The 144,179-nt window shown below is 35.9% G+C and overlaps 12 protein-coding genes, 1 long non-coding RNA gene and 2 other non-coding genes across 19 annotated transcripts; 7 read left to right on the forward strand and 8 right to left on the reverse strand.

The window, feature by feature from the left end:
* Positions 1-516: 516 nt before the first annotated feature.
* Positions 517-3,018, reverse strand: LOC109153074 (zinc finger BED domain-containing protein RICESLEEPER 2-like). Its single transcript, XM_019300835.1, has 5 exons — positions 2,628-3,018; positions 1,161-2,319; positions 934-1,082; positions 761-817; positions 517-659 (listed from the first exon to the last, which is right to left on the reverse strand). The coding sequence occupies exons 1-5, from the start codon at positions 3,016-3,018 to the stop codon at positions 517-519; spliced, it is 1,899 nt and encodes a 632-aa protein (XP_019156380.1).
* Positions 3,019-5,812: 2,794 nt separating this feature from the next.
* On the reverse strand, positions 5,813-5,884 carry TRNAA-AGC. Its single transcript has one exon. It is a non-coding gene; the product is annotated as a tRNA-Ala (tRNA).
* A 71-nt stretch (positions 5,885-5,955) lies between these two features.
* On the reverse strand, positions 5,956-6,028 carry TRNAA-AGC. The gene has a single exon. It is a non-coding gene; the product is annotated as a tRNA-Ala (tRNA).
* Positions 6,029-10,009: 3,981 nt separating this feature from the next.
* LOC109149408 (splicing factor U2af small subunit B-like) lies at positions 10,010-12,827 on the forward strand. Of its 3 annotated transcripts, XM_019297177.1 has the most exons (7): positions 10,010-10,388; positions 10,478-10,564; positions 10,656-10,737; positions 11,114-11,240; positions 11,335-11,835; positions 11,980-11,990; positions 12,469-12,827. In XM_019297177.1, the coding sequence occupies exons 1-5, from the start codon at positions 10,152-10,154 to the stop codon at positions 11,807-11,809; spliced, it is 1,008 nt and encodes a 335-aa protein (XP_019152722.1). In that variant the 5' UTR covers positions 10,010-10,151; the 3' UTR covers positions 11,810-11,835; positions 11,980-11,990; positions 12,469-12,827. The 3 variants fall into 3 exon arrangements, with proteins under 3 accessions (XP_019152722.1, XP_019152712.1, XP_019152704.1); XM_019297167.1 differs by lacking the exon at positions 11,980-11,990 and having other exon boundaries at positions 10,011-10,388; XM_019297159.1 differs by having other exon boundaries at positions 10,011-10,388; positions 11,980-12,824.
* A 1,450-nt stretch (positions 12,828-14,277) lies between these two features.
* On the reverse strand, positions 14,278-17,740 carry LOC109151286 (histone deacetylase HDT1-like). Of its 3 annotated transcripts, none has more exons than XM_019299236.1 (10): positions 17,632-17,740; positions 16,965-17,035; positions 16,660-16,877; positions 16,517-16,539; positions 16,401-16,433; positions 16,106-16,308; positions 15,475-15,507; positions 15,282-15,378; positions 14,630-14,756; positions 14,278-14,535 (listed from the first exon to the last, which is right to left on the reverse strand). In XM_019299236.1, exons 1-10 carry the CDS (start codon positions 17,642-17,644, stop codon positions 14,472-14,474), a joined length of 882 nt encoding a protein of 293 aa, XP_019154781.1. In that variant the 5' UTR covers positions 17,645-17,740; the 3' UTR covers positions 14,278-14,471. The 3 variants fall into 3 exon arrangements, with proteins under 3 accessions (XP_019154781.1, XP_019154774.1, XP_019154765.1); XM_019299229.1 differs by having other exon boundaries at positions 16,106-16,311; XM_019299220.1 differs by having other exon boundaries at positions 16,106-16,314.
* A 2,245-nt stretch (positions 17,741-19,985) lies between these two features.
* LOC109149432 (delta(14)-sterol reductase) lies at positions 19,986-25,559 on the forward strand. The gene is made up of 13 exons (XM_019297201.1): positions 19,986-20,141; positions 20,225-20,342; positions 20,428-20,498; positions 21,279-21,335; positions 21,629-21,720; positions 22,140-22,187; positions 22,319-22,439; positions 22,567-22,613; positions 22,823-22,904; positions 24,411-24,487; positions 24,621-24,740; positions 25,030-25,104; positions 25,199-25,559. Exons 1-13 carry the CDS (start codon positions 20,094-20,096, stop codon positions 25,350-25,352), a joined length of 1,110 nt encoding a protein of 369 aa, XP_019152746.1. The 5' UTR covers positions 19,986-20,093; the 3' UTR covers positions 25,353-25,559.
* A 16,447-nt stretch (positions 25,560-42,006) lies between these two features.
* Positions 42,007-52,107, forward strand: LOC109149422 (protein ROS1-like). Its single transcript, XM_019297190.1, has 20 exons — positions 42,007-42,090; positions 42,583-43,214; positions 43,327-45,573; positions 45,655-45,990; positions 46,719-46,809; positions 46,915-47,470; positions 47,574-47,653; positions 47,857-47,941; positions 48,014-48,105; positions 48,177-48,245; positions 48,383-48,419; positions 48,502-48,584; positions 49,415-49,879; positions 50,006-50,042; positions 50,127-50,184; positions 50,828-50,967; positions 51,087-51,152; positions 51,234-51,348; positions 51,438-51,476; positions 51,701-52,107. Exons 2-20 carry the CDS (start codon positions 42,722-42,724, stop codon positions 51,835-51,837), a joined length of 5,226 nt encoding a protein of 1,741 aa, XP_019152735.1. The 5' UTR covers positions 42,007-42,090; positions 42,583-42,721; the 3' UTR covers positions 51,838-52,107.
* On the reverse strand, positions 48,141-49,834 carry LOC109149439. The gene is made up of 3 exons (XR_002048959.1): positions 49,775-49,834; positions 48,689-48,825; positions 48,141-48,221 (listed from the first exon to the last, which is right to left on the reverse strand). It is a non-coding gene; the product is annotated as an uncharacterized LOC109149439 (long non-coding RNA).
* Positions 52,108-54,973: 2,866 nt separating the features above from the next.
* On the reverse strand, positions 54,974-57,703 carry LOC109149446 (ribosome production factor 2 homolog). Its single transcript, XM_019297222.1, has 6 exons — positions 57,512-57,703; positions 57,152-57,355; positions 56,332-56,577; positions 56,000-56,242; positions 55,847-55,912; positions 54,974-55,420 (listed from the first exon to the last, which is right to left on the reverse strand). The coding sequence occupies exons 1-6, from the start codon at positions 57,578-57,580 to the stop codon at positions 55,298-55,300; spliced, it is 951 nt and encodes a 316-aa protein (XP_019152767.1). The 5' UTR covers positions 57,581-57,703; the 3' UTR covers positions 54,974-55,297.
* Positions 57,704-58,866: 1,163 nt separating this feature from the next.
* Positions 58,867-60,486, forward strand: LOC109153082. Its single transcript, XM_019300848.1, has one exon. It carries the CDS (start codon positions 58,867-58,869, stop codon positions 60,484-60,486), a length of 1,620 nt encoding a protein of 539 aa, XP_019156393.1.
* Positions 60,487-64,680: 4,194 nt separating this feature from the next.
* On the reverse strand, positions 64,681-65,951 carry LOC109153099 (phytosulfokines 5-like). The gene is made up of 3 exons (XM_019300871.1): positions 65,813-65,951; positions 65,114-65,196; positions 64,681-64,797 (listed from the first exon to the last, which is right to left on the reverse strand). Exons 1-3 carry the CDS (start codon positions 65,904-65,906, stop codon positions 64,681-64,683), a joined length of 294 nt encoding a protein of 97 aa, XP_019156416.1. The 5' UTR covers positions 65,907-65,951.
* Positions 65,952-69,187: 3,236 nt separating this feature from the next.
* Positions 69,188-70,519, forward strand: LOC109151779. Its single transcript, XM_019299455.1, has 2 exons — positions 69,188-69,373; positions 69,416-70,519. The coding sequence occupies exon 2, from the start codon at positions 69,460-69,462 to the stop codon at positions 70,378-70,380; it is 921 nt and encodes a 306-aa protein (XP_019155000.1). The 5' UTR covers positions 69,188-69,373; positions 69,416-69,459; the 3' UTR covers positions 70,381-70,519.
* Positions 70,520-75,395: 4,876 nt separating this feature from the next.
* Positions 75,396-77,030, forward strand: LOC109149454 (protein ELC-like). Its single transcript, XM_019297233.1, has one exon. It carries the CDS (start codon positions 75,599-75,601, stop codon positions 76,835-76,837), a length of 1,239 nt encoding a protein of 412 aa, XP_019152778.1. The 5' UTR covers positions 75,396-75,598; the 3' UTR covers positions 76,838-77,030.
* A 3,462-nt stretch (positions 77,031-80,492) lies between these two features.
* On the forward strand, positions 80,493-82,767 carry LOC109149463 (fructose-bisphosphate aldolase 6, cytosolic). Its single transcript, XM_019297245.1, has 3 exons — positions 80,493-80,615; positions 81,374-81,601; positions 81,722-82,767. The coding sequence occupies exons 1-3, from the start codon at positions 80,588-80,590 to the stop codon at positions 82,540-82,542; spliced, it is 1,077 nt and encodes a 358-aa protein (XP_019152790.1). The 5' UTR covers positions 80,493-80,587; the 3' UTR covers positions 82,543-82,767.
* A 28,061-nt stretch (positions 82,768-110,828) lies between these two features.
* On the reverse strand, positions 110,829-113,142 carry LOC109151843 (trihelix transcription factor PTL-like). Its single transcript, XM_019299459.1, has 3 exons — positions 112,493-113,142; positions 110,992-112,162; positions 110,829-110,947 (listed from the first exon to the last, which is right to left on the reverse strand). The coding sequence occupies exons 1-2, from the start codon at positions 112,855-112,857 to the stop codon at positions 111,055-111,057; spliced, it is 1,473 nt and encodes a 490-aa protein (XP_019155004.1). The 5' UTR covers positions 112,858-113,142; the 3' UTR covers positions 110,829-110,947; positions 110,992-111,054.
* Positions 113,143-144,179: the final 31,037 nt, after the last annotated feature.

Below are 144,179 nucleotides of genomic sequence, written 5' to 3' on the forward strand. Positions count from 1 at the left end.
ATTTAGCAATCAGCATCATTCTCCGATCTCCAAGCAACAACAATCAGCATTCAGCAATTCAGCCATCAACCATGAGCCATGGATCAAAAGAAAACCAGAAATCCAAATACAAAAACTCCAAAATTCCAAATACCCAATATACAACTAACATATGAATATATGATTATATAATATTGAGCAGTCTATTCTTCTTCCTCATAAGTGATAACATAAAAACATAATAAGTTCAAAACATTTCATAATTTAATGCATTGTGCCATTGAATATTGGAACAATTGATTGAGTTAAAGGATTATAGACTAAACTACTAAAAAGTGCTCAGATAGCTTTTTTTCCATATCAAGTTAGGATTGTGGGCACATTACTCAATGAGTATGGCATAAACATCACACTTCATAGGCAACATACCAAACCCAATTCTATATATTCAGAGAACCTGGTGGAAGCATCATCATTGCACAATAATACTTATACAGTTATATAGATACCTACTCAGAAGTCAGAACAAAGAACAAATCACAGTGAATACTTATACTGATACCTGAGCTTAATAGCAGCAACATTTAAAATGTTACCTAGCCATGAGCACTTTCCAGTTTTCCAGTTCCCAACCTCATGAGGGACATTGATTTGAATCATTGATGCACATACATGATACACTGATACAGAGTTATAAATTTATCATGAAATTAAATAAGTAAATAAGTAATCGCAAATTCAGAATTAGAAATCATAAAAGCAAAAAAAAAAAAATGTAAACATACAAGAATTGTAGGCAGTGAAGATCCAACTCCAGTGCTGGATGTGCTGCACAACTCTGCAAAACAAATACAAAATGGAAGTTAAAACTTAAAATCAAATAAGTAATACTCAATAGTTATTATAAACAATTAAACAGACAAGGTAAAAATTATAATATGTTAAAGTATATACCTTTCTCAATCCTTTCAACATCATCAATGTTTTCTTCAACATAGATAGGTTGATTGGCTAACCTTAGCCAATCATGTGCACACACCAGTGCCTCAATAATTCTAGGAGTTAGGGAACTCCTAAAGGCATCTAGTACCCTTCTACTGGTACTAAATGTTGATTATGAAGCAACAGTAGATATTAGAACAACTAGAATATCCCTTGCCATTTTAGATAAGACATGGAACCTTTCAGATTGTTGCTTCCACCATCTTAGAAGGTCAAAAGAATCCTCATCATCCACAATAACCTCAGAGAGATACACTTCCAACTCAGTTTTTTTCCTAGACAAATCTCCACTCTCCAATTTTTGCTTCTTAATTTGAGATTTCAGTAATGATTGAGGTCTCCCACCAGAAACAGAATCAGATATTGTTATTGAGGGAGAAGATTTGTCATATTGTTCAACAGACTGGAAAGGGAAACATGCAACATAATCTTGAAACAACTCCTTAAGGCCAACAATAACCTTATCAAACATTGCTTTACCCTTGTCCTCACCATATAACTGGTTAAACTGAATGGGCATATACTCAATTTTGTCCCTGGGATCTAAGATATTTGCATAGAATATCAAAAAATTCATTTTTTCTAGCTCACCCCAATACTTATCAAATTTTGCCCTCATATTTTTACCCATCACTTTAACACTATCTTCTGTAGCTTCCTCCATATTTTTCAACAAGCAAGACAGATCAGAAACCTCATAGAAGAAGGTATTAGAAGTCACATACAATGAACCAGAAATCCTAACAATCATTTCATAAAAAGATTTCAGAATCTTAACCAAAGATTGAATGGATTCCCAATCCATGAAATCAGGTACACTTCCACCCAAATCAGATTTAAATGAACTGTCATGATCTTCATAGGCTTCAAATACCTTCTGAAACAATAATGCAGTATTAAGCGTCATATAGGTGGAATTCCACCTTGTAGGAACATTTAGACACAAAGAATTCTTAGCTTCCACCCAAATTAGATCAGCTAGATCTCTAAACTTTTGTAACCTAGCAGGTGAGCTCCTCACATACCTAATAGCATCTCTAACTTTCTTAACAGAACTGTCACATTCTTTCAACCCATCCTGTGCCACCAAGTTAAGGATGTGAACAATGCACCTCATGTGCAAATACTTACACCTAACAGTAGTACAACCCCAAGAGACCAACTTCTTCTTCAAGAATCCTAGGGCAGTGTCATTGCTGGAAGCATTATCTAATGTCACACTAAACACTGATTTTAGACCCCAGTATAAGAGGCAACTTTCTAAAGCCTTTGCAATATTTTCCCCCTTGTGGGAATAAATAGGAACAAATGAAATGATTTTCTTTTGTAGCTTCCACTCTATCAATGAAATGTGCAGTTATGCACATGTAGTTTATCCTCTGGATTGAGGTCCAAGTATCAGTTGTGATATTTACCCTCTGACTGCTAGTCTTAAAAAACTTCTTCAAGTTCACCCTCACATCAGAAAATATCTTGAAAATGTCCCTACTGATAGTCCATCTTGAAGGGATTTTAAACATAGGACAGCAAACTAAAACAAACTTTCTAAAACCCTATCCCTCAACAATCCTAAAAAGGAAGTTCATCTAAAATAATCATCTCAGCTAATGCTCTCCTTATCAAGTCTTGATCAAACACCCAAGTACCCAACACCCCTTCAATTCCTTCACTACTTTGAGTTCCAGCAGAAGAAGGTGCAGGTTGGAATGTAAGCATGGACTGCCTTGTCTCCTTAGAGTGAGGATTTTTAAGGCAGCTTACAATGTGATTCCTTAGAGAAGAAGTCACATGTTTCTTGGTCTCACATGCATACACTTTTGCACAATATATACATTTTCCTTTGATGGTAATGCCCTCAGAGTCTTTGATCTTTTCAAAGTGATCCCAAACTAGAGATCTAGTGGTTTCAACCCCTTTCCTTTTCTTTAGAACAAGTGGAGGCAAAGACTGCTGAGACTGAGGAGTAACAGTCTCTACAGCTGGTGCTTCCAACTCAGGTTGGGTTCCAGTTCCAGATAGACCACTAACATTTTCCATCTAAAAAGGGGGAAAGTATCAGTGACAGTGAATGGGAAATCACTCATGGAAAATCATCAACAGTGAATGGGCTTTGTCACATGTATCAATTACTTAAAGTCTTAAACATGCAAAATTCAGTTAATTGAACATTTCATCATGTATGCAGAATTGCACATAAATGATTTAAGGGTCACATATCCATAAACTTACAATTTCACATTTTCACAATTACAAATTACAAATTACAATGAAATCCATAATCAGGCATTCAAGCTAAGTAGATGTATGCTACTTTATATGCTCATCATTTATATGGATTTCAGTCACACACTCACACATTTATACGGATTCCACAAGAATACTAGCATGCTTAACATTGCCACAGTGGCTAGGGGCTAGGACAATAGGGCTTCCACCACAAATTAGGTTACAAATTAGAAACCCTAATCAAAGTATCAGAAATTCACACTCAAAGGACTAGTGACATGCAATCTGGAACTTCTCAACATATTGACAAGTATCACAGTCCACATAATCATAACAAATTAGAAACCATAATCAAAGTATCAGAAATTCACACTCAAAGGACTAGTGACATGCAATCCGAAACTTCTCAACAGATTGACAAGTATCACAGTACACATAATCATAACAAATTAGAAACCCTAATCAATTAGACAAATAGACAATAATCTATAACAAAAATGTAAATAGGGTTTTGCAATTACTTCGTTTCTCAAAATTAATCCCTCGAGAACAAAGGGCTTCGATTAGCAGTTCTACCGGTGATCGGACTACGGCTTCCACCACTCCACCAGACTACTCCAACTAGGGCTTCCACCGGTGAGTGTCTAGAACTAAGAAGTGAGAACTCAGATACTCAGACTCTCAAAGTCTCAGAGAGTAAGACTCAAAGACCAAAGCGAAAGAGAGAACGAGAGTCGAGAGATGAGAGAACTCAAAGTCTTTGAGTCAAAGACCAGAGAAGTAGAGAGAAGTCAGAGACTCAGAGAACTCAAATGAAATGAGGGCTCGGCTGCGTCGGACAAACATTCGATATATATATAACAACCACACGACGTCGTATTACATAGGGTAAAAAAATCCCTAGGGTTCTTTCGGATATTCGGACGAGTTCGGGTGGCATTTATTGCCTCCAACCCGATCCCTCTTTATCCACCATTGAACGCAGCTTCGGGTCGGATCTGGGAGTTCGGATACGGTCAACTCCACGGGTTCATCCGTCGGGTTTCGGGTGGGTCGGATGTTTCGAATATTGCACAGGCCTAGCCAAAGGCCTTGACTGGGCTTGGAACAAGGGTATTCGGGACATCGAAATCCAATCTGATGCAAGCAATGTTATCAAGTGGACTCAACAGTCACAGGAGAAAAGAGGGTTGATCCAAAGCTATTTGGGAGAGATTAAAAATTGGTTGAGCAAGGACTGGAAAGTTTCCATTTGGGACATTTACTGGGAGCAAAATAGGGTTGCCGATGGTCTTGCAACCCTTGGTGCGGTTCAGAGAGAGCATTGGAAGGAGCCAACCGTCCCCCCACCCGGAATTGAAGAGCTTATTCAAGAGGTTATAGCTCGAGCTCCTAGAGTTCGTTTCGTGAGAGAAAGGGGTTAGAACCTTCTCTTTGGGGTATCCCCCTCCCTTATGATAACAAAAAAATATGTATATTGTCAAATTATTGTGTGGCTCATGGTCCACATAGTGGTATGTGGATAATAACAAAAAGTACATTTTTAATATATTAAAAGTACATTATTTGTGTATTGAATATACATTATATAAAATAATGTATTTTTCATGAATACAATGTACATTTTTAATATACTAAATGTACATTATTTGTATACTAAATGTACATTATTTGATAATATTGTCCACATAAATGTGTGGAAGATAATGATTGCCCCAAGTCCCTTCTCCCCTCCCACCTGTGCATCCTACAAGTTTTGTGTCACTTTTGTCTAAACGGTAAAAGAGCAATCGTTATGATGTGGAACCGTGTCCACCTTGCAAGGTGGACACGATTCTATGTTCATAATTACTAAACTATAGGTTCATAATTACTCCGTATAAAGCTATATATTTATAATTTTTGAACTTTATATTCATAATTATTGAACTCTATGCTCATAATTACTGAACTATGTGTTCATAATTATAAAGCTATATATTTATAATTTTTAACTTCATATTCATAATTATTGAATCTATATATTCATAATTACAGAATTATATGTTCAAAATTATGTTCACAACTCTATATTCATAATTATAGAACTATATGTTCATAATATTTGAACTATATATTCATAATTATAAACAGCATAATTTGCCAAGCCTTTGTAACCCAATCTTGTCCTTCCACCTTAGCCCACCAATGCTCTTTCTTGGGCTTGGCTCCCATACTACTAGTAGTTTTCATTTCATTAGCCAATTTGCTTCCAGTGCTGCTATAATTAATTTCCAGTGGCCACGTGAGGAAGAAGAAGGATTATATTATATGAGTTGAGTTGCAATTTCTGCTTCTTCCTTGAATTTTCTTTTCCTTTTCCAGCATGCTAACAATTTCAATACTTGTTTCCTTGGAAATCAGAATGCATTTCCTGTCATACGCTATCATTGTTATGCTAAATCTAGCAATGCTTAACAACAATGAACAATAACAGAAGGTCTTCTCATTTGCAATCTTAATGATGCCCCTTCAAGCTGGCTGCAATAACGTAATCAGTTGCATGCTTCTGCCTTCTGGTTTGCATTGGGAAAATGTTCTGTCTCAAGTTATCAGAAAAAACCAATGGAGATGCGGGTATCGATCCCCGTACCTCTCGCATGCTAAGCGAGCGCTCTACCATCTGAGCTACATCCCCAATTTGTTTCGAGTTTAAGGTTTAGACTATATGAAGGATATTCTATTTCAAGTTTAAAACAAACAAAAGGTTGGAGATGCGGGGTATCGATCCCCGTACCTTTCGCATGCTAAGCGAGCGCTCTACCATCTGAGCTACATCCCCAGTTTGATTTCCTTTGTTCGTAAATATATTTTATCCACATTTCATCTTCTACATTTATTAAGTTTGCAAAATAGTGAGATTTGTGTTGACTTTTTTTTTTTTTTTTTTTTTTTTTTTGCGCCTCAACGTAACCAAACTACCAACACATCAGTTCTAATCATATATGTTTATTCCTAAAAATCATCCCTCTTTCAAAAATATTTTACAATTCTTTATTAGACTCTATGACTCGAATATGTAAGATAATTTTCTTGACATTAATGGTTTTGGACTTCAAATTTTATTAAGTTTTTAAAATTTTATCCAAAAACGTTTATAAATGTTAGCGGTTTAATTATATTAGTTCCTATTTAAATTGGACTTATGCATAAACTTTAGTTGCGGTAGTGCATGAATTTAAGCACGTTTAAGCCGTTAATTTAGTTCACCAATTTAAATTTTAATTGTAGGTGAACAATCCAGTTTTGGATTATACCCTACAAGTTTTTTTTTTTTTTTTTTTTTCAGTTTATACCCCAGACAGTTAATTATACGTTAAGTGTATATGAATCGGGGAGGCATACTAGTTTTATGGTCATGACTTAAGAACATCTTGTGTCACTAGTCTCCTTAAGTTGATATATATTTTATCTAAGGAGTTGGTTTTCAATGAGACTCTGTCTTTAGCCAACTTTCCTGGGAGTATATTTGAAATTTTCCATCATAATCTAGTATAATTTGCCAAAATTTTAAGTATTCATTGCTAATGTTATTTGATTTTGGTTAATTAAAGAATAGTCATAGCATCTTTGATTTACTAAAGTCTCTCAAGTTTTTCAATCTTGATTAATTAAGGAATAGCTACAGCATATTCAACTACCTAAGATTATTAAGTTATGATCTTATAATTTTTAATTTGATTAGGGAGTAGCCACAGCATCCTTAATCTGTTAAAATTATAAAGTTTAGGCAAGAAATTGATAATTGTCTAGTGATCTTATAATTTTAATTTGGCTGGGGAGTAGCCACAGCATCCTTAATATGTTAAAATTATATATTAAGTGGTTTATTTTGATCACATAAAGTTTTAGACATATTATTTGTGATTAGTTGTGTGTAATATGATGGAATTTAGCCCACCTGCAATTTCGTTATATTTGTATGGTTAATCAGTATGAAGTGTTGGACTACGGTCATAATTTAGCCCACATGCAATTATTTATCGGAGTGTAGTTTAGTAATTTTATTAGTGATGATAGAAATAAATCAATTTATTTACTTTATGGTTATTTGTAAATAATTTCCAATTCTATCATGAAGTTTAATTTTATGATGTAAATTTTAGATCATATTTCTTAATTTGTCCACATGAATTAGGAAAAGGAACATGATTTCTTAAGTTTTATCATAATGGTCGTAATGAATCTTATTGAATAAAACTTTAACCTACAGGCAAGTTTTATGTCACTTGATTCTCCAACTCATTTGATAACTGTTTCAAATTATGCTGTGCATCCGTATGCACCATGCATGGTGCATACAGATACAAAAACGACGTCGTTTTAATAAAACGCGCGTCTCCCCTTAAAAAAAATCAGGTTCGATTCACAACAACAACATATGAACTAAAATTCCATAATCGATGAACTATAATTCCATAATCTAATCTATGAACTAAAAATTCCAGAATGAATGAACTAAAATTCCATAATCTATAAACTAAAATTTCAGAATCGATGAACTACAATTCCATAATCGATGAACTATAATTCCATAATCAATGAACTATAATTCCATAATCTATGAACTAAAATTCCAGAATGAATGAACAATATAATGTTGTTGCTGGGAATCGAACCTGAATTTTTTTTAAAGGGGAGACACGCGTTTTTTAATAAAACGACGTCGTTTTGGCATCCGTATGCACCATGCATGGTGCATACGGATGCACAGCATAACGATTGGTTTCATCATAAATAAAAATTTTCAGTTGGATCTAATTGAGTAAAACTTTAGCCCACATCAAGTTTTATGTCACTAGATTCTTCTAGCTATTTTGTAATTGAGATAAAATATTGTCAAAGAGAGTTAGGCCTATAATGAGTAGAAAAAAATGACGGGTAAAATTTTTTAATCAAATGAATGGCTCAGATTGATCAGATTTTAATTTTTCCTTGAGATTTCCTAATTTATCCTTAATTATATGATTATCCCGTTAACTTTTTCGTTAAATATTCTTCTTCATTAATTTCTGTTAGTTCATTGTTAACTTACTCATTGATTTTAATAAGAAAGGTCTTTGGTTCGAACCTCATCCCAATCAAAGTTGACATAATTAGTACTCTATTTTACTCTTATCAAATAAAATAATAATAATTTAGTAGGTAGAACAAAAAATAGTACATATGCATTTCTTTAATTTAGAATTATGTGTTTACAATGCGTTTATTCAAAAAAAAAAAATTATTCATTATCAATAAATTGAATAAGAGAAATAATTTCATTAGTTATATTGTTTTTATTTTTCTCCAATATAAAAATTCTTTACATTCAAATTCATCAATTGATTATATTCGGTACATTGTCCTTACAATGTCTTTATTTAAAAAAAAATTATTCATTATCAATAAATTAATTAACAGAAATAATTTCATTAGTTATATTGTATTTATTTTTCTCCAATGTAAAAAATATTCTTTACTTTCAAATTCATCAATTGATTATATTCACTACATTGTCTATTCTTTTTTTTTGTGCACTATTTTTTAATTAAATATCAAAGTTATAATACAAATAATGTTATATATTTATTTACCAGGTATTTTATTAATACCATGAAAAAATTAAAAAATATATAATTAACTCAATCATATTAACTACTTGAGGAATTTGTTGACAAAGAGAGTATTCAAATCACACAACAAATTGAAGTGGGAAACTACCTCGCAATGTCCTTATTTGACAATCAGCAGTTAGTGGTTAGCGTTAGAAGATTTGACCAGCGAATTATATCAACGGTTAGTAAAAAGATATTTGAAAAAATTAACTGTTTAGATTAACATGTAAAATGACTTAAGGGTATACATATAATAATAACCACCTAAAGGGCGGGTACCGTTAATTCATTCATTGATTTTGTATATATGTGTATTCATTAAATATATTAGAACCCTTTGCAACAAGAATACTTGGCTACTATTTAAATTTTTTTGGAATAAATGTCAAATAGGCCATCGAAGTGCACACGATAATGCAATTAGGCCACTAAACCCAAAAAATCAACAATTAGATCCTTGAACTAACTAATTTCAAACAATTCTTTCAATTTGAAAGTTTCCAACAGGTCATCCTCTCAAATTAATTATTTTTTAAAAAAATAAAATTTAAAAATTAATTATTAAATTAAAAAAAAAAAACAGAATCCGACCGGAGACGAAGAAACCGGCCGGAGACGTCTCTTGCAGGATTCTGTTTTTTTTTTTTTTTTTTTTAAATTTAAATAACTAATTTATAAACTTTATTTTTTTAAAAATAATTAATTTGGTAGGATGATCTGTTGACCTGTTGGAAACCTACAAATTGAAAGAATTGTTCAAAATTTGTTAGTTTAGGGACCCAATTGTTAGTTTTTTAAGTTCAGTGGTCTAATTGCATTATCGTGTGCAGTTCGATGACCTATTTGACCTTATTCTAATTTTTTTTAATAACAATTATAATGAATCTCCTATATTACATTATATTCATATACTCTGAGTTACATATTTAAATAAATAAATCCGACATTAAATTGTTTATGTATTACTTCTCATATATAATCTTATATTTTCAAATATTTATTTTAATTATAAACATTAGACATTAACTGTATAAAACTAGTTTTAATATAAAGTACTAATATTGGTGCTGCATAAAAAAAATATTATTTATTATTAAATTAATAAAACTGTTGGCTACGTGCCTAGCTACATAACCAGGCCAGTCCGAGATTCTGTTTGGTCGTGGTGACTAGATTAGCCCTAATTTACCTGGAAAGGAAATCCTACAAATAGCTATAAAAATAGAGAAACCCTAATTTTGTTCTTAAGCTAGGTGAATTATTATCGAAGAGATCGAATAGAAATAGAGAGAAAGCAGGCGGTATAGAATGGCGGAGCACTTGGCGTCGATATTCGGAACGGAGAAGGACAGGGTGAACTGCCCCTTCTACTTCAAGATAGGTGCTTGCCGGCACGGCGATCGCTGCTCTCGCCTTCACACCAAGCCTAGCATCAGCCCCACCCTTCTCCTCTCCAACATGTACCAACGCCCCGACATGATCACACCCGGCGTTGACCCCCAAGGCCAACCTCTCGATCCCCGCAAGATCCAACGCCACTTCGAGGTATTATTAATTATATCTCTAATTTGAATAGATATATAATTGAATTCGTATTCAGATTTCTAATTCATGCGATCCTTACGATCGTACAGGACTTCTACGAGGATTTGTTTGAGGAGCTTAGCAAGCATGGAGAGATTGAGAATCTTAACATCTGTGATAATTTAGCTGACCACATGGTATATATGTCTACAGCTCTGGTTTGAAAAAGGTTTTGTTAAAATAAAAAATTATTCTTTTAATGTGTTTTTTGTTTTTTCTTCCTTTTAGGTGGGTAATGTATATGTTCAGTTTAGGGAAGAAGAGCATGCTGCAACTGCTCTTCAAAGTCTCTCAGGAAGGTATTATGCAGGTTAGTACTACTCATAACTTGTATTCTTTTCTTATTCACTTGTGTTCCACATTGGACTATCTAATTGAGTAATTTCACTAGAAAATATGTGACAACTGTTTGTTTGCAAGATCTGAAATCATGATACATCTCAGGAAACATTATTTTTTTTAAACTTAACCAGAATAGGGCAGTTCAGATGGTTTCTGTCGGAGGGTAACGTGTGGGAAAACAAAAGATTATTCAGGGGGTTTAGCATCAAAAGACATTTATTATTGTTTGCTTTAACACACAATTACTGTTACTTATACCAAGGTTCTTTGTATCATAACCATTTCTACTAACCAAAATGATGCTTTTATTTTTTCACTGATCATTGTGATAATTGCACATATAGGACGTCCCATTATTGTTGACTTCTCTCCAGTGACTGATTTTCGTGAAGCCACTTGTAGACAGTATGAGGAAAATGTATGCAATCGAGGTGGCTACTGCAACTTCATGCATCTGAAAAAGATAAGCCGGTATGTCTTTCTCTTTCTCTTTACTAAAGATATCATCTGTGGCTCTTTCCCTTTTAAGTATTTGATGATTGATCGGTTGTCTTTTCATTTGAAGAGAGCTGAGGCGGCAGCTATTTGGGAATAGCAGGCAAAGGCACAGCCATAGTAGAAGCCGTAGCCCTCGTGGACATCGTGGTCATGAGGAACATTCACATAGTGGTCATAGGAGAGGTGATCATCGTCACCCTGAGAGGGGGTGGAGACCTAGAAGCAGAAGTCCCAGAAGAAGAGGTGGACAAAGTACAAGTCCTGTAGGTAGGAGAAATAGGGAAGGCAGTGCTGAGAGAAGGGCAAAGATTGAACAATGGAATAGGGAAAAGGAACAGAAAGATTATGGAAAGAATGATAATACTGCCGTGACTAGGGAAGGTAGTGAGGAGAGAAGGGCAAAGATTGAGCAGTGGAATAGGGAAAGAGAACAAAAGAATTCTTCTAAAAACAATGATTTTGACACATTTGAAACTGGTGGCAGCGATGGTGCTGAGCACTACCAAGAACAGAGTTATGATGATTATCCCCAACAGAAATAGTTTGAGAATGGAAGTTATGACTACTGGTAATTTTCTCTAGTTTGGTCTTATAATGTGTTCTCTTCATTTGATCTTGACCTTTTTATGCTCCAAAGATTTTTTTTTTTTTTTTGGCCACAAAATAGGCTATTTTGAAAAATATAGCTCACTGCCCATTTTCCACTGTGCAGGTGGAGTACAGGTCCACTGACTTGTGATATTGAATAAAGCAAAACCCCTTTATACTTTTCCTTCTATTACATGCTAAAGAGCATTAACTTGATTTTAATAGGGGGTCAAAGAAACTTATGGAAGCTTAACTCATTAAATCTCCTCCAATTATAACTTGAGTCCATAAATGCTCAATTGATTGTAGTGTATGTCTGTACCCACTTCAATTGATTTGGATGAAACCAGATTTCTAGTTTATATTTCAAGGGAGTGACAGGGCACACACATTTTCCTCGTTTTTGGAGTCAAAATCCTACCCCCTAACCAAGGGTTATTTCATTTTGCCGCTTTTGGGGGGATACATTTATAATAATAACAATTATTAAATCAAATTACTCTTATTAGAAAGCTTTAATCTAATGGATTTGCCAAGTTGTGCAGGTTCAAGGTTCCTGCTTTCCAGTGATGGTGCCTCATCTTTAGCAGCTCACTATTGTATTTCTATACAGGTTGGATGTCTTCCCTGCAGAAAAAAAGGTTGAGGATTCAACGATCAACATGTGTGATGTCTGGTTGAGAAGTGAAGGCCGGGGGGCCTGTCAATGTTTTATTTCTTAAAGCACTGCCATTTGATTCTGGGAGACACATCACTTGTTATGCTTATAGGTGCTTGTTTGGTCCAAGCCTATAAGAAGCAAGAAAGTCTTCTCTAGAAAGAACTTACTAGTAACTTTTCTTAGAAGTTTTCATTATGTGTTGGGTGAATAGATGAACAGTTATTTAAGATTGTCTGGTCTGAGTACAAGTAAAAACTATGTTCTTTGTGTCATGGTTAAAGTTACTATGAAGGACATTTATTAAATTATCATTGCCATTCTTTAAGTTTTATGGTGTTCAGCATTACCTGGGCTGTTGGAGTTGATTGCAAGGTGGAAGCCGACTACCAAAGATAAAAGTAGGTAAAATAAGGAGAAATTTAACATTTTTTTTAACTAACAAAAAATTTGCCATACTAATGTTCATTAAAAAAAAAAAAAAAGATTATGGTTGCTGTTTTCTTTGTTCCGCCTCTGCGACACGTAAGGCAAATTCACATGCAGCCAAGAGATGGCTGAAAGCATCCAGATTATTCAGCAACTTGAGTATGGGTGCAAAGAGCCAAGCTGAGTTCAAGTTAGCAGAAACTTAAATTCGAGATAGAAGTAGTTATAATGACATGAGTAAAAATTTTGGTCTGAATTTTGCTCATAAATTTTTATAAGGTTTAGCTCAATTCAAACTATATATATATATATATATATATATATATATATAGTTTGAATTACTTAATAAGTGACTTGAGTTTAAATTTAACCAAATAGTTTACACGTAATTCAACTTGAGTACACCATTAGATATGTCAATTAAACCAACTCATTTAATTTCAACCCAATACATTCAAGTCATCAACTTATTTAAACTAGACTTGAGTACACTATTAAGTATGTCAATTAAACCAACTCATTCAATTTCAACGCAATACATTCAAGTCATTAGGCACTCAACAATCTTCGGGCTACTCATATGGAAAGAGAAGGCTACAAGTGTGCGGACTGGCTTGCAAATTTCGGTCACCCTCACTTTAGATGCTCATCCTGATTTGAACGGCTTTCTTAAGGCGGATGCTATGAATACTCCTTTCCTTAGAATTAGTTAACACCTTCTTTGAGGGCCGCAAATGTACCCAAAAAAAAAAAAATCAAGCTTATTAGGCTTGAATTAATTGACTTAATTTTACTACGGATTTAAAAATTTTACATTAACCTTAAAACTTTAGATCATCAAGTAAGCGATTTAACATTTATAGTTGATTTCCTAAATTTTTACTTTTAACAAATTAGCACATTTACATTAATAATTATAGATTTAAAACATCATTTAATCTAATTCAGATCTCCAATTTCAAATTTCGACTAAAGAACATAATGTAACAATTCAAACCCTATTAGTGTTCACTAATTACACCAGCTACATCTTAAATGGGGTCACTTACATCTTAATTACACCATTAGTGAACACTAATCCAGAATGACTGACTTGAATTACTTATTTTTTATTTATTTATTTAAGATGTAGCTGGTCTAATTCAAATCTCCAACTTGATATCCCTATACATCATTCATTCCATCAGTCATATATTAGTGTTCATGAATGTAGGACTATATTCTCAAACCCACACTAGAGATATCATAAGTAAAACACCAGCAGACTTTGAAACTAGGGACACTGCACACAAAAATAAAATAAAACAAAATAAAATAAAAATCAGATCAAAGTCAAAATAAAGCAGAGATGAGTATAATTTTAGATCCTGTTTAACCCAAGCACAGCCCACCTGACAACTCTCCAGTACCAATATGCTACAGCTAAAAGACTAACAAGAGTGGCCTTTACATTAGGTGAACCACAAAAAGCTAATGAGTAAGCCAGGACTATAAGCAATGCAGAGACATTCAAGCTCTCTGTATACTCATCACTTCCCAGAACTATGTTTAGCCTTTGTATGGGAATCCAGAGCACCTTCAGAACCAAAAGTCCTGCAATTGATGGAAGGTAAAAATGTATAACCACACAACACTGATCAAACTTAAGAATTAAAAGGACACTTTATAGCTACAAGTGAGCATGTACCTGTTGCAAGACTTGCAGGCATGAGAGCCAGCTGATTTTGGAGTTGACTGATTTGGCTTGTTAGCAGCAGTCTTAGCCTGTTTTGAAGGGTAAGGAGTAGCCACATGCACGCTGCTTTTCTTGCCACCTGTACCAAATTGCAAATTAATTCAGAACCTTCTTAAAGAGAAGGTTAATTGTGTGGTGTGAATCATTGTTGTTAAGGCAACGCCTAGGCGTCCGGTAGGCGGAGACCAGACGCGTAACAAGCTCTCCTCCCCTGAAATGGGTGAGGCAAGAGGGTTGATGGACGAATTAGAAGATGAAGATCCTTTTCCAAACGATGATGAAGATATTGATGGTGATGATGTTGAAGATGATGAGCAAATGGGGAGTGAGGGTCATAATGTTGGTGGTGAAGGGCAAGGGATTTAAATGATGGATGATTGAGTATTGACATTTAGTATTGTTTGATGTTGGTTTATGATTTATGAACTTGATTTGATTTTAAACTATTGCATAATTTAGTACTTGTTGTCGCCTAGGCAGTCGGCTGGTGCCTTGCCTTGAAAGTTCGCCTTAACGACATTGGTGTGCATCATTCAAGAAAGGGAAAACCATCATACAAGAAATTTTCAGTGCATTGAGGATAAAGCAGGGAGAAGAGACTAACCAGTTTTTTGAGGAGTTTCCATTTTTGCTTTCTTGTTCTTATCAGAAGCAGGTGTCTTCTTAGCAGATTCAGCAAGCCTTTTCTTGCCAGATTCAACCTAACAGAAACAAATCACAGATTTAAAGGTAAACTCACTTATTTTTCACCCTGCCCATGGAAATCCTAAAAAAACATGATATGAGTTCTACCATACCTTTTTGGGTGTCTCATCACTCTCATCTTCATCCTGAGTGCATTCAAATGTTTTAGTGAGAAATAGTTGAACATAACAAGTCACTGACAATCCTAAGAAATGTCAATGGCACCCAAACTTGCATCTGGCTTAGAAGCTTCACAAACAAATACAAAATCTACTGTTTCACACTGCTAACGCACTTTTAAGTTTTAATCAAGCAAACTATTCAATCACTCAACATTACTACATGCAACCACATAGTGAATACTTTGGTTACAAAGTCAACAACAAGAGACTCCAGGAAACAGTTAAAAAGTTTGGAGAACAGATATAAAATCACTATGGAAATTTGTTTTTACATGCTAACACAAAAAAAGAACTAACATCAATTTAGAAATAAGAAAATAACTTCAGTCGAAAACAGGAAATACTAAGAGATGGCACAAATAGTTTAGCAATTAAGGCCACTTAAATCTAAATGTGTCCAAAGGGTTGACCAATGAAGTGGTAGTACAAGTCACAATATAGCATCTGGGAGATAAAAACTTGTCCATATATAGTAGTAAACTGAGAAAGAAAAAGATGAAAAAAGATTTAAAGTCAAGCTAATTAGTCTGAAACACATACTTAATGGGTAAACACGCCATACCTCACCATCAGAGGAATCCATATCTTCATCAGACAAATCATCATCATCAGAACCCATATCCTCATCACTGCTTTCATCTTCCTTAGCCTTCGCATCTTTATGTGGCTCCTTAATTTTCACTTTCTTATCCGGCGCAGAACTCTTTGCAACATCAGACTTCTCTGAACCAGCTTGTTTTTCTGGCTTAACAACAGTCTCAGGTTCTGCTGCTGAGAAGTAATTCAAAAGAAAACAGTTTCTGATAAATGAACATCACAGTCATAACTCATAAATGCACGAACAGCAGCTTTCATACCTTTGAAGGTGAGGGGACTATCCTCATCAGAATCTAAACAAAAGAAAACGCTTGACGTCAGTCCGTAAATCCATAATATGAAATATATAGCTTGTCTTGTAAGATCACAAACTTACCAGATTCTTGATCATCATCATCAGTAACCATCAAAAAATAAAGTCAAGGATGAACAGCAAGCTAAGCAGTTTTTGAACTAAAAAGAGGGCATTCAAAATTTAAAAACAAAACAAAACCAAATGCAAATGAAGACAAAGGATATTCAGCAACTGGATTTTGAGCCTTGAATCCATAAAAGTAGACATTTCCATTCTTCCAGTTGTGTGATAATTCAAAGTCTTTATCAAAAATTAAGTCAAATTGTTGCTGGGGAAGCTTATCTGAGATAAGAGTTCCAAGAACTAATTTCTTCCCATCAACATTCACAAACAAGCAAACAGATTCAGAACCATGCAGTTTCTTCACCTCACCAACATTAGCCTGCAGTGCAATTTGTATATTATGCAACAAGAAAAATTAATAAAAATAAAAAGGACAATAACAAAACTTTTGTAAAGTTGAGTGCACCTGTGAAAGGTGCAAGATCATGCCATCTCCAGGCTTTACAGAAAGAGGCTCTCCACTTTTTACCTCAACACCTGCACATCAAAGATGTTAATCAAGTTCCAATAATGTACAGTTGCTCAGTGGTACAATTGAAAGCATTGGTTATGGACTTATAGTAGGATATCAGAATCAAAGGCATATTGAATCACAGAACACTAAAACAACTAACTATTACCTATGAGCAGATAAAATGACAACAAAATGAACAGATGAAGTTCATTTCACTTTAAATATGCAGTATGCAGTAATCCTAAGCCCCACTCTCCAACAGAATTTTTCGGTAACAGATATAAAACAGAAATGAAATGTAACGTATCCAACTCTGTTTGTAATCATAGCATTATTGCAGCAGTACTATCCACGTACTTAAACAATCAATCAGCAATCGAAATACTCATTCTTAAAGAAAACACATATTTGCCTCAACAATGTAGAAACAGAGGGAAAAAATAGTAAGCTAAACAATCAAAATTTACAGATGACAACCCAATGCACAGTCACACTCAGCATAGAACCATAGACTATTTCGCGCACCACAACACATTCATGTATAATACAAATATAGACAACACCATGTAATAATAGCGAAAGGAAAAAAAGAAATTTCAATAAACAGATAGAGTGTTACCCCAAAACTCCATTTTCAGCGACTGAGAAAGCAAGGAAGTTCAGTTTAGAGAGAATTGGAGCTGGCTAGGGTTTTAGGACGTAAGTGGGCAGGGAAACAAGGGTTTTAACCTTTTTTTTTTTTTTTTTTTTTTTTGAAACGAGGTTTTAACTTTTTTTTTTTTTTTTTTTTTTTTTTGAAACCAGGGTTTTACTGTAACTTTTAAGAAACCAATATTACAAAGAAGGCTACGATATCGTATTTCGCAGACTATGGCACGTCAAAATGCTAAATCTATAGTTGTAGTGTAGCAAGTGGCTTTTTTTATAAGGTATATTTTTATTTTCCACCATCCATATTCAAATCTTGCAACCACCCATTTTAAATGATAACATATAAATATATAATAGATGACAAAATTCAATTATATATACACACACACATAATAACAAAAAAAAAAAAAAAGCATTGAGATAACCTAGTGAAGATGACTAATGATATTGTAACACCCCGAGACATCATTAAAAAAAAAAAAAAAAACAATAAGCTGAGCCAACAGGTAAAACAGTAATATCCAATGACGTTTCATCCTTGGGGCTATTAATTTGTTGGTGATTTGTTACTAGATATTTCCCTTCTTTATGGTATAAATAAATAGGAAATAGATTGTACTAGAGTATTATATTTGAAATACGAATTGAAGTCTGAATTTATCTCTTTTTCCCTCTCTACACTTCTTCTTATTCTCCCTGCAATTCTACACTTCTTCTTTCCCTTGCAAATATGTTATTTCTTCTTCTTTTTCTTGCTTTTGTTTTGTGGTTCATTACAAGTGGTATCAGAGCCCTAATCTATGGAAGCTCGAGTGAGTAAATTAGAAGCTTAGATGACTAAATTTGAACATCTAAATTAATATGCAAATTCCAGGCCACTGAAGATTTGGTAGAGAGATTCATGGCTCATATGGAGTTTACGATGTCTAATTGGAAAGATGAGATGTTTGGAGGTGATCGGACTCAACAAACTTGCTTCTCGAGTGATGGATCCAACATATAGATGTTCCATAGTTTGAATACCTTCAATAGCTTCCCATGATTAGTTTTCTCCACAACTGGTGAAATTTGAAGTCGGCAAAAACAAGAACAAGGTGAGTAATCCTAAGATCCATAAAGTGCTTGATGACGATGTTATAATAGAGAAATCACCCATGTGAGTTATAGATGTACACAAGGATGGTGACTTAAATAGTTGTGATGTACAAATAGATGGGTTAGTAGTTATGGATGGTGAAATAATGGAAAACTTACATATCTTTTATTGTCCCTGGTGAATTGTTTTTAAAACAAGAAAAAGGGGTTACATTGATTGAGTGTTATCCACTTGGATGTGGGACTTTAAATCCTCCAGGAAGGAATCAAGGAATGGTGAAATTAAAGGAGTTGTCAGGAATGTTAATCTGGTTTGGAAAGAGAGTTGAAAAGGCATTTGGTGCTTACATATTCTTGTTCTAACTGGGCTGAGAAGTCTTGTTCATAAGTTATGGAGTTCTTACAATAATATGATATACCTTAATAGTGCAACAAAGGAGGCATAGATTTTGAACAAATTGACAAAGAATTAGCACTCGATGATGGACAATTTAATCTTTAATTACCCTTGTATGGTAGTACATTCAATTTGCCGTATTTGATCATTATAAACAAGGATCTGTTAGAGGAAAATGTACTATATAACACCCTGAGAAATATAAGGAAAGAACAAGAAGTAGAGCCAATCGGTATAACCGACATAAAAAATAATATCCAAGAACGACACCGTTTCATTCATTGGATCGAATTGTTAATTTGTCACTAGATATTTCCTTTCTTTCTAGTATAAATATGGAATAAATTATGCTGAAGTATTATGCTTAAAGTACGAATTAAACTCTCAAATTTCTCTTCTTCCCTCACTGCACTTATTCTTCTCTCCATATAATTATGCACTTCTTCTTTCCCCTGCAATTATGTTCTACATTCTTTCTTTTTATTGCTTTTGTTTTATGATTCATTACATATACAAATTTATAATCATAAAATTATGAGTTCAAATATCAACTTTTATGTATGAGCTGATAAGTTATAGACAATCTAAGTTGGTTTATCTCTTTCCTTAAATATAATAATTGTAGTTGGTGATTAATTTTGTCCATCCATCCAAATAAATCAATAATTAAAAATAGTTAAAAATTAATAAATTAATTATATAAATACTATAAATTAAAAAATTTACAGTAATTGTAAAATTAACTCTAAATATTTTTTACTAAAATCATCTACCTAAAAAAAAAAAAAAAAAAAAAAAAGAAAAAAAGTAACAACATAGCTTATTGTTCATTTTAATATCTTGAATGTCTAGTGGAGTTACAGAATGCAGACTATAAGGTCTCTGAGACGCTGAGTGAGTTGATAGTTGATAGTGAGACAGAAAATTTGAATCTGGCGATGGATCTCAATCACCTGCTCGACGCTCTACTCCCTTCGTGGACTTCGGTCTCTGCCATTTCCTTTACTTTCCCTCTCTATTGTATGTATGTATTAATGTGTATATATATCTAATGGTGTTGCTAAATTAGGCTGCCATGCTACTCGCCTTCTTCGTTTATCTGGCAATTGTTGGATCTCTTCTTCCCGGAAAGCTCGTTCCCGGCGTCACCTTGTCCGATGGCACTCGCCTCCACTATCGTTGCAATGGTACATACTTGTGTAATATATTATACTTTGGCTTGAGTGGAATTTTTTATTATTATTGAAATTTGTGAATTTTCTTGAATTTTAGGTTTGTTATCGCTTCTTCTGTTCGTTTTGCTACTTGGGTTTGGAGCATGGATGGGTCTTGTATCGCCTACTGTAAGTAATTCACTGATTTTGTTTTAAGCAGATGATAAATCCTCGATCTTGCAAGCATATAGTAATTGAGTTTCTCTGTTTATAACATCTGCTCATCCTAGCTTCTTACCAATTGTGCTGATTTGTTCTGAGAAAATGATACAATTTGGAGCTTAAATCAGATGAAGTAATTAATACCTATTTTTGTAACATGGTATTGAAACATGAAGTCATTGACGAAATGCTGTTGAAATAGAATGCCCAAATTATTCTTCCTTCTTAATATAGTTACTAGTTACTACTATTCCATTTACTTTTGTAATTAGACTGATTGTATATTAAGACCCATAGGGATTGGAACATGAAGTCATTGGTGAAGTGTTGTTGAAATAGAATGCCCAAATTATTCTTCCTAGTATAGTTACTAGTTACTACTATTCCTTTAATCCATTTACTTTTGTAATTAGATTGATTGTAGATATTGCCTTCTTAGAACATATTCTGGAAGTTTTTACAGTTTGAAAGCAACATACTTTGTTTGTCTACCAGAGCCAATGTCAAGTGCAATGAAACTTGAAAGTTAGTATTGCTTAAAAGTGGCATCTACTCCTTGTACACTGAACTTTGATGGTCTCCTATAGTCCTATAAGCATGCCATTTAAATCATGCGAGCTTTTATCTTAGCTCTCAGATATGCTACAATCACTTAAACTTTGAATCAAATGGAACATTTTGTTTCAGATTTTCATATTTGATTGTTTCAAATAAGTTTGCAACTTTATGTCCTCCTAATTCTTGCAGGCAATAGCAGACAGAGGGCTTGAGCTTTTGTCTACAACATTTATATTCAGTTTTTTGGTAAGTTTCAGTCTCCACTTCTTGGTTTCATTATTTGCCCCAATGCAGTGAAATTTAGATCTGTAACAGTTTCTTTAGAGAAATTCATATTTCTATTGCCACCTAGCACCATCTTTAAGTCATTCATGGCCAACTAGCCTAAGTTGATTTTAAACCATTCAACATGTGTGAACTTCATTTACTAAAAAGTCTGTTTTTTTTTTATTTTTTTTATTTTTTTATTTTTAAATCTCTTTCCCTTGTAAATGTACAATATATTTTCTCCTAAAATTTCTCTATGCCATAAATGCAAGGCAACTTTGGCACTCTATGTTTTTGGATGCAAGTCCAGAGATCGCAGCTCATCTCTGAAGCCTCATGTAACCAGGAACTTAATCCATGACTGGTAATTCAATTGATTGTTGCTTAATTGAAGTTAGCTTTACCTTTTGACTTGAATTTGAATATTAATGAGATATGTCTTTTCTCCATCTCTGCTTATTCATTTTATATCCAACATCACTTGCCTTGCTGATCAAGATTTGAATTGATGCTGCTGAGTGATCATGAGTTGGTTTTTGTTGGTAGCTTTTAGAGTAAACTGTGGACAATTCTTATTCATCTTTTTAGTAAGTATTTGTCTAGAGTACATATGCTTCTAATTCTTGATAAGTATTTGTGCTTCTCAAATGTGTGTGATCTTATCAGACTCTTGTTCTTCTAGTGATATATGTTTTTACACTGTTATTGCATTCCATGTGTGTTTGCTACTCATTACTTTTCATGAACCACCATTTGATGCATTGCACTATTCTTTCTCAATAGGTGGTTTGGGATACAGCTTAATCCTCAATTCATGGGCATTGATCTCAAGTATGTATCTTATCTCAGCGTTCTGCTCATTTTCTTAATCTGATGCTTGTTTTGGTGCTATTATATAATGTCATGAAACCTTTTGAATGTATTGTCATGTGCTTGTTAAGTAATGAAACCTTCTTCTGTAGATTTTTCTTTGTTAGAGCTGGAATGATGGGATGGTTACTTATCAATCTTTCAGTTCTTGCAAAATGTATTCAAGAAGGCAACTTAAACCGATCCATGGTTCTCTACCAGCTATTTTGTGCCGTAAGTTCCTTTTTTTTTTTTTTTGGATAAGTATCTTGTACAGTAAGTTAATAGCACTATGTTTTTGTGTATTTGTAAATTCCATTATTATACAGTTATATCTTCTTATTTTCTCAATTTATTGCAGCTGTATATTATCGACTACTTCTTCTATGAAGAATTTATTACCTCCACGTAAGTATATTTACTTTCCCCTCTTTCCTTATGCTCAATTTCTTGCATTGGTAATGCTAGAATTATATGCTTCATTTATCTTGAGCTTTATATCTTAGTGTCATTGTTTCTCCTTTAGTCACTTCTCCTTCTATCTGGAATTATTTAACCATTCTCTTATTTTTCCCATTTGCAAGTGTAATTATTTTATTCTTGACCATCCTTTCTAGATGGGATATAATTGCGGAGAGACTGGGGTTCATGCTGGTTTTTGGCGATCTAGTGTGGATCCCTTTCACCTTCAGCATTCAGGTATATAAAATTAAGTGGTGCTTTAGTTATTTGAAATCCTCACTTTCTGTCTTCATAATTTCATATAATAAAATTATCTCCTTTATCATCTTTTCTTTTCAAGTGGATGGATTTTGGCATTCAAAATCTGGACAGTGCATTCCATATGAGACCATTTTTACATTGTTTGATATGCCACAGCAGATTCACCAACCATTTTCCAACTTATGGATGACAAATATACGTAGACAATTAGTTGGTCTTCTCCTTCATGGCTTTGCACAATTGAATCTCATTTGTTGAAAAAGATTTATATAGGATAGTAGAACTGGCATAGAAAGCTCACACACAAAGCCTAAGGCTTAAATGCTAATTCAAAGTTTTAGGAGCTAATTGGTTGGCTGGTGTAATCCTGCAAATGGTCCTGTTTATAGTGATTCAATGGCTAGTAGTGAAGTTTGATTGTTACTGAAGAAATGGAAGGATAAATCAGGTTTGAATTTGAATTGTTTGGTGATGAAACTTGCAGGAATTAAGTATAATAAAGAAAGATAATTTTTTCATCGCATATGAAAGAAGTTGCATCTCATATCTTAACATGATACACTAATGCCATATGCAGATATGCTTTTAATAGATATATGGTAAATTACGAAGTAAAATTGCCGTGATGCCCAACACATTACTCTTCTTACTAAACTCTAAATAGATTCTCTTTCTTGGCAAAATACAAGAAAATATGAAAAATTTCAATCTATTCTTCTAGATTTCCTTGACATTTTTAGTTAATATGAAATGTCCTATGAACTTAAAGTTAGCCAGATAGCAACCTGATTTGTGAGGTATGACCGTATGAGTGCCTCAAGTTTTTCTGTACTACAACATTTTATCTTTGATACCCAACACATTACTCTTCTTACTAAACTCTAAATAGATTCTCTTTCTTGGCAAAATACAAGAAAATATGAAAAATTTCAATCTATTCTTCTAGATTTCCTTGACATTTTTAGTTAATATGAAATGTCCTATGAACTTAAAGTTAGCCAGATAACAACCTGATTTGTGAGGTATGACCGTATGAGTGCCTCAAGTTTTTCTGTACTACAACATTTTATCTTTGATACCATATGCTCCTCAGTTTGGTAGCATGTAAAAAACATAGTATATCCATAAAGATAATATAAGATGGTACCAAATTGAAGAAAATATTGTATCAAAGCTAAATTTTTATGGTACCATCTCAAACTATTTCTTTGGGTTTATGCTATGGGCTAAGATTATAATTTATAACTAACTGAAGAAAATATAGTACCATAATTAGAAATGTTGTAGTGCCAAAAAAAAATGAGGCATGATACTCTTAATGTATTGTAGACTCTCCCATTTATTACAGTTACCATTAAGCTTTACTCTGCCCCACCTGGCCACCTGTTTATCGTCAATTCCAATTTCTGCTTCTTTGTATCTTGAAAAAGAGAAGGGGTCTTATGTAACAGTGGTGATGACTGGTTTTCTCATTTGCTTCAGGGTTGGTGGCTTTTAAGCAACAAAGTGGAGCTAACAACAGCTGCTGTAATTGCCAATTGTCTTTCTTTCGTGATTGGGTAAATATTTTTGTACTGAAGTCTCCTCTCTTAGTTTGTGTCACACTCATTTTATTGCAATCATATGGAATATGGAGTTCTTTTTGCCATGTTTAACTTCCTCTTAATCTGGAACCTTATTTTGGATGGAAAGGTATCGTGTATTTAGAGGAGCAAACAAGCAGAAGCATGTCTTCAAAAAGAACCCGAAAGCTCCAATATGGGGGATGCCTCCAAAAGTTGTTGGGGGGAAATTGCTGGCTTCTGGCTATTGGTGAGCTTTTGAATTTACTTCCATTATTTCTTGCGGTCTTGACATCTGTCAGATACTGATAACTATATAGAGATTAGCATTGTAATCGAACAAAATGATTATGAGTCTGGTCCATGTTTTTGGTTTCCACCTTGCAGCTGGATATTTATGTAAACGGATTTTGCCAAATTTCAATGCTAGAAAGCTTGGGTTTCCAGAAAATTACACAAAGTTCCCAACTTCTCTTCACAGATTGAAATTTCATTTCAAATTATGGTTCTAACTTTGTCAACATGTTTTATTTCTGAAGGGGAATTGCACGGCACTGTAATTACCTAGGGGATTTGTTACTTGCCCTCTCCTTCAGTTTACCGTGTGGAATAAGGTAACTAGCATCTGTATTTTATTTCAGTTTCTATTACACTAATAGACTTATATACAAGACAAATTTCAAATGTACACTATGAATATCTATGCAGCTCTGCAGTTCCATACTTCTATCCCATATATCTTCTTATTTTGCTAATATGGAGGGAGAGAAGGGATGATGCCCGGTGTGCTGAGAAGTATAAAGAAGTTTGGGAAGAATACTGTAAGCTTGTCCCGTGGAGGATATTGCCATATGTTTATTAACGGGTGAGGGTTTGATTCACCGTTGTGAATTTTGGGATATCATCAAACTAATGCAAATGCATGTGCAGATAGAGATGTAGATCCGATTAATGTCTGTTGTGTGGCTGCAGGAAATATGAACTTTAGTTGTCCAGATTCTACTTTCTGATTGAGGTGTTTTTAAGCTTAAATTCTGTGCATTTCATACGAATCCGGCTTGTGAATTGTTATCTTGCAATTGTTATACTATGGACCAGGTCCACCCTGCATTGTGCATCCTGGTTCAAAAATTATGTGTTTGCAATTAACATATATTATATGCTTTCAATTAATAAATTATGTGTCTGTAAATAAATTGAATCCGCATAATACAAATAATATGTTAACTATATGTACTTAATATGTTATTGCAGATACATAACATATTATGTCTTACAATTAACATATTATGTGCTAATATAGTTAATATATTATATGTATGTAGTAGTTAACATATCAGATCCCAAAGGCTTACTACTTGGAGGAAGATTAACCGGTTTTCAAGTAGGATTCTATAGGATTGAATCTACTTTAATGGTCTCTTTTCATATTGGTCATTTCGTAGAAGTTACCGTTCTACTTACGTTCGAGGTTTATTTTCTAACAAACATGTTAGAGTACTAGAATTATACTTTAACAAGTTAGAAAATCTAGACCAAATGATTTTTCAACTCTAGCCCTGATAGTATTAATTCCCGCGTAGTATGATGTATATACATGTATGTAAGTGTATATATTGTTCTTGTGTGTTTGTAGTGAGAAGAGAGAGCCTTAGCTAGAGAGAGAGAGAGTGGAGGGTCCAACCCCCTTGCAATGAGGGCTTAAAGGCCCTTTTATAGGCATAAGGTTTGGTAACGGGTTTGACCCGTTACCTTTGTCTTCGACCCGTAGACCGGGACCGAAACCGCTTGAGCCTGACCCAACTAAAAAAGGGAACTCGGACCCGGGGTATATATCCTATCAAGCCTGTTTAATATGTCTAGGCTCGAGCTCAAGTTCATTTTCAGATTCCCCACTATCATTATCCATAGCTATGTTGAAGGTTCGTTTTGACATACTAGGTCTCTCGTTGGACCTACACGGAAATACATCTTCGAAAAACGGTGCGTTCGCTCGATTTTGTTATCGTGTTCTTATGCACGTTCAGATTATGAGACTCATGTACTAAGAACCGATAAACACTACTATGTGCATAGTTAATAAAGATATAATCCACCGTCTTAGGACCTATCTTTATTTTCTTAGATGTTAGCACACCGCTTTGGCAAGACACCCCCACACTTTCAAGTATTGGTAGGATGACATCCTACCTTTCCACAGCTCGTAAGGGATCTTATCGAGCTTCTTGCGGGGTACCTTATTCAAAAGGTAATTGCTTGTCAAAATCGCCTCACCCCACATATTTTGAAGTAGGTTGATAAGTGCATAATTGTTCATATTTATACCCCATATTTAACCTTGTTTTGCTTATGAAGTGTCACAATGTTGTTCAAAATGATCTTTATTTTGCTCATTTGATCCATTATGCACAATTCATTATCTTTGAGTAGAAATGAAGGATTTTAGATCATGTTGGATGCATTTGGAGTCAAGGGGAGCCAATGTGAAGCTAAGAAGACGGATGCAACACTTCCAAAGGAGCCAAAGAGTGATGTTTTCAATGGTGTTGATCATATGGACAAATTAAACCAAGGCAAAAGTGGAACAAGTGTCAACAAGCTGAAATTCTCGCATGGATTGGCCACTGTTCTGTTTTTGGGCCATATCTCGGTCTAGAAGTATCCAAATTAAGTGATTCTTGTTCCATTGGAAAGAAGACTCAAAGGACTACAATTCCTATAAATACATCAAAGCCTAAAAAGGAAGCCACAGGGGTCAAAATCATCATTGAAGTTGAAGTTCCAAACTTACAATTCAAAACTGACCACTGTTTGGTTTCGGCACCATATCTCGGCCTAGGAATGTCCAAATGACCACTGTTTCTTGCGATTGCATATTGCGTGTCATAACCCCCAATCCCCTGAGGACGACATTTCACACCCGAGCTCACATCTTATTTTTGCTATACCATAGGCTCGAACTTATTAACATCACATTCATTATATCTTTCAATGTGCGATTCTTACGTTTAATAACATCGTTTGATTGAAGTGCATAAGGTGTTATACGCTCGTGTATGACACTAGCACAAAAATTAGGGATGTCAATTCAACCCAACCCAAATAGAAAAACCCATTTCCCGCCTCGACGGGGGTGGGGACAGAAAATATTTTTGGGCAACGAGGGGGGGGGGGGGGGGGGGGGAGGGGATGGAGAGAGTTTCCCCATCCCCGGGAGGGGATGGGGATTGTACCCCTCGACCTCGACCCATCCCCGGGAGTTTCCCCATTTTGTTTGTCTAGTTCGGTTAATGAAGCTTGACTGAAGTTATTTTTAATTCAATTTTTCATAATATTAAGTTTAGTATTAATATATAAATTTTATATATTTAGAAACTTCACTAAAAGTAGAATCGTCGTAAAAACAGGCCGGCGGGGACGAGCTAAAAATACCTTTTTTTAATATAAATAAATAAATAAATAAATAAATAAATAAATAAATAAATAAATATAATATATATATATATATATATATATATATATATATATATATATATATATATATATATATATATATATATATATATATATATATATATATATATATATATATATATATATATATATATATATATATATATATATATATATATATATATATGGTAGGGAATATCCCGACCGACATAATTTTACCCCGGCTGGTGTGCCTTTGTCTTTTCTTCTTGTCTTTGCAGGTAATAGGTCGGGCTTCTTGTGAAGAACCCGGTCGGGGTCCGACCGGGAGTTGCCCGAGCGGCAGTGTCGACCACCGAGCGGTAGCCCTTTGGCGAAAGAGCTGACAAAGGACACGTGGCGGCTCCTTGCGACGACAGACAGGGCACCCGGGAGGATGACACGTGGTGGCTACGTGGAGAGCATGCCGAACGACCGGATTTGTGTCTCTGGCGCAGCAGCTATAAATACCCACAGTAGCTACAGTGTGAGGGACTTTTTGGGACGATCGATAGGATGTTGTTAGAGAATCCCGACCGCAGTCAGTCGGCACTCAGAGCAACCAAGTAGATTGTACTTAGGGCCTTCACCGTGATCAATAAAGATATTTACTTGCTTTAATTGGTCTCATGTTTACTTAATTACTGCGTTCATGGCAATTAGCAGTATCATTTTGGCGTCGTCTGTGGGGACCCGTGCAAGAAAGCAAACGTCTTGACGAGCACCCGGTCCTTCATCAACAATGTATCCGTGGACACAAAACCTTTTTGCCGACGACCAGGCGGATGCAAGCGAGCTCATCCGACCACCAGGAAACACAGCAACAAGGTCAGACGATGGACCTCAACCTCAATCTCTCACCACCACATCCATCCAACACATACCCGGCCGGCCAACAGCCGGTGAACTACATTCAACCGGGGTACCCAACACCCGGTCAGCCATATCTACAACAGCCGATGATGTATCCCGGCCAGTATCCATACCCGGTCCCACCTCACCCGTACGGGTATTGGCCAGGCCAACCGATGTATTACACGCTCCCGGTTGGTTATCCACCTTATACGCCTGCGTACACGGCTCCAGCCGCCGCCCCTCCAGTCTACCCGGCCGCACAAGTAGAGCCGCAGCATCAGCCCGCTTCCCGGGCTCAACGCTCGGTTCGTTCGCTGTTGGGGTCGGGGGGTGCTGATGCGATGGAGGCACCACGGCAGGCCCAGCAAGCAGCCGAGGTTCCCACCCAAGTGGAGGACCCCGAAGAAGTTACCCGAGCGGTAGCTTTTGATCGTCTTCGACCGGAGATGCGGCAACGTTTGGGCCCCCAAGACCCGAACCGCCAGCCGGAAGACGTACAAATGCAGGAAGCCAGCCAGGAGGCTTCATCCGGGCATAGCGGGTCGAGATCTCATCGACGACGACACGCTCGGGATGCAGCCCAAGCTGCCCAAGCCGCCGAGCTCAACGAGACCCGAGGATTGCTCTACAACCTCCAGGCGGAGTTTGCGCAATTCAGAAACGCGCACCCTGCAACACCCCCGGTCGACCAATCGACCTTACTCCGGACGCCTTTTACAGCGGCAGTGATGGCTCAGCCTTACCCGCTTGACTTAAAGGTCTCTGGGGAGAAAAGTTACGATGGCCGTACGGACCCTGAGGTCCATGTCAATGATTTCTACGGCAATATGATGCTGAAGGGCGTATCAGACGCCGTAATGTGTAGGGCTTTTTACTCCACGCTTACCGGTCGAGCGGCGGAATGGTTCCGAACTTTGCAGCCGGGCTCAATCGATAATTTTGATGCCTTGGCGATCAAGTTCGTGAGGAAATTCATCACCTCCAAGGTGGTGAAGAAGTCCTATATGTACTTGGAGAAGGCCAAGCAGCTTGAAGGGGAGAGCTTGACCGACTTCCTTGTCAAATGGAAGGCGGCGGTCGGGGAGGTTGAGCCCATGGATGATGCGACCGCCACCCACATGCTTCACATCTCCCTCCGGGCGGGTTATTTGTACCAGGACTTCATTCTCCACCCCCCGGCCACATATGAGGAGGCCCTTCGGAGGGTTACAGACTATGCCAACGCCGGCGAGGCGAATGCCGTAAAGAACTCGCAGGAGGTCGGGTCTTCGTCCCGTAAACCGACCGACCGGGCGGAACACCGATCGGGTGATGACCATCCCCGATCCCGCACCAGGCCTGGTGAGTTTACGGCCTTGAACGGATCCGCAGCGGAGGCCATGCAGTACGCTCAGTCCTGCAATCTCATCAAACTCCCCCATCCCGATCGAGACGGCCCCGACAAAAGTAAGCATTGTGCTTACCATCGATGTGCTGGGCATGACACTGAGGAGTGTACCCATTTGCGACAACTCTTGGAGGATTTGCTTAATCTGGGGAAGTTGGACAAGTGTGTGGGGAATAGAGAAGACACCAAGAGGAACACCGATCGGAGAGATCACCGGCGTTCCCATCACCGCTCCGATCGTTTTGATCGGGATGGACGCTCCGATCGGTTAGGTCAGGACCGAAGAGACGATCGTCGCGATAACCGACGGGACTCTGACCCTCCATCTAGCAGCCGACCAGCAGGAAAGCCGACCATCCACGTCATTTTTGGTGGATTGGATGATGCTTCCCGGTCGAGGGGCAACTGCCCGGTCGCCATAGTGGATTCCCGGGACACCGGGAAGAGGCAGAAGATGGAGCCCATAACCTTCACCCTCGAAGATCAACCGAGCAGCGGTGACCATGTCATGGAAGCGCTCGTGGTCACGATTGACGTTAAAGGGACGGATGTCCAGAGGGTTATGGTGGACACTGGTAGCAGTGTGAACGTCCTTTATTTGGACGTATTTGAGAAACTTGGACTTGACAGGAAGGAGCTGACTCCGGTCGGTGTACCACTGTCAGGTTTTACCGGGGCTCTTGTTTACCCCGAAGGGAAGATAATACTCCCGGTCGAGATCGGCACATCCCCAAAGTCGATCAAGACGGAGCTAGAGTTCGTTGTGGTCAACCTCCATTGCGTCCACAACATTATCTTGGGCCGACCCGCCATTATGAAGATCGGTGGGATAATTTCTATGCCCCACCTGTGCATGAAATTCCCCACCCCCAATGGGGTCGGCGTAGTCCGCGGCGACGTCCAATCCGCCCGGAAGTGTTACACCCGAGCGGTCAATAGACGTGATTCCGGTCCGTCTTCCCGGGTGAACACCATAGCCAAGGAGGAGGCTAAGGATCGGAAGGAACAACCCGAGCCTTCCGAGGAAATTGAGGAAGTTCCCCTGTCTGAGGACCGACCGGACAGGAAGATCAAAATTGGTCGGGCCCTCACCCCCGAGCTTCGAACAGAAATCTTGGCCATACTCCGGGAGTACGCCGATATCTTTGCGTGGGGGCCCGAAGACATGCCCGGGATCGATCGATCGGTAATTTGTCACAAGTTAGCCGTCGATCCTGCAGCAAAGCCGGTCGTACAAAAGACCCGGCACCTTTCTTCTGATCGCCGCGAGTTTGTCAGAGAAGAAGTCAAGAAGATGGCGGCGATCGAGCACATCCGACCGATGATCTATCCCGAGTGGGTGGCCAACATTATTCTTGTTCCGAAGCCCCGAGCTTGGAGGATGTGCATAGATTTCACCGACCTCAACAAGGCCTGTCCGCTCGACCCGTATCCTCTACCGAGTATCCATCAGATGGTCGACGAGACGGCCGGGGCCGAGTTGATGAGCTTCATGGATGCATTCAAAGGATATCATCAGATAATGATGCACCATGAAGATGAGAGCAAGACAGCCTTCGTGACCCCGGACGGGCTGTATTGCTACCGAGTGATGCCGTTCGGCCTTCGCAACGCGGGAGCGACTTATCAGAGGATGGTTAATATGCTCTTTGCCGATTTGCTAGGTCGAACGATGGAAGCTTACATTGATGATATGCTAGTCAAGATTCGGGACCGATCCGACCATACTCGGGATCTCCGGGAGTGCTTCCAGATCATGAGGAAGTACCAGCTGCGACTGAACCCGACCAAGTGCACATTTGCGGGTCAGACCGGCAAGTTCCTCGGCTACATGATGACCAAGAGGGGAATCGAACCCAACCCGGCCAAATTAAAAGCGATTATGGACATGCAACCACCTTCTACCGTTCGGGAAGTCCAGCAATTGACCGGTCGGGTTGCAGCTCTCAGCCGGTTCCTCTCTAAGTTAGCCGAGTGTGCTTTACCTTTCTTCAAGGTATTGCGAAAAGTTAATGGATTCGTCTGGGACGAAGAATGCCGAGCGGCTTTTGATGAGCTGAAGGAATATCTCATGTCACCAATCGTGCTCTCAAAGCCCGAGCTCGGAGAAGAGCTAGACGTATACCTCGCCGTCTCCGATCGTGCAGTAAGCGCAGTATTGTGCCGAACCGATCCGGAAGGGGTCCAGCGACCGGTGTACTATGTAAGCCACGCGCTACATGGTCCCGAGCTCCGGTACTCCTGGTTAGAGAAGGTCGTCTACGCCTTATACATTGCCGCGAAGAAGTTCGCTCCCTACTTCCAGGGTCGAGCAATTCGCGTGTTGACCGATCAGCCGATCGGGCCAGTCCTCCGAACTGCTTCATCATCCGGTCGCCTAGTCAAGTGGGCGTTAATGCTGACCCAGTACGCGATCGAATACCGACCGAGACCAGCCATCAAAGGTCAAGCCCTTGCTGATTTCTTGGTCGAGTGCACCGCACGGGATACCCGACCCCCTGAGGTTGCGGATCCCGAGGCTGAGTGGTGGTCGTTGGCTACCGATGGGTCGAGTAGCAAGAAAGGAGCAGGAGGAGGAGTGGTGGTCACGAGCCCGGAAGGATTCAAAGTTTATTTTGCTCTTATGTATCAGTTCCATCTGACTAACAATGAAGTCGAGTACGAAGCCTTTGTCAATGGCTTACAGTGCGCTCGGGACTTGGGGGTTGAATACATTCGAGCTCAAACAGATTCCGCGCTCGTGGTCGGGCAGGTTCTCGGAGATTATGAAGTCAATGGAGAGCGTCTACAATTATACCGAGACCTAGCCATGGAAAAGCTTGCTCAGTTCCGGGGGTATACCGTCCGGCACATACCCCGATTGGATAATGCCGATGCGGACATCTTGTCCAAATTGGCTCAAGACGCCCCGGAACACATGTCGAAGATAGCTCGGATTCTGGTGATCCCGAGACATAGCATCCATCGCCTGCCGGTCAATCCAATCCAACCGGTAGAGGACAATTGGATCACCGATCTGAAGGAGTTCCTCGAGCACGGTCGGCTCCCAGACGACCCTCAGCGTGCTCGGAAGGCCAAGCTTAGAGCCCCGACCCTCAGCAGCTATAAATACCCACTGTAGCTACAGTGTGAGGGACTTTTTGGGACGATCGATAGGTTGTTGTTAGAGAATCCCGACCGCAGTCAGTCGGCACTCAGAGCAACCAAGTAGATTGTACTTAGGGCCTTCACCGTGATCAATAAAGATATTTACTTGCTTTAATTGGCCTCATGTTTACTTAATTACTGCGTTCGTGGCAATTAGCAGTATCAATATATATATATATATATATATATATATATATATATATATATATATATATATATATATATATATATATATATATATATATATATATATATATATATATACACACACACACACTAATATTAATAATGTATACATACTAGGCGGGTTTGGCAGGCTCCCCGTCGGCCCGCCAAGCTTGCTATTTTAGAAGGGGCCAATTTTTACGAGCCATAAAATTCAAAGACTGCGCTGCCAAAACAGGCTAAGCCCATTTTGACGGCCCAAAGTATTATTAAGGGCAAATTATGCTGTGCAACCGTGTGCACCATGCATGGTGCACACGGTTGCAAAAACGGCGTCGTTTTACTTTTAAAAAAAGTCATTTTCGATTGCCGTTAGTTATGTAAACATATGTTCATAATTTTATAATTTCACATTCTGAATGTATAGTTATGAAGTTATAGATGTGTAGTTATGTATGCAATTCTGAATGTATAGTTATGAAGTTATAATTTCACATTCTGAATGTATAGTTATGAAGTTATGAATGTGTGGTTATGCAATTCTGAATGTATAGTTATGAAGTTATGGATGTGTAGTTATGCACGCAATTCTGAATGTATAGTTATGAAGTTATGTATGTGTAGTTATGCATGCAATTCTGAATGTATTGTTATAAAGTTATGGATGTGTAGTTATGCAATTCTGAATGTATAGTTATGAAGTTAATGGATGTGTATTTATGCAGTTTTGAATGTATAATTATGAAGTTATGGATATGTAGTTATGCAATTCTGAATGTATAGTTATGAAGTTATGAATGTATAGTTCAAATTATGCACAACATAACGTCGTTAACGGCAATCGAAACTGTTTTTTTTTTTTTTTTTTAAACGGACGTCAAAACGACGTCGTTTTTGCATGGTGCACACGGTTGCACAGCATAACGACTCACTATTAAGCACGAAAATCAAATTTAAAATAATTAAATATTACTAAAGAAAATAACCAATGGAAAAAGAGTTGGTTTGACCAATGAATAGTAAACATGACATGCAAAATGTGACAGATGGAATAATATTTATATTACTAATATTTAATTTGGACTTTTTGTTCCTTTTTTTTTTCAAGTTATTATGTATGGATATTTGGTATTTTGGTTAAGGACTTAAAATTTGAACAATTTGAATCTTTATGTATTGTTTAATTTTTTTAAAACTATTTTGTACTAGTTGTATTTTTGAGATAATAGGATGTTAGGCTAATTGGACATTTAAATATATAAATTTAAAAATTAATTGTATAATTTAAATAAAATATTATTTTATAGTGTACTAAAAGTGTATACAATTTTTATTTATATTTTAAAATCGGGGCGTGAAATTCTCGTTCATGAAAAATTTTCGCAGGGACGAAGATGCGGGGGGGGGGGGGGGGGGGGGGTAGGGGTGAATTCGGGGGCAGGGATAGGGACCACATTGCCATTCCTGTCAGAAATCACCATTATGTGTTTCGTACTCACCATATCGATCAATTCTAATTTTCTTAATCTTACAATTATGTTGGTTTTTAACTTCATTCTTATAAAGAATGAATTTTTCTAAGGCTTCATCTTTACTTTTCAACAAATACACATAGCAATAACATGTGCTATCATTAATAAATATGATAAAATATTTATTACCACATCTTATTTGTATCGATTTAAAATCGCACAAATTACTATTACACACAAACTTTTTTCTATAATATCTATGAAATTTTAAATCAAACAATTAAATAAAACTGTAAGGAATAATTATTTTCATCATAAATTGAATAATTAAATACCATATAAATTTTATTAAAAAAATGTAAAGAGTAACATTTTTTGAAAAGATTATTTAAAAAAAAAAAAATTAATGCTACACTTCCCCTCTTAAAAAAAAAAAATAATAAAGTATGCTTTGATGTGCTTACACTTATATTTACAAATAGCTCAATAATTATTTTGATTAATTGGTATGGTCTAACTTAGAATTTTATGAAATTAAGGGATTAAATATTATCTGATAGTGCTTTCAAAAAAAATATTATCTGATAATATTTTAGATTAATATGAAGAATTACACACCAAAAAACAAAAAAAGTAAATAGATTAAATTAAATTAGACATAATAGCAATAAATTATGAATTACTTGGACCTAATTACAACTAATTATTACAAATTAATTTCTACTTAGGTAATTCTACTTTATTAGTAAGTAACTTTTACAATATTAATAGCAAAAATGCCAAATATTAAAAATAGTAGGAAAAAGGGTCAAATAGGCCCTTTAACTTGTAATGAAAAAGTAATTAGGCCCTCAAACATTAAAAAGGTTCAATTACACCCTTAAACTCTTTAAAGTTGTACAATTAAACCTATTTACAGGTAATCGACAGGTTAGCAGGTAAAAAATAATTATATATTTATTTTATTTAATTTAATTTTTGCCCGCCGGCGACCGATCTAGAAAGAGGGCTTCGTCGCCTCTTTCCAGACTAGAAGGAGGAGGCAACGCCCGCCTCCTCCCAGACTAGAAGGAGGAGGCAAACGTCGCCTCCTTCAAGACTGGAAGGAGGCAACGTTGCCGCCTCCAGCCTCCTTCCGATCTGGAAGGAGGCGGTCGTTGCCTCCTTCCCGTCTGGAAGGAGGCGGTCGTTGCCTCCTTCCAGACTGGAAGGAGGTGACGTTGGCCTCCTCCTTCCAGTCAGGGAGGAGGCAACCGCCGTCGCCTCCTTCCAGCCTGGAAGGAGGTGACGTAGGCCACTTTCCAGAACGGTCGCCGACGACGTGTTCGTCGCCGGCGGGCAAAAATTAAATTAAATAAAATAATTTTTTTTTTACCTGTTGACCTGCTGATTACCTGTAAATAGGTCTAATTGCACAACTTTAAAGAGTTCAAGGGTGTAATTGAACATTTTTAATATTTGAGGGCCTTATTACTTTTTCATCAAAAGTTAAAGTGTCTATTTGACTATTTTTCTAAAATAGTAAGATATATAGTGCATTTTGTAACTTGTCAAAAGTAAATGAATGAGTTCACTTTTGTCAAATTACATAATGTACCAATATTTTACTATTTTTAGCATTTATCATTGCTACAATTTAGCATGAAAGATGTTCGCTAAAATAATAATAAGCTCATTTATTTATTTATTTAATAAAATAGTTTTAAGAGGAGAGATGGAAAATTTGTAGGTTAATAATCATTCCATTTTAATCCAATGTTTTATAAATTAAACTATAACTATGAATAAAATTACAAAAGTCTATTTAACATATAGCAACAACTTATTACAATTTTAAACTTAAAACTTTTAATTTTAAAATATCTCAAGATATCATAAAATAATTTTAAAATTTTCAATAATAAATATAGTAGTTTTTAAATTCTTAAGGTGGAATTTCACCACAAAGATCAAAAGTGTGAATAAAATATGAATTGTGCACTTATAGTGGAAAGTTTTATAATCGTGTACAAATAGTGAAATGTCACCAAACACGCGGTAACAAAAATCAAATTTCAAGTAAATTTGGTAAATGAAAAATATGATCCTCGAAGTCTTTGTCCAACACATTGTAAATTTAATAAAAATTTGATTTAGAAAAAACATGGACATGAAAGTTTGCGTCCAACTCACTATGAATATCAGTTAAATCTTGTGAAACAAAAAACATATATGATCATCATGGAGATAAATATGAACACAAGGCCACACAACCTCCCTCGCTCCAAGTAACAAAGGGATAGGATTGCAATTGCACTCTCGAAATGACAATTGCGGTCTTAAAAAACGCTTGAAGTAGAATAGATTAGAGCTTGAGGTCTCGTGCCCTCAGGTGGACTGAATCCGAAAGCTTGAGTGACTAGTTATGGGCCAAGGTCGTGTCACAATGCAATGGTCATGCTAGCGATGCCTTTGCGTCCATCCCATGCATGTTGTGAGGATGAGTGCATGACGAAATGAGATTTCGTTAAATTGTCAATACCGTGTGAGGTATACAAATAGGGGCGGATCCAGAAATATTCACCAGTGGAGGTGAAAGATTAAAAACTAATGAGATATTTTGAAAAAAAAAATACTTAGAGGTCGAGTCAAAAATATTGTTAATTAGGATGAAAATTAAAATACATCAAAATGAAATAAAAACAAATATTCAAAAAAAAATATTAAATATAATTAATTAGATAAAATAATTTAAATAGAAAACATATTATAAATCACTAATATCACTATTAATATTTAAAAAAATGAGATTTAAAAAACACAATGTTACAAATACAAAATTCAATTCTTTTCAATTCTTCTAAGCTAACTTATCCATTGGTTATATTTATGTAAATTTAATATTTATAAGTTAACTATATATTTATAGGGACCTATACATACAACATATATAAATGGAATGGGGGTGGGGGGGCAGCTGCCCCGACTGTCCCCATTGTGGCTCCGCCACTATATACAAAGTCACTATTATAAGTTCATAAAGTCACTAGCGCAATTTCATCACACAATTATTGAAACGATATACTGAAAAGTCAATATAATTGTAATTTAAAAGATCTTAACAAGATATTTTTAACAATATATATTTTTGAGAAAAGGTACAAATAGGCCATTGAACTATTTGTGGGTTAGCAATTAAGCCATCGAACTCGAATAAGCTCCAAATTGATCCATGAACCTGCAAAAAAAGTGCAATTAACATTTTTAACAGGTTAACAACAAGTTACTGCTGACTAGGATGCCTCGTATAATTTTTATTTTATTATTTTTATTATCCTAATCAGCATTTGACAAAAAAAAAAAAAAAAAAAAAAAAAAAAACTAAGCATTTGACCTACACATGGCATCCTAGTCAGCAGTAACTTGTTGTTAACCTGTTAAAAATGTTAATTGCACTTTTTTGCAGGTTCATGGATCAATTTGGAGCTTATTCGAGTTCGGTGGCTTAATTGCTAACCCACAAATAGTTTAATGGCCTATTTGTACCTTTTCCCTATATTTTTACATATTGATCTTATTTATATAAAAAGAAATAAAAAAAAATTATATATTTAAGTGATGATTGATTAATCGGTATCATTTTAAAGAATCTGCAGTATTATTTTTATAAATCTAATGTATTATTTTTATGAACTTGGATTCATAATTTAACATGGATCCTGGTCTATGATATTATTTGTTACAATCTAATCATGGTAGCTTGTCTATTAGTTGATATTATAGTTTTGTGAGTTAAGTAGTAAGTTAAATACAATTTTAAATATATTATAAAGTTGTTATTTTTTTCTTTAAAAAATATTATAATTGTTATTAGGTCTAAAATTTTAATTTAATAAAAATCAATAAACCTAATAATAAAAAAGGTACACGAAAAAACAACTCTAATGACTTGGCAGAAGTTACTATTGTGCTTCAAAAGTGAGATGCCCCATCTTCCGTGTTAATCGCACAGAAGAGAGAGGAACCAAAAAGATTTGGCAGTTGTAGTTGTGGTGGTGGCAGTGATGCTATTAACTAATTTTTGAATGGAGGGCCCACGAACAAAAATAATAAACAACTACTCCATCATTCCAAAACCGGAAGCTCCGGTGGCCTTCTAAAGAAAAAGGCTATATTATCCATTCGCACCCACATTTGATTCAAATACTTAAGGTACAAAATTTTAAAAATTAAATTGCAGTCTCCTTCTAAATAGAAAATGCACGCATATTAAATGGGAATCACTAATTGCGCGATTATTCAAATTTAGTTGTAATTCATTAATGTATCTGTGTTTTGTATAATTGATTTAATAGTCATTTTTATTGTAATATTTCAAAATTATATCAAACATTCAAACTATTTGTCTAATTATTGCGTCTAATCAACCAAACATGTTTTTTTGTTAACTTAGTCCGCATTGGCAGCTCAGTTGGTCACAAGGTTGAAGTTTGAAAACAATAACCTGAGGTTGAGTCTCACTAGCAATAGTGAGGGAACAACCTCACAAACTGATAGGGCTCCTTGTGCGCAGTAAGCAAAGGTCTAATCTCTGTGTTTAGCTGAGTTACCATTATTTACATCTTAGATGTTATGTCAGGCCTTTGGAATTCAACCTTTTGGGAACAACAACAATGTTTTTGTTAACTTAATTCGGTGAGACCATTAATGTAATCGTATCAATCTTCTTGTCTAATTAATATCGATCTTCTCGCCTTTCGATGACAAGTTTACTTAAAATTCGCGTACGTTTAAAAGTTATGCGGTGTTGCTTCGCTGGCTACTTTCATTGTATGGCTTTAAAATTACATTAATGAAAAATACTACATGTACTCTCATTCTCTACTCTCACACTTAAAATTTTGATATAAGCTGAGTTACCATGATTTACATCCTCTCATATGCTATTCGGGCCCTTGGGTTGGAGATTCAACTTTTTGGGAACAACGACAATGTTTTTGTTAACTTAATTCGGTGAGACCATTAATGTAATTGTATCAATCTTCTCGCCTTTCGATGACAAGTTTACTTAAAATTCGCGTACGTTTAAAAGTTATGCGGTGTTGCTTCGCTGGCTACTTTCATTGTATGGCTTTAAAATTACATTAATGAAAAATACTACATGTACTCTCATTCTCTACTCTCACACTTAAAATTTTGATATAAGTTGAGTTACCATGATTTACATCCTCTCATATGCTATGTCGAGCCCTTGGGTTGGAGATTCAACTTTTTGGGAACAACGACAATGTTTTTGTTAACTTAATTCGGTGAGACGTAATTGTATCAATCTTCTCGCCTTTCGATGACAAGTTTACTTAAAATTCGCGTACGTTTAAAAGTTATGCGGTGTTGCTTCGCTGGCTACTTTCATTGTATGGCTTTAAAATTACATTAATGAAAAATACTACATGTACTCCCATTCTCTACTCTCACACTTAAAATTTTGATATAAGCTGAGTTACCATGATTTACATCCTCTCATATGCTATGTCGGGCCCTTGGGTTGGAGATTCAACTTTTTGGGAACAACGACAATGTTTTTGTTAACTTAATTCGGTGAGACCATTAATGTAATTGTATCAATCTTCTCGCCTTTCGATGACAAGTTTACTTCAAATTCGTGTACATTTTTACGTTATGCGGTGTTGCTTCGCTAGCTACTTTCATTGTATGGCTTTAAAATTACATTAATGAAAAATACTATATGTACTCCCATTCTCTACTCCCATCTTTTACTTCCACCCTTAAAATTTTGATATAAGCTGAGTTACCATGATTTACATCCTCTCAGATGCTATGTCGGGCCCTTGGGGAGATTCAACCTTTTGGGAACAACAATAATGTTTTTGTTAACTTAATTCGGTGAACAACAATAATGTTTTTGTTAACTTAATTCGGTGAGACCATTAATGTAATTGTATCAATCTTCTCGCCTTTCGATGACAAGTTTACTTAAAATTCGCGTACGTTATACGTTATGCGTTGTTGCTTCGCTAACTACTTTCATTGTATGGCTTTAAAATTACATTAATGGAAAATATTATATGTACTCCCATCTTTTACTCCCACACTTAAAATTTTAATATAAAACTGAGTTACCATGATTTACATCATCTCAGATGCTATGTCAGGCCCTTGGGGTTGAAGATTCAACCTTTTAGGAACAACAACAATGTTTTTGTTAACTTAATTCAGTGAGACCATTAATGTAATCGTATCAATCTTCTCGCCTTTCGATGACAAGTTTACTTAAAATTCGCGTACGTTATACGTTATGCGTTGACGCGTTGTTGCTTCGCTGACTACTTTCATTGTATGGCTTTAAAATTACATTAATGGAAAATATTATATGTACTCTCATTCTCTACTTTCATATTTTACTCTCACTTAAAATTTTGATTTAAACACATTTACAAAGGTCCACATGAAGAAAATAACCTATCAATACCTGCCACATCAGAGAGTAAATTTGAGGGAGTAAGATTTGGAAGCCCCTCTTACACTAATGATCAATCCTCCCACCCAACTATTCCATCTCATTAGCCAAACATCAACTTAAGAGGGGAAGTTTAGCTGTAATTGAGCAATATGTGTGCATCATGCAAAACTGTTTCACAAGTTCCTTTTATTGTAAAATTTAGAAAATTATATTAATACCCAAACTCTAGTTAGTTCTTACACACCAAATGAAATAAATTATTATTATTATTATTGTTATTATTATTATTATTATTATTATTATTATTATTATTATTATTATTATTATTATTATTATATTATATTATATGTGTTTACCGGTAAAACAAGTAACCAGTTGAGTGAGCTTCCAACCAGTCTAAGTAATATAAAAGCCTGCTATTTCGGTTTGGTTTTTTTCATACCCTCTCTCTCTCTCTCTCTCTCTCTCTCTCCCTCTTTCTCTCTCTCTCTCTCTCTCTCTCTCTCTCTCTCTCTCTCTCTCTCTCTCTCTCTGTCCTAGAATAGAACACTCTCAGCCTCTGTCACACTGCTTTACTTCACAAGTTGCTCTCCCTGAGCGGCTGAGATCACCGGTAATTCTCCAGCAATGGCTCATTTCTCAGGTGAGAAATACTCACTCTGGTTTTGCTCTGCTAAATTTAGTAAATAATTCATACAGATAATGCTTTTCTGTGCTTTTTTTTTTCCTTTTGGGAAAAAAAAAAAAATTGCATGGTAGGATAAACGGTGGGGATCAATTTGTGTTATTTCTGTGTTTCTATAACCTGTGTATTCATTCCTCATTACATATAATTTTCTACTACCCAATTAGCAAAAGAATTTTTGACAAAACCATCAATTGAGTTGGTGAATTTCAGTTATCAACCACCATTTGCAAATGAGGGGTTGTGTTTGAGAGATCAGGTGGTGTATAGAATCACTTCATCTGATGATATCTCAGGTTAATTTGGAATCGGTGTACTAAGAATTCTGGGCTAGAAATAAATTCTAGTATCTGTTTTTATCACTAATTTATTATCCCAAGATGATAATTCTAATCATTATTATTATTTGTTATTTATTTTTTATTTATTTATTTTTATTGTTTTTATCAGGAGATTTTATGAAATGAATGTTTAGCTAGTTACAAATTTGGGAGTGTCCGGAGAAAAAATTACTGGAATAATAAACAGGGGCAGAAGGAATAAAGAACAGGTTTCTACCTGTGTTCACATCTGAGGATTGAGTTGAGAAATGGATTCCAAAATTTCCATTCCGGAAGTGAAAGATTTCCCTAAAGAGAAAACTTGGATTCCATCCACCCCAGCAAAGCCCAGTTTTCTGATCTGCGAAAGTGGTCAGGGAAATCAACTAGCTCAGGAGGCCTCATTAGAGTTGCAAAGTGTTTCTCAAGAATGCTCTGTGAGCGAAATGGGGCAGTTAAAATCAAGAGGACTCTTGCAATCGAACGAGGATCACAGCTTAACTGGGGATTGCGTGAAGAATGTACTTACAGACGGGGGCTTTGACAAGAGCGAAGCAGCAGCTCCTGCAAATGCAAATTCCCAAACGCATGCAGAAGCTATGAATGTGCGTGACATATTGTGTACGGGTGACACAGAAAAATTGAGCAACATGAAGTTTGTGGATATCTTGGCACTTGCGGATGCTGCAGGTGGCACTGGTGCGGCTGGAAATGCAGCTGCTAAGGAAGCTTTCAATGCCCTCTGCTTTTCAAAGATGTCAGGTATCAATTTGAGCATTATCTTCCAACTAATATAGTGTAATATATTTGCTTATTTTTCTCACAACAATATTTCCCTCGAACTAAAAAAATGAAAATTAAATGCATTGTGCAGGTGGAAGCTCAATTTGCTCAAGTATCCCTTTCAATCAGAATCCCCCTCCTGGAATTGTAGATGTGACCTCAAGCAGTAATAGCTCATCCCCATTTACACCCAGGACTCCGGATCAGACCAAGACAAAAGATGGAGGACAAGTTTCTGATGAACTAAATCTAAACAATAATGATAGACAGATACTAATACCAAGAGATGCTCAGGAAAATAGCGAGGAGAACAAGCTCGAAAAGAAAGAGGTGTCGGAGCTGGTGAAGGAGCCAGAGAACCACAAGCCTGACTATGGGGACAGCCCAGGTAGTAAACTGAATAAGACACCACAGCAGAAACCAAGAAGAAAGAAGCACAGGCCAAGGGTTGTCATAGAAGGCAAACCTAATAGGACATATAAACCAAGAACCCCGAAGAATTCTGGCGTAGAGGAGACTCAGACTGTAAAGAGGAAGTATGTCCGAAGAAAAGAAGTGAACAATCCTGCCGCTGCTCCATCTGATGATGGTTCAAATGTCATAAATTCTGAGACAAAGCCTCCTAGTTCAAATGAAACCCCTACAAGCAAGAGGAAGTGTGTCCGCAGAAGAGGAGGTAAAAAGCCTGCAGTTACTCCGTCAGACATGGATTCAAATGCTCTAGATCCTGAGACAAAGTCTCCTGATTCGAATGAAACCCCAAAATGCAAGAGGAAGAATGTCCGGAGAAAAGGAGTCAACCATTCTGCAGGCACTCCTTCAGATGAGGGTTCAAATGCTATAGATTCTGAGACAAAGTCTCCTGGTTCAAATGAAACCCCAAAATGCAGGAGGAAGTGTGTCCGGAGAAAAGGAGTCAACAATTCTGCAGGCACTCCTTCAGATGAGGGTTCAAATGCTATAGATTCTGAGACAAAGTCTCCTGGTTCAAATGAAACCCCAAAATGCAAGAGGAAGTGTGTCCGCAGAAAAGGAGTCAGCAATTCTTCTGGCACTCCATCAGATGAGGGTTCAAATGCTATAGATCCCGAGACAAAGTCTCCTGGTTCAAATGAAACACCAAAAAGCAAAAGGAAGAATATCCTGAGGAAAGTAGTCAACAAATTTGCAGGCACTCCATCAGATGAGGGTTCAAATGTTACAGATCCTGAGACAAAATCCAATAGCTCAAATGAAACCCCAACAGGCAAGAGAAAGTATGTTCAAAGAAATCAAGTCAATAAGTCACCAATTGATCAGACTGAAAAGGGAAGCTGTGGAACTATTGAGCCAAAAACAGTTTCTCATCCTAGAAGATCCTGCAGGAGACATCTAAAATTTCAATTTGAGGAGCTAGTCACAGATGATAATTCCACTCAGCCATCTTCAAACATCGATGACCCAGATGTGCAAAAATTCTGCAAACAAGACCAATCAATGCCAACCATACAGCTTGGACAACACAGAGAAGCAAATGAAGAACTGCATGAACTGAGAACTGCTTATTCACAGCCAGAAAGACATACTCCTGAGCCTTCAACTCCTAGCAAGACTGACTCAACATATGACAACAAATCAATGGATTGGAACACCAGTGGGGAATGTAAGATCCTTCTCTCAAATGGAACTCATGATAAAGAGAAAAACCTTCCAGATATGACAGAGTATACTGAAGCTCAACATGCAACACAGAATGCAAACAGTTTCAACTGTAGCAGCAGTGCATTATTGACCGAGGAAATGCAAGTAAGAGTCTCCAAAATACAGCAATCATGCTTAGCCAAAGAAGTTTTACTTTTTAGCAAAATTGATGGGGAAATTCGATACGATTCTTTGCAAGCATACCCAGCAATTCTTCCATTAGAAAGAAATGACATAGACAGAACCAGTGAGATACATTTTCCTATACTTAGCAAAAAGGGAACTGAGAAGGAACACAAAACAATATCTTCTCAATGTGATGCTAGAGGCGTCATCACAAGCAATGTCACAAGTAAATCAGCACAGAACCTTCAGCAATTGAAATATCTTCCAACATCTGTTGACTCAGGGAGGTTGAAAAGGAAAAGGTCAGCAGGCCTCCCTCAAGTACATGACTTAGCATTGATGCATGTGAGAGAAGTAACATCTGGATTTGGACAGACATTCTCACTCCCACACCATAGTGACCATACATCAAATAAAGCTCTGGCAACTGACACTTCCCCAAAAATAACAAAAAAGAAAGCAAGGAACAAAGTCAATGGTGCAGAGGCCCCAAATATATATGCTCAACATCAATCCATTAGTACTGCAAATGGTATGTAAAGCACACAGTATCATTTTTTAGATAAAGAACTATTTGTGTTTTGCTTACTTTGTCAGGCAACACCATGTGCAGGTCTCAATATAAATGCAGTTGATGAAATTGACCAAATTGTAGAACAGTTCAATCATCTCAATATAAATGCAGAAAGCAATGCCATGGTTCTTCATCAACTAGATGGAACTATTGTGCCTTTTGAAGGTGCATTTGGTCAGATTAGAAAACGTCAACCAAGGGCTAAAGTTGAACTTGATGATGAGACAACTAGAGTTTGGATGCTTCTGATGCAAGATATAAATAGTGAAGGCATACATAGAACAGATGAGACAAAGGCAAAATGGTGGGAAGGAGAGCGACAAGTGTTTCATGGAAGAGTAGAATCATTTATTGCACGTATGCGTCTTGTCCAGGGTAATGATTCAAACTTCAACATCCCCAGAGGCCATCTAGATTAAGTGATTTTAAATGCCATTGGGCTATAAATCCCCTTAAATAGAACCTAATCATGGAATTCTGTCAAGTTAAAAGCAGTATTCTACTCCCTCTATCCCATTTTATTTATCCTACTTCCCTTTTTAGTATGTTCCAAAATAATGTCCATTTTACTATTTAAACATTACTAACTTTTTACCTTTTTCTAATTTACTCATTATGCCTTTTAAATTTTTAGAATGATTTAACAAGGGGGTCCAATTTGATTTAGACTTACAAACACAATAATAAAGGTGCAAACTTGGAAAGTATATTACATGTCATTTGTTTCTTTAAACCCATGCCAAACACAACTACCACTTATATTTTGGGACTATGGGAGTATAATATTTTGAACATTATGAAATAATCCCCCCAAAAAAGAGTCATAAACTAGGACCAAAGGAGCACAATAGATTTTGAAGAGCTTAAACTGAACTTCTGTTCATAGATTCATTTTCTACTTTAGACACAAAATACAATGCTATTTAAAAGTGTGTATGTTTTAGAGTTTTCATCAGCTTGTTTTCCATTTACTTTATAGACCTTTGATATTTCACCTTTGTTACTAGAGTACGGGATAACATTGGAGACAAAATAACAGCTCATGTCTGATACTCCATTTAAGATTTAAAACTAATATTTCCCTATTGTTTTCGATGGGACAGGAGACAGGCGCTTTTCTCCTTGGAAAGGATCAGTTGTAGACTCTGTAGTGGGAGTTTTTCTTACTCAAAATGTTTCAGATCACCTCTCAAGGTCTGCTAACTTCTTGCTTTTATAATTTTGACTTTTATTTTCTAAGCCTTCTCATAGTAAATAAAAACTACTAGTTGCAATATAGAAATTGACCAACTATCACAGTTCTGCTTTCATGGCACTTGCTGCAAAATTTCCACTCAAGTCAAGTAGAAGTGCAAAGCTGGACGAAGGGAGAACAAGTATAATTATTGAAGAGCCGGAAAGTTATCAAATTGAAGATTCAGGAATCAACGTTGAGCCACAGATTGATATTGAAGAAAGAAACTTTAACCTGAAGGTAGAACAAGATGGCCCTGTGACTTTGGAAATTCAAGATATCACAGAGCAACCCAGCATATCTGTTGATTCACTTAAATCTGACCATGGGTCTATGGAGTCAAATTTAGATGGCCAAAACAATCAGTTAGGTAACATAGTTGATAGAACAAGCACCAATCCCTCTAATGCGAAAAGGAGAAGACCTGGGAAAGGGAAACAGAATGAAGTTCATTGGGAGAGTTTAAGACAGCAGGCACAGGCTAATGGTAAGAAAAGAGAGAGAACAGTGAACACAATGGACACTGTGGACTGGGAAGCAGTAAGGCTTGCAGATGTTGGCGAGGTTGCTGAAAGCATCAAAGAAAGGGGAATGCACAACGTGCTAGCAGAGAGAATAAAGGTACATCCATAAATTGTAAATCTGCAGCTTTTTTCCAATAATGCAAGGACAAAAATTCATGTTTCCATATATTAGTGAATTAACAATGCTAAAAATTTTGCAGAATTTCCTTAATCGTCTTGTTAGAGAACATGGAAGTATTGATCTAGAATGGCTAAGAGATATTCCACCAGACAAAGCAAAGTAAGATTGCACTGTTTTCAAGATAAGCATGAACTCCACAGAAACACACACACACATATATATATGTGTGTGTGTGTGTGTGTGTGTGCGCGTGCATGCGCGTGTGTGTGTGCGCGTGCATGCGCGTGTGTGTGTGCGCAACGCGTGTGTGTGTTTGAATTCACAAGTATCTTAGAAACTTTGGTGCATTTATATCTTTACAGAGAGTATCTATTGAGTTTCAAGGGGTTGGGTCTGAAGAGTGTGGAGTGTGTGCGACTTTTGACACTTCATCATCTGGCTTTCCCAGTAAGTTTCAATCAGTGATAGTATATGAATTATTATGATGGAAATTTACTCACATATAAATTTTATGATAAGGTTGACACAAATGTTGGGCGTATTGCTGTGAGACTTGGCTGGGTGCCTCTGCAGCCATTGCCCGAGTCACTACAACTGCATCTTCTAGAGATGTAAGCATTTTACCACTGCAGAACTTCCTGTTTTGTGGGCAGTGAAAACTGAGATTGTCCTAACTATACAGGTACCCGATATTGGAATCCATTCAGAAATATCTTTGGCCACGGCTCTGCAAGCTTGATCAAGAAACTTTGTAAGTACAGCTTAAATATATTCACCAATATAGAATTTATCATGTTACTGCACCACCTATGCTTTGAGAGTAAATGAAGAAATCTGTCTTTCAATTATGTAATGAAGCAACTGATTTAAGATTCTACCAAATTACAGATATGAGCTTCATTACCATATGATAACCTTTGGAAAGGTATGTCAATGATATAGATGACATCTAGTGCCAAATAATATTTCAATGAAATGCTAACACCAATCACTTCCAATGTTGTTAGGTCTTTTGTACAAAAAGCAAACCAAATTGTAATGCATGTCCATTGAGAGGAGAATGCAGACATTTTGCAAGTGCATTTGCAAGGTTGGTACATTATTATTTGTGCTTTCTTGGACCTAAATTTTCTGTTTCATCTTTCATTATTCAGATTATTGTTTATACACCAAGGCTGTAGTCATGTAGTGTACCTGCAAATTAAAAGTTTTTATTCCATGGTTGGGGGCATGTTGAAGGAAACTATCTGATAAATACTCTCTGCAAATATCCATATGTGCTGACCCATACAAGCTTGTTTTTCCCATAAGGGAAGCCAGTGTAGATTCTCCTAAACACATAAAAATACAAAGTAGTTGAACATGAGCATACCATTTCAGTGGAAAAACATCAAAACAAAAAATAAATAAATAATCTAACCTGTTTACTTATAGAAAATGTTTTTCATGTTTTCACTTTCTATAGGAAAACTAAAATATATGTTTAACTTCAATTATTTTCCAATTTATAAAGTGTGAAATTATTTGAAAATCAATCACTTTCTTCATATAAATGCACCACTGCTAGTGGTGGGTAGTAATGGCAGTAGTGGTGATGAAGGTATGTAGGTAGGTTTGTGATGGAGATAGGAAGGTAGTGATGAAGGGATAAGTAGATGGGTGGGAGGTAGGCATGGGGGTGGGGGTTAGTAGATGGTGGTGATCCTGAGTGATGGCTCATGTATGTTTCTGCATTTGGAAATTTTGGAACACATTTATAACATTTTCAAAATTCCTGTATCTTGAAAAACAGTGTTTTTCTTTTCTTTTTACTAAATTAGAAAACAGTTCACATTGAATAGAAAACTTTGTTTTCCAAATTGGAGAATTCTCCTGTTACTACAAAAGCATGCATAAAATACTTTTTTTATTTTTTTGCAGCGCAAGGCTTACACTTCCAGCACCAGAGGAAAAAGGCATTGTAAGCATAATGGAAAGCAGAGCAGCTGAACACAACCCAATATGTGCCTCCAATCCATTGCAGCTGCCCTTACCTCAGACTGCCGAAGAATCAGAAGCACAGTCTGGTGGCAGCTACTCTCAACCTATTATTGAAGAGCCAGCAACACCCGAGCCAATTGTCGAAGAGCCTACCACACCAGAGGTAGAGAAACTACCACTAGAAATAGATATTGAAGATACTTATGGTGATGATCCTGATGAAATTCCGAAGATTGACCTCAATATGACACAGTTCGTTCAAAATTTGAAAATGTTTGTGGAAAACAATATGGAACTTACTCAAGCTGAAATGTCAAAGGCTCTGATTACTTTAACTCCACAAGCTGCATCCATTCCCACACCTAAACTCAAACATATTAGTCGGCTCAAAACAGAACATTATGTGTAAGTACAGCCTACAAAAACGTATTTATAAAAACTAATATAAGTTTTCCTCTTATACACAGTGGAACAGTGGCAGTGGCTTGTGAAATTAATAATGCTTACTTAACTTATTTCCCCATTTTACAGCTATGAGCTCCCAGACTCTCATCCTCTTCTGAAAGAGGTCAGTGATTGCATTTGCTTATTTATGTTGTCTGTTGTAAGTGTACTATAACTAATATCTTCTAATAATTATAATTCTTTGCAGTTGGACAAAAGAGAACCAGATGATCCATGTTCCTACCTTCTAGCAATATGGACACCTGGTAATGAAACAAAACTTTGATTCATTGATACACAATAGACCATAAATCTCATAATGTGTCAATGCACAGCATTCCATCCTCAGTCACTGTAATTTGTAGGTATTGCAAATTGTTGAAATATCTGAGTATATTTTAGTGTAAAGAAAGCAAACCCCAGATGTCCAAGGGCTTATACCCTGGATGCTGATGTCCATGGTTAGAATTTCATGAACCAGGTATGGAATGTTGGGACTAAGGGAATGACTATAGCATCTAAGCTCAGAATATGGCATATGCAGCCCGAAAGCAGGGAAAACTATGAGAGATAGAGAAGTTGTAGGTTGCAAATTGATTCTTGAAGAGGCTTCAACATTTTATTTTATTTTATTTTTTTAGAGAAAAAAGCATGTGTTTATAACAGAAGTATAGCAGACCTATGCATGCCACAGTTACAAGGAGTAATTTCATGATAGTAGTAGGAACTAGGTGAAAAGGGGGTATATGAAACTCCCTTGGTTGGAAGTTAAGAAAACATGCTAGCGCAGGGGATTAAAATTGAACTAGCATTATATTAAAAACAACTAAATTGAGAAATAGATATCCAGGATAAAGGCTTAGCTCAGCTTGCTCAGCTGAGTTTAACATGCAATGGCATACATGTCAGGTGAAACTGCAAATTCTGTTCAGCCACCAGAAAGACACTGCAGCTCCCAAGAATCTGGGGAACTATGCAACAAGGAAACATGTTTTGCATGCAATTGTATACAAGAAGCTCATTCCCAGACTGTTCGAGGGACACTTCTGGTAATAATGAGTATAGAACTATTAGTGATAATGCTCTTAGATAAATCCAGCCAATAGATGAAAGACAAATATAAACAATCTTCTTTGGACCAATCATCTAATAAGATTGTTGTAAATAGATACCATGCCGAACAGCTATGAGAGGAAGCTTTCCTTTGAATGGTACATACTTTCAGGTTAACGAGGTAAAATACTTCCACTCTAAGCTTTTATTAGTCCCATTGTGACAATGATGAGGTTCTAAAAGTAGAAAAAATATTTCCCAGGTATTTGCTGATCACGAGTCCAGTCTCAAGCCAATTGATGTTCCAAGGGATTGGTTGTGGAATTTGCCTCGAAAAACTGTTTTCTTTGGAACCTCAATACCAACAATATTCAAAGGTGAAATGACTGATAAACTAGTGTGCCCTAATTTATTTAAACAGTTTTGAGAATAAATGATTTTGATGTGTTTTTTCTCTCTACATTAGGCCTATCAACAAAAGAAATCCAATACTGCTTCAGGGAAGGTATGTGAAGATGTCAAATTCCAAACTTTAATAGTCCAAATCCAAGTAATTTTACTTAAAACTTCCTAATGATTGAAGTCAACTGAACATCCATGTATCTAGTGAGAGTATAATCCCAGGCTCCCAGCATAAATCTGTTACAAACTTGCATATCTACACATACTATTTTCAGCATATTTATCCCTTTCACTTTTTACTAACTAGTTATCCAATGCATTTATCAGGGTATGTTTGTGTTAGAGGATTCGACCAGAAGGCACGAGCACCTCGACCACTGATTGCTAGGTTGCACTTCCCAGCAAGCAAGCTGGCTAAGACTAAAGGAAAGGCAGATGAGACTGGGCATGAACATAGCCACTGATACAGCAATACTTGCACAAGTTCAGAACAGAGTGGCTTGCCATTTGAAATAACTATGCTGGCTGGCTGAAATAGGCATTTGGTTTAGTTATACATGTGTTTCAGAACTCTAGAATGAAGATGATATTCAGAAAGAAAAAAAAAATCCCATTTAGCTAGAAAAATCACCAAAAGTTACAATTAGTGGTTAGTATTTAATTTCAGGACATGTAATCGAGTTGCATTGTAGCCATTTCAATAACTTTCTTTGAATGCTTACATATTTTCGAGCGAAATTGGGATATTAAGGGTGCAGGTACAGGATTCATGTGCAAATATCAATTTATTGTCATAGTTTCTTCGAGAAATACTATCAAACAGATTGCAGATACATACGAAGATACGAGTATGCACATATTCGTACCTGAATATTTTTGTTAGGAAGTAAAACCCTCCAAGCTTTGCTCGCTTCTCACATGGATGTGTGCGGGGGTGAACGAAGGGTGGAGGACGTTGAGATCCGTGTAATTGGAACATTTTGCCGCCAAACTCGTTTTAGAGTTCGCTAACTTTTTGGGGGCTTAGGGCATCACAATAGTAGTTTTTGTTAGGTTTTTGAGAAATGAAATTTAAATGTAGGAGAGAATGTGAGGAGAGTGAAAAATAAAAGTCTATCAGTTTTTCAGATTGTTGGGCCCACACTCACCCACCAACATTTAAGAACTTCGCACAACCGCACAGCACTCGCGTGCTGCGCAACAAAGCGCCCAGTCGGACGTGTCTATCTATTGTTTTTTTTATCAGCTCTGCTTTTCTTTTTTACTTCTTCTCTTCCCATCTTTTCTCTCCTAGTAAGCACCTTAAAAAACACAAAAAAAAAAAAAAAAAAAAAAAAAAAAAAAAAAACTAAAAAAACTTTACTATTGAGGATGCCCTTAAACATTGTTCCAGATGCGTGTTACCAATAATTATATCGTGGTTAATGGTGTATATAACAAGCACTCAGATATTATTATCTTTTGAGTGATGAGATAAATTTATTTTAAACCAAAAAGATTAATAGGCCACTCAAAATATTATTATTTAAAAAAATATTATGGGGGTGTTTGGTAAATAGAGGTTAGCTAGTTGATTGGCTTAGTGGGTTTGACTAGTTAAGTAGTTGATAGCATTAGCTGATTGTAAAGAACTGTTTGGTAAATTAGTTGATTATATGCAAAATTACTTTATCAAAAAGCTAATAGAAAAAAAAAATGTTTTAAACAGCTTTAGAATTTTAGCATTTTGGAGCAATAAAATGTTACAAAAAGCTAATTAATCAAACACTCATATTGATTGTTTAACCAATTCAAAAAGTTAATAATGGTCAAATAAGCCAAAATTGACCGATAAGCTAACTATGTTACCAAACATGGCATTTAACTTAATTTTTTTTTCAAATAAAATTAATGTATAAAAATATATCATTAAGAATTCGTTTAGGAACTCATAAAATGACTTCCGAAAATTATTTTCTCGATTTTCATGTGTTTAGGTATTCAAGAAAAATGAAGTCCAAAGAAAATATTCATTATGGTCAACAAAAAAATTATCCAAATTGACATAAAAATGTCTTCCTATATTTTTTTATCAAAAGACATTTTTCACATTCTTTATTTTATCGTCTCTGTCTTCTCTCTCATTCCTCTTCAAGCTAGTCTCCCAATTATTATTAATAGAGTTAATACCCAAAATCGTCCTCGACTATAGTGGTTTTTCTCAATTTCGTCCTAAACGACTTTGGTGACCTAATATCGTCCCAGACTTTTATGTTTCGCTCAATTTAGTCCCAGACTTTTGTGTTTTTGCTCAATTTAGTCCCCCATTTGTTATTCTGTCCATTTGGTGTTAAATAAATAGACAATTCAGTAATTTTAATATTGGCATCTCTTTACTCATAGACATGTGATCTGCGAAATCCTTTTTTTTTTATGAATTACTCCCAAAATTACTCCTAAAACTGCGAATATAAAATTTGATTTGCAAGGTCCGGGAGTAATTCTGGGTGTAATTCGTACAAGAAAAAGGAATTTCGCACTTCACAAGTTGAAAGTAAAGAGAGATCAATATTGACATTACTGAATTGTCTCTTTATTTAACACCAATTTGACGGAATAACAAATGGAGGACTAAATTGAGCGAAACACAAAAGTCTGGGACGATATTAGGTCACCAAAGTCGTTTAGGACGAAATTGAGAAAAACCACTATAGTCGAGGACGATTTTGGGTATTAACTCATTATTAATACTACCACTACTACAGCTACACCACCACACAACAACAACAACAACCACTCCACCACCACCATCGCAATATCACAACTACCACACCACTTCTTCTTCTTATTATTATTATTATTATTATTATTATTATTAGGAATAATTGTCAAATAGACCATCAAACTTTAGAGCATCCACAATAGTGGATAATGCACAAATTCTAAGAAAAAAAAGAAACCTTGTTGGAGAAGAGGGAGGCAAGAAAGAGAAAATTGGAAAGCATATGCAAGAAAGAGATAATGCAGCGAGCAAGTGGGCAGCGTGCTACTCATGCATGGCAAGAGTGGGCCCAGCTGCACGCGCCAGCGGGGCGCGGCACGCCTCACAATGACATGTTTTTTTTAATCAATTTTTTTTCCTTCCAACGGGGATCAATTATTATGGATGCTCTTACCTAAAAGTGTCAATTAGGCTCATAAATTTTTTAAAATTACAATTAAACTCATCAATATCATATCTTAGTGCAATAAAACCCAAAAATCAATTAGTGACCTGCTATTACAGGTCACTCGGGTTCCGATAGATATTCCAACAAATTCCAGCCACATTTCCGACAACAAATCAACATTAGCCGGAGTTAACCGGAATATTGATACGATACGGTAAACTCCAGCCACATTTCCGGCAACAAATCAGCATTCGTCAGAGTTTAGCCAGAATACGATACGGTAGAATATCAATCATTGATACGATACGCATCTAATATCTCAGGGTTCCAATTCCAGACCTAGTTCAGAATAGCATGTCTTTCCCTATGGCCTATGCAACCCAATCACAGGTAAATTCGTTTATCACAAAGCAGAATCTCCAGAACTAGCAAATGGATTGTTAAAGCAATATGAGCAACCATATAAAGGTATATTCCTTGGAAACAAGTACACCAATATCATATCAGATACAAAATAGACTTAACCCAGAGTACAAAAATGACCATTTGATGCGGGCGTTGCCTCAAACAGTATGTGTATGGATTTAGATGCCATTTAAAATGGAATGTTAAGTAATAAACCCATAAAATATCCATCCGTCATAGCAAAATCAAGAATTAGATTGGTAGAACAGCACAGACACAGATTGGTAAATGCAAAATTAGAATTGCATTGACCTAAAAGAAAAATAGCAAGACCTTCAAAAGGCCACACTACCTACTGGCAAAATAAGAATCATTCAGAATCCATCTTTTGTTTCTTTTCTTCAGGCTGGTCTGTTCCGCCGCTCTTCGTCTTAGCTTCCCTGCGCTCCCTCTTAAGTCCTTTTACTTTGTGAGGCAGTGGCACACTCCCAACCTACACACACACACACACAAGAGGTCAGCAATTAATGACTGGCTTAGTATAGAAGCTGCAGCTTTATCAGCACGAGTAATAGAGGATTCATTAGCAGTTCATAAATTGCATCTGTTATAACTGCACTGCACATTGATATTTCATACTACTGATAAAATCAGAATATAAATCAAAGAGATCATCTCATTATTAGTCACAGGATGCTCCTATTTGGTTTGAAATGACACATAATCTGGACAGTTCTATCTCACAACTCCCAAAGGACAGAATAGCACTTATAAATCATATAATTGATGCGCCTCATCACCCTCTGTCTTAAGAATCAATGTCCAAGAAATAATATAAATACGTAATAGTTCATGGTTCATAGTTCACTACCAATTAATGTAAAGATCATTAAAAGATTAAAATACATCTTTCCCTTACCTTTTGATCAGGAATATAAATCTTCCCAAGTTTTCCTTGAATAGCATCTTTTACAACATTTTTCTCCTGAAAATGGAAACAGGATCAGCAACAACATACAACAGTTTCTGTAGACGTGATACAGACAATTGAAAGGTAACGTCATTGACAAACCTTTTTCTTCGTTTTATCAAGAGCAGTTTTCATAGCCTCTTTCTTTAATCTCTCATCAGGAAGACGATTTCGTCGAACTACCAAATCCATAGATGGGCCAACCTCAACCAACTCTACCTTAGGGACTTTTGTGCCAGATTTTTTTAGCCGTAATGCACAATGAGTTAAGAACACCTTATTTGATGGCAGAGCTGTGCATATATAAACACGATCCAATCCAGCAAGGTTTAAATTTGTCACAACCTGCATAGATGAGATCCCACTTAAGATGACACTTCAAACTCAAGAAGAGGAAAGAAGAACAGGAAGTGAAGAAGAAACCTTATACAAACCTCCCCATGAAATAAATCAAGTAACATTTCTTTCAAATGCTTCAACTCTTCAACATTCTCAAATCCTTCTCCAATGAAGGCGAAGAAAGGTTTTGATCCAATTTTTGGAGCCAATTTTTTATCATAAGAGAAAGCCTCCATGCTTTTGAAGTTCTCCACACCCACCTCAACAAGATCATAGATGTGGTAATCATAAGTTCGTCCAATAACAAGATTGTTAGGTCGCTTCTTTGAGTGAGATCCATACTGCAGAACAATAAAGAATATTGTGGGCATTGAACTCAGGATATAAGACATAAGAAAGGGCACTGAAACCATCTACTTATTTTCTCTCATTTTCAACTCAACAAGAATCTTTCTCTTCATACAAGTTAGAAACACACATTATTGTTGGGATTCAACTTATGCTACTTCAAGAGTAAACACGTATAAAATATGAACAGACTTTTTTTTTCTTCTCCAAATCCAGATATTTACAGCAACTAGATATAAAAAGAGGTAATGATGTTCATTTTGAAGAAGAGTTACCAAGATCAAGTACCTTTAAGTTGATGAACAGTTGAACACACAGTTAACAATTATCATCTTAAAAATGTTCAGAATTTTACACAAACTTCAAATTGAGCTCAAAATAAAAGTTTGTTTATATCTTCTTAACAAAAAAGAATTACACTTGTTATCTAAGCATGTATGTATCCATGCCAGTCAAATAGATACACAAATAAATTCACGCCACTTACCATGTACAGATAAATATTAAACTTGAATTACAAAATAAAAGCAAAAAAAAAAAAAAAATGTTGGAGTGTGTTTCACTTACCACAAAAATGCTGCAATCAGATTTTTGAGAGAAAAACTCCAAGGAAGTTTCGCCGCCACTCTCAAACGGCCTAATATTGTCGTTCTTCCTGCTATACTTAACCGAATTATCCCTCTTCAGATGATAAAGCTCAGTCAATACAGCATTTAATACATGGCTAGTTTTAGTACCGTGAAGTATTAAAGTTTTCTTCCCACCTTCCACCTGCAGATATATACATATATGAATCAAAATAAAATTCTTGAAGCCTAAAATCCATGGCGTCTTAGACACAAACCTCATAAAATCAAAGCCTTTACATACAGAACTTGATCGCGCACAATAGAACAAAATTTTACTCCGCAAAAGAATCAAACTTACCAGTTTAGGGGCACGTTTTTCAAGCTCTCGCCTGATTCTTCCTTTCTTTGGGGTCTTTATCTTCATCATTATTAGCCGAAAATTTGCAAACAAGTAGAAAAAGAGACTGGGGGATGAAAGCCGGACTCTCAGTGAGCTAGGCGCCGGGTGAATGACTTGTACGATGAGGAGGGTTTAGGGTTTTTTCCTCAACGAAAGGAGTTTTGTCTTTTGAGAATTGAGATAAATAAAAGATGTGCTTCTGGGCCAATAATTATGTTAATGGGCCCAGCCCAAATCCACTGGGATTGAATGTTACGCTCCTGTCCATGAGCTTTTGTTATTATTCTTCCAAAGGCTGAACCCCAACCCTAAGGGTCCCCACACTCCGGCCCAGCCCGACAGAGCATTTGGGAGGTTAGACCAGTGACCACACTCCGGCCCAGCCCGACAGAGCATTTGGGAGGTTAGACCAGTGCTCACTGCGCATAAGGAGCCCCCCTCACTGCCGCTGGTGGGATCGAGCCCCCCTCACTGCCGCTGGTGAGACTCGATCCCTGGTCATACTTCCAAAGTTTCACCTCTATGACCAGTTGAGCTACCCATGCGGGCTAGTTGTTATTATTCAACGGTATATATTGAGAAAACTTTGATTGAGATAATATTAAAAAATTAAATTTATAACATTTAAGTACAAAAGTTAGAGTATGTTTTCTGTTCAAAAGTTAAAAACTTTGTATGGCGTTATGCGCGTAATGTACTTCCAGTCCGTGAGAATTTCAAGACACGCCATGTCTGGGTTAGTGGTGGTTGTCCTTTTTGTTCATCAGATTGCGAAACTATAGAGCATGTTCTCCGTCTGTGCCCGTTGGCTCAACAAGTCTAGGGAATCAATAATATCCTTGCTAATGGTACGTTATCTGATCTTCTAAATTCTTCCATGCAATCCCCGTTCACTTTGGCGACTGTAAGACCTTTTGCTTGCATGTGGTTTCTTTGGATTGCAAGAAATGATTTGGTGTGGCGTAATATTGCTCTGTCAATTGCTACTTTGAAGAGACAAGTGGATGTGGCCAGCCAAACGTGGCTTGAGGCTTATGTCAAGGCAGGAAGCATGATAAATCCTTTACAGGTAACTGACTCTTGGTTACTATTAGAGTATAGTTTGGACAGCTGGAATGGCAGTTAGTTTAGTTGCAAAATAGCAGTTAGAAGTTAGTTAGTTTGTTTTACTGTTTCATTGCTTCTCTTTTGTTTCTCTGCAAAGTCTCTGTAATCCTTGATCTCATTCATACTTTCACATCAATACACAGAGCTCTTCTTCTTTCTTCTCTTCCTAATTTCATGATATGGTATCAGAGCTTCAATAAGCTTCAATGGCGTGGAATGGTGCGGGGAATAGACCTAATGCCGCAAACTCAACGGCTCTGGGAGCAGCTCCTCCGACACCAAGTGCACCACCTAGTTTAGCTCCAACAAATTCCGGCGTCACAGGAGCGATTTTCGATCCAAATGATACCGCCAGTCCGTTCTTCTTGCATCCGAACGAGAATCCCTCCTTAATCTTAGTCTCCACTCCTCTCGATGGCCGGAACTATCACCCTTGGGCCAGGGCGATGGAGATGTCTCTTCTCTCCAAGAATAAGCTAGGGTTCGTGGATGGAACCATCGCAGTACCGAATGTTGGGGAAGTTAAGTACCCCTATTGGAAAAGATGCAACAATATGGTTGCAACATGGATCATGCGATCCGTTTCTCCTGAGATTGCTCAGACTATCCTTTGGATTGGCACTGCGGAAAGAATATGGAAAACCTTGAAGGCAAGGTTCAGCGAGGCAGATATTTTTAGGATTTCTGATCTCCATGCTGAAATTCATCAAATAAGGCAGGGAGATCTGACAGTGAGTGCTTACTTTGCTAAGCTAAAGGTTCTATGGGATGAGCTCCAAGTAATAAGGCCTTTACCTACCTGCAAGTGTGAGAGGAGATGTGACTGTGGTCTGTTACAGACTCTTGAACAACAATTGGAGAGTGATAATCTTTCAGTTTTCTTGAGAGGGCTCAATGATACATATGCTTCGGTTCAATCCCAAATCATGATGGCCAAGCCCCTCCCTACTGTTGATGAAGCTTTTATGATGGTTCAACAGCAAGAAAGGAGGTTCAATAATTCAGGAATGAATGTGCAGACTCAAGAAGCATGTAGCATTATGTTCACTCAAGGCAGTAATGGCAATTTAGTAGCAAGAAAGTTTCCCAATAACAATAACAATAGAAGGCCCATATGTTCCTATTGTGGATATACTGGACACACAGCAGAGAAGTGCTATAAGAAAAATGGTTACCCCCCATGCTGGAAACCAAGAAGCAAGAATGCTGGATCTGTCAACCAGACACAGATCATTTCTGCTGAGCAAACCTTCAATGAAGGCACTGGACCTGTTACTTTGAGCCAAGAAGAATACAAATTGCTAAGACAGGTCTTACAGAGAGATAGTGTAACTCACAACTCCTCACCCTTGAGTGAGATCAGTGGAATGGCACCACAGGCAAATTTGATTGCTGCAAACTTTGCCCCAAATCCACATATTGAAGGTAAACATACTAAACACTCTTTTGATAGCAAGGCCAATTGGATATTAGATAGTGGAGCTACTCACCATGTTGTGTGCTATCATAATCTATTGACAAATGCTAGAAGAGTCCAAGGTATGTTTGTGGAGTTGCCAAATGGTGATAAGGTTGATATTACACACATAGGGTCCATATATGCTGGCAAATTGACCCTGCAAAATGTGTTTTGTGTCCCTGCATTTCATTATAACCTGATTTCTGTCAGTGAGTTGATTAGAAATTCCAAATGCAAATTGCTGTTACATTCTGACACTTGCATAATACAGGATCAGGATTGTGGGAAGATGATTGGATTGGCTAGCTTGAAGAAAGGATTGTATCATCTTGAAAGACCTCAGATTTCTACTTATGCTAGCCTATAACAAATTAGAGTTAATGTCTGTAACTCTAGCAGTAATTGGCATGCTAGACTAGGGCATTGTTCATATGAAAAGTTGAAACAGTTATCCCTATTGGATGAAAACTTGAGAGTGAATAAAACTGATGTTTGCAATATATGTCATCTGGCTAAACAAAAAAGACTACCATTCCACAATAGCACCACTGTATCTAATGACTGTTTTGAGCTAATACACATTGATATTTGGGGGCCATATCACACACATACTATCTATGGACATAGATTCTTCTTAACTATTGTGGATGATTTTAGCAGGGCCACATGGGTGTATTTGATGAGAAGCAAAGATGAAGTCAGGACACTGATAAAAAATTGTTGTGCTTTCACCTTAACACAATTTGAGAAGAAGGTCAAATGTGTTAAAACAGACAATGGAAAAGAGTTCAAAATGGACAGTTTCTTTCAAGACAGAGGAATAATTCATCAGTCAACATGTACTTACACACCACAACAAAATGGTGTAGTGGAAAGGAAGCATGGTCATATCTTGGCAGTTGCAAGAGCTTTGAAATTTCAATCAGGATTGTCTGATGGTTTCTGGGGTGATTGTATCTTACATGCTGTCTATATCATTAATAAGCTCCCATCCACAGTCTTACAAGGGCAGACTCCTCACCAAATCCTATTTAGAAAGGCACCTCAATACTCTCATTTGAGGGTCTTTGGGTGCTTAGCCTATGCCATGATACACAAGGGTCATCAAAGGAAGTTTTCACCTAGAGCCAGGAAGTGTTTGTTCCTTGGGTTCCCTAATGGAGTAAAGGGATATAAGCTATATGATCTGAGCTCTAGGGAGGTATTCATATCAAGGGATGTTGTTTTTTATGAGCACATGTTCCCTTGCAGAATAGAGGGGGATCAGTCACACAAACAGGACTTACATCAGTCCCTTATTTTACCAAGTTACAATAATGTTATGGAAGATATCATCCTTCAGAAAGAGAATCCAAGAGAGGAAGCTAGAGATGTTGACAGTCCTATGCTTTCAGACACTCTAGCATCAAGTTCTACTCAGGATCATTCTATCAGAATGCAATCTCAACAAGAACAGATCCCAGTGGAGCCTAGAAGGTCCAGCAGACTGGTAACAAGACCTGCATATCTTGAGGACTATGACTACAGCCTACCTGTTGCTAGGACTTCTCCTCATGTCCTTGCAGCTGTCCTGTCCTATGACAATTTGTCTCCCAGTTTTAAGGCTTTTGCTACTAACATTCTCCACATTCAAGAGCCCAAATGCTACAATGAAGCTATTAAACATGAATGTTGGAGGGCTGCTATGCAGTCAGAAATAGAGGCTCTACAGGCCAACAATACATGGGAACTGACTACCCTTCCACAATCTAAGTAGCCAATTGGGTGTAGATGGGTTTACAAGGTCAAGCACAAAGCTGATGGGACAATTGAAAGGTGCAAGGCTAGGCTGGTTGCAAAAGGGTATACTCAAACTTGTGGAATAGACTATGTTGATACCTTTAGTCCAGTAGCCAAGGTAACAACTATCAGGACTCTCCTCACTATAGCAGTTGCAAAGGGATGGCAATTACATCAGCTTGATGTTAATAATGCTTTTTTACATGGAGATCTCCAAGAAGAAGTCTATATGAATCTTCCCCCAGGGTTCACAGCTGCACAACCAGGCCTAGTTTGTAGATTAAGGAGATCTCTTTATGGTCTAAAGCAAACAAGCAGGCAATGGAATGCAAGATTGACTACTGAATTGTCAAACATGGGTTTCAAGCAAGCTACCTGTGATAATTCCTTATTCACTAAGGGTTCAGGTGATACTTTTGTAGCTCTCTTAGTCTATGTTGATGACATAGTGTTGGCTAGCAGGGACAGGCAACAGATACAACAAATAAAAGATCACTTGCATTCAGTTTTTCAGATCAAGGATTTGGGAAATCTAAGATTTTTCTTGGGGCTGGAGGTTGCTAGATGTCAGAAGGGTATCTCTGTGACACAAAGGAAATATGCCTTGGATCTTCTACATGATACAGGATTTCTTGGGAGCAAGCCTGTAAGATGCCCCATGATTCAGGCACATAGATTATCAAAAACTGATGGCTCAGCTCTAAAAGACAACACTGTGTACAGAAGATTGATAGGGAAACTTCTTTATTTGACTATCACCAGGCCTGACATTAGCTTTGCTGTCCAACAATTATCTCAATTCTTGGATTCTCCCACTACCATCCACATGCAGGCAGCTCATAGGATATTAAGATACATCAAAGGCAGCCCTGGGCAAGGATTGTTTTTTCCTGCAAATTCCAATTTAAAGCTAAGGGGCTTTGCTGATTCAGATTGGGCCTCATGTCCTGATACTAGAAAGTCTGTAACTGGATTTTGCATGTTCCTAGGAGATGCCTTGATATCCTGGAAATCTAAGAAACAAAGCACAGTTTCAAGATCATATTCTGAAGCTGAGTATAGGGCAATTGCCCTGGCAGCATGTGAATTGCAATGGCTAATCTACCTGCTTGAGGTTCTTGAAGTCAAGATGACTGATGCAGCTGTGTTGTTTTCAGATAGTAAATCTGCCATTGCCATAGCAGAGAACCCCGTGTTTCATGAGAGAACCAAACATATAGAGATTGACTGCCACTTGATAAGGGAGAAAGTCCAGAAATGAATCATCAAACTGCTACATGTCTCTACTGAGAACCAAACAGCAGACATTCTGACCAAACCCCTTCAGCCAATGGTGTTTCACAATCTGGTTTCCAAGCTGGGGCTTCATTCCATGTACACTCCAGCTTGAGGGGGGGGGGGGGGGTATTAGAGTATAGTTTGGACAGCTGGAATGGCAGTTAGTTTAGTTGCAAAATAGCAGTTAGAAGTTAGTTAGTTTGTTTTACTGTTTCATTGCTTCTCTTTTGTTTCTCTGCAAAGTCTCTGTAATCCTTGATCTCATTCATACTTTCACATCAATACACAGAGCTCTTCTTCTTTCTTCTCTTCCTAATTTCATGATACCACCACCTTGCAATTTACTGAAATGCAACTTTGACGCAGCCATTTTTGGAGATGGTGTGGGGGTAGGTGTGATTGTCCGGGGTCACAATGGCAAGTTTGTAGCGGCGCATAATTCTCGTATTGTTTATGATCGTGATCCACTAATGGCGGAATCTATGGCAGCCAAGGAAGCTCTAGCTTGGTTGAAGGCTGCAAGTTTCAATAATTTAATTTTAGAATCAGACTCTCTCTTATTTTTTGTAATCGTTTTAATTCTAGTGTATTAGATCTCTCTCGTGTTGGTTTGATTGTGGAGCAATGTCGTAGCATTGCAAATGACATAGGGAACGTGTCCGTTCACCATGTCAAAAGGTCATCGAACCATGTCGCTCATGTGTTAGCACGGGTAACAGGTTCTTCCTCTGTCATAGGTTCGTGGTTTGCTATGCCACCTTCATTTATCTCTCAGTTGGTTATTGTTTAATGAAATCTGTTTCTTCCTTTAAAAAAAAAGTACAAATATTATGATTCATTCACTTTCTTCGCAGTTAAGACTTTAGATCAGAGTGAATTCAACATAATATACAAAAGAGATCCGTTCACTTTTAGTCTCATCAAATTGTCACGTTTAATCTTATGACTTTATTAATATTGTCACATTTGATCCTTTATTACAAGTTTTATCTAACTAGACTTTAATTTATGAGACAATTTGATAACCTAACAATTTAATCTTTTATTCTTACACAAAAAATGCTCATAAATGACATAATAAAGATATAATATAGAAAAGAAATCATTTTAAAAAAAAGTCCAACGTATTCTTTTAATTCCCAAGTATTGTTGTTCTTTGTAGTTACAACTCACAAGTCTTTGGGACACAAATATCATATTTTGTCCACAAAAATTAAATAAAAAAACCTTTCAAATGATAAAGTAACCCAAAAAGAGTTAAAAGTATCACTTAATTAATTAAAGAAATAGCCGAGTTTACACTCTACATAAATATATATACATAAAGATCGATATAGCGATACATATGCACATATGCATCATTATATATACTTTCCAATCACTTGTTTTTAAGTGGGGTTACATATTTAATATCACATTCTCTAGCTTGCTATATTGTCATAATATGTATTGTAAAAATATAAAATAAAAAAATAAAAAAATTAATTAAAACATTTAATATAATTTAGCGGTTAGGTTTGCGACCTTGCTTGTAAATGTAGTCTAAATGAGCCTCTAAAACCATTCTTCTACTGAGGCAGTCTTTGTCATTATCCTCGCATGATTCTTCCAAACTCATCAGCTACAAAATAATTTCATGTATATGTTGATTAGAGAGTTTCATATGTAATATCAAAATTTTTTATAATACTATATGAATGGATTATATGCATATGAAATTGTACCATATATATATATATATATATATATATATATATATATATATATATATATATATATATATATATATATATATATATATATATATATATATATATATATATATATATATATATATAGCGTAACACATTTATGACACTTGCTATAATATAATTGATATCAATAGTTTAATGTAAAAAAAAAAAAAAAAAAAAAAAGATGTGTTAATTCCTACTTACGGCGGAGAAGTCTTCTTGTGACTTTAGAGAAGGTCTTTCCTGAGTTGCTCGAATAACTTGTATCTTCTGTTCATCTGAGAACACTGGTAGTGTAGATCGTGTAAAATATTCTATTAATAAATGAATTAATCCAATTCATAAATAAATTCAAATAAAATAAAATATCTTAATTAATGAGTTCAATAAACAAAAACCCAAAGGAAAAAGAGAAGTATTTGCTTTCTAATTTCTCAATTCTTCAAGCATGCACCTTTAATTTCTAAGTAATTATTAATGTTGAGCTGTGATTATATTAATTGTTAATATCTCTTTCAGAAATTTGTTGCAAGCTAATTAAGTGTGGACGTTGCGACTTAACTATATATAATTATTATAATTTATGAATAGTAGTTCATATGCATTAAGTTAATGTCATTAACTATTGTTATATATATGTTTTTTTTTTTTTGTATTTTAATGAAATAATTTATTGTTTTTAATTTAATAATTCATTCACACTTTGAGTAATTATTATGTTGAATAATGAAACTATTGATTCGTTCTTTAGTAAAAGAGGAATAGCATATACAATTCAAAATTTAATTTAATTTATGAATTATTATCATTTCCTAACATTTCAAAAATCAATTGTATACCGTGTTAGATTTTTATTTATTTTTTTTTTTGTTTTATATTAGAAACAAAAAAAATTGAAAATACCTTGAATTGTTGGCTGGAGACGGGCGCCCGTGCATCTGGAAAGGAATAGTAAAATTACAAGGGAACTAAAGAAGAATATGACAATTTGTTTCATTTTTCTTCTTTTATTTCTTTTGTGATGATCTAATGATCTTCACTTGACTTGTTCTCTCTCACACCTTTTTCTTCTCTCTCTCCATTGTTATTTATATAGTAGAGATCAGAGAAGGCATAACTAACGAAAGGAACGAATGGTTTACAAAATAGCATATATTTTTGGAACAAAAGAAACGAATGGACAAAACAACATGTATTTTTTGTTCTAATTTTAAATACAAGGTAACCATTTCAAATAAACTAGGGTCTACGACTGTATTGTAACAAAATTAATAATACTAAAAAAATAAACAAACAAAAAAATAGGGCCTACAAAAGTGTTGAACTTGCAGGAGAAAAAACATCAAAAATTTTCATCTTAGTTTTCAAACTCAAGCTTTGATTTTTAAATTTGAAAACTCCCAAAAAAAATTACAGATGTAATTGCGCCATTTAAACAATGAGTACTCACACAGTCAGACATATCATTTTACATAATATATACTATTCTGAATTACGGAAAAAAGTGTAAAATGAAATGACTTTGAAACTTCTCTAAATTAAACTACTATGGATGGAGGTTAGTCACTCGTAACTGTTATTACGTATTTTTTAAAAAATATTTTTAAATTATAATAAAATCTGACCCACACAAGCTTTGTAATAGTAGAATAGCACAGTGCTGCGTGTTGTGTTTTTATGTACTTCCTCGCCATCAACTCTTCAATTCCCTTTCACTCTGTTGTTGTTTATAATGCATTTTCAAATAAGACAAGAAATGTCATTATATAAATATTTAAGTAATGCTGTGTTTTGTCTCATTTTCCTGTTTCCCAATATTTAATTCCATGCCTACTTGCCCTACTTGTAGGTTCATGGAAAAATCCCAATGAATCCAAATTGAATATGAAATTGTGTGTGTAAATATATGATTATTTATTTATTTAGTCAAGTACACCATTTACATTAGAGCATCAAATTGGAATGAATTTTTGGACAGATGGGGTGAAATTTGTAGTAAGTTTTTTCTCATGTAAATACTACATTTTCAAGAGATCCAATTTCTGCTGCACCCATCTCACACTAGCTAAGCGCGTAAATATATATATATATATATATATATATATATATATATATATAAACAAATTTTTCCTCGTGACCTTTTTCTTCTTATCTTTCCCTCTTTATTATACTTGGCACTGAAAAAATCGGCAAAAAATTCTAACTCTTGGTGATGTTCTTAACATATTGCACATATATTAAAGGCTAATCTATTCTCCAATGATTAATATTTTCTTAATCTCTAGATAACAGAACTATATATTAAAGGCTAATCTCTAGATAACAGAACTATATTATTTACAAGAATAATGTTTATTTCCTGCATCATTTCACCATATAGTTGTAATAAGCCATAAGCCTGCACATTAATGGTTATATGTAGCCGATTACTAAATATGTGCTCCATCTCAACTAAAAGTTTAAGCTGATAGTTGGATTGCACATTAATAGTTATATACTCAACAATTGTTAACTTGTGCCTAACAATTCCATAGAAAAACTGGGCTTTGGATGGTTAATCAATGAGATACCAAATTTAAACCTAAGTGAACGAATCAGTTGAAAGGAAGCATCAGTTACATATATGAATAGAAAGGAAGAATGATAAATGATTGAATTAATTTGGCACTTCCAACTGGCAGTTGCAGTGAGGCATCATGGTTTCCAGATTCAGGCAACTATCCCAAACCAACTTTTCTACCACCATTTCTTAATTCAAAAAACAACCTCACATACATAACATCATCAATATATGACTTGTTTGTCCACTTTTGATCCTATGTGGGACTCTTCCATGTGGGATATCACATCACTCTTTAATTCTAAATCATGTTTGGATGAGAATGGACACAAGAACTGGGCAGGGAAACCCATCAAGTCTCCATCTCTAAACTTCTCAACTTCGAAATTATTTAATGTTCCCAACTACAATTGCTGCCTGGCCAGCACAAGTGATAATTGTGAAATTCAACACCAAAAATATGAGATAACTTCTAACAATATCAGGCGGATCTGTATTCACACTACGAAATTAGACATCAGTCACATTCCGTGACCTTTCAAGTATAATAATATAATGAAATAGTTGTGTTTCTATATGATTCTTTTATATTAACCAGTTATTAAAACAAACATAATTAGTAGTACTCGATCTTGTTGGCATATCAATATGCAATCGAATTTAGGAAAATGTTTACCTATACAATTGCCACTCACAATTAGTCACATTGCTAAGAGAGTCTCTTTGTGTGTGGTAAATATACGTATGTGTAGCATGGTCCTAGAATTTAAGACACACATTGTTGAATGCAAATAATGCTTTCCTACATTAAATATTTAAGATAATCGGAGATTCGAACCATGACCTTTGTCATGAGGTTGACTCTGATACCAAATTGAAGTATGTGTTGTATTTTAACTAAAAGACTAAGCTGATAGTTAAATTGCACATTTATATTTATATATTATATGCTCAACCGTCAATACTGCTATTTTGTCAGTTTAGGGTCATATTGAAGTTTTTTTTTTTTTTTTAAATTAAAATTATGAGACATAATTATATTATTTATTACCCAAATAAAGTCTTGAGTTTTAGGTATTGTAACCTACTCTCACCAACAAGAGACTACACTACCAATATTACTTATTCAATCTTCTTTTTCTCACATGATCATTAAAGGAGGCTTTCAAACCACCTTTTTTTTAACCTTTCCATTCCACCTGACACTATTAAGTCTTAAGCATAGATTAACTCTCCTAATTAAGTGTCATTAACCAACACTTAAAAAAAATTACTACTTTAATACATTTTCAGAATCAGATTAGGTCAAACTAGGACAGCATGTAGCACTAATCCCATCTGTTAGTTTCTGCATTTGTTTTTTAAATATATACTATTGTATATGAACTGTGACTGAAAAGTCAGTATAAATAATTTATTTAAAAATTAACAGTGAATTCTTCTTCTTATCATCTGACTGTTTAATTTATATGTAAATATTTTTTTTGGATATACCTAAGATTTTCATTGTCGGACACAATGATTAATTTCATCCCTGAATTGTAGGCACCTCTTTTGGGTGGGACAGCTGACTTAGTTTTGAGATTTAAGGTTGCTCTATACGCAAAGCTAAGGATTAAATTTTTGACTTTTGGTTAATGATGGATGTATATGTAAATATTAGGATTGAGATTTGTTTTTGTTAAGGTGAAGGAATTATATTTAATGCCTGTAAGCTGTTTTTATAACAATTTTTTTTCGGTTACACACTCCAACAAGGCTCCGAGGAAGAAAAACTGTTCCCAGAAGAAAGGCACCTGAATTGACTCCTGTCTTGTCTTCCTCAACCTTCAAACTTGTGATTTTCTTGCTACAACAGCAAGGGATAAGAACCATATTATAGCCATATTCCTTGGCTTCAATTCCTTCAAGCTAATTCCTCTTATTGTTCTTCTTCAATTCAATTCCCTCTGGACTATTCGAAAATCGGGTTTTTTGGTGATAATAAAACATGAGAAGTATTGGGCGTTGTTACAGTGAACATGCCATCAAAGTAGCAGATTCATACTGTTCAGGGCCGTCAGATCTTTCTCCTGATGACTTGGTTCCTTCGATCCAGACCGCTGTTTCTTCCCGGTACGAGGTAAAACTCTCGACAGAGAAGAGATTCTTGATTAAGATCACATGGGGCAGCCTAGCAAGCCGGGGGTTTTCGATCAGTATTTCCGACTGGCCGTGTTCGTCTTCGTCTTTCAAGAATTCCGGGAAGATAGAGAAGATCAAAGGGTCAAAAGCCATCGAATCGTGCAGCTCGAGAAGTGAAGTTTTCTGGGATTTGTCGAATGCTACGTATGATGCCGGGCCTGAACCAGTCAAAGGGTTTTACATCCTGGTACTGATCAACTCAGAAATAGCCCTGTTTCACGGAGACAAGGACGAGGAATCAAACGCCAAGAGATGCTGCGATTCTGACGCGAAGGTGGCGAAACAATCGTTGATTTCACGGTGCGAGTATTTCTCTGCAGGGAGGTGTGTTTTCTCGGGCAGGGCACGGTTCGGCGAGGGAGGGACGAGCCATGATATTACGATCAGGTGCGCGAGAGAAGGGAAGGGATTGAAGAACTGGGCGCTGTGGGTGGGTGTTGATGATAAGAGGGATGTGATTCAGGTGAAGAGGTTGCAGTGGAACTTCCGAGGAAACCAGACAATTTTCTTGGACGGATTGTTGGTGGACATGATGTGGGATGTTCATGGGTGGTTGTTCGACGAGACATCAGACGGTGGCGGCGGGGGTGCGGTGTTCATGTTTAGGACTAGAAGGGGACTGGACAGCAGGTTGTGGTTAGAGGAGAAGAATTTGGAGCAGAAAGAAGAGGAAAATGTTGGGTTCTCTTTGTTGATTATTGCAGCTCGTAAGAATCCTGATGACTAGTTTCTTTCTTGTGTTTCCACCTGTTTTTTTCTCCAAAAAAAATATAATGGAGTTTGGTGGGTGCAGGGTTGAGATTGTCCATGATCCATGTTTTCTTTTATGGATTGATATTTACTAAGAAAAAATTGGTTTGTTAATTCCTTCTGCAGTTCTGCTCCTTTAGAATCAGTAAAAAACATTAAGCATCATCATCATCATCAAAAAAATATAAATTATTCCCCTTCCCTCTTGTGGTTGGTATCTAGCTAGGATGTTATGATGTGCCCGTCCCGGCTCCGTCATTAGTGCGGGTTGTGCCAATATCTTGTTGTGGACCTTTTATCACTCGGTGATCCAACCTAATCAGCATCAGAAAATGTCTCAACATTCATATTTCTCCCGACTAGCAATATAAGATCTCTTTCCCAAGAGTCCTATGATCTTTATATATTTCACAACCTGAACAGTTGCATCCCAGTGGATCTTTCATGACCTGACTCACCACATTTACTGAGAAAGCGTTGTTTTGCCGGGTAATAGTAAGATAGTTCAACTTTCCCACTAACCTCATATACCTTCCCGGATCATCGAGGGGCCTCATTCACTAGCAATGAGTTTAATACTCTAATGATCCATCGGCGTTTGACAAGGCTTTGACCCTTGCAACTCAGTATCTTTCAGAAGATCCAAAATGTACTTTCCTCTGCGAGAGAATTATACATTTCTTAGAGTGGGCAACTTCAATACATAGGAAGTACTTCAAGACTCTCAAATCCTTCGTATGAAACTTCTTTTTGAGAAAAGACTTGAGAGCCTCAATTTCTCTTGCATCACTACGTGTGATCACTATGTCATCAACATACACTATTAATGAAACACACCCGAGATTAGTATGTTTGGAAAACATGGTATGATCATAAGCACTTTGACATGTGCTAAAATCAACATTGACATTACTAAATTTCCCAAACCACGTTATCAGAAATTATTTCAAGTCATATAAATACTTTTTCAGTTTAAACACTTTCCCATACTCTCTCATGAGCAACAAACCCATGTGGTTGCTCCATATAAACTTCCCCAGAGAATCGTCGGGTTTGTTTTTACCCAAAAAAACCCCACTTACACCCAATAGCAAATTTACCACCTAAGAGAGAAACCAACTCCCAAGTCTGATTGTCCTCAAGAGATCGAAATCATTTCCTCTACCATAGCAATTCTCCATCCATCATGAGGCCAAGCCTAATGCAAGGAATATAATCTAATTGAGCTACAAAAGCATGAGAAGACACTGACAAATGGTTATAGGAAACAAACGAAGAGATATGATGATGAAAACAACTACGTTTACCTTTCCTTAGGGAAATCAGATGATCTAAATCATTTGACGAAGATTATGGTAAGTGAGGAGTATATACTTGTGTAATTGACGACACAACCATTTCCTTGGCTGCCTAGAATAGACTTGTGTAACTAGAGGTGTAACTCTAGGAATATACCGAGCCGTAGACATAGGAATAGTAATTGTGTATTCTAGGAAATCATCTTATAACATTGGGGTAGAGACATAGTCATAAGCATTTTTTGAAAACAATGCATCTTCAAAGAAAGTAACATCACCTGAAACAAAATACCGACCTAAGTCTGGAGAATAACACCTATAGACTTTTTGAGTGTAAGAATACCCTACGAACACACATTTAAGAGTTTTAGGATCAAGTTTTTCGTATTGGTTATTTGGTTACGAAGATCATCTACAAAACAAGTGCACCTAAAGATTTTTCAAAGAAGGGAAAACATAGATTTTGACGGATATACAATTGAATAAAGAACCCGATCATTAAAAATAAACGAAGGCATTTTATTAATCATAAAGCTAACAAGTAATATGAATAGCATCAACCTAGAACAACATAGATACCTTCATTTGAAACAAGAAAGAATGAGCAACTTCCAACAAATGGCGATTCTTGCGCTCAGTCACACCATGCATTCTATTAGGGGGTGTAAGCACAAGAAGACTGATGAATAATGCCATATTGACCTACATAAGTAGAGAAAGATCAAGAGAATTGAAATACTCTTGTGCATTATCACTTTCTCAAATTGAATAGTTTTATTAAATTGAGTTCAAATTTCAGCAACAAAATTATAAAAGATATCAAATAGCTCATCTCTAGACTTCATGAGATATAACCAAGTACGTCTAGAGAAATCGTCCACAAAGGTTATAAAGTATCTAAAACTACTTTTTGACATCATCCCACACGGACCCCATACATCAGAGTGATTAGTGAACTAACTCAAACAAAGCATCGGCTTTGTTATTAACACGAGGAAAATAAGAAACACAATGATGTTTGCAAAACTCACATAACTCACATTGTAGGACAAATAAAGACTCTAGATCAGAGCATAACTTCTTCAAAGTTGACAAAAACGAGTGATCATATCGACAATGTAACTGAAAATGAAAAATATTACCTATCGAACCAGCATGCGTGACCTCAATTGGGGACGATTGTTCTAACACATACAAACCACCAACCTCGACGAAACTTTAAGATTTTAAAAGCCATGTTTAGAAGCCTATGCACTTGTTGACATCCAATTAATGCACATATTAGCCTTATGATACACCCACTTAATTCTGCATTGCCAATCCCTCTCCATCAACTTCCTAATAGCACAAATGAATTGGTAATAGAGACCCTTGTAATTCCCTCCCCATAATGATACTTATTTTTTAGGGGCAAAATGAAAAAGTTAATAATATTTGTTGTGTTGTATTAAAATCCATGCAAAAAGTAAATATGACAAATAATTAAGGACGGAGGAAGAATAATTTTTCAATAAAATTAAGATGTATGACAAAATTTTACTAATTGAAGGTACACTTTGATATATGACATATTTTGATGGTAATGTAGTTTGAATGTAAATTTTGTTACCTTTATTTAAGGTTCAAATTTGTCACTAAACCTAATATGAAAATGCAATTAGGTCACTGAACGAAAAAAAAAAAGTGTAATTAGGCTATTGAAAACTCCAAATGTATTCAATTTCACATGATAGCAGGTTACCATCAATTTTAGCAGGTTACTTGCTTACGTGGCAGCTGAGTTGACATTTTTAATAATTTTTAATAATAATTTTTTTTTAAAAGTTAAAAAAAAAAAAACCACGGGTGACCGTGTTTTTTTTTTTTTTTTAAGTTTTTAAATTTATTATTAAAAATTATTAAAAATGCCAACTCAGTTGCCATGTAAGCAGGTAACCTGCTAAAATTGATGGTGACCTGCTATCCAGTGAAATTGCATACATTTGGAGTGATCAGTGACCTAATTGGACGTTTTTTGAGTGTTTAGTGATCTAATTGTACTTTTTTTTTTCTTCGTTCAATGGCCTAATTGCATTTTCAGGTTACGTCCAGTGGTCAATTTGAACCTTATTCTTTTACTAGTTTTTTACGCGCATTGCGCGATTGGGATAATGCCCAATGTTTTTTTTTTTTTTTTTTTGTTTTAAATAATTACTTTAAAGTATATTAAGGCAAGATTATATGGGAATTGTTCATGAGTAGATAATTGAATGTTGAATTTGCGTATTTAAATAAGTAATTCTAAGTTTACAAATGCAATATAATATAGTCAAGATTGATTATAATTGTCAATAAAATAATTGTATAGGTATGGTTGAAACCAAATAGGGGACATAAGGGAGAGCAAATAAAAATTAGGGCATAAAATATTAAATATATACTAATATTAAACAGTTAACCGCTGATTGCCAAACAAGGACATTGCAAGGTAGTTTCCTACTACAATTTGTTGTGTGATTTGAATACTTTTTTTGTCAATAAATCTCCCAAGTAGTTAATATGATTGGCTTAGTTATATTTTTTATTTTTTATTTTTTTAAAACAATTATTATTATTATTATTATTATTATTATTATTATTATTATTATTATTATTATTATTATTATTATTATTATTATTATTATTATTATTATTATTATTATTATTATTATTATTATTATTATTATTATTATTATTATTATTACCCTATGTCATTTTACATGTTAATCTGAACAGTTAATTTTTTCATATATCTTTTTACGAACCGTTGATATAATTCGCTGGTCAAATCTGCTATCGGTAACTGCTAACTGCGGATTGTCAAACAAGGACATTGCGGGTAGTTCTCACTTCAATTTGTTGTGTGATTTGAATACTCTCTTTGTCAACAAATTCCTCAAGTAGTTACTATGATTGACTTTATTAATTATATATATATTTTTAATTTTTTCATTGTATTAATAAAATACTTGATAAATAAATATATAGCATTATTTTGTATTATAACTTTGATATTTAATTAAAAAATAGTGCACAAAAAAAAAAAAGATAATAGACAATGTAGTGAATATAATCAATTGATGAATTTTAATGTAATTTTTTTTTTACATGGGAGAAAAATAAAGACAATATAACTAATAAAATTATTTCTCTTAATTAATTTATTGATAACGAATAATTTTTTTTAATAAAGACATTGTATTGACAATGTAGCCAATATAATCAATGGATGAATTAAAGAATTTTTATATTGGAGAAAAATAAAGTAACTAATGAAATTATTTCTCTTATTTAATGAATAATTGTTTTTGAATAAAGGCATGGTAGATACATAATTCTAAAGTAAAGAAATGCATATGTATTATTTTTTGTTGTAGCTACTAAATTATTATTTTTAATTTAATAAGAGTAAAATAGAGTACTAATTATGCCAATAGACTTTTCTTATTAAAATTAATGAGTAAGTTAACGGTGAACTAACAAAAAAGAAAATATCTAACAGAAAAATTAACGGATAATCATATGAATAAATTAGAAAATTAAGAAAAATTAAAATCGAATCAATTTAAACCATTCATTTAATTAAAAATATTTGACTGTTATTTTTTTAACCGATCTAAATCTCTTGGACTCTTATATTAATATATATAGTAGAATATACTAGATTTTTATTCATTAACGTAGCCAAAAACCCCAAACCCGTCAGCGATGCCGTAAATTTCCCAGATTTGTCTCCCAGCTTTCCTTACTAGAGACGCAGTTACGCGGAAATCTATCTCGCTAAGCGACCTCCGATTCTTTCCCCTCTCTCAGGGAACTTTGATCGAGCACATCATCACCAAGATCCATCGCGCTTCTCCTCTTCTCCGATCGATCACGATGGTTCCACCGCCGACCCACCCGCCCAGTATCCAATACACCCAGCAATTCCTGAGCAGCGTTCTCTCCCAGCGAGGCCCGGCGGCTCTTCCCTACTCCGAGGAGCTCAAGTGGATGATCCGCCAACACATCCTCGCCCTCATCGAAGCCTACCCTTCTCTCCAGCCCAAGACCGGCACCTTCACCCACAACGATGGCCGTACTGTCAATCTCCTCCAGGTCGACGGTACCGTCCCTATGCTGTTCCAGGGTGTGACGTATAATATCCCCATTATCATCTGGCTCATGGAGTCCTACCCTCAACACCCGCCTCTGGTCTTCGTGAATCCTACTCGCGACATGATCATCAAGCGGGCTCATCCTTTCGTCAACCCTTCCGGCGTCGTTGCCATCCCGTATCTTCAGAATTGGCTGTACCCTAGTTCTAATCTTGTTGAATTAGGTCGCAATTTATGCCATTATTTTAGCCGCGATCCCCCTCTGTATTCCCAGCGCAGACCCAATCCAAACCCTAACCCTAGCCCTAGCCCTAGCCCCACCCCCAGTCCTTCTACAAGTGCGAATTTTGCGTCAATTGGATCTCATTTGACAAGCCCTGCCCCGGCGGTCCGGCCTGCCATACCTCCCCGTGTATTTCCGCAGTCTCCATATGGAAGTGGCGGTGGTTCAGGGAGGGTAATGGATGAGCCGTCTGAAGTTTTTAAGCGGAACGCCATTAATAAGCTAGTGGAGAACTTGCATAGTGATATAGCAGGGTTGAGGAAGGCCAGGGAGGCAGAAATGGAAGGCATGTTCAATGCCCAAGCTGCATTGAGGCAGCGAGAGGAGCAGTTGAACAGAGGTCTGAAGGAAATGCAGGATGAGAAAGAGGGATTGGAGCAGCAGTTGCAGATGGTTTTGATGAACACCGATTTACTGGAGGGGTGGCTCAAGGACAATGAAGCTAAATTGAACAAGTTAGGGGTTGTGGATGTTAATGAGGCTTTTGAGCCTTTTGATGTTCTTTCTAAACAGATGCTCGATTGCTCTGCCTCGGATTTGGCTATAGAGGACGCCATTTATTCATTGGACAAGGCTGCACAGGATGGTGCAATACCATTTGATCAGTACTTGAGGAATGTGAGGCTGTTGTCTCGCGAACAGTTCTTTCATCGGGCTACAGCCTCAAAAGTTAGAGCTGCTCAGATGCAGGCCCATGTTTCTAATATGGCTTCCAAGGCTTCACAATATGCTTTATGAAAGGCAAGCCATTTTACTGATATGCACCTTAATATCAGGCCAATCTCATATATTTCAAGGTTGGTTAGCTGTGAATAAAATTTTAATGCTTGATCACTCTATAGATTTTGAAACTTTCCGCAATAGTGAAATTATTTGTATTAGTAGTAAAAAATTGAGTTTTTTTCCCATAAGCAATTGATATTCATGTCTTTTTATTGTTTTGTTGAAGTCAGTGTTTACAGATTGTTGTGGATGGATCATTACGAGTTGTTCATGAAATTGAGGATTTGTCTGAAGTTAGAAAATTGGCCTATTAGATGTCCAATTGAAGTTTAACTTGCCACACCATTCTCATTATTGTTATTTCTTGTCATTAATACCTTAGTGGATTTGCTTATGCATTTTATGTCTATTTGATGGTCACCTGTAGATCCAACACAATTTAGCTTGTTATTTGGGACTATATGTTTAGCTTATTATCTGGGATTATATGATTCAACATCACAGCTTGGCAACTTCCAATAATGATGATATATGTGATAATGGTTTTCTTCTTTTACTCATTTCTCATATACAACTGCATATGCATTTTGCTGCTGGCATCTCATCTATATTGTTAAGAATTTTAAAAGCTCTTTATCAGTCCTATGTTCCTTGTGTGGTCTTGAAGATTACCAACTGGATTTAATCATTAAACAAGATGCTACTTCCTATTTTTGGAAGTGAACTTATGATATTATGCTTATTCTTTATTGGCCTTCTGGGATTCTATATTTATTCTTCTATTGGGTTTGAATTTGGGATGCTTGACCAATGGCGGCATAATGAGAAAAAGCTGGAAGTGTTTATGTTTTAGAATTTTGGGATGCTTGACCAATGGTCATAACTCATAATGAGATAAGCTAGAAGTGTTTATGTTTTAGTTGGTGATGCTATGTAAATGTTGTGTTTTATGTTGTATTTTTGACAGAGGTGTCTTATCTGCTAAAAGAAACTTGTGTATGTTATATTTTTGACAGGGGTGTCTTATCTGGTAAAAGAAACAAATTCTGGTCATTTGCACCACCCATTGGTTTATTTGTATGGATTTGAATTCAATAAGCTTGGGATGATGGGTGGTTTATTTGTTAATGGATATTGAAATCAATAAGTTTATGATGATGGGTTTTCAGTTAGGATGCATTCAAAATGTATTTGCAGTCACATATAGATGAATTTTGTTGTATAAAATGGCCAAAAGAAGGAGTAGAATGGGATATAGTATTGCCATTTTCCAATGAACTCATTTGTTATTAATCCTTTTGCCATAAGATCCTCATTCTGGTTTTTATAAATTGAAAGCTGATGCCTCTATTAACAACACCCACGGTGAAGGTGGAGGAGTTGGGGAGTTTCTTTGATGGTTTTTTCCACTCCTTCAACCTCTAGCTCTGTTTTCGTGTAGAAGCTAGTGCCCTTGATTTTGCCTTTGGGGGCACATAACAAGTCAGTTTCCTAGAATCAACTCCACAGTTTCGGGGTTTCACTGTTCTGAGTAATGTTAGGCCATCAGCTTTGCAATTGAGAGAATTGCAATCCTTGATATATAGTGCCCTTGATATAAGGTGCTTTGATATCCGGAGGAAATCGACTCAAATTGCGGAAGAGCCCCGGAACCGGACCCAGGCAGGGCCGAGCCCAGCCAGCTCCGCGCCCAGGCCGAGCACGGTGCTCGGCCGGGTGCCGGGCATTGCAGCGCGTGTTGCGGTCCAAAATAGTTGTAACCTCCCGCCACTGGGTGCTGGGTCTTCATTTGACGCGGTCCATGCAACATTGCAGCGCGTGTTGCGGTCCAAAATAGTTGTAACCTCCCGCCCTCTTTTGCGGGGTGGTTTTTAGTATATAAACAGATCATTTTGTCTTGTTAGGACATATTCATCTTCAACATTGTCTTGTTATTATACAATTCATTCCTTCTTCCAAAAGGTTGAACTCCAACCCTAAGGGTACACAATTCATTCCTTGTAATTACACATGGGGGTGTAAATGAATCGAATCGAGTTAAATATCTCAGTATTCGATGCGATTCGACTCGAATATTCGAATTTGAAATGTTTAACTTAATTTTTACAAAATTCTCCAATAAATTAAAATAAAATGTAATAAAAATTAATATTTAAATTGCATAAAATATTATATATATATATATATATATATATATATATATATATATATATATATATATATATATATATATATAAATTAAAAATAGTATGTATTTAAACTATCGCTTTTAGAATAAGTATTTAGATTAGCGTTATTACAAATTTGCAAATATTTATTTTAGTGATAATTAAAAAAACTAGTATTTTCACTCATGCGTTGCACAAAATGAATTTGTTATAATATTTTAAAATATTTGGAATGATATACAATTATAAATTAAAACAACGAATATTATATAGTGCAATTGATAAAATGAATTGGATCGATTATGTTTTCTGATGTTATTCTTACTTGAATTTGAGCAAAATAATTATCGAATTACCGATGCATCAATAAATTATATATATATATATATATATATATATATATATATATATATATATATATATATATATATATAGATAGATAATAAAATTAAAAAAGAAATTATATACAATTCTAATATTTAAAAGTATATATTTATTTGATTATAAGAAAAAATGTCGTAAATGCTTGGACGTTTGTGGTATACTGGTATATAGTTTGACATTCCGTATTCTATACGATTATACAAATTAATAAGAGTTTGTTAACGGCTCTAATCACGACTCGTCACGAGTCACGAGTCGAACGTGGATTCCTACGCAAGGCTGTGTGCGAATCACGCACGGCGTTAGGTTTCGATAATTGCTTGCCATGTGACGTTTAGAGATAGAGATTTTTAATTAATAAATTAAAATTATTAGTAATAATTGTCTAATGCGCCTCAAAAGCAAACACGCCTTCGTTTTAAGGACGCACTTAGTTTTAGTTTACCATTCCACCCTTTCTCGAACCATAAAGTTGATGACATTTCACATTTTCCTTGCCATTCAGCAGCAGCCCCAATTGTCTACTTTCCCTTGTTTTGACTTCTCCTACCCACTCTCTCTTTACATTTTTGCCCTTTCCCTTCCTCTAAGTTACTACTATTTCGGATTATTCTATTAGGAGCGTTTGGTTCACGGAATGTTAAATTACTTTAGAAAATGTTAGATTGCTGATAAAGTTAGATTATTGGAAATATTAAATTTCTGTGTTTGGTCTAAAATTAAAATATGTAAATAAGACAACGGTAATAAGATAAATTGATTAAAAAAATACAAAATCCAAAATTAGTAATAAAACAAGAGAATGTGAAATTACCTAAGAAATTGGAGGGTATCTCATATTCTCTTCCAATAGCTAAAAGCTTAATGCAGAGGTAATCTGACATTTCTTAAAAAAGTTACATAATCTGAACCAAACATGGAAATCTTATATTACCAAACAAATATAATTTTGATTATCTTATATAACCTGAACCAAACGTCCCCTTAGTATTACGGAGTATTTGTGGAGAGGGTAGAAGAGTCAAAAGCAATAGGAATCCGCTCCCCTTATTGACCGGCTACCTGTAATGGGCCGAAAATTGCCGATAAAAACGATGTGTGCTTGGATTCTTTAAGTATAAAACCTACTGACTCCCAGAGTCCTTACGCTACTCACCAACCTCTCTTTCAACTCGCCTTCGATCTCTCTAGTATTCTACACAAAACAGCAGCCATGTCGTGCTACAGAGGAAAATACGCCGGTAAATTCCTACTTTAGATTCCATATATCCTTGTTTTTTTGTTTATTTTCCTTCATGTTTTCATCTCGCGATGTTATATGTTTAAACGATATGAAATCTTAATTCTTCGTTATCTGGATCTGTTTGTTTCCATTTGAATCCGTGCAGATCTCTTTCTTTTTGAAAGGTTTCATTTCTGTTGTTGAGTATGATGTTGCTTATATGCTCGCTGATCTGAACTTATGTGATTATCGTATTAACCACTATGAAATGAAATTATGAGAAGCTTGTTCTATAGTGCTGTTTTAGATCTAAGGTGTCAGTAGTTTTGTTGACGTGAGGTCTTTTAAGTTTTGGTGTAATAGTTTATAGAGTATATATAGATCTGATGTTCTTGTACTTATTATTTGTTTGTTGTCAATTATTTCCACTATAACGAGATGAGAAATATTGTTTTTGTTTCTGATTTTGTAAATACTATTATTGTAATATATTTGATCTAAGTTGCGGTCCCCCCAAGTTGCAAATATTTGATCTCTAAATATGAAAATTAATCCAGCTTAAGGTGGATTAAGATCTAAATAATTTCATTGGAGTTTACTTTGTGCTTTGATTTGGATTATTGTTTTTAGAGTTGACTAAGCTAATGAAACTTGTGAGCGTTGTGTAGTCTTTGTTTGTTGTTTGCTGCCTTTTATCTTCGATGTAGTTTTGTCTTTGTAATTTGTTTATGCTGTTTGGTTGTTGAATCATTTGTGTGCATCTTTGAATATCTGCAGATGAGCTCATTGCCAATGCCGCTTATATTGGTACCCCTGGAAAGGGTATTCTTGCTGCTGATGAATCAACTGGCACAATTGGCAAGCGTTTTGCTAGCATCAATGTTGAGAATGTTGAGTCAAACAGGAGGGCTCTCCGTGAGCTGCTTTTCACTACCCCTGGTGCACTCCAGTACCTCAGTGGAGTTATCTTGTTCGAGGAAACTCTTTACCAGAAGACTGCTTCTGGTGTGTGTTCTCGTATTTATTGACATGACATTGCTTATTGATTGCAATAGAAGGTTTCTGTGGTTTTCCTTGTCTATTTATGTAAAAATGATGTATTCATTCTCTCATTTTAATTTGCAGGCAAGCCGTTTGTTGAAGTCATGAAGGAGGGTGGAGTGCTTCCCGGAATCAAGGTTGACAAGGGTGTTGTTGAGCTTCCTGGAACCAACGGTGAGACAACCACCCAGGGTCTTGATGGCCTGGCTGAGCGCTGCAAGAAGTACTACGAGGCTGGTGCTAGGTTTGCTAAATGGCGTGCTGTGCTCAAGATCGGAGCGACTGAGCCATCTCAGCTTGCCATCAATGAGAATGCCAATGGTCTTGCTCGTTATGCTATCATCTGCCAGCAGAATGGTCTTGTGCCCATTGTTGAGCCCGAGATTCTTGTTGATGGACCTCATGACATTGACAAATGTGCTGATGTAACCGAGCGTGTTCTTGCTGCTTGCTACAAGGCCCTCAACGACCACCATGTCCTTCTTGAGGGTACCTTGTTGAAGCCCAACATGGTCACTCCCGGTTCTGAGTGTGCCAAGGTTGCACCAGAGGTGATTGCTGAGTACACCGTCCGTGCCCTGCAGCGCACCATGCCTGCAGCTGTACCTGCTGTGGTGTTCTTGTCTGGTGGGCAGAGTGAGGAGGAGGCTACCGTCAACCTTAATGCAATGAACAAGCTGAAGACAAAGAAGCCATGGAACCTCTCTTTCTCCTTTGGACGTGCTCTTCAGGCTAGCACCCTCAAGATTTGGGGTGGAAAAGAGGAAAATGTCAAAAATGCTCAGGCTAACTTCCTGGAAAGGTGCAAAGCCAACTCTGAGGCAACTCTTGGTACATATGCAGGTTCTTCTAACCTCAGTGCTGCTGCATCCGAGAGCCTTCATGTGAAGGACTACAAATACTAAGCAAGGTTTTGTATTTTTGTTTCATTTTCTGGTTTTGAGTAAGAGGAACTGCAGTATGTTTTGTCGAGACAATGTTTATTATTGCAGGGAGCTGTTTAGTTTTTATGTCTATCTTCCAAAGCACTGTTCACACCGGTTGGTCGAATAATGTTTGCTAGTCAAATTGACGTTTATGGATTAAGTGACTGGTTTTATCGAGTTTTCTTAATACCTTTGCTTCTTAAATTTGTGTTTTTACTGCTGATTTCCTTGTTATGTTCTATCCAGTTTCCATTGTCAGTCTCAAGTGTCTGCATATTCGTTTCTGTAAGATCATCGTATTGCTAATGTATAGCATTATTTGATTTGATCCCTGGACTGGAAAAGATTTTTTTTTTTTTTATTCACTGTAGGTACTCGTTCGGCCCGTCTGGTACACCACCGGTTTCGAACTCGATCACGTGGGTAGGTATAATCACTTTTGATGGGTTGGTGTCCGTTTGGTCAAAAATCACTTTTTGTTGGTAGGTTGAGACGTGTGAATTGTATGAAATTTCTAGGGTATTTATTTTTGACTTTTGAATTAATTTCATTTTTTGGTAGGATTTAGAGGTGTCATTTTATTTTTAGTTATTTTTGTTTTCAGAGCATTCTCGTCTAGTGGTCTTTTCGGGTATATCCAGGGTTTCTATCTACTTCTTTTGGGTGGCACAGTTGGTCTAGACTACTTCTTTTGAGTGGCACAGTTGGTCTAGACTAATCCAACGCACATCTTTTTGGTGGGACAACCGTAAGACATAATGACCAATCTACTCGTTGGATTATAGGCACATCTTTTGGGTGGGACAACTGGCCTGGACTAATCCCTTCGCAGGGGTATACCTAGGGTTTCCATCCGACGCATCTCTTTTGGGTGGGACAGTTGGCCTGGACTAATCCCTTCGCTAGATTGTAGGCACATCTTTTGGGTGGGACAGTCGTCGGACATAATGACCAATCTATTCGCTTGATTGTAGGCACCTCTTTTGGGGGGATAACTGGCCTGGAGTAATCCCTTCGCTGGATTGTAGGCACCTCTTTTTGGTGGGGCAGCTGAACTGGAGATTTAAGACTGTTCCATTCCCAAAGTTAAAGATGGATGAATCCATTCCACTCAACCACACCATTCAGGTTCTCGTCTAGTCGTCTTAATATAATTGTACTATTTTTTAAATCTTTGTTAATAAATTTGTTTTTTTTTTGGAAGATTAATAAATTTGTTTAAATAACGTTAAACATGATGGTAATTTTTTTTTCTTAAAAATATCTTTATTGGTCTTAGTATTATTGTGGTATGACGATTTTTAGTCATTTATTCACAAATTGTTTAAATGGCTTTCATTAATCACTCAAAATCTGTCAAAGTACCTATAAGGTCCCTATACTATAGTGTTTTGTTCAATTTAGTTTTTCTATCTTAATTTTGTTCAATTTAATCCATGTACTTTAAAAAGTGAAACAATCAAGGACAATAGATGATGTGATGCTGACACCATCTTTACCATATCATCATACTTACATGTCAACTCATTTATTATTTTATATAAATATTTAAATTTAATTATTTTTGTCACCAATATATTACATTAATATATTCAAAATAAATACATATATACACTCACATTTAGATTTGAACACTCAAGAAGAGAATGCACTCACAACCACTTTACCGCACTCTTATCTTGTTATTTCATTGTAAAGAATGATTAAATACCATTATAGAATAGATATTATTTTGTAATTTTTAGTTTTTAATCAATAGTCTCGATGGCATCTGGTTCTTTCTCGATTTCTTCCCCCCCGGCGGTGACTGATAGGTCACCCGAAGATCAAGATCTCCTCGAAAGAAGCACCAAGAAGACCAAAAGAGGGCGCGAATCGCTAGAAGAATCATCTAACCCACGGCGGGGTGAACGCCACCCGGAAAATGCAGAAGGCTCCAACACCCCAGACTCCGGCCAGTGGAAAACGCCGGCGGTGACACCCAATCAAGCTTGGACCCAGCGAGAGGGCAAGCAACTGGCAGAGGAAGAGGAAACCTCTGACGATGAAATGGAAGAAGTTGAAACAAGGAACGGGTACCCAGTTATCCAAGTCAGCAAGGAAGAGAAAGAGCGTTTGAGACGGCCATGGCGTCAATCGCTCATCATTCGTCTTCTTGGAAGAACGGTGAGTTATCCCTATCTGTACCAGAGACTCCAATGCATGTGGCGAGCGGAGTCCCCGTTCGATTTAATAGCGCTAAACCACGACTTTTTTCTAGCCAAATTTGAATCTTTGAAGGATTATGAGTCAGCCAAGTACGGAGGTCCATGGATGGTCTTTGACCACTACTTGACTGTTCAAGAATGGCGTCCGAATTTTGACACAAGAAGCGACAAGATGGAGAAACTTCTTGCTTGGATCAGATTCCCGTCCCTTCCAATTGAATACTTTGATGAGAAATTCCTCAAGAAGATCAGAAGGTCTATCGGGCGGCCCATAAAGATTGATGTAACCACTAGCCTTGCATCCAAAGGTAAGTTTGCAAGAGTCTGCGTCGAAATGGACATCACGAAACCCCTGCTATCACGGTTTGTCCTGGAGGATGTTGAGTGGCCAGTAGAGTATGAGGGTATCTACTTGGTATGTTTCAAGTGCGGAGTCTATGGCCATAGACAAGAGAATTGCATCGGGAACGAAGGAAATTCGACGCAAGACCAGAATGGTGGCTCAACTTTGACCACCACAGGAAACAACACCATGCCCACGGAGAAATACGGGGCATGGATGCTAGTCACACGTAGAGATAGACGAAGAACTGGCAGCAACAACAACAGGCAATCTAATGTCCTGCCCAGAGACAATCAGCAGCCGGACCCAGCAAGTGCGGATCAAGCGTGTAAGGATCTAAATGACCAGTCCAGATTCGCGGCTCTGTACGACCTAGGCGAAGGATTGGATGGCCATGGTCACAACCCGCATCCGTTTCCAGCTAATTCTCATCAACCCAGTGGTGATCTTCAACAGATCCGGACAAATTATCGGAGTCGCCGCCCTCAAAGGGAACCGGTAGCAGCTGATGATGAAAGAAGAGCAATTGAACAAAGCGGACCCCCAAACCAGCCCTAGATGTTAAGTCGAGGAAGCTACCGGGGACGAGGCGGAAGAGGAGGCATTCCTAATAGAGCAGCAGCTGAATTAGAGCATACAGTGGTTCATGGCTCGAATGGAGGACGCAACATTACAACCAGAGTTGTCCACCATAGTGAGGAACACTTGGGTTTTCTTCACATGAATGATCTAGATAAGAACCATGAACATGAACCCCCTGACCCTTTAAGTATGCTGGAGAAGGACCATAGGCATGACCGCCCAGACCCCATGATCGGGGTTGAGAGGGGCTACAATCATGAGCCTCCTGACCTCATGCGTGGACACGCTAGGGTAGGAGAACCCCAGGGAGATGCTTTGTGTGAAGAATCTGGTCATGTTGACCCTGAGACCTTGAATAGGCAAAGCCAGTGTGCGCTGGTTGCCCCTATTCCTCCCCAATGATCTTTATTGTCTGGAATTGTCAGGGTGCGACATCTAAATCGTTCAAGCGCACCCTAAAATACCTTATGCGTTGTCATTGTCCTTCTTTTGTTTGTCTTTTGGAACCCAAAGTATCGGGTAACCAAGCTAATATGATATGTTCGAGTTTTGGTTTCGATGAATGGATCAGGGTCGAAGTAGTGGGATACTCTGGAGGCATTTGGATCTTATGGAAAGGCTCAGTCGACATTAGAGTCACTCTCACTCATCCTCAGTTCATCACGGCACAAGTGATTGAAAGAGGCAGGGAGCCATGGATCTTGTCCGTGGTATATGGCAGTCCAAATCAATCTCTCAGACGTCAACTATTCTCCGATCTCACTGGCAGCACCCATGAATTAGGGCAATCCTGGGTAGCAGTGGGTGATTTTAACTCGGTATCATCTAGGGAAGAGGTTAGTAATATGGAAGGCTTTGCCTTGGGAAGGTGTGCCGACTTCAACGAATGGATTTTCAGGGAAGGGTTATTGGACCTAGGATATACAGGCTCCAAATATACATGGATGAGAGGTCTGAATTCAGATTCCTTTAAAGGATCACGCTTGGATAGGGTTCTTTGCGATGTCAACTGGAAACTTCAATTCCCCAATGCTAGTGTACATCACCTGCCAATTGTGGGATCAAACCACTCTCCACTCTTGGTGAACACCTTGAAGACTCCGGAAGTCAGAATACCACAAGTATTCAGATTCAATGTGGCATGGACGACCCACAAGACCTTCCAAGCAGTGGTAGATAGAATCTGGAAAAAGGACCTCGACTTAGACACAAATAAGAAGAAACTAGCCGAGGAGTTAATCAGATGGAACAAGGACACCTTTGGTAATGTGTTCCAAAGGAAAAAAAGGTTGGTAGCAAGAATAGAAGGAGTCCAACGAATAATCAACCAGAATGCAAGGACAAATCTAATTAGATTGGACAGGAAACTTCGATCGGAACTTGATGAAACCCTCTACCAGGAGGAACTAATCTGGTTCCAACGCTCCAGAGAAGAATGGATAACCTCCGGAGATAGGAATACACGCTTTTACCACACAGCAACTGCGGTTAAAAGAAACAGCTTGAGAGTCCCTAGTCTGTTAGACGAGGATGGACAGATTATTGCAGGAAATGAGAGGTTGGCAGACCACGTTCGTAGCTACTTCATTAAGCTTTTCTCGGAAGAATCAGGAAGAGGTAGTCAACGTCTACAACATGGCTCCTTTCCCCTATCAGCAGCTCAGACTGGAGGAAGTTAGATGTGCCCATCACGTTTGATGAGGTTAGGAAGAATCTTTTTGACATGGCGCCTTGCAAAGCTCCCGGACCTGACGGATACTCGGCCAGCTTCTACCAAAAAACGTGGGAAATTGTGGGTGAAAGCTTGCTGCGCTTTGTTAGTAAGTTCTTCGAGGACGGGGTACTGCCGGACGATTGCAACGATACTTTAATAACACTCATTCCTAAAACTCCCGACCCAAAGAATGTCAAACAGTTTCACCCGATTAGTTTGTGCAATATTTCATATAAGTTGCTTACCAAGATTATGGTAACTAGACTGAAGAGTATCTCAACAAAATTGGTCGGGTCTCATCAAACCAGCTTCATCCCGGGCAGGCAATTATAAGATAACATCCTCATTTTTCAGGAAGTCCTAAACTCTATGAAGAGCAAAAAAGGAAAGGGCGGGTGGATGATGATGAAGATAGACCTGGAGAAAGCCTACGACAAACTCTCATGGGGCTTTATTGAGGACACGTTGCAGGACATCGGTTTCAACAGCAAATGGGTGAACCGAATCATGGAGTGTATATCATCTCCCAAACTTGCAGTCGTATGGGAGGGTCAGAAAACCGAATGGTTTAAACCAAAGAGAGGAATCCGCCAGGGAGATTCTATTTGACCTCTCATTTTTGTATTATGCGTAGAAAGGCTAAGCTACATTATCCAATCTTCTATTAACAATGGTAACTGGAAAGGTATTAGATTATCCAGGCAAGGCCCTTATATTTCCCATATCTTTTTTGCAGATGACCTAGTGCTTTTTGGTGAAGCCACGGAGCTGCAGGCCATGGAGATGAAACGATGTCTTGAAACCTTCTGCTTATGCTTAGGTCAAACAGTCAGCCGCCAGAAATCCAGTATGTTCTTCTCTAAAAATATGGTGGAAGACCAACAACGAAGAGTAGCTGCGGCAGCAGGTTTCCCAATTGTAACCAACATGGGTTCGTACCTGGGGATTCCTTCTATTCATGGAAGACTCAAAGCTGAAACGTTGCCGGCGTTTTGGAAAAAATTCGGTCCCGTCTGGCTGGTTGGAAGTCCAAAACGCTCTCCCTGGCCGGCAGAGTGGCTCTGGCGCAGTCAGTCTTGTCCTCAATCCCCTTCTACTCAATGCAAACTATGCTTATGCCGGCAGGAGTGATTGACACCATTGAGAAACTTATTAGGAGTTTTATTTGGGGCAGTAAGGAGGGGGAAAGGCGTTGCCATCTCTTCAGTTGGGATGTAATAACGAAGAGCAGAAACTGTGGGGTCCTGGGCATTCGCGATTTAGACCAGATGAACCTGGCGTTCCTCGCCAAGCTTGGTTGGAGGTTGATACAAGAGGAGGACAGCCTATGGATCAAAGTATTCAGAGCTAAATATGCGGCCTCCCCGGATTACTGGAACTGGAAACATAAACCCAACCAATCTAACGCTTGGAAAGGAATACTCAAAGCCCTACCTATTCTACAAAGGGGTATATAGAAGCAAGTCAGGAATGGATTAAACACACTGTTCTGGACTAAGAAGTGGGTTCATGATAGACCTTTAATCGAAATGGCGACTGATGATATTCCAGCCTCCGAACTGAGTAGAAACGTGTCTAGCTACTGGGACGTGGACCTCGGATGGCGCTGGAACCAGTTTGACAATGCTTTACCGGCAGAGATACTTGGTAGGATAGCTGCCACCATCTTAAGCGAAGACCAAGAGGCGCAAGATTATATCAGCTGGAGTAATGAAAATTCAGGCCTCTTCTCTGTTAGCTCCGCCTATGGGGTAGCAACAGGAAAAGTAAACCAAGTAAAGGACGCTAAGTGGAGTAATATTTGGAAACTGAGGGTCCCGAACCGGATTCCTACGTTCATATGGCTCGTAGCGCATGGGAAAATTATGACCAATAGTGCAAGGGTTAAGAGGAAGTTATCAGTAGATGACAAATGCTGGCTTTGTCGAGATATAGTTGAGGATATGGATCATGTGTTAAGGTCATGCCCAGAAGCAAATGCTATCTGGAGCACCATGATGCCGTCGTTACATGCAGCAAGCCTCTCTGTTCCCTTTGAAAGATGGTTGGAGCAAGGAATAACGGGCAAAAGGGGTGGTAGTCATCCTCATGATGATAGTGCGTTATTTGCAATTACGATATGGTGGATTTGGAGATGGATGAATGAGACGGTATTCAATAGTGCTAGGAGGCAGCTAAATAGCAAGATCGTTTGGATCAAGTCGCAGCTGGAAGATACCATCAAAGCATTTGGAAGATCCAAAGGTGCCAAACCACACCCAGACCAGCCACTATGGAAACATCTTTGCTGGGCGAAACCCCCACAAGACTTTGCCAAGGTCAACGTCGATGGCTCCGTCAACCCTGCCACAGACAAAACTAGCTGCGGGGGTGTGGTCAGAAATAGCTCAGGTGAATGGATGAGGGGCCTTTACGTATAGTATTGGAAATTGTTCCCCTACTGAAGTCGAGGCGTGGGCGCTTCTAAAGGGAGTACAACTGCTAACGTCAATGGGAATAAGAAAAGCAATTTTCGAGACTGATTCAGAGGAAACCGCAAGGTTTATAAATAGCCCGAGCAGACCCAGAATAGCGACACACAACATCTTGGAAGCCTGCAGGAAAGAACTTAGAAATTTGGAGACATGGCAAGTAGAACCAATCTATCGCGACCAAAACCAAGTGGCAGACGCTCTTGCAAAATCTTCAGCCTTTTTTCCCCCTGGCTTACATGTTCTATGGGAACCCCCCGACTATATCTTAGGTATCATAGACAATGACATAGCTGGATTACCCAGCTGGCAAATGGTTTCTGCGCCTAACTCTTAGTTGTATTCTCTTTGGGTATCCCCCTCCAATTTATATAAAAAAAATACCATTATAAATGAGATTTGTAGAAAATTTTGATTGTATTAAGAAGTTTAATACGAAAAATAATATATTGGTGTAAATTAATTTAATCTATATTGATAAAAAAAATAAAAATGAAGTTTAAATTTTAATATTTTAATTTATTCAGATTTTTTAACAAATAAAATTTTTAAACTTATATTAAAATACACGTGACTTAATTTATTCAAATAAATTAAGTTTAACATTTGCAATGCATATTTTTTGTAATATTAATATTAATATTTTTTTTGATAAACTAATAAGTAGTAAGTATTTTAATACAAAATATAAAAATGTCCATTATTAAAATATTATAGACCATAATAAATTAAAATAGTACAAATTTTTCGTCATTATCAATTGTCTATTAATAACATTCTTTACAGTGAATTAGTAAGATAAGATAGGGGTGAAGTGGTAGTTAGTGTTTTTTCTATGAAAGAGGTTAAGTGTTCAAATCTTTATGTGAGCATGCATTTATGTACTTATTTTGTACTATATATTAATGTAATATATTGGTGGTAAAAATAATTAATTTTAAATATTTATAAAATAATTTATGAGTTTGACATGTAAGTATGATTACGTGGAAGAAGTGAATTAAATTGAAGAAAATTAAAGTAGAAGGATTAAATTGAACAAAACAGTATAGTACAAGGAGAGGACATGACCTCATACTTTGACCCTCATTTTTTTTCTTACTTCTTATTGGCCGGATGTGGCAGAATGGCAGCTAGGCGGCTAGCTGAGGAAGAAGGAAGGTGAGAGGTTGGTTGAAGGAGGAATCAGGTGGATGGACGGGGGTCGGACGAGTAAGCCATAAGAGGGATGAATGGTCGAGTGGAGAAATAAGATGAATGGCTGAGGGGAGGAGTTAGGTGATGGACAAATGGAGGAGTTAGGCGGATAGCCGAATGGAGGAATCAGGCGAGTGGCTGAAGGGAGGAGTCAAGCTGATGGCAGAAGGGAGGAGTCAAGCGGATGGCAGAGTGGAGGAGTTAGACGGTTGGTCAAGTGGAGGAGTCTGGCGGATGACCGAACGGAGGAGTTAGACAGTTGGTAGGCGAATCGCTGAGTGGTGGAGTCAAACATATGGCCGAATAGAGGAACCATGTGGATAGCCCAATGGAGGAGTCAGGCGGTGGCCGAAAGGAGGAGTTAGGCGGATGGCCAAGTGGTGGAGTTAAGCAGATGGCTAAATAGAGGAGTCAAGTAAGCGACCGGGCGAAGTAGCTGGACAAATGGATGAGGTCATTTCGCTGGGGACCGGGCTAACCCGGAGCGCAAGTCGGCAAGAGAAACGACGAGACAACGGGTTTGTCATCCATAAAGGATTAGTCACATCTTCCAGCATGAAAAGGATGCTAATGGATATGGAAAGCAATCCAGAGCAGATCTCGCTCAAAATTGGAGAAGATCCCGTATTAATTAGGAAAGAAATTCTATGCATTTATTGTTGATTAATTTGCCCAGTACACTTTAGAATGATTTCTTGTCTTTCGGGGGCTTGATCTTCATGCATAAATACGTTGTTAATGCCCTGTGCAAGCTAAGGGGGCGTTTGGTTCACGGAATCTTGGATTACCCAGGTAATAAGATTACCTCCAGGAAGGTAATGTGAGATGTTGGGAATGTAAGATTACCTTGTTTATTCGGTTTGGATGGTGTAATATAATATTACCTTGTTTGGTTCAAGGTTATATTTTAGGTTATATGGATCAATTTACAATAATGTCCTTAATATATATATATATATATATATATATATATATATATATATATATATAATGTGTGTGTATTTATTTATATGTATACATGTATATCAATGCTTAAATATTAAAAAAAAAATATATAAATATACACATGTATATTTGATTATATAAACATATATTAATTTCATTATTATTATTATTATTATTATTATTATTATTATTATTATTATTATTATTATTATTATTATTATTATTATTATTATATAAGGATTAGTTAACAAGGGCAAAGTTGGAATAATTCAAGGTAATCTAAGATTACCTAAAAAAAAAGTGGGTAATCATTACCTTGAAACATTACCGCCACATCAGCTTTCAGGTAATATAACATTACCAGGTAATCTTATAACTTGAACCAAACAAAGTAATATAACATTACCAGACTCAGATTACCTAGGTAATCTGAGATGACCTGAACCAAACGCCCCCTAAGGGTTAAGCTCAATGAATACACAAAAAGGCAAAAAAACACTTTTTCGGCAATATTTCGAGCAATTTTCAATAATGTTGGCATGACGACTAACTATCCCGTAGTCATAAAACCAACACATGTAAACCGTAGTTTGTTGGTAAAGCATTGCAAACAATGCAAGGAAGCAGACCATAACTCAAGAAAATGTCATGATCCTGCAACCAAAAAAAAAAAAAAGAATGGTAATGATCTTTTTGACTTGAAGACAATTTTGAAATTTTTATAATTTTGACATTTTCTTATTCTTGACATGCAACTTCATCCCAAGAAAATGGCTAGGAATGAGAAAAATACATCTAAGGTCAGAAGTCATCAAAAAGTTGTTAATCAAGAACACAACGGAGTTGAAGTTGAAGTGATCCTCAATGCCCGCCGCCACGCGACTGGCCACCCTTGCCTCGCTGCTGCTGCCTGGTTTTCTGTACGGCGAAAGCAGCTGGTGAGGACCCTGGCCCGTTGCCGGCGGCGAATTCCTCTGCACCAAGGAGGTTAGAGAGTTCGTGCAAGGTTACCGACTGTCCGCGAACATTGAGAGAAGACACAAGACCCCGGAACTCGGTCATCAACCCCGGCCCCTAAAGACGTACAAATTTTGCTCCTCAAGAGGAACGTGCCGGCCAGCGAGAGTAAGATCCTCTTTGAGAACCTGAGCTCGGCCAATATAGTCGGCAACGGAGGCGTCACCCTGCTGAAGAGTCTGAAGCTGCCTGAGAAGATTCAACGAGCGAGACCGAGACGATGAGGCGATAGTAGAGGTAACGACAGTCTACACCGCACGGCTTGTGTGTGCCCGATCGCCAAGGGCATAACTTCATCTGACAATGAGGACATGAGCATGGAGAGGAGAACCTGATCTTGGCGAACCCATACGGGACGATCGGGGTTCGGCGGTGGTGAAACTCTCTCTTCGCCGGTCAAGATCATGGTCGGTGGACAAGGGTTTGATCCATCAATAAAACCCATTAGATCATGTCCGTTGAGAAAAGGAACAACTTGAGCTCGCCAGAATAAGAAGTTCCGATAAGTCAGTTTAACACTGATAAAGTGGTGGGCGGTGGACAGGGTGGTCACGGTTGCAGTGACCGATGAGATAGCAGCATTGGAAACGGTCCGTTCGGAGGAATTTACTGATCCGTCGGCCATGAGAAAGAAATCCTAACTAGTTGATACCAGATGAGAATTGTAATATATTGTATTAATAGTGATAAATTATAAGAGTACATATCCTAGGTATATATACAAGAAGAGACATGGGAGATTGGGATTGTGAATCATAAATGGACTCAGATACATAGAGTCCTAATACTCAGAGAGGGAAGCCAACAGTATTGACACCATGAATTGAGCCATTGAGGGATTTCTCTGATTCTCTTAATTTAAAAAGGCTATACAAATTAATAACCTCCAACATTTTTTTTTTTTGAATGATGGGAAAATCAAGTGAATCGTTTGATCAATTTGACTGAGGTTACCCTAACGTCTAATGATTCTGTTTTCATGTGTTGTAGCATGAGTTATCAAAATATTGTCCCAATCAAATCTATATCTATATATATATATAAAAGTAAAATCCTCCTATCCAAGTTTTCCCCCCAAAACTTAGAGGCATTTTTGTAATATCAAATATTTAGACAAATATGGCATTTTAATAATATTAAAGATTTTACCTTTCTTGAGATCTCTTACCATTTTATAATTTCAATACTAAACCCTTTTGATCTCATCCATTGTGTATAAATACACCTTATATAACCATACACAACCCCAACTAAGGTTAATTATTTTATTGATTTTTGCTAATCATCCTGTGATCTTCCACAGTTGAGGTTGATGCGTGATTTGCACTGGTGAGGTTTTCATTATCTTAGTTTCTTTAATTTTTTCTTCTTTTTGGGTTTTATTTTGTTTTTATTCTTTTGTATTTTCTGATTTTTAAACAACAAAAGTGGTTCGTAAGAAAAAATGTTGATATATTCTTTTTTTGTCGTTTTTTTGTGGAGAAGATACAGATCCAGAAAGATTGATCGGGAAGCAAAAGAGTTCCTTGCTCATCAAGATGATAAAGTTTTGTGATCGAGGGATGAATTATGTGTATATGTAAATATATATAGACTTATAGAGGGAACCATACAAAGAATACAATAAAAACCAAAATGAAATTAAAAGCATTTTTTAGTTGTCAATATATCAAAGCATTGGACTTTGTTTCGATTCAATTTCTCCGTTTTTAAAGTGTACATTTTTTGTAATAAGAGAGTAGTTTGTCTTTCCCTTCAAGACGTTTTTCTTGCCATTTAATTTTTTTTTTTTTTTTAGGAAAAAAATGATTAAGTACTGTGACTTTTTTTTCAATAGAGTATTATTTTGATTTTATTCTTCATCTGACATTCCTTGATATAAAATCACTTTACTAATGTAAAATAATGTTATTGACTTACCATGTTTGCTTCGATATGCTAAGCCATTTAAAATTTAATACGGAGTAAAATTTATAATTGTAATACTTCCGTAATAATATTGAATAAATATTAATCATATGTTTAGATTTAATAATATATTATATTAAAAGAATTATTTATTAATTTAATATAGTGATGGTTAATACGGGTAAACCATATATAAGCAATATTTTACCTTAAGAATATTATACCTTAATTATAAAAATTCTACCTAATAATTTTAGTATTAAAAGTCATACAATAATTACCATAAACAATGTTTAATAATTGTCAAATTCTATTATGCAATAAAAATTACTATTATAAAATTTTTTGTAATATGGACACATTATTTTTAATTATTTCGATTTAATAATATTATATCTTATGTATAAAAATTCAAATAATACTTTTAGTACTATTGAATATTGATTGACTAAGAATTATTTTAATTATTAAGGCAATTAATGGATATTTCGATTTAAAAAGTTTTCAAATATATGAATTATACATAGTAGCATTGAATCAATTAGTAAGACAATTATATTAGGTAATCTAATAAATAACTTACTTTTTAAATTATATCTCATCTTTAATCTTTAATAATGAATATTTTCTTAAAGTATATACATAGACTATGGTTATCAATATAAAATTAAAAGTGTATATATATATATATATATATATATATATATATATATATATATATATATATATAATGGATAATATTATTAGAACAAAATAAGTTATACTTACCTTAATAATTAATTATTAATATTATTACCTAATAATTATATATTGTTACCTTTTTTGGTGTAATTATTATGGTAATTTATATACATATATATTTTTATACTTAATGTATAATATATTGGCATGAAAAAAATTATACTTATCTTAATATATAATTAATTTTTAATATAATTTCCTTATTTTTATTAAAGATAATTATTTTGATAATTTTTCTTTCATTATTTTGTGTGATTATTATGGTAATGTATTTAAATTTTGGAAGAGATTATTACAAATATTATAATTAATATAAGTAATATAATTAATGAAATTATTATGGTAATTGTCACAATATTTGGTAATCTATATCTATATCTATATCTATATCTATATATCTATATATATATAAAAGTAAAATCCTCCTAGCCAAGTTTTCCCCCCAAAACTTAGGGTCATTTAAGTAATATCAATATATTAATTAATTATGGAAAGAATATTATGGTAATATAAACTAATTAATTATGAAATATTCCTATAATATTGATTATGAAATGTTCTTCACCAACGTTCGTTGGTCACTAATTAATTATACCTATCATACTGCATAGTGCATATATTATATATAACTATGCATATATTATTATATATAAAATTACGATTATAAATATTGACTAATTAATTATAAAAAGAATATTATGGTAATATAAACTAATTAATTATGAATTATTTCTTTTAATTAACTTGCATTGTGAATTAATGTGCATGCTGCATATAGTGCATATATTATGGAATATTCTTTTTAACACAACGCCAAAGTAAAATAAATAACAAAAATTATGCATAATGCATATATAAATTATACAGAATTTATATAAAACTAATCAACTGCTAATTTATATATATTTATATCTATATATAATTAAAAGTAAAATTCTCTTAACCAAATTTCTCCCTCCTCCAAAATTTAGCAGCATTTCTGTAATATTTGTGTATATATAATTAGTCTATATATAATTCATACTATTCCGTGTGAATATAACAAACATTATGGTAATATAAACTAATTAATTATGAAAAATATATATATATTAGTGTAGTCCTTTTAATTAATTGTATGGAATATTCCGTCAGAATAACAAACATTATGGTAATATAATTATGGAAATTATATATTATTGTAGTCCTTTTAATTGTTGATGGTAATAGAAAATACTAGAACAATATAGACTAGAAGAATATTCCATACAATTGGCCTCTAACATTCCTTTTTAAATGTAGGAAAATATAGAAAATATTTAATTATGGTTAGATTAATATTCTACCTCACTGTGATAATAGCATAATATTATTATGGTTAGAAATCAATCTATTTATTCAGAGGGCTTAGATGCGTGAATGGATGTGTTGCGGTCGCCAAAATCACGGACGATGTAAGGGAGCAGTGCCATGGCGGAGAAAGCGTACGCGGAGGAGGCGAGCCAATAGGCAGAGCGAAGTTTTGGCATTTCCGGCGGAGTCAACACTGCGGAAGCAATTTTGACGTTGTCGGTGCGGAAGGTTTTGGGTTTTTTTTTTTAATTTTTTTTTTCTGCAAATCTAAAGTTGGCATTGCTTTGGATCAAATTAGTAGTTATTTTTATGGCGTTAGTGGAAGAAGATTCAGTGATAGATGACTGCAGCAATTCAAGCCAGAGGGCAGTGGTTGAAGTTTGTAGGGATGACAACTCAATGAGAGTGCGGATCGTAAATATATGTGTATTAGTTTTTTTTTTTTCATGTCTATATTCACTACCATTTTTAAGATTCATATTTATATTTATATTCATATTAATACTGTATTTTCTTTCCTGCATAATTTTAGGCTTAGTTTGTTGATGTATTAATAACACTGTTCAATCTCTCTGAATAAGGATTATTCCTTTGTTGTGTAGTACCATAGAGAATTACTACGCTATTTGATCCATTTTGAAGGCGAAAAAAGGTATTTATCTTTTATCCTAGAATCTAATTTTATGTTGTTTTTTAACTTTATTTTTTGTTTGGATGTTTGTCTCTATCTCTTTTGTCAACCTTGAAGGGTTTCAACCATGACCGCCAATCATTGTAGATGTAAACTTGCAGGATGACTTTTTTCAAATTTAGAGGTGGTAGTAATCCCTTGGACAACTTTGATTGTATTACAGAATCTTGACTTGGTGGATACAAAAATCAAGAATGCAAAATGAAGAATCTGGATGTTTTTAATTATTTTTTTTATTTTAATACTTTCTATTAAAAGTTTATTATTTTAGTTAATTACACATTTTAAATATCAAATCGAAATAGGGTAGTTACTCATTTTAAATATTGTAGTTAATTGAATTTAAATCTCCTCTACAATATGCATAAATTGAATATATTTCATATGTATATGATTTAAATTTGTTTTGCATTAGTAGTTAATTACTATACAATTATGTAAATGAAAATCAAAAGTTTCATATTTAGTTCTTATTAATATACATGCAATTGCATATATTGAAAAAGTAGTATATAAATTTAATAAAGTATATTGTATTGGTAGTTTTATTAAAAAAAAAGTAATATTTCACAACTATTTCAGGTAAACACTATAGCAAGTTGTTTGTATATTATATTTATTAATTACTTTATTTTTATTTTGTGAAAATATTTCATGAATAAAAATTGAATTGTAGATGCATCATATCCAATTCTTTATCATAATATTCTTTTTAATTTTATTGTGATGAAGATTGTATTTATGAGTTTAGACATGGGATGAATTAACAACTATCATATTCTTTTTAATTTTATTGTGATGAAGATTATACAGATGAGTCATGAGTTTAGACATTGGACAAATTAACATGGATGTTAGTAAAGGATGTGGCAACACCTAACTTGCGCAATTAATATATACATACATTAATTAGTCTTGGTGTAATCGGAATTACTGATAAATGAGAATATATATTTTCTTTTGTAGTTTAACTACTAATGTAGTTTACTAAGATGTTTGTAATAATTTTTTATTTTAATACGGTGTATTACAAGTTTATTATTTTAGCTAATTATTCATTTTAAATATCAAATCTTATTTAATTGATAGTATGTTTTTGGAAATCAATAAAATAATAGTATGTGTTTTTTCAATTGTAATATCTCAATGTTTCCTATATAGTTATTATTACATAACAAAACTTTAAAATGCATAAAGGTTACATATCGTATTTACACATGAAACTTATTTACACTAATAGTTGATAGTATTATAATATATAATAGTTGTAGCATTTTTACACTAATAGTTGTAGCATTTTTACACTAATAGTATATATTATTTACACTAATAGTTGTAGCATTTTTATTTACACTAATATATATATATATATATATATATATATATATATATATATATATATATATATATTATTTCCAGTAATATATTCTGTGCCATTTTTAATCAAGTATTAATTATCATTTACTTTTGAAATTGATCTACTTTTTATACCATTTTTATTCTCAGTCAATGATTCTTTTTAATACATATTAATTAGTTAATTATTAATAACAATTTTTACTTTTGTAAAAGTTATTAATAATTAACTAATTAATATGTATTAAAAAAATCATTGATTGAGAATAAAAATGGCATGCAAATTATACCAATTGAAAAAGGAAATGATAATTAATATTTGATTAAAAATGACATTGAATATATATCGGTAATTATATTAATAATTATAATATAAATTAATTGATATGTAATAAAAAAATATTTGACTAAGAATAAAAATGACATGAAAATTAGACTAATTGAAAAATGAAATGATTATTAATACTTGATTAAATATTAAAAATGATCTCAAATTGACTCAAATGAAAAAGAAAATGGTCAGACCGTCCAAACAATAATATAACTAAATTGGAAAAAGAATTTGTTAATTGGGAAAATACTTGACTGAGATTGAAGATAGCACGAAATGTATAAATTGTGGTATAATATTTTAAGAAAAAAGGATCCTCATATTAACCATGTCAAAAAGGAAATGGATTAACTATAGTATATGTAAATTCGAAAAATTATCTGTTATTAAAAACTTATTGGAAATATTAAAAAATTATTATTATTAATTAACTAATTAATAGTATTAAAAAAATTATTGTCTGAGAATAAAAAATGACATGCATATTAGGCCAATTGAAAAAAAAATGATAATTAATACTTGATTAAAAATGACATGGAACTCTTCTAAATATATAACGACAATTATATTAATAATTATAGTATAAATTAATTGATATGTATTAAAAAAATATTTAATTGAGAATACAAATAACATGAAAATTAGGCTAATTAAAAAAGAAAATGATTATTAATACTTTCTCAACCTAATGAAGCACACAGAGTCAACAACGCATCCACTCAGAAAATTAGCCTAATTGTGTGCTACATTAGGCTAATAAGAATATTAATTAATTCGAAAAAAAAAAAAGTAATAAAGAGATAAAAGGTAAAATAAAAAATAAAAAATCATCAATTTCACTGTATAGATCTATATAGTGAAATTGATGATTTTTTTTACCTTTTATCTTCAAATCGAGCAAAATCAAATTTCAAATCGAAGCAGGTTAAGACGTGAACTTTAATTTAAAAAAATTAAACATATACATTTAGAAATGGTAAATGATTATTAATAATTGACTCTGTGTGCTTCAGGTGTGGCGGGGTCTTCCCGTGCAGGGGTGTGGCATAGTTTCAGAATACACCAACAGTGTTAACGAAAGGCACCAACAGTGTAAGGGAAACACACAATAATGAAATACAAAAATACACCAAAAAAATACACTATATAACTCACCATCCCTAATGGTGTATTTTCAAATACTATAGGGTGCTTTTACTCACACCTAATGTTGTGTTTTTTGGTGATGCGAACCTAATTTCTGTGTGTTTTGTGGTGCATTTCCTAACATTGATGGTGTATATTTGCGTTACTATTTGTGACGCTGCACTGCCGCACGGGAAGACCCCGCCGCACCTGAACTCGACTACACACACGTAGAGTTAGTATTTTAATTTTTAAAACTATGACTTATATTTTAAATTTTTTATTATTAAAATTTTGAATTATTTAACATTTTGACTAGGAATTGACGGAGAATGGAGAATCCTCGTCCCCACCTAATTCTCTGCGGAGACGAATATTTTCAATTCCCCACCGGGAACGGGGGCGGGATGGGAAGGGGAACGGGGTCGCAGGGACGGGGATGATGAGTATACTCCCCGCGCGCCTCGCCCCGTTGCCATCCCAGAATATGTACTTAAAATGGAAAATGGTTACCAAATTCTAAGAATAAGTAACCATAATAATTGTGAGAATAATGGAAACAAATTTTGTGTAATAAATGGGAAAACTCTTTTGAAATTTTGCGTAATTTTATAAGAAAATAATAATTTATTAATTATTATTTACACCAATCTATACTATAAATAAACAACAAATTATCCTCTTCAAATTTTCCGCCTAAACTAATAAAGAATATTAATTAATTCGTAAAAAAATTAATAAAGCTTAATCGGTAACAAAATTTTATATGGAAATTAACTAATATATCTAATGAATTGTTACCCCAAATTAAAGTCAATATGTACTTGAAAATGAAAAATAGTTAACAAATTATGTGAATAATTAAACCATTGTAATTGTGAGAAGTATAGAATGCTAGAAGAGTCGCACCTAGAAGGACAAGCGATCATCTCACCGACTTTAGATGGTGTTGATAAAATTAATCAGTATATGTGTGACATGAACACTGCAAAAGGTCGAATGTATTTAAACTGTGACTCTTTGTGTAAGGCAGAATCATATAGACGGTGATAATTTCTCACAAGTACACACTCCTGAATTTTTAAATAGATTGAGATTGTATGGACTTCCTAATCATTCATTGGCAATAAAGGTTGGTGCACCTATTATGTTACTGCGAAACATAGACCACTCTCTTGGTCTTTACAACGGTACACGCCTCATCGTTGCAAGATTGGCGGATCATATTGTCGAAGCAAGAATAGTTAATGGAACGCAGCAAGGAAACAAAGTTCTTATACAACGAATGTCTCTCACCCCTTCTGATACGAGATTGCCGTTCAAGTTCCAGCGTAAACAATTCCCGTTGATGCTAGCATATGCAATGACTATCAACAAAAGTCAGGGTCAAACACTAACTCACGTTGGCTTATTATTGAAAAAATCAGTCTTTAATCATGGTCAATTGTACGTGGCTTTTTCCCGAGTCACTCATCCTTATGGCCTAAAGGTTTTAGCTCTAGACGATGATGGACAAACTTCTGTTACTACTACGTACTAATGTCGTCTACAAAGAGGTTTTCAACAATGTCTAATTCAAAACAGTTATATTATGTATTCTTCTTGCAAAAATATAACAAAATTGTTACATATTACGTATATATTCCGTTACAAAAATTTCTATAGCTAAATTACTACACATAAAGATAATGAGACCAATTAATTCAATTTTGAAACATTCATACAAACCTTAATTTAACGTTAAAATTTACACTATCGAATATGAAGCAAATTACAATTCATATATTATAACGAATACATTCCGTGCATCGCACTATATAATATTTGATGTTCTAATTTAAATAATTATATATCGATCCAAATATTCTTAATATATTACAACAAATCTATTCCGTGCATCGCACGGGCGCAAATACTAGTTATAAATAACAGGTGCTCGTCTTTGTAATTTAAAAAAAAAAAATTAAATTATTGTTTGCCTATTTTAGGGGTCAAAATTGTAATTTATCTCAGCTCTATTTACATATATATGAAAAGAGAAAACTTATAAAGATGAACATTTTTGTATTTCAAAAATATTTATGCCCAATAAACTTATAAAAGCTCTATAAAATGTTTCTGTTAGGGTTATATACTCTGCCCAGCGAAATGAGCACAAACAAAATCATTAATCCAAGAAGTTGGCTTAGGCCTTGGGTTTCACATAAATAATTAAATTTGTATTAAATTCATTTTAGATTTGGGTTGATTTCTTTGTGTGCAGAAATGTACATTTAATGTTGAGTCTCAAAGTTAAATTGATTTAATTCACTTCCTCATGAGTTTAATAGTTTATATGGGTGACTGGATGTGTTCATGGAGTCTAGGAGATAGTCAAACGAAGTCAGAAGTCTTTGATTATTAAGAAAAAGTAAATTGGTTCAACCCATCACTTTAAGGTCTTACTCTAGTGACAATGTAAGGGTTCAAACCTCACTGTGAACCTGCACGTCATTGAGAGACATTGATCGATAAGAGGAGATAAAGACCTATGGTGTGCGGAGTGTACAAATAGGATTGTAAGAGTAGAAACTTAAGAATTGATAGGGTGATTCACGATTGACCTCCTCCAACTCTTAATATGAGTTCTAAAAAGTTAAACCTCCTCCGGCTCTTAATATGAGTTCTAAAAAGTTAAAATTAATCTGACGTAAACTATGACACTTAATTTATTAAAAAAAAAAAAAGAAAGAAAGAAAGAAAAAGAGATATAGGACAAAGGAAAGAGGGGAGTGGGATCCCAAGCTTGAACATCATACTACACTAAAGTCCAAAAGGGTACGTGTCACTCTGATTTTTCTCTCTCTAATTGTAGCAATCTAGTAGACCCCGTAGCATTTTATTCTTGTCTTTTGAGCTTTCATTTTCACCTAGAGAAAGCCCACCATTAAGATTACCTTATACTTGTAACTACCTAGCAAATATGGTGAAATCTTTTGACTTTGACATTGTTAAAAAAATGTTGACGATTTTTTTACTTTTGGATTTTTATGTAAAGATCTTGTATTTTTATTTATTTACTTAATTTGTAGCCCTCCTATTTTTGTTTTGTTTTTTTTGTAAACCAAAAAACTTCCATTCATTAAATCAAACGTTCAATACATAAAAGAATAGAATCAAAGCCAAATTGTAAAACCAGAATTAGAACGAGCTGCCCTTGCCAAGACATGAGCGGCCTTATTCACTGATCGTGAGTTAAAACTAATAGACACACTTTCATAGTGTTGTTAATTGAGCTATGTGCAAAAATTTAAACCCAGAACATCCGATCCAAAATTTAACAATTTCAAGATTGTTTCCTTACTTCACAAAAATTCAATTTTTTTTTTTAAACGAACTATTAAATAATTAATATTTAGAAAAAAAAAATATTAGTAGATACACACTTATATTTCTTTATATTTGTATGTTTCTCTCGTATTTTGTAATTTATATTTTCTTGTGTATCATTTTTCATTTTCTATTTCCATGCTATCCAATCACGCACCATTATGGTATATTGGTAAATTTAAATTATGGTGTTTAGCTTAGCCAAAGCTAAGTAAATAATTAGAGTTCTATTACATGGACTCTTAATCTTCACTCCTTCACTTTTACTTCTTGATAGGGCAAGAGATGATAAGTTATCTTTATTGTATAAATTAAAAAAAAAATAACATCAAAATTTTAAGCGAGAGAATGAAAGTAGGAAAAGAACTTGAGAGACCAAGTTGTATTTTCCAAAGAATTAGGACTTGGGTCGATTTTGGCAGCTAAACCAATGATTTTAAGTTATGTATAAAACAACATTAAATAAATACCTTTCAAAAAAATATTAAATAAATAAAATTGTTATAAATATGTTATTATTATGGCGATTAAATTTGAGACCTTTTCTTAATCTTTACTTATTACATGAATTATGATGAGTATGTGAAAGGTTGTAATGGTCCTTATAAATTGAGGGTGAAGACTTAATGAAAAGATGGTGTTATGAAATTGTGTTCTTCATCTCCCTTTTACTTATTTATTCTACATACTCATATACATACAATCACAAAGTAGTACCGTATAAACATCACGCGAGAACTGAGTTAGTTGATAGACCAAATTACAACAACAACAACATTAGAAAAAGAAAAATGGCAATGGACTTGATTGCACTCAGTTTGGAGCCAATCTGAGACAAGTCACGGTTTAGAATAAAAACCAAGTCCAATACTTTTATCTAATTGGGTTCGGCCTAAAAATAGATAGGCCAGTCCGATTCAGGTTGGATGGACCGTTTTGTAACCCTACATTGACCCTATGAGCGCAAATTATGCTGTGCAACCGTGTGCACCATGTATGGTGCATATTGTTATAAAAACAATGTTATTTTGACTAAAAATGCGCGTCCCACTTTAAAAAAAATTCAGGTTCGATTCATGCAATAGCATTTTTTTATGCATAATTTGAATTATATATCCACTAATTCATAACTATATATCCACAAATTCATAACACAAAATCCAGAATGAATGAACTAAATATCCACAATGAATGAACTAAAAATCCACAATGAATGAACAATATAATGCTGTTGAGGGGAATCGAAATTGATTTTTTTTTTTTAAATGGGACGCGCATTTTTAGTCAAAACGACGTCGTTTTGCAACCGTATGCACCATGCATGGTAGCATGGTGCACACGGTTGCACAACATAACTGCTCCCCTATGAGATAACATTTGAGTTGTTATATGATGGACCAGGGTCCACCTTGCTAAACAATGTATAAATTGTGTATTTTTAATATTGAAATTATGACTTTCTAGAATAAGAATTGTGTTTCTAAGTCAAAATACATAACAACTGTAGAAGGAATTTTGTGAATACAATACATGGTCATCAAATCCTAATATGTTAATATTGTGTGACTGCAAGTATTTGAAAGGAACTTGTGAATATAAAACAAGGTAATCAATTACATATATGTTAACATTGTGTGTTTGTAATATACAAATTGTGAATTTTTAAAAGATAAATTGTGAACATTTGAACCGAGTCCACTGAATAATTTGCGATGAAATTTGGTACCTAACAAAGGTCAAGAATAAATTAGTATTGCGTAAAATAAGTTTTTTTTTTTTTTGTTATTTAATATTGGGATAAGGGTCAAATAAGTTATTCAATTATAGGCCGAAGTGCAATTAGCCTCCTAAACTTAGAATAACTCCAATTAGGCACTTTAACGAATTCTCATTTTTATGCAATTAAGTTACCTTTAAGTAACCGGTAATTTTTTTAAAATTTAAAATTAATTAAAATAAAAAACACATTTCAATATAAATTAATTAAATTTAAAAATAAATAGCCTCTGGTAGCGGTGGCTTCTCTGTCCAACTAGACGAAGAAAGCCTGCCTGGCTTCTTTGTCCAATTGGACGGAGAAGCCAACAATTTGTTATTTTTTTTAAAAAATGTATTTTAAAATTATTTTTAAAAAAAAATCAATTTTACATGCTATTACTTTGAGTTTACTTGTAAAATAAGTTGATTGCACAAATTTAAGAAGTTAGACTAAATTGTATAAAAGTGAAGAGATGAAATGTCTAATTGGAGCATTTCTTAATTTAGGGGACTAATTACACTTTGGCCTATAGTTGAAGAACCTATTTGACCCTTATCTCTTAAAAATAATTTTTTTTTTTTTTTCAAAAACAGAGGGATTTTTTTTTTTTTTTTCACTTGGACCATGGAAAATGAGATATTATCTTTGTAATGGGAATAATTCCTAGTGCACCCTTAATATGATGCAACAAATGCTCATTTTGTAGTTTAAATCGGTCAATTATAAGTAACTTATGATGTTTTATTTTTTATGATTTTTTACTGACTAGATCACAAGAAAAGATTTATCCAATACACATAATCGAATAATAATTGCATGTTTTCGTACTGACTTAAAAACAAAAAGCTCATTTTGCACACACATACACCTTGTGTGTGCATGTAATATTCAATGTATGACTGTTCCTGATTTGTTAAAAATCAATTGACTATTTATCTTTTTAATTTCTTAAATTAATTAAACATTAGAAAATCGCACTTTTTGTGTTAAATTATAGAGTAATTGTAAGATTTAATTTGTCCCTACTTGTTGAGTTATGTGGTTGGTTGTGCTTACTTTTTGTTACTAAGTTATAATTGACTTTGCAACTTTTGTCCTTTTTGTCGAGGAACGCCAAAATAGGCCTCCTCCGCGGCCGGGCGCCTAGGCAGTCTAGGGGGTCGAACCACAATTTTTTTTTTATTCTTTTTTTTTTAGAATAACTCCCTAAAAAAATAAAAATAAATAAAATAAAAAATCGAACTCTTAGCGTCTTTTTCGACACTGCTTTTACCTTATTTTGAGAGCTTTCAATTTAAAAAAAAAATCCCTAGTCTGAGTTGTGAGAGTGTTGCTTGTGATATCCATTGAGAGTGTTGCTTTTGATATCCTTCGTCCATACAAAGACAAAACTCTAAAAAAAAAAAAAGGGATAAAGTACGAATAAGCCACTGAACTATTTGGAAAACAGCAATTAAGCCATCGAACTCAAATAACCATCAAATAAGCCATTGAACCCGGAAAAAAGAGAAAATAAGCCATTCAACCCTGAAAAAAAGAGCAATTAACATTTTTTATAGGTTAACTCCAAGTTTTTGCTTATTGGATTGCCAAATGTTTATTTTATTTACGTATATTTTTTTTATTAATATTATCCACTTGGATAGTATTATATTTTAAAATAATTATAATCAAAATAGTTTTATCTTGTTGAGATTTGATTTGTTTATTTATTATTATTTTTTTACTAGATCTTTTGTTTAAAAAAATAATAATAAACAAATAAATTAGATCTAGACAAGACAAAACTACTTTGATTATAATTACTTTAAAATATATTACTATGTAGATGGATTATAATAATAAAAAAACGTAAATAAAATAAACATTTGGCAATCCAGTCAATAAAAACCTGGAGTTAACCTGTTAAAAATGTTAATTGCTCTTTTTTTCCAGGTTCAATGGCTTATTTGGGGGTTATTTAAGTTCGATGGCTTAATTGCTTTTTCCTAAATAGTTCAGTGGCTTATTTGTACTTTATCCCCAAAAAAAAAGAAGAAGAAGAAGAAGAAATTAACGAAAATACTAAGCACTTTAGTAACTAAATCAATTGAACTACATTGATCAATTTACTTACATGGTAGAGTTTGCTTCAAGTCAAGTAATTACTGACTAGTCATCAAAAAACTTATAAAATTGCTTAAACTCTATAGCCGACTAGTAACTGCCAAATGCTTTCTTGTGGCTTTGAATTTTTTTTTTTTTTTTTTTTTTAAACTTGAAACAAAGTGTGAATTAAGGGTTCTAGCTTGCTCTGAAAAATGATATAAAGTTGATAAGCGCCAAATACACTATGTTTGTGGGATATTTTGAAGGAGTTTTGTGCTTTAATTGTTGTCCTTAGAATGGTCTAATTGCCATAAATTGAGTTAAGGGCGAAGTTTGTGTACTTTTGTGTTTGCTAAGCAAAAGGGATCAGGGTAAGGACAACATAGTCATGGAAGGAGCCAAAATGGGAGGAATATATCTGCTCACTTTAGATATAATCTCACACTGCCACTACCGGAATTTGAACCTTGTCCCCTTTTCCAAATGTTGCCTACTAAACCAGTGAGTTAAATCCGGGCAGCTATATATATATATATATATATATATATATATATATATATAATGAAAAGTATCAGTTTTTATTTGATTAAAAAATATCAATTCCCTTATTTACTTAGGCCAAAGTAATCTCTTAGGACAAAAAAAGAAAAAAGTGAGATTGAATTCATACAAATTACGGAGTAAAATATAGAGTAGTCCTTGGTTGTGTAGTGAATATGAAGATGCTTTAAATTAAAGAGAGTTTACGTGAATGAAGAAGAGTGAAGTGGGAGAGCTCCTTTCAACAAAACATTTGAGCAGGTTTCCAAATAGGGATACTGAGATGAGAGGATAGGAGAGAAGAGAGGATCTGATCTGGCCTGGGAAACTAAATAAAGCTGAAACTGCATTCTAGCTTTGAGTTGTGGTCAGTTACTAGTCATATCATTACGGCATCATCCATAAAAGCTGATTACGTAAAAAAAATTATATCCCAAATTCCCAGACCTGTAGTTGTGGGAACTCATTTTCGCTTCTTTTTGACTGAGAACTCTTTTGTCTGTGAGATTTAAGGAAGCCTAGGGAGTTGGGTTCCTTATCTTTACACTCCTAAGATCATACTTCATCTATCAATTTACCAATTTTTAGATTTCAGCCCTGTTTAGTAAATGACGGTTAGCTGATAGCTGTGAGCTGATTGAGTTAAAAGGTATATATATATATATATATATATATATATATATATATTATAATCCGACATCACAACTTACTTAAGATTTTGAGAATGTTAACTCGATCACGAAGAAGATTATTTTGGCACGATAAAATTAATTAGGGTTAGTTAAGGGGGGTGGTGGTGGAAGAGTGTGATGTGCATGTTGAGGTGTTATTGCATGGGTTTTTCTGAAGACTAGTAGTGTTAGTGTTAGTGTGCAGCAGGGAAATCTGCAGAGTGGAAGCTCCACTTTTTGGTGAAATTTCTCACTTGAGTTTTCCTACTTTTTATTTAACTTTACGGACTACGTACTGTCGTAAATGTCTGCAAAAGGCTGACGATCAAACAGTGCTAAGTTGTAGTACACAACAGTAGTAATTATATGTATGTATGTATACATGCATGCATGTGTATATATATATATATATATATATATGTATGTATGTGAAAAGTGTACTTAATTGCTTAATTAAGGGCGATGATGTTTCAACTGCCTCATTGTTTTGCCCTAAACAAATCACCTTTTAGTCTGTTTTCCACTCCAGGCTATCATTTCTGGTAAGTAATACAATAATTAGTTGTACCATATGATTGATATATTGTCTTTAAATTATGTTATATAATGAGCAATGAACTCTTTTTTCTTTAAAAAAGGTAACCTAGAGGACAGTTGCAACAATTTTTATACTCCACATTAATACATGCATGGGGTTCTTTTGGTGAAAAGCAGACTAGACAGTCTTTAAATGTTCTATAACTGTTGAAATTATACCAGCTTAACGCCCACACAAGCCGTTCAATTAGTTTCTGGATGGTAAATTGTGAATAAGGACACATGATCAAGCTCTAGTAACTGTATTGTGGGAGTTACATTTAATGTAGTGGACACCAAACACTAGTCTTCCCATCTAATGGACCGCTGAGTTACCGTGTAAGTATGGGATGTGGGGCCGGGCTTCGGAGCCAGAAAAATTTGTATATAGTTATTTATTGTATCTAGATGCTCATATTTATGACAAATAAAATATAATATATAATATCTATGAGGGATAGAATTGGATATATATAGTGTATTTAAGTCCACACAATTGAAATTGTTTATCAGCATTTTTGTTTAGCATTTCTAGTTTCAACAAAATGAAGTACTAATGCATTCTATATCATTATAGTGTGTATTATTTCCCTTTAATCATTAATTTCCTTCTGGGCCAAATTAAAGTAGCATAGTCCACTAAGAAAGAGGTGAAAATGATGCTTAATTAATTAGTCAATGCACATAATTCAAATCTAATTCATGAGATGTGCATAGTTGAGATGCAATTCTCCTATACACATTTGAGAATCAATTACTAATGTGACGTTACACGCAATTTACACTTTATATATGGACCTACCATCTTATTTAAGTGGCAGACAAATATGAAAAAAATAGTGATTCCACTGAACATGAAATAATTTTATACTCTCGTACCAGTTTGAAAAGTTTGAAAGGGTACAAAATAATTCTGGTCCATGATGATTGCTATAGTTTTGGAATAGATACCCATCACAAAATAATTTTGGGTTTTGTAAAGTGGCATTATATTGTTATAAGTAATGGGGTCTTAGTGGATGGCATCTCAAAGTGTACTCACTCACATTATTAGTGAACACATTATGCTCTTTTCATGCTATTAAGTCTTTCAAAGTCAATCCCCTATATGGCTACATATTCTTTTTCTATGCATAAAGAGAAAGGAAACCCAAATTCTAGGATTAGCAAAATAATAAGATGGAACAGAAATGAGAAGGAGAACATACCCAAATTTTAATCAATTACTCTCCCTAACCTAGCTATACCTAGGACAAATTAATAATAGAGACCTTAATAAACATACATCATCAGTTAGCAACCTTAATAAAAACACAGATAGATGATAATCCCAAAGTTGTATCTTCCTATGATGAAATCGAAAACCAAGATGACTTACCTTAATCCATTCTAACACAATCTTTGATCCATCTTCTCTTCAGCTACTTACTGTTACAATAAGTGGTCTCAAGACTGGCAATAGGATCATTGAGAATACAATATATGTTACACAGTAGTGTGATATGATCCTTAATTAGCTATTGGTGAATTATATATTGTCTCCTCCTTTGCTTGGTTTCAACACATAATTCTCCCATAAATTCTCGGCACTGTCGCCCATCAAGAACCTAAATCCGCCATGGTTCGGTGAGGTATTGGTATGGTGATGATGATGATTGGGTGAAGGCTGTTGTGCAGAATATGATAGGGATCCTCCATTGTTGTTGATCTGGAAGTTATGGTGGGTGAAAAAATTTGCTGGGTTTTCTTTCCTTCTCTTGTTGTTGCATTTAATGCTAATCCACTTGTCTCTACACATGGCTGCATTGTTATTATTCCCATTGTACCCCATACAAGACATCTTGCTGGAAATCTCCTCCCACAGAACATCATCTGAGCACCCAATGTGCTGCTGGAATCTTGATTCCATATTAGTCCTAAGCTGTATAAGCTTCGTGATCTCGCCTTCTTGCCAGTTTTGATCCTCATGATTGTCTGGAGATTTTGGTATTTCTTTTGCAGTTAGTTTGTGGAGTGCCTCCATTAAAGCTGCATCTCGAGCTTCGATCCAGGCTCTTTCGTTAGCCCAGAATTTGTGTTCCCTCTCCATCCGACCAACCTCTTGCTTCCTCCAATCTTCCTCCCTTATCATCCTCTCTTTCTCTTTCTGTTCAATGGTGTTCATCATTTTCTCCAACCAAGCTTCTTGTTTCTCCATTAGCTTCCTCATTTTCTGGTCTATAAACTCCTTTATCTTGCACTTCCAGCCCCTCCTCCCCTTTCTCTTCTTCCCCTTTTCCCCACTGTTGAGTTCATCGTCGTCATCACTCTCGCCCGAGGAGGTGGATTCGAAATCAGAGGAGTTCATATTGGAGAGGCTAAGGCTGTCGGAAAGCTTTGAAGCTTGGGGAAAAGAGGTCCCTCCATGGTTTCCTACGACGACATTATTGCAGTAGAAAGTGTTGCCGGCGGGTTGGTCGGAGATTGCACTGGTTTCACCATAGAGAGCTTCAAGCTGGCGAAAGAACCTATAATGCTTCCCATCTTGTCTTCCTGCTTTTCCTTCTTTAGTCTTCTTGTAATACTTGTACAAATTCTCAAATTTCTCCCTGCACTTCTTCCCACTCCTTTGATACCCGTGTTCCTCGCCCATAATCCTATTTTAATGTATTAATTAGAAAACATTATTAATTAATGCTAAAGAATTGAGGAAGAACCCTAGTTTTGGAACAGCTATCTAGCTAGCTTTCATGTGATACTGATGTTTTACTAATGATAGGCAATCTCATATTCTTTGTCTGTCAAGATGTCTACAACCTGCCCAATTTGGTAAGAGGGTTGCTTAAATTTCTTGGAAAGCAGACAGCTTTGGGAGGGCCGCTAAAAAACATTATTATATATATATATATATCTTCGATCTCGATCAAACAAAACCAGGAAATTGAAGAAGCAATTCAAGAAAATTAGGTCAAGAAATGGAATAATACCTGGAGACTTCATCCCACAAGGGGCCTTTCTGATTAGCTTCTTTGAACTTGGGATGAAGTCGTGATCGGATTTCAAGAAGGGTGAGAGTTTCCTGTCTGGGCCACCGCCCGCTGCCGTTGGCGGCGGCGGCGGTTTCCAGTTCCAGCCCACTGAACCCGGCGCCGCCACTAGACGCAGCTCCGGCGCTAGTGCTGGAATCGGCGAGGAAGTCGTGGTGCAGTCCTGGGCGAGGCGGGGCCATGACCATCTCGTAGTGATGGGCGGAGAGTATGTCCGCCGTCTGCGGCGGCGGAATGGAAGTGAAGAGGGAGGTGTTGCTCATGAACGGCCTCAGATCCGCCATTCCGTAGTGATGATCCTCCATTTCAGAAACTTAATTTCGTTGTATGCCAAATAAAGATGGATGGAGTTGAAATCAAAGGAAAGGAAAGATGAGAATGGTTAAAAGAAAGATGGGAGAGGAGATAGAGGTGGTGATGAAGCGGCAGACCCGGATCGTGTCTTTGTGCCAAAAAGCTTATAATTAGTAGGAGAATGGACCCATTTCTTTGTTCCCACACCCAGTGCTACCTGCAATCTAAACCTTTACTCTCTCTCTCTCTCTTTTCTCTGTTCGTCTCTCATCTCTACTACTACTATTACCATGAATAAATGCTCATTCCATCTACTACGTACACATACATAAATACATTATAAAGACAACTTTTTCTTCCCCCACAGCGTGGATCATAGTCTCTTTTTTTAATCAGGTGACGCAGGGACCTTTGACATGACTCTGATACCAAATTAAAAGCATGTGCCCATCTCAACTAAACGTCTAACCTTATAGTTGGATTGCACATTAATTACTTATATGCTCAACAAAAGTTACCACTTCAACGACAGGTCATGCTGAATGTACCCAAAAAAAATGATATTTACTTCTTTAATTTCTTGATATGATCGATTAATATAGTTAGCTTATCAGTTAATTTTGATTTATGCGGTGGCAAATGATGAAAAGACAAGTGTGGAAAGGTAGGGTGATGGGCATGGAAAGGCTGGATTCAGCACACAAATGGCTTCTCTATTTTCCCTTTTAATTTGTTTCGAGTTATTGATAACAACAGTTGTACAGTGCTTAGGATCCTGCGGCCTTTTTGACCCTCCTCTCCTACTAATTCATTCTCAGATCAACAGTACTATGTCCCCCATGCCACAATCTACACGTTGCATTGTATACACACATAATTAAATATTATTAGATTTTGTATACTTCCCGTTCTCTTAACGAATATAATTCATAATATAAACTTCAACATCATAACATATCTTAACGTAAGGTCTAACTTTATATTCAAATAATCTCTCAATATTTAAACTTTTGCATAAATCAAGACAGTACGGAGTTGAAATATGTAATATGTACTAGTGGTCTTATGCATTATTAATTGCAAGCATCAAATAAAACGTAAAACAACGAATGCCCATTATAGTCCAGTTACAAGAGAGTACTATTGTTCCTAAAAGATTGAATCCCCAATCTTAGAATCATTAAATCATGTCCACCTTGCAAGGTGAACACGGTTTGTGTTCATAATTACTGAAATATATGTTCATAATTATAAAGCTATATATTCATAATTTTTGAATTTCATATTCATAAATATTGGATTCTATATTCACAATTACATAACTCTATGTTCATAATTACTGAACTATATGTTCATAATTATAAAGTTGTTATAAACATATTTAGTGGACATCATTTGTAACGGATGTAACGGATGCTTTGATTGCTCATTATGTATATTTATTTATATCCTTTGTAATGGACACACTATATATCATGGTGTGGAGATGAATGAAAAGATGATCCTGACCTTTCCCTCTCCACTCTCTGTCTTTTTCTGTTTAACACGTTATCAGCAGATGATGCTCTAACCATCATCGGTGAACAGCCGATAGTGAATCCCGCAAACTCCATGTCTGTCCAGACCGGTGGTCTAGTTGTTTATAGAAGGAATAATGATAAGCGCAGAAGACAAGGTTTGCTTCGATCTCCAAAACCAGTGCCGCTTTCGCCGTCTCTACTCGTCGCAACGCTAGGTACTCCGTCTTGCACGACTGACTAAATGACGCCGCGTCGATAGAGATCGGAGGGGAAGACAACAACATCGTCACCAGGAACCAGTTCCGCCGCCGCCGCCTGGACGCCGTCGCCATCGATCCTGACCTTTCCCTCTCCACTCTCTGTCTTTTTCTGTTTAACATTTTTATATACACCAGTCAGCCTACATCTAAAAAAGCTTTTTCACATGTCTATATGCATAAGTGTCATGTTTTTATCAAACTAAAGGTTGCCTAATAATCTTTTGAAACAGATAAGGAACCTTTTTGGACTCGAAGTCCCTTACTTCATTATCCTTGGAGCACCATTATAGAACCAGAAGTTAAATTTATTTTGAGAAATCCTGGATGGATTCATAATTCTCGAAATGAGGATTTATTTAAGTATTATTACGTGTCATTATTTACTCTTTAAAGGGTTGCGAATGGAGTTAATATCCTCATTGAAGGAATAATATGTACCATTGTGTGCTCGATAAAGGGTTGATAATGAACTTATTTATTATTTATTATCTCAGTCAAGATTGATGGTGTAAACATCAATGAAATATATAAAGAGCTTGATAATGTCAGTTCATGTTTAAAGACTGAGACATTTGAAATAAAAAGCTTGTGAAAGCTATAAGTATTATCTCGACTTGAAGATCGAGTTTTTCTTTGAAGATTTTTTTTATATACACCAGTCAGCCTACATCTAAAAATGCTTTTTCACATGTCTATATCCATATAAGTGTCATGTTTTTATCAAACTAAAGGTTGCCTAATAATCTCTTGAAGCAGATAAGGAACCTTTTTGGACTCGAAGTCCCTTACTTCATTATCGTTGGAGCACCATTGTAGAACCAGAAGTTCCATAATCGCAACATATTTGCGATTAAATTGCTAGCAAAATCTAGTGCTCCCCTACAAATGAAGTACTTGAATAATGATTAAACATATCCTCCGGTATCTTCGAGATACAAAGACATGACATTTATGTAATAAACCATGATACGGTTTTAATAGGTTACTTGGGTACTGGCTGTTTTGTTTGATCCCTACAATGCCAAGTCCAAACTGGTTATACAATGAATTTCCCTAAATGTTCAAAATGAGGACAATAACACTTGTGTTGCACAAATGTTATATGAGCTCTAGAAGAGCCATAAATTATTAGATATTTACTCTAGTGACAATCCAGAAGATTTGTCCAATCCATTTCTTCAAATTTTTGAAATATATGTAGAACTTGAAGATTGTTATCTTCAGGGGGAGACAGGAAGTACATTTACTCGAATCAATCCGGAAGATTGAATGTAAAATCCTGAAGATTAAGTCATAAAAGACTAACAGTTGCGCATTATTTGCAACACATAAATACATCAATATCATGTACTCTTTTCCTCACTAGTTTTCTCCCATTGGGTTTTTCTAGTGTGGTTTTTAACGAGGCATGAGTATGATATATGAATGTAAATGGGGAAAAGTTGCAAAATAATTGCTTAAGTAGACAAACCCCAAAATCCTGAAGATTATGCCGATTGTGCCCTGAAGGCTTATGGTTGTACTCTTTTTCCCTTAGCTAAGTTTTTCCCACAGGGTTTTCTTAAGTTAAGGTTTTTAATGAGGCGACCAATACAATATATGTTTTTACATATATCATGTACTCTTTTCTTCAACTAGGTTTTTCCCACGTGATTTTCTTAGTGAAGTTTTTAATGAGGCATGAATATATTTTCTTTTGTACATTTTCTTGTCTAGGTTTTTCCCACAGGGTTTTCCTAGCAAGTTTTTATCGAAGCAAGATTGTGGACAAATAATGTCCAAGGGGGAGTGTTATAAACATATTTAGTGGACATCATTTGTAACGGATGTAACGGATGTTTTGATTGCTCATTATGTATATTTATTTATATCCTTTGTAATGGACACACTATATATCATGGTGTGGAGATGAATGAAAAGATGATCCTGACATTTCCCTCTCCACTCTCTGTCTTTTTCTGTTTAACAAAAGTTATATATTCATAATATTTGAACTTCATATTCACTATTATTGAATCTCTATAATCATAATTACAAAATTATATGTTCATAAATTTGAACTATATATTCATAATTATAAACAATTTTAGAACTGTGTTCACCTTGCAAAGTGAATACAATTCCTCCGCATAATTTAAGACCCCACGTCCGGGCCCGAAAGTACGAGAGAGTAGTATGAGAAATTGATTGGGCATGCATCTATGAAATTAAATACACTTGTACGCACGTATAGTAGTGATGTGAGTAGGGTTACTTTGTTAGTAGTCTGACTCACATTTTGATGTACGTATCACACATGCAAAGTAGTTGAGGGCTCAAAACAATGGAGTCTGCATGCCTTATTGTCCTTCTGCTTTAAATGAGCCCCTACCCACATTCCTTTTGCTCACTTAAACACGCCACTTTTTTTTTTTTTCTTTTATTATTATTTTTTATATTCAATCTTTCTTAACATTGAACATCAATTAAATTTTTTTGTATATATCAGTTGAATTAAGATAGAGTAATGTACCTCAAATTAACATTTGCTTTTCATGAGGTTTAAAATCAATCTGGTCAAGTGGCCAACACTTTGTCCCTTAATTGGATCGTCCCGGTACGAACAATGATTAGTCTGAGTATGGTACGGGTTTAAAGATGCCTTCTACAGTTAAAATTTGATCATAGAGTTGTAATTCACCACACTTGCAACGGGCATTGCATTTAAAGTTGAACGGGTACATTTTAATGATTTATTCTTAAATTTATCATATAATGTGATATTAATTGATTAGTTTTTTCTCTTTTTCTTACGACTGTGGATTCATTATTATTAATTTATAGTGAGAAAGACTAATTCTTAACAATTAACTTATGAGTTCTACTGTTGTATTTGAAAATGACAAGAGGTAAATTTAGAGAGTATAGTATTTTTCTTTGAAAAAGATTAATTCAAAACACACAAATCGATACGCGAAGATTTTTTTTTTTTTTTTTTTTTTTTGAATACTATTAACTCTATATATTACAACGCAAAGAGTTAATTGCATCTTCACTGAGTCTCAAACCCACAACCATTTCCATGTGAGAGTTCAACTTGGTACCATTGGACCACAAGATCTTTGGTTATAACCTTTTGAGTTTAGTTTTCTTTCCCCTATATGGTTTATTTTGTTTTTTATTTTTATTTTTTTAATTTTTTTTAGGAACGGTTTTGTTGTCTATATATTATTAATAAAAGGAAAAATGATCAAATAAGTCCTCAAACTTTAGCTGAAAGTCAATTAGCCCTCTAAACTTTTTAACGGTGCATGCAATTACACACATAAACACTTTATTTTGATGCAATGAAGCTCAAAAATCAATTAATGACCCGCTATCACAAGTCATTAAAGTTCTGGCAACCCTCTGGCGAAATTACAACGGAATTTCAGGCAACAAAATGACAGGCAAACGGTTGCCGGTAACGAAAAAGGCGGCCTAGATGGGTCGCCTTCTCCAGTGAGAAGGCGACCCATATGGGTCGTCTTCTCCGTGACCGGCGAACATTCGCCGGTCACTTTTTTGCATGAAATTTCACTGAAATTTCGCCACAGGGTTGCCGGAATCCTAATGACATGTGAATCTGTGATAGCAGGTCATTAACTAGTTTTGGAGTTTCATTGCATCAAAATAAATTGTTGATGTGTGTAATTGCACATCTAAAAAGTTCAGGAAGCTAATTGACTTTTTAGCTAAAGTTCGAGGGCCTATTTGACCTTTTTCCCTTAATAAAATTATACTTTTGTCTTTTATATTATTAATAAAAGTTTTTGATGTAAATACTTATAATAGGTCACTTTTTTGGGTGATGATATATATTGTTACTTCATTAATCAAAATTTTGAAGTACATACCATCATCAACTACTAACAAGGTGAACGTGCCCCTACCACCATGAGTCAACTTTGGAATTACCAAGGTCCACAATTAGGGTTCACCTTGCATTGTGCATCTTGGTCCAAAATTTTATATGCCTATAATTAAAATATATTATGTGCATGTAGTTAATCAATCATTATTCCATGAACAATTGCGTGAGCCGTGAATAAAATGTACATTTTTAATATAGTAAAGATATATGATTTGAGTATTGAAGGTACATTATTTTTATACTATCAAATAATGTACGTTCAGTACATAAATAATGTACCTTTAGTATATTGAAAATGTCGCACCTTTTATTCATGATCCATAGAAAAAAGTGTCGTAGTTAACATATTATGTGTTTTCAATTTATTTACAAGCACATAATTTGTCAATTGAATGCATATAATATGTTAACTAATGCAACCCAAACTACTGAAGATCCATTAAGAGTACCAGTTGGGCCAATTACAAGGTCTAAGTCCAAACAATTAAGACAACTCTTCATTGGTTATGTTCAAAAATGGTGGAAATCCAATTCAAGCCCAATTGCAAATGATGGCGAAGAACTCAAGGCTTTTTATAATTGTTTAAGTGCTGATTTTGGTGATTAAATTAGGCCCAAATCAGCCCTATTATTTTTGGTCATCATTAATTTAAATTGTTTGGCATAAAAGAGAAAACACTAGTTGTATTTAGAAAGGATTCCTTAAAATCCTTTCTAAATAAAACTCTATTTACTTGTTTTCTAGATTAGGTTTAAGACTCTTTTTCCCTTTGTATTTAGAATTATAATGCTGCCCCTATACCTATAAATAGGGCACATCCATGTCAGTTTCGATCAGGCTTTAATTCAATAAAATTCTTAAGTTTTTCTTTACACTTGTGTAAGAAACCTTATGGCTAATTGTGGACTCAATTAGTGGCTAGTCGTGGACTCGACTAGCAAATTGATTCGTGGACTCGAATCAATCTTCCTTTCTTCAACCTTAGATTTAGGTCCGTGGACTCGTTCTTGAATCGAAGGAAACTAGATCCGATTCTAGTTGATTGAAGATTGCATCATCGAGGTACTAGAAGCTACAATGGGATTCTTCCAAGTATTTGAGGATTCGAGACAAAGGGTTTCTCGTGAGGTTTAAGGTATTTTGATCCATCTCTATCTTTGCATTGAGAGTTATCTTGGGACAATACTCCATCTTTATTTGAACCTTGGACTAGGTTCATATCATTAACTGTAGACACAAAATTTTTAGACCAAACATCGCGATGTAAAATAAATCTTGGTCCATGACATAATCATTACAATTTGACCAACTTAATTGGAGTTGTTCGTGTCTTTCTTTAATTTATCATCTTAAGAGAATTCATAATTTTTTTTTTTTTGGTTTTGTTTTTTAATGTGCTATGTAGGAGGTAGAGGGGGGGGGAGGGGGGAAAGGAAAAAAAAACAAAAACAAATATGACAAAAAAAAAGGTCGTTGGTTAACGCGCCATGCATGGCATATACATCGCAAATTATGCTGTGCAACCGAATGCACCTTGCAAGGTGCATACGGTTGCGAAACGGCGCCATTTTGGTTAAAAAAACATGCGTCCCATTTAAAGAAGAAATCAGGTTCGATTCCCGGCAATAACATTTTTATATATCCAGAAATTCATAACTATATAACCACAATTTCATAACTATATATCCACAATTTCATAACTATATATCCACAGTGAATGAATGAAGTAAAAATCCACAACGAATGAATGAATGAAGTAAAAATCCACAATGAATGAACTAAATATCCACAATATATGATTGAACTAAATATCCACAATGAATGAACTAAATATCCATAAATTCATAACTATATAACCACAATTTCATAACTATATATCCACAGTGAATGAATGAAGTAAAAATTCACAATAAATGAATGAATGAAGTAAAAATCCACAATGAATGAATGAATGAAGTAAAAATCCACAATGAATGAACTAAATATCCACAATATATGATTGAACTAAATATCCACAATGAATGAACTAAATATCCATAAATTCATAACTATATAACCACAATTTCATAACTATATATCCACAATAATGCTATTGCTGAGAGTCGAACCTAATTTTTTTTTTTAAAGTAGGACGCGCGTTTTTAATCAAAACGACGTCGTTTTGAACCGTATGCACCATGCGCATGGTACATTCGGTTGCACAGCATAACTATTGCATATACATGGCTCTAAATGCGCGGTTGAGAAGTGGAAAATGATAGCAAATGGGCCTTACAAAAAAACTTCATTTGCAAGAAAAAAAAAAAAAGGAATAAGGTTCAAATTGGCCACTGAACATAACCTGAAAATGCAATTAGGCCACTGAACGAAAAAAAAAGTGCAATTAGGCCATTGAACACTCTAAAAACGTGCAATTAGGCCACTGAACTCTCCAAACGTAGGCAATTTCACCGGATAGCAGGTTATCATCAATTTTAGCAGGTTACCTGCTTACGTGGCAGCTGAGTTGGCATTTTTAATAAATTTTAAATAATTTTTAATAATTAATTTTAATAATAAATTTTATAAAAAAATTGAAAAAAAATTAAATAAAAAATAAAATAAACTCGTTTTTATTTTTTAAAAAATTTTTTAAATAAAAATTTATTAATAAAATTTATTAAAAATGATTTAAAATTTATTAAAAATGTCAACTCAGCTGCCACGTAAGCGGATAACCTGCTAAAATTGAGGATAACCTGCTATCAGGTGAAATTGCACATTTTTGGAGTGTTCAGTGGCCTAATTGCACTTTTTTTTCGTTCAGTGGCCTAATTGCATTTTCAGGTTACGTTCAGTGGCCAATTTGAACCTTATTCCAAAAAAAAATCCAAAAACCCATCTTCCCATCTATAAAAAATCACTCATTTTTTTCTTTGAAAAAATCATAAAAAATACACAAATGTGGATGCTCTAAAATAGAAAACTTTATGCCAAGAGTACATCAACCATAAGAGCATCCACACCAATGCCTTTTTGGTAAATTTTGAAACAGTAACAAGATATTTGATTGATGAGATACCGGGGTTTTAAGCCAATACTTAATTTCTCCGGCAAAATAATGTTTTTATAGGAGAACTTAAAAAAATAAAAGCACCGAATTGCGTGGTAGGCGCACTTTGCACCCACAGTGGGCGCGTCAGAGTTGCTGCCCGCTGGTGGCCACTCTAACGCCACAACATTTACTTTCTTTTTTTAAAAAAAATTGTCATATTGTTTTTTTTTTTTTTGCTTTTCTTTTTCTCTTCAATTTTTATCTCTCCTATATGTCACCTAAAAAATTGTGTAAAATTTTCAACCCAAACGAGACCAAACGGGTCGACGAGACTGATTGGGAAGTTTTTGGTTAATTGACGGTGCATCCTTTTTTATTGTGCTCGACAAAGCTCGGGTTCCCTAGCCCCCGCTCCTCATGTCGTAGTAGCTTCGGGCAGAATCGGCTCAGGCGTGAAAGTTTGCAGAGTGTAAGCTCCTGGGACTGGCTGGAAAGGGTACGCCGGGGCGTAAAATATTGGCGAACTCTTCCACCACTGAAATATTGGGTCAACTAGTCCAACCGGGTACATCGGGTACTGATAAGGAACTTGATCGACGGCCACAGGAAATGTAGGCCCTTGCTGGAACACATTAATGGGCTTCCTGGTCGTTGAAGAAATCAATTAGTCAGAGATCGATAGAGGTAAACTACTCGGCTTGTCTCGTACCGGTCCCCACAGACGGGGCCAATATGATGTAGTAAATACAGAGCGTATCGTCTACAGTCTACAATCCCATGTCGGTTCCGGGTTCGGATCATATGCCTGGTCTGCTTGTTGGTTTAAGGAGTATAGCCCCATCAACTTGACAGTTGGTCAGAGGTCTCCGAGTTAATAGCTATAATGTGAAAATAGCCAAAAGTCTCCCTCCCATCAATAAATGCGGTATTTATAGGGATGTCAGGGGCAGGTCCAAGCCTGGCGACATGTGCGCCGCGTGGAGGCCGTGCACGGGTTTAGGCAGCGGCCCAAAGAATTTTTGCCACGTGCTTTACATTCCTGAGCACGTACGGTCGGACTTCGAGGCCCTAAGGGGCTGGTCCGAACAAATTAGGTCGGTGAAATGGAGCTTGAAAAGCCCTTTACGGGATTATCCTCTGACTGAACTCGGCGTGTACACTTGATCGGGATGCCGTGCCTTTTAGGTCGGTTAGGTCGGACTCTGCCCGTCCCAATGGTTCATATAGCCGACCACAGTCACGATACCCGTGGAATAATCCCCATCAAGTAAGATGATTAAATTTAGAATCAATTCTTCTCATAATTATAATGAGACAAAAAAATGTTATAGTGTGACCCTGAATTAATAAAACCAAACATAAAACTAGGACCAGGTGTGGGAAGCTGAGCAATCATTATTGTATGAACCATGGTCCACACAACTATGTGGACTATATTATTAAATAATGTATATTCAGTACACAAATAATGTACTTTTAGTGCATATTAAAATGAAACTGAATAACAATTTCACATATTTGAGTGTATATTATGTAACGAAACTGTAGTTATATCAAAATGATACTATAATTGTGTTGAAATGAAATTACAATACATATTTGACGCCTGGACCACAATGCAGGCCGTGAAGACAAAGCAGGGCTTGAGAATTTGGGCTCTTTACGTCTTACTTCCATAGCTTTTCTTCCATGCAAGAGTTGATGATTTGAGTACTTAGACTAGTGTCGTTTTCCATCAGTTTTTAATTTTGTTTCCTATCTCTCGATCTGCACGTTAGCGCGTACAACAGTAGTACATCCTCAGCTCAGCTCAGCCCAGAAAACAAGTAATCAAGCTAATTAATTAAGGGAGGATTCGAGCGTGGCGTTGTTTAATTGCTAGCTTCCCCGGCCGGGCAACGTTGTTGTCGTTTAAGGAGACGTACTATTATATATTAGCATTGTCTCCGGCGACATGACGGAAGTGATATGATGGGCAAAAACTGTGCGGCATAGTAAGGTGAATGAAGCCAAGCAGGGCATTTAAGAAGTTGCAGGGTGATGTCTGGTGCCATGTATAACAATCCAAACCGTCCCACATCCAACCACGTGCCATCTTTATCTTTATATTTATATACACCCAAAAACCCATCACTATTCACTACCGCTTTCAATTACTAAATTAGGGGTTCCTCTCCTCTCCTCTCCGGACCCATTCATTCATGACTTTGATTGATTGAATCTGATGATCCAAACACTCTCTGCAGATCTGATCTAATCAGGTTCACTTCCATCCATGCATTTCACGTACATTAATTCAATTCATGGAGTTTGCGTTTGTGTATATTTCACGTATATCTGTTACGTACTACTACTGCCCACCTTCAATTCCAGGTTGCTCTCATCTTCTTTGTTTCTTCCAACAAACGCATTTAAGACTAACATATATTGGGGCCTTGGGGTGTTTGGTAAAATAGTTATTAGCTGATTGTGTTAGTGAATTTTGTTGGAAAAAATAGTTTAAAATGACATAAAATGGCATGTTAAGTGGTTATTTTGTGGTACAATTATCAGTGGGGTCCACTTCCGATTTGGGTCGGGTCAAAGTGGATTCGGATTCTTCGTAGTGAGACGAAGAGATCGATATATTGTACGCTCAAAACGAATAATGGGTGAATGAGATATTTTTTTTTTTTTTTGGATTAGTAATGAAGGGGGATACCCCAAAAAGAAGATACAAAAACACAACACGGTCTTCAGGTAGATTGTCGTACTCTCCGGATAGCCGCAGCGCCAATCCGATCAAGCGAGATCAACTCCACCAGCTCCCTAGGAGGCGTCACGAGGTTACTGTGACCACTCTGCATGGTGGCCCCCATTGAAGCCAACTTGTCAGCTAGCCGATTCTGTTCTCTATAAATATGTGCGTAAGCACCTCAGGTATAGTAACCGCTTCATGTACACACAGCCGGTCAATATTGTGGCACCGACCATTCCAGTTCCCTCCATTACGCAGGTTATCCACCACTGTCCGTGAGTCGCTTTCGATGATAACTCTAGTTGCGCCATAAGACTTCGCCATGCGAAGACCTTGTAACACTCCCCAAGACTCTGCAGTGTCCACCGGGCATCTACCAATTTTATGCATAAAACCGAAACACCAGTCACCTTTGTGGTCATGTAAGACTCCTCCGCAACTTGACTCCACATTTGGTTTGCAGCAGGCATCAACATTTAGTTTTAACCACCCCCTCTCAGGTTTCGTCCACGCTAGGCTTGCCTCCACGCGAGGTTCGTTTCTGCTCGTGGGCCATCTGGTCCTGGCGAACGCCCCTTGCGTCTCGTTGTCATAGCGTCGTAAGAAATCCACCTTCTGCTCCAATGGCAAAACAGTGCTTCTGAACACCTCTTTGTAGACCCATTTGAGTTGGAAAATGAAGGGAAAAAGTGAGCTTTTGTCCCACATTGCTTTGGAATGAAGATTTTCCCCCCTTATATACAAGAGCTCTTTTGAAGCTTGTAGAATTGTATAGCATAGAGGCTCTCTCGCGCGCGCGCGCGCGGGGGGGGGGGGGGGGGGGGGGTGGTGCAAATCAAATTCCAACTACACGAGATAGAAAAAAGGCTTGATTCAAGCCCGAGCTCGTGTGCGGGCCGGAGGGGTGCCAGAACACGAAAGTTCTTTTTAGCCTCAAAACCTCTGCTTCTACTCTTTCTTTAGCCTCCTGTGTTCATAGCCGTGTCTTGCTCGCTGGATTCCTTGTTTGAGTGCTCAAACATTGAATCACTAGCAAGTTTTATCCTGGGAAGCCTAAGCCACAGCGCTCCTAGCATCTTTGGGAGGTGGCAAATAAGGTTTTAAGGAAAGAGTGCTCACTTGACTCTTGCAAAAACCCAACACCAAACAAATTTTCTTCATCTTTTCTTCCCTTCTTTCCAGAAAATAATAGTCAATTTTATTTGATTATTATTTGTTTTCCTACCAACGGTTCCTACAAGTTTGATTAGTTAATAACATTAACATATTATAAAAATATATTTTGGCCCTGTTTGGTAAAAAGTTGGCCTATAGGCTAATTTTGACTTATTTGATCACTATTAATTGTTCGATTTAGTTAACATATCAATATAAATGTTTGGTTAATTAGCTTTTTGCAACTTCAAAAGGCTAAAATTCAAAAGGCTACTCCAACCAACTTTTTTAATTAGCTTTTTGAGAAAAGAAATTACACCAAACAGCTATCAGCTAACAGCTAATTTACCAAACACTTTTCTACAATCAGCTAATGTTATCAACTATTTATACACTCTAATTAACAGAATCAGCTATCAGCTAACAGCCATTTTACCAAACAGGACCTTAGTAAATTAGCAGATAGCTTATTACATGTAAAATGACTTTCTCATTATCTAAAAAACTACTTTGAACAGTTTTTCAAATTTTAGCATTTTGGAGCAATAAAAGTTGTTACAAAAAGATCGATAATTATAATCAAACACTTGCATTGAATGTTTAACCAAGTCAAACAACTAATAGTGGTCAGATAAACAAAAATTAACTGATAAGCTACGTTACCAAACAGGGCTATTATATTATCCGTGCAATAATCCCCACTCACGTATCACTTTTATAGCCTGTTTAGTTCATGAAATAGGTCAAGAATGAAATACCGTTTCTTGGAATGGACTTATTCCATTGTTTGTTTTGTCCTTTCATTCTTGGGAATAACATTCCCGAAAATGAGCTATTCCATTTACGAGGGGAATATCCATTCCAAGGGACCCCCTGGTATTAGCTATTTCCAAGTATTTGGAAATAACTTTTGTATTATATATAATACCAAAAATACTCTTTTGTATTATAACCCTTTTATATATATATATATATATATATATATATATATATATATATATATATATATATAATATTTATTTGTTTAAATGTATTTATTTATTTCTATATTAAAAATGTAAATAATTAAATATATGCATTTATATGATACATTATATTTATTGAAGTATATACATAAATTCATTAATAATAATAATAATAATAATAATAATAATAATAATAATAATAATATATTATTATTATTATTATTATTATTATTATTATTATTATTATTATTATTATTATTATTATTATTATATACACACATATCTTTGTTTATATTAACAATATCTTTCTCTCTATCTTCTCATCACTTCCGCCATTTATAACAGATTGCAATTCTTCTTCAAGCTTCAAACAAAAAGTATAATTGCAATAAAATAATATTATTTAAAAATCTTATGTAATAATAATAATAATAATAATAATAATAATAATATTGTTATTATTATTATGATTATTTTTATTTTTATTATATATTTTGTATAAGAGTATTTACGTCTTTTAAACATATATTCCATTTCTATTCTTTAAACTAACTAAAAACATTTCTAAAGTATATTTCTTCAGTGAACCAAACAATGGAATACAATTCTTATTCCATTCCTTTCATATTTCATTTTCATTCTCTATGTAATATTTTTCCTATTCTTTCAAAATTCATTGTTTGAACCAAACGTGCCGTTAAGGATAAAGTTAGCCTAAATGACGGGATGTGAGTAACTGAGTACCGTTGACATGGACGACTTTATAAACTGCTAAACAATAAACACCAAAAAAAAAAAAAAAAAAAAAAAAAAACAATTGAAATAATTTAATGTTTTTTTTTTCCTTTAATATTATCAATTTTTCAATATGTAATTAAAGATGGTCCTAACACATGGAAACATTGTTGTCAAACCATGAAATTAAATGTTAATTAATTATTCAGGCAGTTCTCCAAAAATATAAATTCTTACAATTTGATTGGTATGGTATACAAGATTGTCCATGGGTCGAGGCTTGATTGGTATCTTATTATCAAAATGCGACATTAACTGCAATGTAAGTATGAAACAATAAAATTACGTCTTTACTAATAATTTTTGGCATAATAATTAGTTTTTGATGCAGCAACTAGTAATAGAGTAAATTTTTAGTGTAATGACAAATGATTGATCCTAGCCCGCAGTCAAAATTAATAATGTCTATAATTTAAATTGAAAAAGTTGACCTTTCTTGTGAATTGGCCAAATCATTATATAAATGAAAAATTACACCTTTTTCCTCTAAATTATTTTTGTATCCACATTACTTCCTCAATTGTTTCGAAAGTCACGAGTTTTCCCATCGCCATTGTTACATTTGTTTGGACCATTACAAGAAAGGTTAAACTATAGGTATTTCATTGACATTTTTCATTCCAGTTTCGTTTCACTTCCGTTATACTACCAGGCCCAGGGTGCTAAAATTAACTTATTTTCGTTCTCTCCAAAATAAGTAATTCATAACTCTAACTTTCTCTAATCCAATAAAGATGGGAGGCTAGTGTAGCATGGCAGAGCAATGGCAGAGATGGGTAGGAGGGGCGGAAAATGCTACGTGTACTTTCATTTTCAACTCTCAACTTTTACTTTTATACATAATTAAAAATCTTGATGTAGACACTTATATTGAAATTTATTTAAAAAAATAATTTATCAGAATTCGTCACATCAAGAAATAAGATTTGAGAAGACATATAGAATAACTCGGGATGGGAAGGAATGCAAAAAAGGGAAAGGGGGGAGTGGGGCCACTGAGTTTGCTGTGCTATGATTGGATGGATGGATTGATAGATGACTACTGATAACTGTTCAAATTATTAGCAACATATACGTAGATGAAGACAAACACCCACATGAGTCCCACCCATCTGCGCCTATCTGAATGTTGCCAAATTTTCTCCTATCTGCTTTTTCAACTTTCACATATATGTTTAATTAATCTATACCTAGGGTTTTCTTGAAGTTCAATTTTTTGGCTTAAACCAAACCAAGTGAAAGGAATGCACAATTTTTGGTTTAATTTTCATGTTATATGTCCAAGGTCTGACCAATAATGGAGTTTCCTTATACATCTTCTGAGGGAAGAGCTCGGTAGGATATATGGGAGAGGATCTGGAATATAATGCTTCCCTTCTAGTTAGCTTTAGGGCCTTCAATTAATGTCTGTCTCGTAAGTAGTCAATCATACAAAAAAAATAAAATTAATTAGTTGAGTGGTCCTCTTCACCACTCCTTGTTAGGTTTGGATCTTCAATCCTTGTTGTTGACATCTTTTGTTCTTTTACTACTACACTGAGCTAAGGTACAAGTGCATGGCATGAACTAGCCAATCATTATTTTGTGAACCATGGTTCACACAGCTATGTGGATCATTTTATCAAATAATGAAGTTCAGCACACAAATAGTGTATGTTTAATATATTAAAAATGTACATTGTATTCATGGAAAATACATTATTTGAGTATATTAAATGTACATTATTTTGTATAATGTATGTTCAGTACACGAATAAAGTACTTTTAGTATATTAAAAATGTATTTTTTGTTATAGTCCATACAGTACTGTGTGGATCATGGTCTACACAATAACGCAAATTATATCGTGCACCGCGGTGCATGACCGATCGTGCACCGCACATCAAAACGATGTCATTTTGTTTAATGAAAAGAAACGGCATCCGTTTCCCGCTGTTTCGCACCCTTTCGCAAAAAGTAACTCTGTTATTCAGTTTTCAACACAACTACAATTTCACTTCGATATAACTACAGTTTCATTCGATATTTAATTTATAGACTCAGTATGTGAAAATGTTATTTAACTTTATTTTATATACACTATAGTTTTATTAAGACACTATTACATGATCATTTTGATGTAATTACAGCTTCATTGTACAATATACACTCAAATATGTGAAATGTTATTCAGTTTCATTGTATATACACTGCAGTTTCACTTTACCACAATTACAGTATCATTTTGATATAACTGCAGTTTCATTTGTCATGAGGCAGTGTCGATTTAGATATATTGTAGTGTCAGTTGGTGTTTAGTACACCAAATATGCTAACTCCGTTAACGATAACGTCGGGCCGTTTCTTTAAGTAAAGAAACGGCACCGCTTTTGACCATGCACCGTGGTCTACGATATAACGACTGACACAATAATTTGCCAAACTCTTAGCATGTTGGGCTTGAAATATAAATTTGGATACGTTATAATACCAAAATAATTTTTGGGTTATACCAAGTAACACTACTGGAAATTCTGAAATTTTCGACCACCTGAAAGTGATCTTAAATCAAGTTGAAAGTCTTGTTCCGACCACTTTTGGTATCCAGAAAAACCTTTGTTGCTATTTCCGACCACATTTTGGACTTTTTGATATCAACTTAATTTAAGATCATTTTCAGGTGGTCGAAAATTACAGGATTTCCAGTAGTGTAATGTGAACACAACAACAATACATATGATTCTTTTCTGTTATACTCGATCTAAATTGACACCTAATACTTTTCTTAAATTTTATATTTAGTGATTTTCTTAAAAGTAAAACAAAATAAAAATGGGTGATTAAGTGGAAACTGAGTCTAGAAGCATCTACATTAGGAGATAAAGCAAAGTTTATACATGATTTTTGAGAAAGTGAGAGATTACATGGAGAAGAGAAGAAGTGTTGGATAGAGAAGGTTGGAGTCGTTCTTCGGCCAAGGGTTAAATTATTTCAGATATAAGGGACTCACAATAAATTTATTCCAATTGTGATAACCACACGTTGCTGTTACCATTGCGCCCAGCGGGCGCGTGCACTGCACTACAAGAATGGACGCATCAGGTACGCCTGATAGTCATCTTTTATATATGTTTTTTTTTTTTTAAATAAGTTTGTTTTTTTTTTTCTCATCTCTTATTCTCTTTCCTAATCACAATCACAAAAACTCTTCAAAAACTACAAAATATCTCCACTATAATGGATGTTCTAAGAATAGAAGTAAATTGAACTACCCCGTGCAAAAAAATTATACTTAAATTAGTAGTTAACTTTTGTTTTGTGTGTGAGCGGTCTCTCTCTGATTTTCGGAGAGTATCTCCCTAGCTTTCTAGGGTTACTACCCCATTATAGCTGATCTTTCCCCATTATGGCGATTCATCCTCCCCCACGTCATTGTCATCCACGATCCATTATGGTGTTTCATCATCTCCCTCGCTGTTCTCCCCCACGTCCCATTATGGCGTTTCACCCTCCCCCTCGTTGCCACCATCCACTTTCCATTCCTCAGGCTATTTATGTTTGCGATCAGTCCCGGTTTCGATCGCATCTCATCACCGGATTACGTTTCACTCTTAGTTCAGAACATTCTCGATCTCCACTGTGATCGATTGTTCCGTACGTTCATTGTCGTCCGTGATCAGATTTATCGACGAACCGATCACGATCGTATAGATCAGTCTCTCAGATACGTTCACCGTCGTTCCGATCGACCCTTCTGTCATCAGGTCCTTCTACAATTGACTACTATGGACACCCGAGGAATCGAGGAGGCTTGCGCGGTCATGAAGTTGACGGAAGAGGAGACAGGCGGCTTGGAGGCTCCGGAAGAACAGATCACACCACCGGAGGTCTTCCATCACGAATTGGTGGGGTGATTCTTAACTGATCGTCCGGTCAAACATGAGCATATGCAGCAGGTTTTGGCCTCGGTTTGGAGGCCGGTCATGGGAATGCGCATCATCCCGGTGGAGGAAAATTTGTTTCTGTTCCAGTTCTCCCACTTGAAGGATCTGCAAAGGGTGGTCGATGATGGGCCCTGGACTTTCGAAAACCATACTCTGGTTTTCGACAGGGTTCCGATCGGAAAGAATCCAGCGGATGTCACTCTGGACTTCGTGGATTTCTGGATCCAGCTGCATGATCTGCCAACGGTTTTTGCATCCGCGGACTTCATCGAACGCATTGGTAATTACATTGGGGCATTCAAAGCAGCCGATCCACATAACTTCGGGGGTGTATGGAAGAGCTTCTTTCGTATCCGGGTACGGATTGATATTTAGCAACCTCTGAAGCGAAGGTTGCGTCTGTTCCGCAAGGACGGGGCGGCACACTGGGTGAATTTCAAATACGAACGATTGGGCACGTTCTGCTTCTGCTGTGGAGTATTGGGGCACGCTGAAAATTTTTGCAAGAAGGCCTATGATGAAGGCTTGGAGCCGGAAGCTTATCCTTATGGGGCATGGATGCGTGTGGGTGCTCGTCGTCAGGTTAGACAGATCGGGGCGAGATGGTTACTTCAGGATTTGCCGCTCGCACCCATCCCCGTGTCGATTCAAAATACGGGATCGGTAGTTCAAGAAATGGAGACGTTAGAAGAGTCAAGCGGATTGCATGGGGATTTGAAGCGACGCAGAGAGATTAGTGCAGAGGAAGATGTGATCATGGTGAACCATTCAAAAAACGCGAGTTCGGTGGGTCTGGCGGTCCAGATTCGCCCTATGCAATGAGTGTCTTGAGCTGGAACTGCCGGGGGTTGGGTAGCGACCCGACAGTTCAGGAACTGCTGGGCCTCGTGTCCAGCCAGCAACCCAGTTTCGTTTTCCTTATGGAAACGAAAGCAACGAAAGTGCAGGTTGAAAGACTAAGAGTCCGCTTGGGATTCGAGGGTCTTCTATGTGTGGAGAGAACAGGCAGAGGCGGTGGTTTAGCGCTAATGTAGAGGGATGCGTCAATGGCTACGTTAATCAATTATTCGGCAAATCATATTGACGTTAATGTCACGCTACCTGAGGTACCTGAATGGCGATTAACATGCTTCTACGGAAATCCAGATCAAAACAGACGGTCAGAATCCTGGGACTTGCTTCGCGAGCTTCGTGACCAATCGTCCCTCCCATGGGTTACCATTGGGGACTTCAACGATATCACATGTCAATCGGAGAAACGGGGCCTTCATTCTCAACCTACGGCTCTCATCGAAGGTTTTAATGATGCTCTAATGGACTGTCAACTATTTGACTTGGGCATGGTCGGCAGTCGCTTTACATGGGAGAAAGGTCGCGGAACAGCCACTTGGGTCGAAGAACGTCTCGACAGAGCGGTGGCAACACCAAATTGGTTTGACATTTTTGATGCAGCTGAAGTACGCAATTTATTAACTATAGAGTCGGACCATAATGCTCTGATTTTGGATGTGGAACCGCGTGCGATCCGGAAAGCCAGGAAAAGATTCAGGTTTGAATCCGCTTGGTTACAGGACGAAGGTTGCCACAAAGTGCTTGACCAAGTGTGGAGTCTGACGCAAGGTATGGATTTCCAAAGTCGTATCACGAAATGTGGACGCCATCTGGGTCAGTGGGGGGACGAATATTTTAGACGAAATGGCAAACAGATACAGTTTCTTCGACGTAGACATGATGTTCTAAGAGATTCACGACACCAACCAGATGTGGCAGAATACATCAAAACTGAAAGCACGCTTCTGGGACTATTGAGGCAGGAAGATTTATATTGGAAACAACGGGCGAAACAACTTTGGCTGAAACATGGCGATCTTAACACAAAATATTTTCATAAATCGGCTTCGGCACGTCGACGCAGAAATTATTTGCAGCGGATTAAGAACCCGGAAGGTCGATGGCTAGAAGGCACGGAGCTGAACGGAGAAGTCTTGCGATATTACTCAGACATTTTTCTTGCATCCGGTACCAACGCAGACATCTACAGGTTGGTTCCGAATCGTGTTACAGCCGAGATGAACACGGCGCTCTCTTTACCGTTCACCATCACCGAAATCAAAGAGGCTCTTTTCTCAATGGCTCCGGAAAAAGCCCCAGGTCCAGACGGTATGTCACCTGCTTTTTATCAACAATTCTGGTCCACCTTAGGCCATGATCTGTTCATATTTATTAATCACTGTCTAGTGGACAGAAGGCTTCCACCGGGTCTAAACGACTCGAATATTGTTCTTATTCCCAAGAAAAAATGTCCCGAAAAAGAATCTGATCTCCGACCGATCGCCCTTTGTAATGTAGCGTACAAAGTTCTAGCAAAATCTCTGGCAAATCGTATGAAGGATGCTCCATGCGGTGGTGTCGGAGTCACAAAGTGCTTTCGTGCCTAACAGATTGTTGACTGACAACATCATCATAGCCGGGGAGGTGGGTCATTATTTGCCACGAAAGGCAAATGGGGCTATGGGGTGGGGGCTCTTAAGCTCGACATGGCCAAAGCGTATGACCGAATGGAATGGGATTTTCTAGAAGGCATGCTCACGGCTTTAGGGTTCGACAACACTTGGATCAGTCTGCTCTTGATGGGGGTAAAGTCAGTGATTTATCATATCCAGGTAAATGGCGAGAATTTGGGAATTATAAAACCTACCCGTGGAATCCGTCAGGGAGATCCTTTGTCTCTCTACCTTTTTATTTTGTGCACTGAGGGTCTGTTCGTATTGTTGCAACAGGCTGAGCGACAAGGCGATATCCATGGGGTTCGCATTGCCCGTGGTGCCCCGGCGGTGACACATTTATTCTTCGCCGACGACAGCCTCCTGTTCTTTAGGGCCACACTGACAGAAGCTCAAAAGATCAGACAATGCCTCGATGCGTACAGTGCAGTGTCGGGCCAGGTAATTAACTATGACAAGTCCAACATTATGTTCAGTGTCAATACTAGTATGGATGCCCGTTCCCTTGTGACGGATTGTGTGGAAGTTCGTGAATCCACTGATTTGGGACGCTATTTAGGCTTGCCTTCGGTGTTGGGTCGTAACAAGCCCAATACGTTTTGTTATATTGAACAGAAGATACGAGAGCGGATTGGAGGATGGCAACAGAGGTTACTTTCGCGAGCAGGCAAAGAAGTCCTCTTAAAAAGTATTGCTCAGGTTTTACCAATATTTACTATGTCTGTCTTTTATCTTCCTCAACGGGTTTGCGACACATTGGAACGCCTTTTTAACCGATATTGGTGGGGAGGTGGCGGGACGAGTAGCAGAGGTATTCATTGGCTCAGTTGGACCAGACTCTGCACACCAAAGTCGAAAGGGGGTTTAGGCTTTAAGCGGCTTCATGAATTCAATGTGGCCCTTCTAGCAAAACAGTGCTGGCGACTTCTTATTTGTCCTGATTCTTTGATTAGCAGACTTTTGCGTGCGAAATACTATCCACATGGCTCGTTTTTAAATGCGCAAGTAGGCCACAACCCGAGCTATCTGTGGCGAAGCATTATGGCGGGTCAAGCTTTACTCAAGAGGGGTGTCGCACGCCGAATTGGTAATGGCCTAGATTCGAAGATTTGGGAGTGGCCGTGGATTGCCGATACGGATTCCCCACACCTGGTCACGCCATGCATCTCTCAACTGAAGGACGCGCCAGTGGCAGGGCTGCTAACGCCTCAAGGCGTCTGGGATGAAGACATCATACGAGATCTATTTAACACTGTGGATGTACCGCGAATTTTAGCCACACCTCGGTCACCTAGGATTTCAGACTCCTGGCGATGGCTTGGCGATACGCGGGGAATGTACACTGTCCGACACGGTTACAGAATGTTGATGGAGACCGCAGCGCCAGATGAGTGGCCTGGCCGGTTCACGTCATGGGAACGGCTGTGGAAATTACTCATCCCTCCGAAAGTCAAGAACCTATTATGGCGGTGCATACGGGGTATCGTCCCAGTCAAAGAAGTTCTTCGGCAGCGGCATGTGTGGATCGGCGGAGGTTGCGCACTATGCGACTGCCAATTCGAGACGGTGGAGCACGTCTTTTGTGAGTGTGTGATTGCTAAGCAGCTATGGGCAGAGGAGGACGTGTTACGAGGAGGTGCAGTACCGGATTTGTGGGAGACTATTCTCAACAGCGCTACTGAACATCAAGTGATCCGTGCTGCTGCAATTTTTTGGGTGCTCTGGAAGGCCAGGAATGATAAAGTGTGGCGGGAAATCTCGATCTCCTCAGCCTCATTGATGATTCAGGTACAGACCCATCAAGCCCTGTGGACGTCGTCTAGGCGTTCGTCTGGGGAGATTCGCGTTTCAACAACGTCAACTGCCCTTTGGTCTCCACCTCCACTTAACTGGGTAAAGTGTAATGTGGATGCAGCTTTATTCACTGATGGAGCGGGCTTTGGAGCGATTGTTCGAAGTCACGATGGCAGGTTCGTCGCGGCTAAAGGTGGTCGGCTTGGAGGTATTCAAGATCCGCTGCTGGCTGAAGCATCGGCAGTCGAACAAGCTCTGGTTTGGCTGCGCAGTTTAGAGTTAAATAACATCATTGTTGAAACAGATTGTTTAATTTTTTCTTCTGCTTTTAATTCTTGTCAGTCTGATTTTTCTTATGTTGGTTCGATTGTAAAGCAATGTATTCAACTTGCTAACAGTGGCGGAGCCAGGAAATTTTGTCAGTGGGGGCAGAACATTACAACAAAAAAAGATAGTTTTTACAAAAATGAAACACTTAAAAGTATAATTATAAATATTTTTTGATATAAGTAAAAAAATAAACCATATCAAAACTTTATAAAAATATTTATAATAAAATATGAAACAAAATTAATTTGATAAAATAATTAGAATAGAAAATAAATTATAAAGTACACATCTCATTTTATATATATGAAATTGTGTTGAAGCAATAGCCTAACAATTAATAATAAAAAGTCATAAAACTTATTTAACACCCAACAAGATTCGAACCCTGGACCTTACCAAAGGCAAAACACACACCCAATCAACCGAACTGAAGCAACCCTTGTTTAAATTCTTGTGTTTTATTATACTAATACTTAAAACCTGTTCTATATATACATATATACATACAAGGATAATATAGGGGTGGGGTGGGGTGGGGTGAGGGGGGCAGCTGCCCCCACTGCCCCCATGCTGGCTCCGCCCCTGCTTGCTAATGACATAGGGACCGTTCAGGTTCGCCATGTCAAGAGGTCAGGGAATCGAGTAGCTCACGCTCTTGCGCGGGCGACGGATTCGTCATCTGTCCTAGAGTCGTGGTTAAGTAACCCGCCTTCGTGTATTGCTGCTCTTCTGAGCTATTAATGAATTTCGTTTAGTTGGTTTTCAAAAAAAAAAAAAAAAGATGTGTGCACCAGTCGATACGCGACACGGTAAGAAGATGAAAATGGGGAAATTAAAGCAAATCCAATCGCGACATGCATGAATGAAAATTAAAGTTGGATAAATTAACATAAGAATCATAATATTAATTAGTTCCACTAATTAAGATAATGATGGAACCTCGTATAATGCAATTAATTAATTAATTAATTAAGCGCGCATCAAACTCAAAGCAATTAACTGCTCCATTTGAAAAAACGCAGGATCGACCACATCAATGCAATCCAATCATGATTCGGATTCATCTATATATCTTGGTGGGACCCGAATCGGATGATAGAATCTGACCCTTACATGAAAATGACAAAAAATTTTCCGACAACATTAATCCTCAATTAGTCAAGTCCTAGTGATGATTACACGTATTAAATTGTAAGTTGCTGCGAAAATTAAATTAAAGCATTTTGATATATATGGTGCAATGTTGCAGGAGGCGCTAGACACTACTTGGACGCTCGGGGGCTGAAGAAATATAAAGGAAGAGTAACTTAGTAGGCAAAAGAATCATTTCGCTGAGTTAAGCGTCAACTCGACCAAGTTAAGCACCGACTAATTAAGTTAGCCACTCAACTCAGCTGAGTCGACATCTAAGATGTCTAGTTGGTCGATTAGTCAGTCGCTAACTAAAAGTCATTTAGATTTAGGGACGCTTTAACGGTCTCCTAGACTGATTTTTACAACACTGATATGGTGTTACCCTGAGATTAAAGCTGAGAGAGAGTGGCGGAGGAAGCATCATATCGCAGAGTCAAAAGGATTTGATTGCTGGCCGGAAAATATCAAAAAAAAATAAATGGAAAGAAGTAGACTACTTGGCGTGACAGAGAGAGCCTGGCTGCCAACCATCAAAGCTTAAGACAACTGATTATCATTAAAAGTTGCCTTAACCTTATGTGGGAGTGAGTTGTCACCCCTCCAAATTAAAAAGCCTAATCATACTACTCACGAAATTTAGCTACCTAGCTACCTAAAACCTTTTCTTTCTTTTAATTTTCTTCTCAAAATTCCAAAACAAATATATTATTATATGCTCTACCCCGTATCCAATTACTTGATTAAATTTAGAACCAACCATATTTGACCATATGACGTGACAGTTATATTATACAATATATATATATATATATATATATATATATATATATATATATATATATATATATATATATATATATATATATATATATATATATATATATATATATATATATATATATATATATATATATATATATATATATATATATATATATATATCGAATCGTTATTATTATACAATACCCTAGCTTTAAGATTTCAAATACATACTAGCTATAAAAGTGCCCTCACATGAATGGTTCATGAATGTAGAATTTTCTTTTATTCTTCATTTCTTTCAATTGTTATTTGCGAACTTAAGAAATTTTTATCGTGCATGGGAACGGACCGGAGTTGTTGTCCTTTAACAAATAAGAACAAAAATAAATGAATTAAAGTGTAGGTAGTGTGGGTCCATGGTGACCCGAGGGGCTGGGTGGGGAGTAGAAATTCAATTTCTAAAAGTTATAACGTGAGGAAGGGGAAAAGAAAATCAGCAATTATAATGTGGACCGCGGTCCACAAAGCTTTTTGGATCATGGTTCAAAACGACTGACATTATATTATATTTAAATTCACATTGTCTCATTTTTATATTATCAAATTAAACTGCAGTTGAATTGAAATGAAATTGTAGTTGCGTTGAAATGAAACTGAATAACAATTTCACATATTTGAGTATATATTGTCCAGCAAAACTATAGTTATATCAAAATAATATTATAATTGTATTGAAATGAAACTGCAATGTATATTTGATGTCTGGACCACAATGCATTGTGGACCGCGATCCACAATATAATTTGCCAAAGAAAATTGGTTCATCATGTATTGAATAACCGAGCCCAAAAAGAAGCCGAGCCCAAACAGAAGTCAAGCCCAACAGGCTCCGATATTTAAATATCTGTCTGTTTTAGATAATGAATTATTAATGGGCCGAATATTTGGACCCACTACGGTCTGATTCTGGGCTTTGCTCCAACTCTACTATATTGGGTTTAATTTGAATCAGCAAAACAGCTGTAAGAGCATCTACATCAGTAGATAATATGGGGAGATTGCAGCATTAATTCACCCACTTCAAGTTTATAGCTAATGTAGGGAAAAATAAATTTGGGGAGAATTCATCTGCAAGAAGAAAAATAATGTCAGAAAGAAGAAAAATGAAGGAACAGCTGTTGTGCGCGCAACAGCAACCCACACGGGCGCGTCAGGCGCCTTCTTTTTTATTTTTTATTTTTTGGTTTTTGTTTTTTAGTTTTTGTTTTTTTTTTTTCCGTCTATTCCCACATTCTCTTTCCTAATCACTCTTACATTATCCCTCAATTCTTCCCAACCATTGTGAATGCTCTAAGTCTGTAACCCTTGGTTGAGAAAAATCCATAATCACTACTCAAGGGTAATATTAGAAAATTCTATAAAATGATTAATATGTACCTTAATAATTTGAGAATTTGGAATGCCATATTAATTTCAATAGAATTTGTTAGTAATAATTAAAACCATCACTTTAGAGAAAGCTTATTTGTTAAGATTTTTTGGTCGATTTTACAGGTATAACTAGGAAGCTCTGTGCCATCCACGCTAATTTCTTCTTCTTTTTCTTCTAAACACTAGGGCCCACCAAAAAACCAAAATAGTAGGAAAAAAAATCAACTAAAAACCTCTCTTCCCACTCTCTTCCCATTGTGAAAAAAATCATACTCATGTTTTTTGGTCTGCAAAAACCATCTAAAATCAAATAATGGGATTGCTCTTACACATAATTAAAGGGATAAATATATTTATTATAATGATTCATGTACTGGGTCTACAATATAAGTATAATTAATGGATGAAAAATTGTAATTTGTGTCTCTTACAAATATGTCAATTATTAATGTTACTCATGAATTATTAGTGGTGTAAATGTTGCCCCTTAATTTTCAAAATGTGACATATATTGCCCCTCCTCTAATATGAAGAAAGAGAAACATTGTTGTCGGCGGAAGAAGAACAAACGAAAAAGGAAAAATGGAGGGAAAAAAACATGGTCTTTGAACAAGAAAACGGCAGGTAGCCACATTTACACTATTAAGGTTTCTACTAAATTTTAACTCAATTATTAAGCTGGACTAGCTCCAGGATCTTCTCCAGACAGAATAAAGAAACTAATTATCATGGTTGCAAAAATCGCGCCTAGGCGCTAGGCGCTCGGCCGCCGCCGCGAAGAAGGCCGGAATCGGCCTCCTCCGCGGCCGGCCGGCTAGGCGGCCCCCTAAACCGCCTAGCCGGCTGAACCGGCGCTTTAATGTTTTTTTATTTTTTAATTTTTTTTTTATTTTTTATTTTTTTTTTGTTTTTATTTTGTTTTTTGTTTTTTGTTTTTTTTTTTTACATTTTAAATTGCAAAAAGTTCGGGAAGGCATAACTTTTGACTCGGTTGTCTGTTTTGGACAATTTTTAACTCGGTTGTCCATTCGGGAAGGCCTTTTTTGTCACGCGCTTTAATATTTTTTGCGTTTTAAATTGGTCCACTAATTTCTCCAAAAAATGCTTCTTTTGTTCTTAATTTTAGTTTTTTATGTATTTAGATGGTTTAAACAATCTTTTGAACACTTTTACAACCACTTACGTAAATAGTTTGTAAGAAATAACTATGAAAACCTTATATTTTATTACTAAATTTTGAAAATTTTTAATTTTTAATTTTATTTTTAATTAAAAAAAATTAAAATTAAATAAATAAATAAATCGGCGCCTAGGGGGCGCCTAACGTTTTTTGCAACATTGCTAATTATAAAAGCAATAAATAGAATCGTGCACCAGGAAATGTTCACGTAGTTCGGAGCTTCACTCCTACATCTGCGGGGCCATTCACGTCAACCCAAATCCACTGGATGAACAACAAGAGTACAATAGGAGAGTACATTACATCTAAAGTATAAACTACAACTACTCCAGAGCCTACTCTAGCACCACCATGGACTTGACGTGCAGGCTATCTTCTTCGCAACATGAACCAGTTGAGATACCTTCTTTACTTGTATATATTGAGTGGATAATCAGGATAGAATATGAGGAATGAACTCTTTAAAATCAATCCTTGAATCTTCAACTTTAATGCTTTACAAAGTAGCATTTTATAGAAGTAATTTGAAACCTCTTTGGTCTGAAAAAGTGCAGCCCTTAATTCCTCAAATTAAGCTGCATCATTTGATTTAAAATCTCATAGAAGTAGGGTCTTGACCAAAATAAATATTTGAATAAGTCTCACTTTTCCTGGACTGCATCATGGCGCTAATCTAAACTTAACTGACACAAAGACTGAACTAGATCCAGAACCTAACCACTAATCATTTTGACAATTAATTTAAGCCAATTTAAATGAGTTTTAATATGTAACATTTTATACACTTACAACTTGCAATCGATCGAAATAACACACTCACAATTTCGTAACTTTATTTAAGCAAGCCAAAACAAGCTATAAACAAATTGACAAGTTTAAGCCTTCCACTATGATTACTTTGATAATTTTTGTTAAACGTTTATTTAACCTCAATCTAGTGGAGAACTAACGGTGTTTAAATGAAGGGCGCTATATATCTAGTTGCTAGATTTGACCATGTCACCTTTGGTTTGCACCCTTTACGCAATTGTTATACCATAGAACATAGTAAGTATTGCATTGTAAACTCTAGTTTAAAAATGATGTATCTGCACTTAATAAATTTTGTACTAGCAGTTAATCAATTTATACTTGTAAAAAAATTGAATGCACATAACATAGTAACTACAAACACATAACATGATAACTACAGATACAAATTGTTAATTGCAGGTACAAAATATGTTAACAGCAGACACAAAATGTTGGTTAATATGCTATATACTTGCAGTTAACAATTTATATGTTTGTAATTACCATGTGATGTGACTTTAATTTGTTTACAAGTACTGAAACGGCTAACTACAAGTACAGAATGTGTCAACAGTAGGTACAGAATCTAAAATTATTTCTCGAACAAGGTCCACAAAACAAGATAGACCTAATCAATAGTATAACTTACGCTATTGGGCCAATAATAGATTTCGGACCTCCAAGTTAACTGTCGGGCTTAATGCATGGGCCAATTAATAATTCCATCAATTAAAATTCTTAAAAGTTAAGGGCAAATTATGCCCTGGACCCGTGTCCACAATGAATTGTGGACACGGGCCCAAAACGACATCGTTTTTAAAAAAAACGCGTCATTTAGTTAAAAAAAAAAAAATAAAAAAAATAAAAAAAATCGCGCGCGTTTTGCCGTTAACGGCGTTTTTGTTTTTGTTTTTTTATTTATTATGAATGTACAGTTATGCCATTATGAATGTACAGTTATGCCGTTATGAATGTACAATTATGCAATTATGAAATTATGAACACAAAGCTCTAACATTATGAACTTACAATTATGAACATATATAGTGATAAAATTATGACCATGGAGCTTTAAAATTGTGAATATAGAGCTTCGAAGATTATGAATGTACAGTTATAGAGTTATGAATCTACAGTTATGGAGTTATGAATCTACAGTTATGAGATTATGAATCTACAGTTATGGAATTATGAATGTACAGTTATTGATCGAATTATGAACAAAGAGCTCTAACATTATGAACTTACAATTATGAACATATAGTGATAAAATTATGAACATAGAGCTCTAAAATTGTGAACATAGAGCTTCGAAAATTATGAATGTACAATTATGGAGTTATGAATGTACAGTTATGACGTTATGAATGTACAGTTATAGAGTTATGAATGTACAGTTATAGAGTTATGAACGTACAGTTATGGAGTTATGAATGTATAGTTATTAACATATAGTAATAAAGTTATGAACATATACTTCTATAACAAAGTGATCGAAAAAAAAAAAAAAAAAAAAAACAGTGCCTAACGGCACTGTTACCCGTGTCCAGCAAGCATGCTGGACACGGGTCCAAGGCATAACGATTGAAAGTTAAGAATGATCTATCTTCAAAAAACTCAAACTATCCCACCAAAATTTTCTTCAAATTAACTACCTTATGTAGGCTCCCAAAAAAATAAAAAAATCAACGAATTATTTGCAGAAAACAATGAGTTACTTTTTAGAATTTGTACATACTTTAATCAAGAAATAATTTCAGTACGTACAAATTAAAATGGAATAGACAGTCCGCGGTCATCGATCACCTTGACTTATCCCTCTCTCTAGCAAGAAATAACACAGCTGATTACCATTTAGAAATTAGAATGAGTGAATATATAACTGTATAAACACAAATAAGATCAAATGCTTATCACTACATCATAAATTATAACTAGTAACGGATACATAACTTTATTTTCTTATACTTGCGTAGTAGTCATCATTACATTTTGATAGCAGGATGTTGGACTCGGCCTTCAAAGTCTCCGCCCAACATTAACCTACTTATGAATAAAAAACCAAAATCATCTTTAAAAAATATCATTCCACTCTATCATAAACCTTACTCATGTCATGTTTTGACATCAAATATTGTTTACTGGTACCAGGTGCGGACCTAGAAATTTTCTTTAGTGTGGCAAAAGAAAAATAAAATGAAACACTTAGAGGCAGAGTGATAAATGTAGTTGACTAGGGATAAAAAAAAAACATTAAAATGCGGTAAAAATATTCAAAACAAAAACATAGTTCAAATAGAAATAACATTATAAATCACTCATCTCACTATTAATATTTAAAAGAAAACTTCAATGTTACATATAGAGAGCCCAATTAGAATTCGAAATTAATATCATAAATCACAATTATAATTTCACTATTAGTATTTAAAAAAGGCCAAAAGATAAAATTTAGAAAGTTAATACACTAACAGGGCGTTTGGTTGGAGGGATTTTAAATTTCCTTCCCACTTAATTCCCACCTAATTCCAAATGCCATTAAATTCCGTAGTTTGGTTGGAGGGAATTGCAATTCCATGGAATTGCAATTCCCCCATTTTCATGGAATTAAAATCCCATGTCCCCCCCTGGGATTTTAATTCCTGAGAAAAAAAGATAGTGATGAGTCAAAATTACCCCTTCCTTTTTAATCTAAAATTAATGTCTAACAACAATAATGGACATTTTTGACTTTATACTACTTATTCCCTTTCAATTCCCATGTATACCAAACATTGGAATTGAAATTCGAAACCAAACATTGGAATTGAAATTCCGAGTAATTCAATTCCTGTCACTTTATACTTATACCAATGGAATTTAAATTTTCACTTTATTCCCAGTAATTCAACTCCCATGGAATTACAATTCTGTAAGTTTTGAACCCAAGACATTTCACACACTAACAAAAACCTTACCAAGTAAGCTAACTCATTCTTTTGTTTATTATTTGTACATTTAGTATTTATAGATGTTTAGTCTGTATATATAAGTAGCGTATACATATAATAAAATATATATAAAGGGAATGGGGTGGGGGAGGGGGCAGCTGCCCCCACTGTCCCCATTGTGGATCCGCCCCTG

This window comes from Ipomoea nil, unplaced genomic scaffold, assembly GCF_001879475.1.
Source record: "Ipomoea nil cultivar Tokyo-kokei standard unplaced genomic scaffold, Asagao_1.1 scaffold0268, whole genome shotgun sequence".
Taxonomy (NCBI): domain Eukaryota; kingdom Viridiplantae; phylum Streptophyta; class Magnoliopsida; order Solanales; family Convolvulaceae; genus Ipomoea; species Ipomoea nil.

Bases quoted from the DNA above. Each gene is read 5' to 3' on its own strand.
- LOC109153074 (XM_019300835.1), bottom strand. From the start codon at position 3,018: ATGGAAAATGTTAGTGGTCTATCTGGAACTGGAACCCAACCTGAGTTG. The intron at 818-933 runs GTATATACTTTA...TTTGTTTTGCAG, and splicing joins TGTTGAAAGGATTGAGAAAG to AGTTGTGCAGCACATCCAGC. The intron at 660-760 runs GTTTACATTTTT...ACTCTGTATCAG, and splicing joins ACTGCCTACAATTCTTGTAT to TGTATCATGTATGTGCATCA.
- LOC109149408 (XM_019297177.1), top strand. From the start codon at position 10,152: ATGGCGGAGCACTTGGCGTCGATATTCGGAACGGAGAAGGACAGGGTG. The intron at 10,565-10,655 runs GTATATATGTCT...TCTTCCTTTTAG, and splicing joins ATAATTTAGCTGACCACATG to GTGGGTAATGTATATGTTCA. The intron at 11,241-11,334 runs GTATGTCTTTCT...TTTCATTTGAAG, and splicing joins CATCTGAAAAAGATAAGCCG to AGAGCTGAGGCGGCAGCTAT.
- LOC109151286 (XM_019299220.1), bottom strand. The intron at 15,508-16,105 runs GTATGGCGTGTT...GAATGCACTCAG, and splicing joins TGGATTCCTCTGATGGTGAG to GATGAAGATGAGAGTGATGA. The intron at 15,379-15,474 runs GTATGGTAGAAC...TGTTTCTGTTAG, and splicing joins GTGATGAGACACCCAAAAAG to GTTGAATCTGGCAAGAAAAG.
- LOC109149432 (XM_019297201.1), top strand. From the start codon at position 20,094: ATGGATCTCAATCACCTGCTCGACGCTCTACTCCCTTCGTGGACTTCG. The intron at 22,614-22,822 runs GTAAGTATATTT...CATCCTTTCTAG, and splicing joins GAAGAATTTATTACCTCCAC to ATGGGATATAATTGCGGAGA. The intron at 24,741-25,029 runs GTGAGCTTTTGA...TTATTTCTGAAG, and splicing joins TTGCTGGCTTCTGGCTATTG to GGGAATTGCACGGCACTGTA.
- LOC109149422 (XM_019297190.1), top strand. From the start codon at position 42,722: ATGGATTCCAAAATTTCCATTCCGGAAGTGAAAGATTTCCCTAAAGAG. The intron at 47,471-47,573 runs GTACATCCATAA...AAAATTTTGCAG, and splicing joins TGCTAGCAGAGAGAATAAAG to AATTTCCTTAATCGTCTTGT. The intron at 47,654-47,856 runs GTAAGATTGCAC...ATATCTTTACAG, and splicing joins ATTCCACCAGACAAAGCAAA to AGAGTATCTATTGAGTTTCA.
- LOC109149446 (XM_019297222.1), bottom strand. From the start codon at position 57,580: ATGATGAAGATAAAGACCCCAAAGAAAGGAAGAATCAGGCGAGAGCTT. The intron at 56,243-56,331 runs GTTTGTATAAGG...TCATCTATGCAG, and splicing joins TTGATTTATTTCATGGGGAG to GTTGTGACAAATTTAAACCT. The intron at 55,421-55,846 runs GTAAGGGAAAGA...GTGTGTGTGTAG, and splicing joins TTTATATTCCTGATCAAAAG to GTTGGGAGTGTGCCACTGCC.
- LOC109153082 (XM_019300848.1), top strand. From the start codon at position 58,867: ATGGCGTGGAATGGTGCGGGGAATAGACCTAATGCCGCAAACTCAACG.
- LOC109153099 (XM_019300871.1), bottom strand. From the start codon at position 65,906: ATGAAACAAATTGTCATATTCTTCTTTAGTTCCCTTGTAATTTTACTA. The intron at 65,197-65,812 runs GTATTTTCAATT...CTACACTACCAG, and splicing joins TCTCCAGCCAACAATTCAAG to TGTTCTCAGATGAACAGAAG. The intron at 64,798-65,113 runs GTAAGTAGGAAT...ATTATTTTGTAG, and splicing joins CACAAGAAGACTTCTCCGCC to CTGATGAGTTTGGAAGAATC.
- LOC109151779 (XM_019299455.1), top strand. From the start codon at position 69,460: ATGAGAAGTATTGGGCGTTGTTACAGTGAACATGCCATCAAAGTAGCA.
- LOC109149454 (XM_019297233.1), top strand. From the start codon at position 75,599: ATGGTTCCACCGCCGACCCACCCGCCCAGTATCCAATACACCCAGCAA.
- LOC109149463 (XM_019297245.1), top strand. From the start codon at position 80,588: ATGTCGTGCTACAGAGGAAAATACGCCG. The intron at 80,616-81,373 runs GTAAATTCCTAC...GAATATCTGCAG, and splicing joins CTACAGAGGAAAATACGCCG to ATGAGCTCATTGCCAATGCC. The intron at 81,602-81,721 runs GTGTGTGTTCTC...TTTAATTTGCAG, and splicing joins TTACCAGAAGACTGCTTCTG to GCAAGCCGTTTGTTGAAGTC.
- LOC109151843 (XM_019299459.1), bottom strand. From the start codon at position 112,857: ATGGAGGATCATCACTACGGAATGGCGGATCTGAGGCCGTTCATGAGC. The intron at 112,163-112,492 runs GTATTATTCCAT...ACATTAAAATAG, and splicing joins TTGTGGGATGAAGTCTCCAG to GATTATGGGCGAGGAACACG.